This window comes from Rhinolophus hipposideros (genome assembly GCF_964194185.1).
Source record: "Rhinolophus hipposideros genome assembly, chromosome: 9".
Classification (NCBI taxonomy): domain Eukaryota; kingdom Metazoa; phylum Chordata; class Mammalia; order Chiroptera; family Rhinolophidae; genus Rhinolophus; species Rhinolophus hipposideros.
This window is the reverse complement of record NC_138055.1, coordinates 76,105,608-76,249,786: the sequence shown is the minus strand read 5'-3', so window position 1 is coordinate 76,249,786 and position 144,179 is coordinate 76,105,608. Positions and strand designations below refer to the sequence as shown.

The 144,179-nt window shown below is 36.5% G+C and overlaps 2 protein-coding genes across 6 annotated transcripts; one reads left to right on the top strand and one right to left on the bottom strand.

The window, feature by feature from the left end:
- Positions 1 to 32,058: 32,058 nt before the first annotated feature.
- Positions 32,059 to 130,816, bottom strand: METTL25 (methyltransferase like 25). Of its 4 annotated transcripts, XM_081060633.1 has the most exons (13): positions 130,538 to 130,816; positions 110,941 to 111,105; positions 110,343 to 110,449; positions 102,565 to 103,164; positions 99,869 to 100,016; positions 72,262 to 72,356; positions 68,792 to 68,821; positions 64,326 to 64,399; positions 51,114 to 51,207; positions 40,689 to 40,763; positions 40,054 to 40,125; positions 38,145 to 38,253; positions 32,059 to 34,475 (listed from the first exon to the last, which is right to left on the bottom strand). In XM_081060633.1, the coding sequence occupies exons 1-12, from the start codon at positions 130,794 to 130,796 to the stop codon at positions 38,161 to 38,163; spliced, it is 1,812 nt and encodes a 603-aa protein (XP_080916759.1). In that variant the 5' UTR covers positions 130,797 to 130,816; the 3' UTR covers positions 32,059 to 34,475; positions 38,145 to 38,160. The 4 variants fall into 4 exon arrangements, with proteins under 4 accessions (XP_080916759.1, XP_080916761.1, XP_080916758.1 ...); XM_081060635.1 differs by lacking the exon at positions 32,059 to 34,475 and having other exon boundaries at positions 37,947 to 38,253; XM_081060632.1 differs by lacking the exon at positions 32,059 to 34,475 and having other exon boundaries at positions 37,959 to 38,253; positions 130,448 to 130,816.
- Positions 130,568 to 137,951, top strand: CCDC59 (coiled-coil domain containing 59). Of its 2 annotated transcripts, none has more exons than XM_081060636.1 (4): positions 130,568 to 131,145; positions 132,153 to 132,468; positions 134,938 to 135,037; positions 137,611 to 137,951. In XM_081060636.1, exons 1-4 carry the CDS (start codon positions 130,989 to 130,991, stop codon positions 137,770 to 137,772), a joined length of 735 nt encoding a protein of 244 aa, XP_080916762.1. In that variant the 5' UTR covers positions 130,568 to 130,988; the 3' UTR covers positions 137,773 to 137,951. The 2 variants fall into 2 exon arrangements, with proteins under 2 accessions (XP_080916762.1, XP_080916763.1); XM_081060637.1 differs by having other exon boundaries at positions 130,934 to 131,145; positions 132,153 to 132,506.
- The last annotated feature ends 6,228 nt before the right edge of the window (positions 137,952 to 144,179 follow it).

Below are 144,179 nucleotides of genomic sequence, written 5' to 3'. Positions count from 1 at the left end.
CAGCCTCCGCTGAGCATTAATGGCCTCGTAGACAGTGGTGGCTTAGTAGACCCCGGTGGACTTACCAGCATTGCCTGCTCTCTTCTGGTGCACATCTGATTTCCTTCTGGAGAGCCACTCCCCTCCACTCACAGCCAATAGTTGAAAAGGGGCTGACCCCAGGCTGCCTGCTCCAGAAGGAGATAAGTAACCCAGGCTTAGCCAATCCACAGTGATTGGATTAGTGATAGGTATCTGACCCAAGTAAGGCTCAATTGCAACCATTTTGTTAGAACTGTTGGGGAAGAGAAGCAGTCTTCCTTCTGGGATTTCATTAGGATCGCATACTAAAATCATCAGGATCAGCTGGTGACCTAGAAGCACTAGGTCAGCCTCGGGTGGGGAGTCAGGGTGGTGGCATTGTGGGGACAAAGTCCCAGAGAGCAGTTTCCAGGCTCTCGGCCTGGAGTGGGGAGGTGCTGACTCGGGTAGTGAATGACCATCAACTGTGATTGTTTGGCCATCAGCTGTAACCAGTTAGCCAATTGGCTACTGATGTAACTGCGGGGCTGTGTTGATTGGTTGGTTGGCAGGCAGAGAAGTGAATGGCGGACTGTGGATCATGTGGCTACTAATGTGTGTGTCTCGCCCAGCGTCCAGTGAGACTATAGTGGTATAACTCCCCTATCTATGGCTCCGTGGGTGTTGCTTTTTGGCCTCACCATGTCCTGCATTCTTATGTGGGGAGCGGGAGCTGAGACCCCGCAGGCCACCCCGCATGACAAATAGCGCAGCGAGCAGGGTCTCCCGCATGACAGGCATATAGAGGATGGTGAGCTGAGAATTAAGTCACTTTAGAGGAAAGCAGAAACATGATTGGGCTGAAGGGACAATGGGAAGGAAGAGGGAGAGAGAGAGAGAGAGAGAGAGAGAGAGAGAGAGAGAGAGAGAGAGAGAGAGAGACTACTGTTATTTGAGCTGCTGAATCCATCTGTGCCTGAATTAGATTAACCCTAGGATTTTTCAGAGCCATAATATGTCTTACTCTGTTCAGTCTGCCATAACAAAATACCATACGAGTACATTGTTAAACGACGGAAATTTATTTTCTGATAAGGAAAAAGAGGATGAACTTCCTTTGGAGCAAGAGTCTCTGGAACTGCTGACTTGAGTTAGGGAAAAGCAAAAAGATAATCATGTGATTTTGCAGTCCAATTTTCATTATAAATGAAAATTTTCCACTTTGCCCAAGTTGGTGAGTCTCAGAAGCTGACCTTTCTTTCTTATCAGGGAAATGGATTCTTGTCCACAATAGATAAAGGTTATTAGAATTTTTATGTCTATTAACATATTTTAATAAAATTATTCCTAGAAAATCAAACAATAAAGACATGTTTAAAGAACAATATAATCTTTCATCTTCTACGTTCCCCTCCAGTCTGGGTGCCTGAGGTAAACAATGTCATCAATGTATTTCTTTTGTCAATGAAAATGGAATCATATTGTACACATTACTCTGCATTTTGCCCTTTTTTTTTTCCTTTGGTTGTTATGTGATGGACATCCCTCCTCCAGGGCAATACATGTAGCTCAAACACATTCTTTACATAGCAGCATAATAGTTCAAGTAAGCCTGCACTTTTCACTAGACCTGCACTTTTTCACTGCAATGTATTCACTAGACCATTTAAGTTGTTCAGATTCCATTTTGTGTCACCCCAAAGAATGTGCAAATAAATATGCACCTGTTCCTACCTTGACAAAAACACGAAATGCTATTTCTCTAATGTGCAGTTATTTTAGGATAATTTCAAGATGCTACCACATCCCTCTAACACAGCGAAAGAAAATAATGACCTTTCTTGACAGGAGACTTTGATAATAAAAATAAAAGAATGTAAAGAATACATTTAAATAACTCAGGTCACAAGTGATCCCATTCACTTGTGCAATGTGGTACTTGTTATATTCAACCTGCATAAATCATTTCTAGATCTGTGAGAGGGCCATGAAGTTTCCATATTTGTTTGACGGTCGTGGGTAGTTTCTCAAAGTGTGGTTCCTAGAGCCACACTGGTGGGGCAACACACATGTTCACACTAAAGATTCCATCGCTCGCCATCCAGAGATTTTTATTCAGTGGGTTTGGATTTGGGCCCAAGAAGCTTCACTGGGCAACGGACAAATTCCCAGGTAGAATTCCCAGGTGAAAGCATTGGAGTTTGCAAGTTTGGGATAGATCAAGGGTCAGTCAAATTTGGCCCTACACCTGGTTTTTTATAGCTCATAAGCTAAGAATGGTTTTTACATTTTTAGATGGTTGGGGAAAACTATTTCATGATATGTGAAAATTATATGCAATTCAAATTGCAGTGTCCATAAATAAAGTGTTACTGGAACACAGCACACCCATTCATTCCCTATTGTCGAGGGCGGCTTTTGAGCTGCAAAAGTAGAGTCGGGCACTTGCCATACAGAAACCATATGGCCACAAAGCCAAATTATTTGCAATCTGGCCCTTTACAGAAGAAGTTTGCCAACTCCTCCTGGACAAGATGATCTTTAATGTCCCTGTCATTTCTGAATGTATTTTATTCAGTGTAATTATTTACTTCCTTCAATACGCACATACACTGCCAAAGCCTGGAGCTGGTGCAGACCCAGGGAGGTACAAAGTGTGGGTGGAGGACAGAAACCATGATGAATTTCTTTTCACCAGTCGATTATAACTGAGGAGGCAATGTGAGCAACATATAATGCATTATACTTCAGCACAATCAGAAACCAATAACAATAACTGCAATAACTAACACGTATTTGGCTCCTCATACCTATGAGGCCCTGTTTTCAGTGCTTTCCATGATTGACTCACAGAATCTTCACAACCCTATGATGTAGGTACTATCTTTATCCTCCTTTTACAGTTGAGGAAACTGAGGCATAGAGAGGTTAAGTAACTTGCCTAGGGACACATAACTATAAGTAGCAGAGTGGGAATTTGAACCAATGCAGTCTAGCTGCAGAGTCTGGGCTTAAAACCACGGAGCCATTACTGCAAGCAATATGTTCAAAGTAATTTACAGTAAAAACTACTGTTCTAACACGTATCTCAATTCCAATGTTCAAATCGGGAATGGGACACTACCCTCTGAACATTCTGTCACCTTTTTACCAAGGGTCATGAGCTTAAAAATCTTCCAGGCCAGGTAAGAACATCAATGAATGAAGAATACTTCCTTCTTAAACAGTTCCTTTTCCTACTTTGAATAGTATCACCCGGACAAAGCCTTTTCATGAGAGGAAAACAGCTGAGTGAGGAGAGATAGTAACTGGTAGTTGCGGGGCATGGGAGCGCTGTGTGGTGGGGACTGCATACAGCTAGAGAGGACGGGCCCCCTCGAAAAAGGGCCTGCTACTCATCTCTAGCTCATTATTGACACATAGAAATGAGGGCAATTCAGATTGTTGCAGTGTAATCTCCCAATATTTAAAAGTTGGGCAACTAATTCAGATATTAAAAACAAACAAACAAACAAACGAATGAACAAGAAAACACACTGTGCCAAACAAAACAAGACTTCAAGTCACCAGTGCATGACCCATGCTTAAGCAATTTTCTCTTTAGGCTAAATCATCTTAATTGCAAACCTTTCCAAATGGATCTCTCTAATCCCAGGCCTTTAATCAGAATCATAGCTGCCCCTGAACCGGTGCCAAGCTTTGCAGTCATCTGTAGTTGATGAGAGGTACAAAGTTATTTTCAGAAGTTGGAGTCCTACCTGGCAGAGAGTTAGGCTATGATCAAGCCTAATGCCCTCCTCATGTATGTTATAAAAAATGTCTGCTTTTTATTAGAGTAGACAATCTTTACCGGGACCAGAAACATTGATAAGTGCTTTTCCTTAATGGAAAAGCATATTTTCATAGCTTTTCCAGGAATATCTTGGTGCTTTTAATGGAACCATAAACCATTCCTGTATTTAATCTTCAATCACACAATGCTTATTTCATTGAATATAATGGCTCATGCACATTCACTAATGGCCCTCCTGAAAAAGACTTTTTTAAAAAATAAATTTGAAAGTTCTTCAGAGTACATAACAAGGAAAAGAACAACAAGCAATGCCAGTTGTTTAGTTGAAGTGAAAAAAATAATGTTTGGAGTGGTATAAACTTGAGTGATAAATCACTGTAATAAAATAATTAAAAAACATTCATCATTCTGACAATCTGAAATAGTATTTAAATTGTTCAGATATTTTACTAAAAATCTACCTAAAGAACTTTCAGGTCTCATAGAAAACAATTTTTTTTTATAAAATAATGTTTTAAAATATTTTCCATGAGAATTTATTTAGAAATATAGTACCTTATATGGAATTTCAAAATCAATCAAAATTTATTGCTCAAATTTGACATTTATATATTCTGGTTGGAATTCATGGACTCTGCACAAAGTAAGCATTATTTTGAATATTTTCAGTTACTTTAATATATAGTGTCATAAATAAGGGACAAATTGTCTTCAGAGGTCTGACTAGGTGTTTGGAGTGTGAGAAACATGACACTTTGGCACTCGAAAACAATTCTCAAATGAAAATTAAATGATTATATAGAAGCATAAACAGGACACTGAATTAAGAAATGTGGAACTTTACAAAACATCAATTAAAAAGTCATAAAACAGTGCTCGCTTCAGCAGCACATATACTAAAAAAATAATAAAACAATATATGTAATGTGGTATCCTGGATTAGATTATGAAAAAAAAAAGGACATTAGTGGAAAACGAGAGAAATATGAATAACGTCTGGAGTTAATGGTAATATACCAATGATGGCTTTATAGTTTCGACAAGTGCACCATGGGAATGTAATAGATTAACATTAGCGAAAACTGGGTGAGAGGTATATGGGAATTCAATTTTTGCAACTTTTCTGTAAATCAAAAATTATTCCAAAATACAAAGTTTATTTGAAAAATCACAAAATAATTTGTAACAGTATTAATCTGTGCTGTTAAAGCATCCAACAGAATAAGGTAGCCTGATAAAATTCACATGCCAGTAAGTGCCATTGCTGTGTGAACGAGCGGGTGGTGTGTGTACGTCAAGTGGATAGGTGGCGATGTGTGAACACAGTTAACACACTTCAGTCTCTTCTTCAGTTGACAGGCCTGCCGCTCAGCACTTAAAAGGACAGAAATGATGGTGGGAATTTCCGAAATATTTTAGTACTAATATATATTAACAAAAAAATATATTCACATCTTAATAATATATATTTAAACTTTAAGAATTCCTCTCCTTATCATTGTGTTAAAAAAGATAAGTTGTCATAACTGGACAACTTTCAACTTGTGCTTTTTTGTGTGCTTTTGATTTTTTAAAACAGTTTTTTTCCGCTTTGTAGTATCTTCAAATATATGCCAATGTAAATGATTATAGTTTGTTTCCAAACTCTACAAAGCACGACTGTATACTCATTTCTATCCCTTTAGCAAAGAGACTACATTGTAATTGGTTTCCCTTTTGTTGTACAGAACAGAGGCATTGATGAGGTGGAGTAGACATATGTCAGCATGTTAAAATAAATTTAATAAGTCTGCTTTTGTGCGGGAGGTAGCAGGTCACGGCAAGCCATTACTTCCACTGCAACAACCAAAAAAGCAATGTTCTTCACAATTTGAAAAAAAAAACATATTTTTAAAGATCTCAGACAATAAGGAAATAGCATAAACAAAAGTTCCAGAGAAAGGAGAACCACTTTCTGAAATAAGTTGGCAATAATTGTTGGCCACCGTTTTTCCTTAGAGTCTGAGGATTGAGAGGCAGAAAGCTTATGCTGGGAAAAAGAGATCCTAGCAGATCTTTTAGTTTTTTTGAGAAGCCAGAGGAATCAAAAGGAAACCTTAAAGGTCTCAATGACGGATGATAATGATGGAATATTTGAGATACCAGTAGAGAATCTGGATGTGTGCCCATGACGTTAGGATATGGGTGAATATCAAGAATCAGGATTAGGACATACCGATCTAACTCACACAGGTTCTATACAGAAACAAAGGGGAGAGTAGATCAGAGACAACTAGTTAGTCCTGCTTCATCACCTCCTGCAGCCCTAGCAGCCCCTTTCACCTCTGCACCAGTTCGCATTCCTGTGTCAAAGGTTCCAGCAAATGGAAACCATCAGCAGAGCACGTCTGGGCTCAGCGGTGATGGCTTCGTGTGAGTGAACCAGAGCGCAGCTCCTTCCTGGAGACAAGGGGAGCCTCAATAGAAGAACCACAGGATGTGCTCATCTTCAGATTTTACATCGGGAGCTGAGAAGAAGTCCCATGTTCCACAAAGAAAATGTATGCCAGTTGTCAATATGTCTTCATTCCCCGATGATATAAGCAACTGATTACTGTACTAGGCCTTCAACCCTCTGAGTCAAATAGGTATGACTTTTTTTTCTCTCTCAATAAAGATGCATTGAGCATATTTGTCTTGACAAGGGAGCCAGAATCTTTATACATAAAGCTGGATTCAGGAAGAACAGTAACAACTCTGTGCTGTCAACTGTACAAATAGAAATATAAAAGTGTGGCAGCTAGGGTTTCAAAAGTGGAATCTTTTCTCAATGGATTTAGTCACTAGTTTTTTAAAATTTGTTTTTTAAACTCCAATACTCCAACATACATTGTTTCAGGAAGCCATGAAGAGAATGTCCAAATTCTAGTTTGTTGGTGAACTTCATTTGTCACAACGCAAACCTGCGTCAGCAGAAGGATTTGTTCCTGGGCCTGTTCATTTTAGTGAAACTGAAGAACTAAAACTCAGTGTCATGACCTAAAGAGATTTCATTCCCTTGAGTTCACCCTCATCTTGATGTATAATCAGCCATGTTTAACAGGTAGAGTTGTTTTTTTTTTTAATTAAAGCAAACCAGGTAGGTATATGGCACATGATTTGTCTCTAAAGAATTTCATTTTGGCCTATTTGTCATTCAACGTGTGTGCTCAATTTAGAAAAGCTTCTGTGCATTCAAGTCTCTCTCCCTCTCTCACGTGCTCAGTGATTAAATATTTAGCTTTATATAATGTTATTGACACCACACCAGCACACACACACACACACACACACACACCCGCACATACACACACACACACACACACACACACACACACACACACAAAGGCCACATGTAAATGAACTGCAAAGAGCAATAATTGTCTCAGAAAATCAAATATAACCTTAAAGAACCATGTATCATTGTATCATTGCCGATACATGGGAAGGCAGTATAGCATATATTTTTATTTCGTTTTGTTTTGCTGACTATGTACACTGAGTTCTCATAAATAAAAATAGGTCATTTGTCTTTGAAAAAATCTGTCAGAGCAGCCTAGTTTTATATGCATTACATTGTTTTGTTTAATGAAGGCCTCAAGTTGAATTTTAACATAAGCAATTAATAGGAAATTAGGGCCATTTGAGGAGTTAATCTGTGGCAAGTTTTTCTAGTTACAAGGAAACATTAAATTTATACACTTTTATTCCTATAAAAGATGGTAGTAGAGGAAAATAAAACACCCAACATAAATAAATGTGATTTTAGCAAACATAATTTTTACCATTAGATGTACTACATTATTTCACATCTATAAAACAGATGGTATACAAGAATGTAATATATGTGAATGTGAATCCATTTAGAAATATTACCTAGATTTATTAATTTTTATAGTGCCTTTTTCAGTGGGTCAGCTGAAAAGTCTACAATACATCGTACTTGTCATATATTAAAAAATAATACTAGCTGCAGGTAATTTTGAGAATCAAGTCAATCTTTTATACCAGATTAGGTTTTTCTGTCTTATTTCCTTTCATAACATCCTGTTTCTCTTCTTCGTTTTATTTGTTAGATTATAATAATTGATTACTTAATTGTGTAATTTGATGTAATGCCTTTCCTGTTATGTTCTGAACTCCACGAGGGCTGGAGCTGTTGTCTTGTTCACTACGCTATACTTAATATTTATCCCGGTGCTTAAAACATAGACATGCTCAATAAAACATGCTCATAGACATGCTCAATAAAGACGTGCTTTGTGAATAAAGGACTGAACTATCTGCACCAATCGTGGGCAAACTATGGCTCAAATCCACACTGCTGCCTGCTTTTTACAGCACTTATGTTAAGAGCGGCTCTTCCACCTTTAAATGAATCTTATTCTTCCAATGGTTATACAAGTACCGAAGTAATAACCTCCGTTTTGCCTGCTAGCCTATAAATTCTATACTACTTATTATCCAGCCCAGAAAAAAAGTTCGCTGACCCTTATCTAGACTAGCATTGTGCAACAGAGCTCTTGTGATGATGGAAATATCCCTTACCTGTGCTGTCCAATAGGACAGCCACGAAACACTGCACCCACTGAACACACGAATTTGTCCTGTGTGACTGAGGAACTGAACTTTTTAAAAAACTGTACTGCATTTTAACTAATTTAAATAACCCCATGTGGCTAGCAGCTAGTGTAGTATTAGATGGCAGCAGAGCTAGATATACAAAAGAACAGACTGCATGGAAATACAGTAAGTGATTACGTGGAGATCACATTTGGAAATAATGAAAAATACATGCTAGTTTTACAGTTAGTTGGTCTTTCTGGCAAAAAATAGAATTAAAAAAAACCCACACTGAATTGTCTACGTCTAGTTCATTAAGCCAACTGATGTTATGACAATACTTTGAAGAGGCCTAGAAGTAAAAACGAATTCATTTAATTTGATAGTTAAACAGAAATTCATTTCAAATAAATGGTGGCACTTCATTTTATGAACTGTGGATGAGAAAATAATTATTTTTGATAAGGTAGATGTTAATGTTCTATTAACGAAACACGAAGAATATTGCTTTTATGAACATTTTAAAGCTTTTCTTGGCTTTATTGAAGGAAACAACTTATTTGCAAATAATTGTTGAAATTCACAGAATCCTATCAAAGCAAAGTGATCTATAGTGCAGTAAGAAAACGTTACAGCACATAAACAAGTCACAACCGTGATACCATCCGACAGCATCATCAAATAGCATTATGGGAGGTATTAAAGTGGACTGAGAAGTAAAAATTCAAATTGCAACACGAAGTGGACAGCACCCATGTCCACAAATTATTTCAAGTCTTTCAGTTGAGAAGCACTTACAAGAAATTCTGAATGGTGTGCCATTTAGGATTGAAATTGTTTGCTGCTGCTATTTATAACACTTAAAGTTAAAAAATTTAAAAATTGGAGAATAATTCCTTTGCTTGCTTATACTGTTTCTGATGTGTCTGTGTATGAAATAACATCTCCCTGAGTAAAACCACTTTGGCTGCCCTCTTATTTCCAATGATTTTACCATTAGGGAGAAATTTGAAATCACGGTGGACAAATAATCCCTTAATGCTTTTCCTGGCTAGCAGTAATGTGTCAAAGCAATTCAATTTCCAAATAGCACACAAACTCCGTAAGACACTGAACCAATGCAGCTGCTCCTCTCTATATTTAAAGTATGCACCGATGTCTTTCATTTGGGGGGAAAACCGTGAGATTAAATTCCCTAAAAGGACAATTTAGCTCTAGTAATTAAAAAATAATGTATAATTTATCTCTGATAAAATTTTAATTTTTTTAAAAGATCAGGTTTTTATTGAGATACAATTTACATGCAATAATATTCGTCCTTTTTAAGTGCACAGTTCAATGAATTTTGATAAACATGCAATTGTGTATGTTATGGGACATTTTCATCACCCCAAAAAGTTTCCTCATGCCTTTTTTTAGACAACCCCTCCCTTCACCCATGGCCCACTGGCAACCAGGGATCAATGTGTTTTCTGTTTCTAGTTTTGACTTTTCATATAAATGAAACCATACAGCATATAGTCTATTGTGTCTGGCTTATTTCACTTAGCCACTTAGTGTAATGCTTTTGAAATTCCATGTTGTTGCATGTATCAGTTCATTGCTTTTTGTTGCTGAGAAGTATTCCATTGTATGAATATACCACAATGTTTTTATTGATTTGGCTGTTGATGGATTTTGGCTACTATCAATAAGGAAACTATTAACACTTGCTGTGTGGACAATATGTTTTCATTTCTCTTGGTTAACTATGAGCAAACTGTTGGGTCATATGATAAGCATATGTTTCACTTTATAAAAATTTGCTAAATTATTCTCCAAAATAGCTGTATAATTTGCATTCCTATCAGCAATATGTTAGAGCTGCAGCTATTCTGCATTGTCTCCAACAGTTAGTATTATCAATACTTTTAATTTTAGCCATTCTAAGGGACGTGTAGTGGTATCTCCTTGTGCCTTTAATTCATATTTCCCTGATGATTAGTTATCTTGAATAATTATCTTGAATAATAATTATCTTGAACAATTTTGAATATCTTGAATAATATCTTGAATAACTATCTTGATTAATTAACTTGTTTTTATTGCTGTTCATATATCTTCTTTAGTAAAATATTTGTTCAAATCTTTTGCCTCACTTTTTACTGAGCTGCTGTTTGTCTTATTATTTACGTATTCTGCATATAAGCTCTTCCTTCATCAGTTATATGTTTTGCAAATATTTTTACCAGTCTGTGGCATGTCTTTTCATTTTGTTAATTGTGTCTTAAAAAACAGACATTTTAAATTGGATAAAGTCCAATTTGTCACATTTTCCACTTACGGTTCATGTTCTTGTCTCCTAAGAAATCTTTAATAAATCCTCACAAATATTTTCTCCTACAACTTCTTCTAGAAGTTTCTTAATTTCTGCTCTTAAATTTAAGTCTAAAATACACTTTAAGTAACTTTTATAGGTGACATGTGGTAAGGGTTATTTTTTTTTTTTAATTTTGATATCCAATTGTTAGTACTACTTGTTAAAAAGATTATTTTTCCCCATTGAATTGCTTTGGAACCTTTGTCAAAAAATAAACTAACAAAATATGAGTGGGTCTATTTCTGAACTCACTAGTTTGTTTCATTCATCTATATGGCTATCCTTAAACAAATACCACATTGTCTTGATTACTGTACTTTTATAGTACGTCTTGCAAACTTTTACATTTTTAATAAATAAGGTGAATCCTGATATCCTTCAAAAACCTAAGTGTAGGCAGAGGCTTGCACTGATTTGGGAAGATGCCATTCTTCCAAACACGGAAGAATTGCTATTCTTAGTTGTGATTTGAGGTGGTCTGTTTCCCTGTTTTCCACAGACAAGGGATTTACTCAACCTAGGGGATCCACAGATAGAATTCAGGGACTCCATGGTCTTAGGTCTTGGAGAAAACATACTTTTTTATTTTCGCTAACCATTAATTGAAATTCAGTGTTTCCTTCAGTGATAAAAGTGGACTACAAGCCTCAGTAGTACTGGCAGTACCTGAGACTTGCCAGTAGGAGGTACAGATATTTTCATGTCACATTGAAGTTGAGACTGATATCTTTAAATATTGTTCACATTTATTGTTACTTCAAAATTATAGATTTTAGAACTGCTACTTGGTTTTGTTATTAATGAGTTAATAAAAAAACACATTACTAAATTATAATGTTAAAAACTTTTGATATCTATATCAATATGATTGGTTTCCTTTGTCATATTATGTGTTTTACTATGTACCATGTATAATGCACATTTTTTTGCTCAAATTTGTGAGGGAAAAATAAGGATACATAACATCCATGGGTAGTACTAATTCCGTATCTATCTAAATGTTTTTAATTCTTTTATTTATGGTTATGAGTTAAAAGTGTAACTCTAGAAATCAATAACTCTAAAATCAATGCAAAATAATACCCTGGAATACGATAATTGGTTTTGTTGAACTTATGACGAACTTGCAACGACAGAGTTCTGGGTCCTCTATGATGCATAAATATTGTAAATTTGTTACCAGTACATACAATTTCTTGTACCTTGTGTCTATTCTTCTGTTTTGTAATTATTTGTTACATAAAATTTCTTGTACTGTAATATGTTAAAAATAATATTAACTTTCCTTTATAATACAAAAAACAAGTACCTACAAGTAAACAAATCAAAATTTGAATTAAAGAATTAAAACGAAAGAATTTTCCCCTGAAAGTTTGGGTCAAAAATGTGAGTGTGCATTATACACAAGAGCACATTATACACGGCAAAATATAGTATTTAAAAAAAAATTGTTTGAGGAGGGGGTCCCAAAGCACTTCCAGACAGCTGCTCCTTAGGTTGGCCACCACCCGGCGAAGTTCATTAAAAGTGTCTTTAATACTTTAGTTTGGAATACTACCATCTTTGCCTTATTTCATCTTATACTATATATAATATAACACATTATATCTTATATTATTTCATCTTCTTAGTAAAGGTTCAATACATTTTTAAACATGAGAGATAGGACAATGTTCCGTGACAGAATCGGGAGAGTCAAAGGTGTATCACGTGGTCCTGCCTTTGAGGGACTTAGGTCCAGTGCTGTAGTGGGCATGACAATGCAGTGTGTATGTGCTCTAATGAGCACACATGGGAGTGACCTCCATGATGTTCTTACCCGTTGCTTGGGAGGTGGCAGAAGTGAGGGCAGAATATCAGCAAATGCTTCCCCAAAGAATTGACACGTGAGGAAAGCTGGAGAATAAGAAAGCATTAACTAGAATGGGAAGAGTTAAAGCATTAACTAAAATGTTTCCTCTCACACAGAGGAAACAGGTGCAAGCATTGAACTCAACTCTGCCTGAAGTCCTGGGGCAGAAGAACGACCAAGAGAGGAATTATCCATTGCCTGCCCCCCACTCTCCCAGCATGTGTCAAGGAAGATAGTCATTCTCACAAAACAGAAGCCAAAGCAGCTTCCCTCTCTCTATTAGAACATTCAACTTGCATTTAGTATTCTTCTTGTGGGCAAACATTCTTTTTCTCAGGTCCTTTGATCCCCAGAAGCTATTAGGAGGTGAAGAGCCCTTAGCCATTGGAGTCTTCTGGCAACGGCCCCTCCCTCTCTGACGCCTTCCTCAGCTTGTTCTATGCCCACGGGCTCTCAGTGTGTGTGCCTCCTTTTCTTTAGCCAGTGTCCTTCACTCCTGAACTGGTTGGTGGCATGTGCTCATGCACTTAGATACAATAGTACACACGGTGGGGACCCCTGGATAGAGACTCACCGCCCTCATCTCTCCTTCCGCACTTCTGCCCATGAGACCCAGTCTAGAGCAGGGGAGGTCCTCTCCCACCCTGGATTAAACGAGTCCTTTATTCCATCCAAAGAGACATTCCTGTTTAAACTGTCCTCAAGATGGGCAGCAACAGGCGCTGCTCAGCTCATTAGGGACCAATTCCTTGGTCACTGTCGTCAGCTGTGACAGCCTTACTGTCTGTGTGTGCCAGCGCCCCGGGACTATTCCTCTATAAGGGCTCCATTTTCGCTTTGTTCGTGAGGATCTACATGGAGCAAGTTCCAGCTGCACATTCCCTGATAGTCTTTTTAACATAGGGGTATCTACGGAAAATCTTTATATTTTTGAGGGTTTCTGTTTAGTTCAGGGAATTGTTTCACCTTGCTCAGTTTATCCTTATGGAAAGCAAGCTGCCCATCTTGGAACGGTTTCTACTCCAGTTGCTAAGGAGACATTACATTTTCTGTGGAAGAGGATGGTGCCCTTTCTTGCCCTCTGTAGTAGTCTTTTTCTCTCTCTCTTTTTTTTTTCCTTTTTTGGAGGGCATTTTTAATTATGACAATAAGATTTCATGACTTCACTTACCCACCATTATTCTTTGCTCCCCATGAAGGATCAGTGTGTTGGTTTCCTTCCCTTCCTCCACAGCATGTTCGCTTTCACAACTAGGCATAGGACAAACATTAACAACGATGTATTTTCTGCCTCTCCAGGTTAAATAGAGGAATTAAACATTTTAAAATTGAGAGCAATAAGTGATATGGATGTTGTCATAGTCATGTCTACAGAGTATGGTTGGGACGTAATAAAAAGATAGCAATTTAAATATGGAGGGCAGGATCATAAATATTGAAGAACAATGTAGGAAAGTGTTGACAGGAAAAGGAGAGTATTAGCCTCCCTGGAAGAGGGATCAATGAGAACAAAGTCCAGATGGAGGCAACACTGGAGAAATTATGGGAGTCAGAGAAAGTCCACATAATTTGAAACTGGGGTGAGATGGATTGAGCAAAAGATTATGCCGATGAAGTAACCAGCAGAAGCATCATGGAGGATGTGGGTGTCGTGCTAAAGAGTTTGGATTCCCTATTAAAAAAAAAAAGGCAAGGCCACAGAGTTACAAACAGGGGTAGGAGTTCGATTTCAAAGAAACCAAGGGAGCAGTGAGACTGGAGAGGAGAGGTAGCAAACAGAAATGTAAGAGGTTATATGAATAGGACTTAAAGTTCATATAGATTGGAAGGAGAGAAACATCTAGGGCAGATTTGGCATCTAGCCCAAAGTTACCTTCACTGAAAAGGGTTATTAGAGGAAGAGTAAGTTTTAATTTTAGACATGTTGATTTTGCAGTGCTAGTAGAATGCCCATAGGGAGAGGGAATGTCCATCAGACAGGTGGATAGACAGGTCTAGCGTTCAGGAAAGAGCACTAGCCTAGAAATTAAGATATGAGCATCATCAGGTATAGGCAGTTTTGGAAGCCATGACCCTGTCCCTTTGAAAGTGTTGATTGAAAAAGGCCCAAGGACAGGGCCCTCAATGGAAATGACTAATATTTAAAGGAAAAAGAGACAAGAGTCTGTAAAGAAGGCAGGGAGGCAACTGATAGTAGAAGGATAAAACGCTAAGAGCAGTGGCTCTTTTGGCTTCCAGGAACTCTTGGGGGGTCAGATGCTCCCTCCATCTCCCTGAGTTTTATGGCCTTTCTGTTTATCTGTATTGGCTTTATCTCTTCTTGCTCATCATCTCTTCCTCTGCTCATTCAGTTTTTGACCCTCATAACTTTGGTTTCCCATGGTCAAACGTTGCCTCCAACATTTCCTTATATGCCATGACCTTTCAGCTCCCATACCATATTGTTTTCTATTTCACATTCCTGAGAAAAAGAGAATCTGATGGGTCTAACTCTTCTTTTCCAGCTAGGCTGCCATGATCAGGTGCGCACGCCCACTTCCATCACCTGTGATCCTAAGAGCCGTATATATAAAACTTGGCTGCTTGGGTTCATCCCTGTAGCAAGAGATAGGGACAAGGAGAAAAAAATATATTTAGCTACTTTGAATAACATCTGTAGTTAAAGAAAGCTTATGGAAAGGAGTCCTCAATAATGGCAGATAGCATGGCCAAGAAAGAGTCCTTTGGCTCTGGTGATCTGGATATCAGCTGAGGCATTGGCCAGGCGCTGGGATGGTGGGGAGATATCCGGTTACTGTGAGTTGGCCGTGAATGAGGGAAGGAAGTGGAGATGCAGAGTTGTGGTTCCCCCTCAACCAGGACATTTACCTCACACTTTGTAATATAAAAGAGAGTCATGGACCTTGTAGTAAAACCAGGAATAGAGCACAGGCTTCCCAATTCAAGGCATAATGTTATTGTATCTTTTTGAGTGTAACCATTTCTCCACTAATTTCTTAATATCCTGGCTATATCCACTACATGTTCATAACCAGAGCGCTGTGTTTGAATTGGACTGACAAACCAGTGACCTAACCGAAGTGAGGTTTCAGTCTGCATTTGGCTATCCTGGTGTAAGACCTCTCATTGCTGGGTAATCAAAATATAGGATCTAATGCAGGCTTTTATCCACCTTCTTAATTAAAATAAAAACAACCCTTGAAGTAGTGGCAAAATTTTTTAGTCATGAGGTTCCTCATTATTCCCGGGGAAGAAGGGGAACAGTGATATCATCAAATAGTACTGATCTCGGAGTCAGAAAATCTGGATCACCTTGCACAAGTCACAGACATCGCTTTGAATTCCACTGTGGAGTGGGAATAGCTTACTTACAATGACATATATATATATATATATATATATATATATATATATATATATATATATATATATATACACAAACACACACACACATACATACTGTGGAGGCTAAAGGAAGGAAAATAAAGACTGCCAAGGTCAGTCGGGGAAGATTTCCAGAGAAAGTGGTGTTTGATGTGGCTTATGAAATGTGAGTGGAGATCACCAGGTAAGAAGGTAAGGAAAAGGCTTTGACTTGGGCTAAGTTTATAACATCTATCACCTGGAATGAGGTAATTATTATACGCAGAGAAAGAAAGTAACTGAGGCCTCTTGTGGCCTCTGTTTGAATCACCAAAAACTTGGAACTACATGCCTTCACCTTGTCATCCTCCCTAGTGGACAAAACACAAGCACCTCCAATCATTTAATCCCCTTAAGCTCTTAGGTCTATACTGCTGTGTTTTTCCTCTTTCTCATTTATTCTCCTACTGCTGCCATCGTTTTCCATTAAGGCCTTCTAGAAGTCCATCTTTAGAGAAAACCAACTATGTTACATGGTCACTCCTAACTGCTTTCCCAGTCTTCAGCTCAGCTCTAGTCTAAACTCTGACTGCTTTTTCTTATTTAGGAATATAATCACATCATTCACTTCTTAAATGATCTCAGTGAATCCCTATGCCTTGAGAGGAAATGTACCTCTTTAGCACGGCATTCAAGGTTTTCCATGTCCAGAACGCTGTCAACTTCTCTAGTTTTATCTCCATTCTCATCATTCACATTGATTTACTTTTAAGCACCTATTGAAGTCATGCTGTCTCATATTTTTGCAATAATTGATGCTAATCCTTATAGACAGTTTACTATATACCAGTTTCTCACTAATTGATCTGTTCCCTCTTAAAACTCTATGTAATCAGTTACTGTTATTCCCCCAATTGACAGATGGAGAAGGTGAGGCACAAATAAATAACCTAACCAAGGTCATACAGCTAGTGAGGGATATAACTGGGATTTGAACTCTATCAGTCTCTCTCTAGAATCAATTCTTTTAACCTATTTATAGCTCTATCACACTGTTCCTTCTTTTGGAAGACGCTTCTTTCTTCACTTAGCTTACCTCATACTTAACTCCTCATCCACTTTATTGGCCTCTGCTTCCATCAAAACTGGAAAATCTCTAACAAAAATATCAGTGAATTCCAAACGGAATTTTACAATTCTTTTCTTATGTCGTCTCTTAAATGTTTTCAATCATTGGTCCCTCCATAGACCTTCAAATATCCTCTTCCTGTGTTCATGTGACGGTATGCTCTTGGTCTTCTGCTTTATCTCTGGATGTGCTCTCTCAGCCTCCTTCTCTATAGAACCTTCACATTGGAGCTATTAAAGATTCAGTCCTAATTTACCCATTCTTCTCTCCTTCCCTATGTTTTTTTTTTTTTTTTTTTTTTTTTTGCTCTGCATGATCTCATTCATGTCCTAGCTTCAATTTCCATCTATATGTTGATAACTTCTAAATTTTTATCCAGGCTTCCCCTTGGTTTTACAGACCAGTGCTCCTTTATATTACTTGAATTTATCAAAAGCATCTTTTACTCAACACATCCAAAATGCAATTTTCAGTTTTCTCCCAGATATTTCTCTTCAGTGTACCTTAGGACCACCTTTCATCTAGTCAATCTAGAAACTATTATTACAGTCCATCGACCAAAGAGCACTGGGAACAAAACTGTCATCCAAGTTAGATTTATTTCACTTATTTCAGCTAGGGGAAATAAACTCCAGAGGAATTGTGGGTTGTCTCAATAAAAGAGTTTTTAGGAGCTGCTTATAGGATTTGGACTTGTATTGAATGGTTGTAGGAAGGATTTTTTTAAAAATGGGGTCCAGTTTTGAATTGGAATTTGTCAAGAAGCTACGGAAATTCCATGGCTGGTCTTTTTTTTTATAAAAAAAAATGTTTTAATTTTTAATAGGAAGCAGCAGGATTAAATTGGGCTGAGAGTAGTCACTGCTAAAGAAGTAGTAATTCCATCTCAGTGAGAGGAGAGGATGCTGAGAATGGCCTTTTATATCTCGTTCCAGACACGTCATTGAGTGTCCTTATCTGAATATTGTCTATGATTGTCATTTACTTTGAGTTTTAGCACTTCTAAGTTTTGCTAGGTAATTTTAGAAAAGAGAGATGAACTCTCAGCTTTAATTTTCCAATATAATAAAACAAATATCTATTACTATTTTGGACAAAAAAATTCAATATCACATTAAGTATGATTTTAGTTGTACATGTGTTTTTCTTTATTTTAATAATTATATATTTTTTAGGTATTAAGGAAAAACGCTAATGTCATTTTAGCCATTTACAAAAAACGTTCAATCTGATTAGTAGATTATCAGACCTACCCATTTAAAGGCAGTGCAAGCAAGAAATCATCAATTGCTTGAGGTCTGTAGGGTTATGTATCCACGAATACATTGCTGTTCTCAAGAGGAAACTGAAAAAATGGAAGAAGACCAATGCAGAACCTTCAAATAATCAAGAGGTAAGATGGTATCTGTACTGGTTACGTGATTAGACACTCAAGCCAGAATGCCTGGATTTGAATCTTGACTTTACCGTTTTGTATCTATTTGCCTTAGTTGCTTGCCCTCTCTGTATCTTAATTTCCCCTTCAGTAAAGCAGCAGGAATAATACAGTCTCTCTCTCTTAGGATTGTTGTGAGGATTAAATGTTAATAAAGTTCTCAGAAATGCATATAACACAGAATAGGCATTCAATGGATATTTAGTTGGCATTATTATTATAATCCATCATGTTATCTGTAGTTTAAAGCGCCTTTTAAACATTGACTAGTTGTGAGAGAAGGATCCAACATGGTGGATTACGTAAACACTATGCTTACTGCATCCCAGGACCACACCAAAAACACAACTAAATTATAGAACCTCAAGAATCATCTGGAGTCGAGCTGAATAGAACCCCTATAACTAAGGATCCAAAGAAGAGGCCACACTGAGACTAGTAGGAGGGGCAGAGATGCAAAACGGGCTGACCCCAAACCTACATATAGTGATTAAACATCGGGAGGGACACCATGGTGGCAGAGGACCCCTAGGGAACCCAGCCCCACACTGGTTCCCCATCCAAGGGGTCCTGTGCTGGGAAGACGAGTTCCCACAACATCTGGCAATGAAAATCAGCGAGGACTCTGTCTGTCTGTCCCAGTGAGATAGAAGTTGACTAGAAACCCAGATACCCTCTTAATGGGCCCACACACAGATTCACTCGCTTGCAAATACTCACCTGGTCTCCAGTGGAGGGGCGGCAACTCTAGAGGATCCAGAGACATACAGGGAAAGATGGAGTTGAGTGGCTTCAGACAAGGGCTGGAGAGAACAACCATTGTCCCTCTGTGAAGCCTGCCTTGCCTGTAGACTACAGGAGGGCTCCATCTTTTCTATGTTGAACCCCCTCCCCACCCCAAAGGGCCAAATCTGAGACCACAGTGGTCTGGTGAGGTCCATGCACACCACCTTGATGATACTCTGGGTGCCTGCCCCTCACAGCTAGTACTGCATTGCCAGGTCTCTCTTGGCTATCGAGCAGCCAGCCCCACCCCACCCAAACTGCGGAAGCCTTTTACAGCAGCACAAGGCTCGCTGTGGCCTGGGAAAAGTTTGATGATAGGCAGTGATGCAAAACCTGTGCTGCAGCCACTCTGGGGCAGTTGTCAGGAATTTACAAGCCCTGAGAAAGTGGTTGCTTGTTGCAGTGTTTTTTGGCGCATTTTTGCGAAGTGGTTGTAGGCCCGGTACCAGGGCAAGAACCAAACCTGCATTAACTTTGTGAAAACCATGCCCACACCCTGTAACTCCCGGGAACCCAGCCCTACCTGTCTATGGCTGCATTGCTGGGGCACTCTCTACACCAGGTCAACCAGGCTGGCCCGTGCACCTAAGGAGACTCTTTCAATGGCTGAGCCTTACAGGAAGCCAACAGTTGACAATAGGCACAGGGGGTCCTGGGCCTTTTGCTAAGTTGTCCCAGGCCCAATACTGGTGGCATCCATCCTTGGTTCACAGCCAGGACACCCCTATATGCCTCCAGGTCCAGCACAGGCAGCAACCAACCACATATAGCTGTGTAGCTCCTACCAGGTAGCTCCGGACCCATCACAAGCAAGGCTGAAATTGGCCTGCCTGGAAGCCCCTCCCAAGAAGTACCAGAGACAACACACCCAGAGGTCGGCTTCAGACCACACTAGAGCACTACCTGGTTGTCTCATAAGTGCCACACCCAAAGGGTGGACTTAACAGGTACAAGAGCCTGTGGGGGCAAACCCCACTGAGAGGGGTCAGTGCCCCCCACAGTATACACTGTGGGCAAAGCGAACCCTCATAGTCAGCCTGAGCGTCAATCCCACCTACTGAAGCAAAAAGAAATCTAGGCTTAACTATAACAGGAGAATACACTTAACACACACAAGGGAAACTCCTGGAACACACACATAGGAGATCAAGGAGATTGTGCTATTGGATCACACAGGACACATACTACATAAGACCACTCAGCCAAGATTGAGAAACATAAGAGATCAACCTAATACATAGAAGCAAACACAGAGAGTGAGCCAGACTGAAGAAACAAAGAAACGTGTCCCAAATAAAAGAACAGGAGAAACCTCCAGAAATAGAACTAAATGAAATGGAGGTAACAAACTTACCAGAGACAGAGTTCAAAACATTGGTTATAAGAATGCTTAAGGAATTCAGTGAGAATTTCAACAAAGAGATAGTAAGCATAAAGAACACAGAAACCATAAAAAAGAACCAGCCAGAAACAAAGAATACAATATATAAATGAAGAATACATTAGTAGGAATCAACAGAAGATTAGATGAAGCAGAGGATCAAATCAGTAATTTAGAAGACAAATTAGCAGAAAACACCCAATCAGAACAGCAAAAAGAAAAATTTATAAAAAACGAAGACAGTTTAAGGGACATTTGGGATAACATTAAGCATAACAATATTAGCATCATAGGAGTACCAGAAAGAGAAAAGAGGGAGCAAGGAATTGAGAACCTATTTTTAGAAATAATGACTGAAAACTTACTTAACCTGGTGAAGGAAATAGACATATAAGCCCAGGAAGCACAAAGAGATCCAAACAAGATGAACCCAAACAAGCCCACACTAAGACACATCATAATTAAAATGGCAGAGGTTAAAGACAAAGAGAGAATTCTAAAAACTGCAAGAGAAAGACAACTGGTTACTTACATGGGAGCTCCCATAAGACTATCAGCTGATTTTTCGACATATATTTTGCAGTCCAGAAGGGAGTAGCAGAAAATATTCAAAGTGATGAAAAATGAGGGCCTACACCAAGACTACATTACCCAGCAAGGTTACCATTTAAAATTGAAGGAGAGATAGCTTCCCAGACAAAAAAAAAAAAAAAAAAAAAAAAAAAAGCCAAAGGAATTCATTACCACCAAGCCAATTATTATAAGAAATGTTAAAAGGACTCTTAAGCAGAAGAAAGGCGAAAAGAAAGATAAAAAATATAAATAATAAAATGGCAGTAACTATGTATCTATCAATAATCACTTTAAATGTAAATGGATTAAATGCTCCAATCAAAAGAGACAGGGTAGCTGAATGGATAGGAGAACAAGAAGCATGCATCTGCTGTCTACAAGAGACCCACCTCAGGTTGAGAGACACACAAAGACTGAAAGTAAAAGGGAGGGAAAAAGATATTTCACATAAATGGAAATGAGAAAAAACTGGGGTAGCAATACTTATATCTGAAAAAATAGTATTTCAAATCATGACTATAATAAGAGACAAAAAAAGATTACATAATAATAAAGGGATCAATCCAACAAGAGGACATAAACATTTATGCACTCCTGTGTTATGCACCCAACACAGGAGCACCTAAATATAGAAAAAAAAATTGACCGACATAACAACAGAGATCAACAGTGACATAATCATAGTAGGGGACTTTAACATCCCATGAACACCAATGGACAGATATTCCAGACAGAAAATCAACATGGAAACAGCGGCCTTAAATGACACACTAGACCAGTTGGAGTTAAGTGATATTTTTAGAGCATTTCACCCCAAAGTAGCAGATTATACTTTCTTTTCATGTGCACATGGAACATTTTCCAAGATAGATCATGTTAGGCCACAAAACAAGTCTCAATAAATTTAAGAAGATTGAAGTCATATCAAGTGTCTTCTCAGACCACAATGGTATGAAACCAGAAATCAATTACAAGAAAAAAACCTGAAAAACACATTAACACATGGAGGGTAAATAACACGCTACCTAAAAATGAATCCGTCAACAATGAGATGAAGGAAGAAATCAAAATATACCTTGAGACAAATAAAAATGAAAACACAGTGGCTCAAAATCTATGGGACACAGTGAAAGCAGTCCTAAGGAGGAAATTCATAGCAATTCAGGCCTACCTAAAGAAACAGGAAAAAATCTCTAATAAACAGTCTGACTTTACACTTAATGGATCTGGAAAAAGAATAGCAAACAAAGCCCAAAATGAGTAAAAGGAAGGAACTGATAAAGATCAGAGCAGAAATAAATGAAGTAGAGGCTAAAACCAATGCAAAAGATCAATGAAACCAAGAGCTGGTTTTTTGAAAAGATAAACAAAATTGAAAAATCTTTAACCAAACTCATCAAGAAAATTAGTGAGAGGACACAAATAAATAAAATGAGAAAAGAAAGAGAAGTGACAACAGAACCCACAGAAAGAAAATACTTTAAGAAAATATTCAAACTACACGCCAACAAATTAGACAATGTGGAAGAAATGGATAAATTCCTAGAAGCATACAATCTTCCAAGGCTGAATCAAGAAGAAACAGAAAATCTGAACAGACCAATTACAAATAATGAAATTAAATCCCAACAAACAAAAGTCCTGGACCAGATGGCTTCACAGGTGAATTTTACCAAATACTCAAAAATGAATTAACACCTATTTTTCTCAAAGTATTCCAAAAAATTCAAGAGGATGAAAAGGAAGAAGTAAAACTGTCATTATTTGCAGGTGACATGATACTATATATATATAGTATCCCCATAGATTCCACCAAAAAGTATTAGAACTGCTAAATGAATTTAGTAAAGTGGCAGGATACACAATTAATATTCAGAAATCGGTTGCATTTTTATACACCAATAACAGTAATATATATCAGTAAGAGAAATTAAGAAAATAGTCCCATTTACAAGCGCATTAAAAAAATAAAATACTTAGGAATAAATTTAAGTAAGAAAGTTGAAAGACCTGCACTCAGAAAATAAGACATTGAAGAGAGAAATTAAAGAAAATACAAATAAATGGAAACATATGCCACACTCATAGATAGGAAGAATTAATATAATTGAAATGTCCATATTATCCAAAGCAATGTATAGATGCCATGCAATCCCTATCAAAATACCAATGGCATTTTTTCACAGAAGTAGAACATATAACCCTAAAACTGATATGGAACTATAAAAGACCCTGAATAGCTACAGCAATCCTGAGAAAGAAGAACAAAACTGGAAGAATCACGCTACCTGATATCAAATTATATTACAAGGTCATAGTAATCAAAACAGCATAGTATTGACATAAAAACAGACACACAGATCAATGGAAAAGAACAGACAGCTCAGAAATAAATCCATGCCTACATGTTCATTTCATCTATGACAACGGAAGCAAGAATGTACTATGGGGTAAAGACAGTCTATTCATACTAGGAAAGCTGGACACACACATGAAAAAAAAATGAAACCAGACCACCTTCTTATCCCATATACTCAAAATGGATTAAGGACTTAAATGTTAGACCAAGAACTATAAAACTCCTACAAGAAAATATAGGAAGTAAATTCTCAGACATTACCCTTAGTAATATTTGTACTGATATATCTCGTCAGGCAAGGGAAAAAGAATAAAGAAACAGGACATCAAACTAAAAAGTTTTTTCACAGCAAAGGAAACCATCAAAAAAATAAAAAGACATCCTATTGAATGGGAGAATGTATTTGCCAATGATACATCTGATAAGGGGTTAACATCCAAAATTTATGAAAAACCCATACAACTCAACTCTTAAAAAAACCAAAGAATCCAATTAAAAAATGTGCAGAGGACCTGAATATACATTTCTCCAAAGAGAACATACAGATGGCTAATGGATATGAAAAAATGCACAGTCATTAATCATTAGAGAAATGCAAATAAAAGCCACAATGAGATATCGCCTCACTCCTGTCAAAATGGCTATCATCAATAAATCAACAAACAAGTGTCGGTGAGGATGTGGAGAAAAGGGAACCCTTATGCACTGTTGGTGGGATTGCAGATTGGTGCAGTCACTGTGCAAAACAGTATGGAGGTTCTTCAAAACAATAAAAATGCAATTACCTTATGACGCAGATTCTACTCCTGGGTATTTATCCAAAGAAATCCTAAACATAATGCAAAAAAACAAATATGCACCCATTTACTGCAGCGCTATTCACAATAGCCAAGACAAGGAAACAACTGAAATGCCCGTTGGTAGGTATCTGGATAAAGAAATTGTGGTACATTTGTACAATGGAGTATTACTCGACCACAAAGAATGAAATCTTACCATTTTCAACAACATGGCTGGACCTAGAGGATGTTATCCTAAGTGAAATAAATCAGACTGAGAAAGACAAATACCATATGAGCTCACTTATATGTGGAATCTAAAGCACAGAATAAACGAACAAATAAACCAGACTAGTAGGTACAGAGAACAAACTGATGGTTGCTAGATGAGAAGGGTTTGGGGGGATGGGTGAGAAAAGTGAAGGAATTAGGAAGTACAAATTGGTAGTCACGAAATAGTCATGGGGATGGATGTCAAATGTTGACAGTTTGGGGAATACAGTCAATAATGTTGTAAAAACTATGTATGGTGTCAGATGGGTAGTAGACTTATCGGGGATCACTTCATAAATTCTATAAATGCCTAACAACTGTGCTGTACACCTGAACTCATATAAAATAATGTTGAATGTCAACGATAATTAAAAATATATAGTCATGGGATGTAAAGTACAGCATAGGGATTATAGTCAGTGGTATTGTAAGAAGCTATATACGATGTCAGAGGGGCAGTAGACTTGTTGGGATTATCACTTTGTGAGGTGTATAAATGTCTAATCGTTATGTTGTTTTACACACCTGAAACTAATAAAAAAATTGAACAGTTGCCAAAGACCTATATATGAATGGTATGTATGTGTATAAGAGAAATATAAAGTTGAAGTTATCTTCAAAATTTTTAAAACAGATCTGGCCATTCAAGAAGAACCCTTCTGAGAGAGCTTCTCAGATGCCAGCACACTTGAAAATAGTGAACTTGGAATTATGTTAAAATATTGGAATCTTTCATGGAGACAAGAATGGTGGAAGAGCAATTTGAATAGACTTTCAAAACTGTCAAAGAAATTGATGATGTATCCTGCTTGCCAGGAAGGGGCTTATGCAACACCTTTGGAGTGAATATAAGAGGAACTTCTGGGGGAATTCCACGAAATTTGTAATTGAAATGGCCCCATTCTTCTCTTCCTGTCAAGCTGGCCATTTTGACAACTAACTAATACATGTAAGTGGGGTAAAAACGTTTCTATTATGGCATCTGTTTAAATTGGTCTTCTGTGTCTGTTCATAATTTCAGTTAAACTATATGCTTTTAGCATTTACTAGATTGGAGGAGGTTTCTTTGGGGCAGAATAACCAATTTGCAACATATGGGACACAGAAAAGCTCTGTATATTCTTATATTTGGGAACTGGTCATTTGTTTACTTTTGGAGGGTATATTTGAATTAATTTTATTGGCATGTTTATGTACATTTCAGTTATTTGATTTCTGTCATTATGAGATTGCTTTCCTGCGTTTCTTTGTGTTTTATGTACAAATATGCAGGCAAGAGACTATTCAAGATTTGCAATTCCTTGTCATGAAGCTGTCTTTCGATCCTGTGTTTAATCGCCAACGATTTCCCAAGCTGGAAGCTTTTGTGAGCCGAACTAAATTCAAGTTTCCATATATTTGTTTAAAAACGAGAAATTTGGCCCTAGCAGTTTCCAAGGGACAAAAAGAAAAAAGAAAAAGCAGAGTTTATAAACAGAAATGTATACAATGTATTTAATAATATTATCAGTCTTTCCCAATCCTACTTCTGGGACTACATCCTTAGAGAGTAAATAATTACAGAAAAGAATAATGCCATGTGCTCAAAGGCAGTCTTAGGTACAACAGCAAGGGGTTAGAAATAACCTAAAGGTCAAACAATAAAATAATGGGTAAAACTGTATCTCATTAAAATGGACTCTTATGAAGTCATTAAAAATGATCATCATTAATCATGATGAATCATGGGAAAATGTTTCTCATAAAATGTTAAGTAAAAGAGGCAGAATATACAACGGTATGTTGACTGTTAAGGCAAATATAAACAATGCATGCATTTGGATCAACTGAAAATAACTATTTGGCGGTGGGAATGTGAGCCATTTAAATATATTTTCTTTTAAAGAGAAAAAGTAAAGTAAAAAAAGTAAAGAGTTTTAAATGGCAATGGTATTCAAAAGCCAAACTCCTAGTTCATTTTCCATGGTTTTGTATATTATATACAAATATCCATATATTTGTATATTGTATATTTTGTATATTAAGACAATTTGAGATTTAGCCCAGGAACCTGATTTGTTTGCCTCAATAGATTCACTGTATCTTGATTTCCTTAATAAATTCTGTGCAAATCCCAATGCCAAATGGTTTGCTATCTTTATTAACATGAAAAGATCCCATGGGTGAAAAGAAATATACCATAATCAGAGATAGACAGGACAAGCATAGCATATGTCGTGGAGAATCCACTAATAGCTATTCAGGCCTTTTGAAGAGTTGATCCTGATTGCTATAGTTTTTTTTTGTTGTTGTTTTTAAGAAATACAGAATTTTAAAAGTGAGATATATAGATAATACAGAACATTGTCACATTTTAAAATTTTACTTTCAAATGAAATATTTTACATTGTAAGACATAGCACAGTCAGTTGTGAGAAATTGTTGAAAAAATAAAAACCGTAATTCAAACCCCAAATTTATTAACACGTCCTCTTGGAGTTACGTCTGATAAAGAATATTAACTAAAGGAAGAAGGGATTTGTGAAATTCTGGTCTCCATTGAATTCCTGTGGCAGTGACTGAAGAGAGAGGGATCCACTCTTCTTAGATACAGGCCTCTAGAGCATGAGCCAAGATGTGGGCATTTAGGGCAAGGCTGCGAGTGCCCTTGGGATTTGCGTGCTGCCGAACCTTGGAATGCAGCAGACATTACGGAGCATGGCAGGGTCTTCTGTGTTCTTCAGCATAAAACTATCTCAAAGGAGACACTTTAAGCCTGTGTTTTCAAATGGTAAGCACTTGGGAATCTCCTTAAAATTCCTGTTCTGATCGAGTAGGTTTGAGGTAGGGAACTGAGATTCCGAATTTTACAAACTCCCAAGTGACGCTTATGCTGTTGGACTGAGGACTGCATTTTTGAGTAAGAAGAGTCTAAGCTCACCTGACTAGAGGGAAAAAAGTGATACAGGAGTTTCCTGATTAATCTTTGCTTCCCATATTATTTCTATGACTGGAAACTAATCTTTGAATGAGGAAGTATGTTATTGGAGTGGACTCTAATTCAAAAGGATGTTACTGAATATTGAAATCATTTCTTATAATTTTTATTTATCACTCTTGTGTTCAGAAAGAACAATATTAGTAACTTACACATTGCTGTATGCCCACCAGTTTTTTGGAATGTTATTGGCTTAACATTATGATGTGTGGATATCTGTTTGACTGGCTGTTTTTGAAATTTTGCTTTGAAATTCAAATTTAATTTATAAATAAATCTCTTTATAAAATCCCAAGGATCCCTGGGGTGGTCCTTGAATGTATATGTAAAATGCCAAAGTATTTGGTACTTAATAATTAGCAACTGTCCTGAGGTTTGTTTTTAATGATTAGCTTAAAATTTCTTTTAAAATTAAAGTTACCTTGTGCAGGAAGATTCTTGATTTTTATTGATCTTCCCTAAGTTATAACTAACCACTATCACCAGTGCTCAATTCTTTCAAAAGTGGCCTCAGGCTGAAACTTTTAATTTTAAATTGAAAAGTTCTGATTATAACTTATCCTATACTTATGAGATAATAAAAGCTAAGTATAGAATATATTATCTCAAGTAGTAAAAACGAAATACATTATTTGGAACGTGAATGGGATTCTTATCATTGAATCATCTTTTAAAAACCTGTGAACAGCAAGCTGAAAGATCTCTTACGTTTCTTATGAAAACACATTTCTGGGGAAAATACATTTACTTTTTTTTTGCTTTGTTTTTAATATAGTACTATATCTTAATTCTTTGGCTTACCAAAATTTGGAGACAACAGAGCTAGATAAAAGAAAACAACAAAAGGGAAGTCTGTAAGCTGACATTGGGTATTCAAATCTTTATGCTTTCAAGATAACAGCTAAATTTCTAGAGTGAATGGGGAATGCGTAAACTAAAATATTACTGCTTGCTCCTTGGATTTATACTACTGTTTTGATATTAGAAATCTATCTCTAATGCATATTAGTTTGTTGTTCTGAGGATTGAAGAAGTGTGAAAGCAGCCAGCCCAGTACCCATTTCATAAATGTTTAATCAAATTTTGTTGGACTCTATACATCTTACTTGATCATAAACACAAATAGCCTGTTCTTTAACAAATTACAGAGATTTGGACTTCTGTTTCCTGTCTTTCTAAGACAGCATTTCTGTTTTGGCCCCAACAAACAGCTATCCTATCCTTCTTCTGCATTTACATCTTGTAGAGAGGTTAGAAATTAGGACATACTAGTAAATGATATAACTCTGCTAGGCTACTATGCCCTTCAGAAGCTCTGTAAGATTGCTTTAATTACTCAACTAAACAAAGGTCCATGGGATTTACTTTTAATTTTCATAATAAAAGAAAGGTAAGGAAATCTTGATTGAATTTACCCTTGTTCCTTAATCTTAAAGGTAAGAGCTATGCTATTAATTGCCGCAATTTTAATGAAATCCTTTTTTCTCTAAGCATCTGCAACCCATTTATTAGAATAACAACACATTAGCAATAATCTCATTAACAAAAGTGGATATTAAAACTGTGTTAGAGATCTACACAATGAAGTATATTTTAAAAGAATTCCAAATCTGTTTATTTTCAAGATAATCAATAGTATTTGCTATTAATAAGGGGAAAGTTTTCCAAGAAAATCACTTACACGTACTTTCAGTTCTGACATTCTAAGTGTTGACCCACATAACTTTTAAATGTCATTCTTCAGTACAATAAAACCTGCTGGTAAGGGATGGCTTCCTAAACTTCCTCAATTTAGTACAAACTGTAATGTAAATGTAAGTGTGGACCCGTTAAGGCACTGCTGGCGTGCATAGGTTCAACCTTGTGTACATTAGAAGTGAACCCTCCTCTGCTTTCAATTTTCAGTTTTGTCCTTTTGATGTAAAGTGGAAACAGAGAATTATTATTTTCCCTTTAAATCTGTCCCTTAAGCCTTTATTCGAACAGGTTTATCTGCATAGATATATTCTCTACTAAAATTAGAAATATTCTAAAGCCACCAGAACACCAGAGGTGTCTGTTGTTATAATCAAATGGTATCTGGAATTGTTTTCTTTCCCTTGAAACACACTATTTGAGTATACTTTGCTCGATGGAAAACCACCATCATGTCTTTTTCTTAAAAGAGATGTAGCAGTATTAGAAGACTGGGTTCTTTCCTGAGAGAGCAGCTAACTCAGAATACATTGCATTTAAAAACGTTCAATATGATAAGCTGATACACACCAAATCTCATGTTGACCAAATGGAGAGCAACGTGGTGAATTTTAGGTTGGAATTTCTCTATTTTTCTAAAATTTGACAAGTTCAATCATAACCGTCTGAGTACACATTAAACGACTTTTCCTCTCATGAGATTTAAATACATGCTACTTTGTTCTGTGCTGAAAATGTGTTAACTATCTTATTCTGGATTGTGTATTGGAAAATTCTAATAAAAGCAGTGTAATTTAAAAAAAACAAAAGATCTTCCACTGACAGAACATCTGCAAACTTAATGAGGCAATCCATTGAGATAAATACATCGACTTATAAATTCCAATACATGCAGCCAGTAGCATCACTGGCCAAGTACAAACCATCTGGGGAGGTTTGGAGACTTTCAGTTCCTTTGGTCGCAGGTTAAATAGAGCACATATTTCACATAGCACAGTATTTCCTACACAGTCCTCCTCCAGGAAAAAAGACATTCTACACACCATATTTAAAAACAATCTCAAAGAAACTATAATTAAGGGGAGAATGGGATAGAAGTGTGCAGTTTAGTCGAGTTCATGGTAAAGGATCATGTGTTTATGTAGACTTTCTTTTTCTCCTCTTTAATGTCATTAATCTAAATCTTAACTAACTCTTCCATATGCTTCTTATATGTATTTCAATAACTAGATTATAAACTCCTGGGGATTAGGAACTAACATAGCTTTTAAGTCTTTCTCCCCAAACTTTACTGTTTGGCATTGTTTTAGTCACATAGTTGTGAGCTAACAGATAGTGGTGGATGCAATTATATGTAACATACACAAAGCACTTTTACTGAATAAGCATTAATAGCAGACCCAATTTAATAGTTGTATGAGTATTTGTTTTTTTTTTTCTCCAGACAGTTTTGGTATATTGTATATACTTGAAAAATTTTTACATTTCAAAAAATGTTCAAGTATATCGGCATAAAGTTGTTCAGTTATTTTTATGAACTTTCTGACTTCTGTGGAATCTATAGTGATCTTGCTTTTTTACATTCTTAATATTGGCTATTTAAATTAAAAAAAAAAGATTGGTCTTGCCAGAGTTGCGTCTCTTTTATTAAGAACCAACTTTTGGAAGTGTGAGTCATCTCTGTGTATTTCTTTCACAAACTACTAATTTTTAATATTTAGTCCTTTTCTTTTCTAAAATATGTGTTAAACACTAATGCTCTCTTGTATCTTATGGTTTAGCTCATCCCACAAGGTTTGAGATGTAATTTTTATTATAATTCAATTATTTTGAATTACTATTCAAAAATTTTCTGATTTCCACCATTTCTTCTTTCACTCAAAAGTTTAGAGGTATAATTCTTAAATTTAAAGGATATGAGAATTTTCTACTTATATTTAAAAAAAATTTTTTTTCGTTTAAATGTACTTTTGTCAAAGACTGTAATTTCAATGTTTTGAAATTTACTTTAAAGCTCAGCACATTACCAATTTATTAAGTTCCTTGTGTGCCTGAGAAAACTATGTCCTTTGTAGTGGCTGGGGACAGTCAATTTTACTTATTTCATTGTTTAAATCTTCCATCTTTACAACTTTGTTTCCTTTTTTCATCAGATAGATGGAAGCATGAAAATACTCCTAGTATGACTGTAGATTCATCAACTTTTCTTTGTAGTTGTGTTAGTTTTTGCTTCATATATTTTGAGATTGCTATTCACTGAGTACATATATAGAATTATTGTAACTTCCTGAAAAGTTGAAACTATCTTTAGGAATACTTTTTGCCTGACATTAATTAAAATTGACTTTGATATTAATAAAGCTTTCTTCTGATGAGTATTTGCATGTATGTCTTTTTCCTTGTGATTAATTTTGAACTTCTGTACCCTTATGTTTTAGATGTGTGTCTTCTAGCATATATTGTTGGGCTTTATTTTTCCAATAAATCAATCCTTGTTTTATAATTGAGGCATTTAATTTACATTTAACGGAATTATGATATATCTGGATTTAAATCTACTATCCTATTATTTGCTTTCTATGTCTCCTGCCTACTCAATGTTTCTTTTTCATATATATATGTATATATATATATATGTGTGTATATATATATATGTGTGTGTGTGTGTGTGTGTGTGTGTGTATATATATATATATATATATATATATTTTTTTTTTTTTTTTAAGAGATTGAGAATTAGTATCACTCTTCGACCCAGGCAAGCAAGGCCCTGTTCTGGACTCCATATTCATGGGTCCCTGTGCCAAATTTGGAGTCCTCTCTGGTGCGTAGGAACAGCTGGGTTGACAATGCCATCTGGGTAGGGCAGCCCAAGTCAAAAGTGGAAATTGAGTCCTAGACCCCATTGCTGTCCTTTGGATCACTCTCTTCCTACCCTCTAACCCATGCGTGCGCTCAATCTGATGTCCCCCAGAATTCTGAGATTTGTTCCTATAATGTGGGCCACAGTTCCAGGTGAGCAGCCAGATAAGCAGATTGCTCCTGCTGGATGACACTGTATTTCTCCCATGGGATTCTGCAAGATTGGGCTGCCAGAATGGTACTGACAGGCTAATGTCGAGTGACTCACATTGTTCATGTAAGGATAGGCATCCTGAAAAAAAAAATTGCTCATGGTTCTTCTCACTTTCAGGTGGCCTCATTTAGAATATTATTTCATTATTTTCCTTCTATTATCTTGAAAGTTGTATTCTTTATAATTCTTCTAGTGGTTACCTTTGTATATTACAACACTCAACTTATCAAAGTCTGACAATAATTTTTACTATTACTTTCTGCCTGGTCAATGAAAGTATCTTGTTAGAACATTTTAACTTCATTTACTACTTTCTTCTGTATGCTACTGGTTTTATATCAACTATATATATCTTTTAACTCTCATCAGACATTATCATTGTTTTATATAGTCACTATTTACCTGAATTTACTTATATTACCTTTTTGTTGGCCTTTCTTTCTTTCTTCTTTGTCGGCCTTTCTCTCTTCTTTCTTCATCTGAGATCGTTTCCTTCCTGCATGAAGAACACTCTTTAATATTCCCTTGAGTGACATCTGCTGTTGAAAATTGTTTTTGTCTGAAGCTGTCTTTATTTCACCTTAATTGTTGAAGGATATTTTTACCGGGTGTAAAATTGTATGTTTGCAGTTGCTTATTTTCAGCACTTTGGAGGTATTGTTGAATTATCTTCCAGGATCTATTGTTTCTGTTGATAAGTCTGTTGTCATTTCAATAGTATTTGCTTTGTAGGTAATGAGGTTTTTGTTTCTGGACATTTTTAGACTCTCTTGTTGTCTCTGGTTTTCCACAGTATTAACATATGCCTAAATATGTTTTTCTTTTTTAAAATTTGCTTCTTGGATCTGTGGCTTGATTTTTCTTTTCAGTTTAAGAATATTTTTATTCAATTTTCTCTCTGAATATTAGTTCCCCATTCTCTCTATCCTTGTCTTCTGAAACTCCAATTATATGTACGTCAGACTTTCTCAGTGTATTCTCTATGTCTCTTATCCTGTCTTGTGATATATATATTTTCTATTCCATTGTCTTCGTGCTTCATTCTGGATATTTATTTCAGAATTTTATCATAGTTCACTAATTCAAACTTCAGCTGTGTATAATTCTATTAAACCAATCCCCTGAGTTATTAATTTGGGCTAATTATTTCTTTTCACTTCTAGAAGTTCCATTTTATATTTCTTTATAGTTTCTAATTCTCTGCTAAAAGTCTCTGTCTTCTTTTCTCTTTCGACTTAGTACGAACAATTATTTTAAAGATTCTCATAACTGAAATATAGGGAAGCCTTGTGGGTCTGTTTCTATTCTGTAGTTTCTCTTGTTTTTCAACCTCATTATTTATCAGGTCATTTTTTTCTAGTGTGACAGACACTGTATTTGCAAAATTGCTTGTAGAAATAAGTGAGGCCTAGAATGATGTTAATGTTCAGAGAAGATTAATTTTCGCTTCTGCCAGTTTCCTCTATAAAATGGAGATAACAGTATACCTATTTCATAAGTTTCTGTAAAGATTAAATGAGTTAATACAAGTGCTTAGGATAGTGCCTAAACAAAAATCAATGTTTTATACTATATGAAGACAGAAACTTATCACATCCCATTTTCTACAAGAAATTTTGGTATGTGATTTTAAGGCAGAATTGATATATCTACTTAAGAAATACCCATAAAGAACATTCTGTGTTGCAGGCACTGTGTTGGGTACTGAGTAAAGAAAAATGCAAGATAATTGTTGGGCGATGTAATCCACCATGGTTACAGAATTCCTCTGTGGAAGTCATACACAGATGTATTCCAGTGTGTTTCTTGGCCATTCGTCTCAATTTTAGGTCTCCTTAATATTACTTATTAAGTCAGAATCACCAATAGTGAAGTTAACATTAGAAACCTGTCCACTTGCATCAATTTTAACAGCATGTCTCTAATATACATTCGCAAAGAATTGATGGCAAGAGTATTCTTACATGGCTTTAGAATAATGAACTAAAGGTGAGGAGATTTAAACAAAATATTTCTGTGTATTCCAAAAGGAAACTTTAAAGAATGCAGAAGAGCAGCAGAAAGCTATGGGGAAAAACAAGACAAAACAAAAACAAAAAACAGTCAATTTAGCTCACAGCCATCTAAGAAAGGATGGAACTTCATGTCTCATGACAAAGACTCTGGAATAACTATGCATGTTAAAAGGGGTAGTAATAATAATACAAACTAAAACTAATAAATAATTGTTACACACAGTGGCTAACACCACAAATCAAAGAACAATTTCTAGATGCATATAATATGAAAAGGCCTTTTGTATAAGTCTCTGCATTTATACCTACAGATATAATGTCAGAAATTATCCTAGAAATAAACATTAATCTTCAGATTACCTTAGCAAAAATACTGATATCTATCTATCTATCTATCTATCTATCTATCTATCTATCTATCTATCTGGCAATATTTTTCATCCAATAATCAAATCCACTTTTAAATGAGGTCAACTCCACAGATTTTGAATAAAGATCCTAAAATTCATTTGTAAGTTGTTTGATTAGAACTCAGAACATTTTTTTTCCCCTACAAAAATCAATGTTATAAATACAGTTAAGTTCCCCTTTCTATACTTCTAGGGCATTTAACAAACACAATTGTTGCTTTTATATTAGGTATTCTGTACCTGAAATTATGTCCTTTACACTGAAAACTGCACCCATCTGCATCAGTGTGAGAGAGCAATGGGGTCTGAGAACTGAGACCACGTGTGTCAACATGATTAATTTGTTGTTACTGGGAAACTTTGCTCGGGAAAGATAAGACTGTAAACCAATAAATAACTTCATTGTTTGTTTCAGTCAATTCCCATATAATCCTTTATCTCAGACAAACAATCCGTTCACCTTGGCAGAGGGTTCACTTATCAAGCAACAGTTTACTCATCAAGAGTGGCTTCAAGGACCGCTGGATAGCTCAGTTGGTTAGAGCGTGTTGCTCTTAACAACAAGGTTACTGGTTCAATCCCCACATGGGCCACTGTGAGCTGCGCCTTCCATAACTAGACTGAAACAACTACTTGGCTTGGAGATGATGGGTCCTGGAAAAACAAACTTAAATAAATAAGTTTTAAAAAAAAGTGGCTTCAGGACTCGCCTTGTTATAGATACTAAGTATAAAGCTATTGTCATGAACTTTTCCAAATTCTAGTGTGTTCTCCACCTAAACCACTCGCAAACTATGCCCTGTCAGAGATTGCCAAGACGGTTAAGACAGTCTTCTATTATTTCAGAGTTCTAATAAACTTAGTTTTGCTTTATCAACAGGTTGTCTGAAGATATTTTATGTGAGTTCATATTATTCATTCCTTTAATCCTTGTAACAATCCTATGAGTATTAAGTGTTTTAGAGATGAGAACACTGAAGCATACTGAATAAAGTGACCTATCCAAGGCCACAAAACAATATAATTCACATGAATCTAAACTATGGTACTAACATTACTGAGTCTCTCTCCCCTCTAAGTCAGTCGATTTGAAGAATCCCTGAAGAATGCTATGCTCTGACCCTCTCAGCCCTGAGCCCCTAAAGACTGTAATTACTAACTTCATTGTCTGTCTTCCTCCCTCCCCTCAAAGAGGACTAGGAGCTCTTTCAGGGCAGGGACATATTCTGTTTATTCCATACTGCCAGTGCCTACCTAGCATAATCTCTTATACACGGCAGGCATTCAATAAATGTTAATGAAATAAATATTAAATGTAACTACATTTTATAAATGAGGTTCTGAGATATTAACAGTCTTGCTTTAGCTCACCTGTAAAGGAAATGTTAGAAGCCATGCTCCCACCAATGCACCACAATCTTCAGCTCAACTGTAAATGAATTCTCAAGAGCAGACTTTCTGAGATGCGAGGCTACAAAGACTACAATGGGGGTTCATGTGTAGAAAACTGCAGACCTACCAAAATATTATATTTCTTTGCTTTTTGCTGAAATATTATCATCTCAGTGTGATCATACAGGATATCTCATATTGATTAGATGCTTAAGTCACACATTTGTCTCTGATTAATAAAAATGGAATACATTAATTGAAAAATGCAATTTCTGACAATGCTTTAAAACGGAATTCGTATGAAATTTCCTTAACACACTTCTCTATTCTAAACAGTGTTTTCCACATGTAGAGTACTACTTTTCTTTATTATTAGGAGAAATGAATGCTATATAAATATTTGGGCATCATGGAAAAGTTTAAAATTTGACATACAAAATAAATCTGTCAATGCAAAGAAAGTAGGCTAGAAAGGTTTTCTGTTAATTCTGATATAGCTACTCACATAGTAAAGAAATAAACAACCTAAAGAGACACATAACCGAATGCAAATGTGTGGACCCCATTTTGATTCTGAATTGGTGGAACAAGCTGATCTAAAACTCTTTTGAGCCAATCATGGAAACGTGAATGAGGACAAGTTAAGATACGTTATTATGGAAAAAAACCTCAACTTAGAAAAATATACTAAAATATTTATGTGAAATAGACTGCCTGAGATCTGCTTTGAAATTCTATGGGGGCGAGGTGGTGAGTGTGTTTGTGGGCATGCTCACATGTGTACAGATGAAACAGTATTGGTAAGATGTTGGTAACTGTTGAAGCTTGTGACAAGAACATGGGGATTCATTATACTCTACTCTCCATTTCTAGGCATGTTTGAAAATTTCCAAAATAAAAAGTTTAAAAACCAGCTCATTTCCCCAGTATTGTATTAACTATACAAAGTACCTGATCATTCACATACACATTGGTTGCAATCTCAATATTAGTATCATTACCCAAAGTAAAAAATTATCCTTCTCATCTGTGGATAGACTCCAAAATTTAAGAAAGCAGTTCCTTTTTCTGATTCGAGGAATTTTATAGTTTCTAGCTGGGCATTAAGGAAGCTTTTCCCAGCTGTCCATCTCTTCTGAATGTATTAGAAACCTTCAGTTATCTGCTAATTAAAGGAATCAGTGCCATACGGGATGGATGGCTGCCCTTCTCTCATTTACTCTTGCTTTACTCAGTGCTTTTAAAAAAAAAAAAGCACAAAGTAATTTCATCAAGTGCCAATCCATGCCTTACTGTAAGATAAGCAACCTCAAGAATCCTTAAAATGAATACCTCACTTATAAGATGCATATTCCTTCAAGGACACAGTGTATTTCCTTGTGTAACTTAGATTAAAACACAGTGTAAAATATGCTTTATATTAGGCACTTTTTATATCTGGCCTGGTTCCTGGTTATTTCTTTCCTGTAAATGTGGATTTTAACCTCTTGATGACATGGAAAATCCTTCCAAAATGTGGAGGAAAATGCAAATGATCTTCAGTACCAACTAATTTTACTATACTTACACCTATACCTTTCATCTGTTTTAAAGTCACTAAAAGGCAAAATGTATTATGTAGCAAATATCAAGGGTCTTAAATATTGAACAGGAAAATAAGGCTCAGAGTACAACGGGTTATTGACATACTAAATCGGGAATGTAGGACAATCCTTTTATAATATTTTCACGAGTTCTTATTTTATTAATGTATGCTTCGACAAGGAGAAAATGGATTATGGCATTCTGTTGTTAGTTATTATTTTATTGTTTATTTAAAATATAAGGCAATGTTTTAAAAATATGTATGTATGTAACATCCCATAGATGTTTTGAAAAGCAAAATTAGCAAAAGTTTCCACAGATACATCTAATACCTTGCTTCAACTGAAATCACTGCTGCTGCTTCAGAGCAATAACAGCATAACATCTGGGAGATTTCACAGGATCAAACAACTTCACAAGTGCAGACCATGCAATATCTTCCTGAAAATTGATAAGTGATTTAGAAATAAAACCATTTGTTGAAGATAAAAACGAGAGGTAAGTGAGACTATATATTGTAATTTAAACACTACATATAAAAACGACATAAAGCTATGTTGAATAAAATTAACATTTATAATTTCACCTTCAGGAATTTATGCTGAGAAAATCATTAGAGATGTACTCAGAAAGTGAACTACAAGGTTACTCTTTGCTGTGATTGTGAAAAACTGTAATTTGCCAATAAAAATTGGGTATTACTTACATAAATTACTATATGATGAAATATTATTCGGCTCTGTAGATTTAATGAAATGAAAAAAATTCTGAATAAAATAAATGAAATAAACTAGATGCAAACTGCATTCATAATTTGATTCCAGTTTTAAATATGTGTACCAACATATATTTGCAATATATTTGTATATGTATATACACATAGATATGAGAGAAGCTCTAGAAAACATACCACAAATTTAATAGTTCTGAAAGGTGGAATTATTGTTACTTTTAATTTTCATTTTTTATTCTTCATTTAAAAAATTTAAAATACGTATTAATTTTACAACGTTTTGTAAATATTAAGAATATGTAAATATTTCTCTGATTTCTATCACTTCATTACCAATCTATTAACCTATGTGCACACCATTTGGATTACCTATATTACTTAGGTCAATGAAAATTGTTTTGAAAAGAGAAATGATGAGTACTTAGTAAAATTGACTGTCACCTACCAACTTTGGAACCAAAGCTTTGCAGTGTTTTTTTGACTTCGTTATTAGCTTACGAAAATACAATAATTTTATTTTTTTAAATTTTTTTCCCATAATTTTCTAAATGCTTAAAAATTGCCTTTCTCCATAAAATTATAAATTAGAACAAAAGCAAACATTTACTAAAATCCATTTTTTCCAAGTAGCCTGTTGAAAAGAAGCAAGGAAAGCTAATAAAGGGTTTCTATAGTGGAAACATAAGCCTGAATCTACAAATGGGTTTAATTTAAACAGTTCATGAAACTTTATTTTGATCACAGCTGAGTAAAACCTGCCAAAAACATTTTCTCTAAAGATAACCAAAAGGACAGTATTTTCAGTCAATTAACAGATAAGATTGCAAAAACAAACAAACAAAAACAACCCCCAAAACCAGAAAGTCTTCATTGCTCAGAAAGAAGTTTCTAACTGCAGAGTGCATGTGTCTAAAAATTTACAAGTGAAATAAAAGGCAAATTTTACAAAATGTAACATATATACATATATATATGCATATATATATGCATATATATATAGTATGTGTGTGGATATATGTGTGTGTATGTGTATATATATATGTGTATATATATAGTATATATGTATATATATACATATATACATGTATATATATACATGTATACATGTATATATGTATATATATATAGTGTGTATATGTGTGTATATATATGTATATATATATATAGTGTGTATATACATAATGGTCTTCATTAATTTCAGACCATTTAGCTACATAATACATCATATACGATAGTTTGTGTTCACTGACTACTGTATAGTAATTACCATACAATTAAAATAATGTAAGCTTTATTATGGCAGTGTTGCTGCAGACATCTGTTACACATATGTTTATGTTTTAAAATACATAGAGTGAATATTTAAACTTTGAAAATACAATGCGAAAAATTATCTTATGGATTAATCCTAAGTTCTATGTGAACGAAACTTCTGTATATATAAATGGATCAATATTACTGGAATTAATAAAGGTATTTGTTATGAATTTAAAAATAACATAATTTACCTGCTCTTTTAGGTAGCAAAGTCGATCCAGAAGAATCAATGTCTCTATACAAGGAGCCAGAACAACTTTCAACTAAAATAAAGAATAAGATAGGATGGTGGTACTTAAAAGAAAAAAAGACTAGCTGAAAATTACGTTTAAAAAAATGCATCTACAGAAGTTTGTATAAGGCCAAGTCTTCAATACCCATTGTACATCTTCAGAAAATGAATACTGCAGAGATCAAAAGTTTCTCTTTAATAATAATAGGAAAAGAATGTCCTGTAAGTGACTTTGAGGTAGAATCCAAAAGCAATCATACATACATATGTGATAGAAAGCTTTTAAAGGGGAACTAAGAATGAAATTCATTAAAAGGAATGCTTGTGAAATAACAGAATTGAGACCAATATGTGTTCAAAGAACTCTGAAATTTCTTTCTGTGCATTTATAATACACTTTAGAGAAATCTACCATGTGTTCTCTTTATTACATTACAGACACCTAATATAGTTCTGAAATAGGAAATGATCCCAAATGGTTTTTTTACAGTATGAGAAACAACATAGATTGATTGGCCCCATAATAAAATTTAATAGGATTCTATTCAAGTCTAGCAACATACCCAATTTAATATGCTTAATTCTGAGATTTACCATATTAAAAGCTTCCAGCTCATTCATTCTAGGCTTATACTTCTCATAGTAGTCCATTATAAGTTTTTCTGGCAGCTTCAAGAGAAAACAACAACAGTAACAATAAATTTAACAATAGTTAATACTTTTTTCTTATCAAACATACCCTAAAGTAAAATAAACATAACAAAAATTTTAAATAAACTAGAGGTTTGAAGAGCTGTAAGGATATTCTTGCAGTCAATATAACTCTTTTTACTTAAATCTTCTCCATCAATATACGTCATTCAGCATATCACAAATAAAAACACCAAGAAAATCCTATTAATATAGTTTAATTTTAACGAGTAGAGATGAAATATTTACTTTCATTTGTTCCTCTGCTAGGGGCACACAGTAGGAGCTCAATAAACATTTTTAAATAAAATTAAGATTTAAAAGAATATATGTAAAACTATATATTATAGAGAGTAATTCCAAGACAATAGGAACACAATAAAGGCACATATTCATATTTAGGGTAATTTCCTCTAACATCAACTAAATAAATACATCAACAAGCATTACTTCTGTTTTTTTTCTCTAAAACATAGGATATCCATAGTACAATGAACCCTTGTGGATACCAGGCTACGTTCCGTATCACCTATATGTCTATCTATTTTACCACCAGTTGAGTTTATGTTCACTGAGTCAACTGTATGTTTCTAAGCTTGTTATGCCAGTTATCTTATTGTAATGATATAAGTACATAATCAATGAAATATGAATGTAAAAAGTTGTTTCTAAAAGTTGAATGCCTTTGTGAAAAGCTTGATAAAGGAAAGTCACCTGAAGAAATCGCTGTCGAATGACATGTGGTCAAGATAAAAGAAAGAATGGATAAAAATTAAAAAATCTGAAAGGGTTTGTATTCAGATGTCTTCACAAATGTCTAAATACATTTATTATGTTTTTCAAAGTCCCTATTCTTCCTCTTGTACTAAATTTCTTTTGAATTTAGAAAGTACAAAAGGGTAATAGTGAAAAGTAAGGTTTTGTCTCATTCAATTTCTAGTGTAGCCTTCCAGAAAAGATCTCCCCCTTGGTACAGAACCCAAACAGATTACACCCCACCCCAATCCTTTTTAAAACTTTTCCCATCTTTGAATCAAACGAGTACACCCTGGATCCAATTTCTGCAGTGGAGTATATGGGACTGGATCCAGGCCTGTACTTCAAGCCAAGAAAAATTCTCATCTTGCAAAACTGGGTGTGTGTAAATTACAGTCTTTAGTCTTTACTTCTCTCCTGCCATCTCAGATCAGCAGTTATGGGACAACTCAGAACACACAATCTTTTTTCAATCCTGCCTCACCAGCATACTGCTTCCTACAAACATGGTTTTTCAATGTGATTTTGTGGGTCCTCCAATATTCTGTTTCTCATTTATGCCAAACTGGAAGCAGCACCACCTAAAATAGGAATTGTTGATTTTGCTGCTCAGGATATGCCACTTCAGAGAATTGTATTCTGTTGGTTTTGTGGGTGATCGGTAACCCTAGGCATGTTCTCTTGGCATCTTTCTGCATCCCTCTTTACCTTCATTGTAATTTACAATACATATGGTTTCTGATTCTGTCAAAGGAGTTTGAGTTTCTGTTTTTCATTCTATTTGTCGCTTTTGTGTGATTCTGAAAAGGTAAACACATAACCTTAACTCTGTTTAAAAAAATGGAAGTCTGTTGCCCTTCACTTTAAATGAAATGAAGCTCGACGTTGTAGACTGCATTATAGGTATGTTTGATGCAAAAAAGTTAAGTTTCAAACGGTGAAACTAATATATGCAAACCTGTGTCCAAAAAAGCAAAACAAATGGCCTTGTTCTTATGCCAAAAGTTTGGTGAATAAAAGTACATTAATATGTTTTTAAGAAAAAAATTCAGAGTTTAAGATGTGATTTCATGTTTTAATCAACTTTTTCAATCAAATGCTCAACTACTGGTCTGATCAGATCACAGAGAGCATATGAAAAATTTAAAATAAAGACACCATCTCATTTAATCCTAATACCAGTCTGTAACATACACATATATATCCATGGTCTCATTTTATAGATGATATTATTAAGTGTTAACGCTAGTGAGAGCCGAGGGAGAGCCAACACCCTAGAGATAAAGGCAGGCATCAGAACTGCGGTATTGCCCCGTGTAGGTCATGCTTAGGAAAGCCATACATGGAGACTTACAAGTGAAGTGCACATTAAATGGAAGCTGGGCGTACTGGTCATGTGATCCATTGCTCCCTGCTGCCCATCATCCCGACTCCAGGAAAAGGGATTAATGACCTAAGCTGGGTAACAGGGCTCTAGCTCAGTGGGCTGTGGTTTGCTTCAGGGCAATATCCAGTCTTCAAGGGAAACTGGGGTGATACAGCAAATGAGCAGTCATGTTCAGGAGTTAGACAGACTGGATTGGAATCCTTCCTCCCCCGTTTCCTGGATTTTGGCCTTAAGCAGTCCACTTAACTTATGTTTCAATTTTCTCACCTGTAAAATGAGGGTACCAGTACACCTTTCATAAGGGCATCAGTGAGATATTTCAGAAGGGTATTCAGTGAGATACTTAGCACACTGTCTGGCACAAAGCAAAGGTTCAATAAACATCAGCTTTGCTCATACTATTTGTTGAAAATAAATATTTTCGAAGTTTTAGATTTACAGAAATTTTGCAGATAAGTTTCCATATAACCTATATCCACTGTACCCTATCATTAACACATTACAATATGGTTATTATAATAAATGAACCAATATTGATCCATTATTATTAGCTAACGTCCATATTTTATTCAGATTTCCTTAGGTTTTAACCTAATGTTCAGCATCCCACCCAGGATACCACATTGCATTTAGTCCTAGTGGCTGTGACAGTTCCTCAGACTTGCTTTGACAGTGCATTTTGCAGAATGTTCCTTCACTGTCATTTATCAGATGTTTGCCTCACATCCTATCGAAGGTACACACTATCAATATAAGTTATCACTGTTGCCATTGACCTTGATTACCTGGCTGAGATAATGTTTGTCAGGTTCCTTCACTGTAAAGTCCATCTTTTATACCCTTTCCCTACTGTGCACTTTGGAAGAAAGTCACTACACATAGTCTATACCTAACAGGTGGGAAGTTATGTTCCATCTCCTTGAGGCAAAGTATCTAAATAAATTATGTGGAATTCTTTTCCATGGGAAATTTGTCTCTTCTCCTCCCTGTATTAATTAAAATTGTATTGTTATAGATCTATATAAGAAGGTCCAGATAAGCAAAGGTGGACCATATTTTAACTTAATAGGGAATGGGTTAGATAAATAGATGACAGATACAGTTGTTCAGAGATCCTCCCCACATCGTATGTGATCAGAAGATGAGTTAGCAATTAACCTAGTACTCACCATTAGATGGAGGCTACTGAGAATGCTGATACACCCTTGGATAGGTCATGATAAGCTCACGAACTAAGGCAGGTGAATGTGGAGATAAGGTCCATTAGCCGATCCTGCCCGCGGAGCTAGGAAAGACATGGCCAGTGGCAATGAGGCTGAAGTGGGCCTGATAGTCTTAGATTGACAGAGAAAGTTATCCATGTAATTACTCCAAAGAATAGTTTCACTGAGCATCTTCTGGAGCACACAATGCAAAGGTGACTCAGTATGTTTCGTACCTTTAGAAATGATGCAGTCAGTATACATAACTAATCTTCCTATGCTTGGAATTTATGGGGAATAAGACAAAAGTATTCTTTTTTAAAATTTTATTATTTTTTCTTAAATTTATTGGGGTAACATTGGTTAGTAAAATGATATAGGTTTCAAGTGTCAATTCTATAATACATCATCTGTATATTGCATTGTGTGTTCACCACCCAGAGTCAAAACTGTCACCATTTATTTGACCCCCTTTACCCTCTTCTACCACCTCTCTCCCCCTTACCCACTGGCAACCACAAAACTGTTGTGTCTATGAAGTTTTGCTTGTTTGTTTGTCTTAGAAAGAAAGGAAAACGTAATACATAAAGTTCTTCCTGTATTTTCTAATGTATACCTGTTCAATGACTAGCTAATGAAAATAAAATTTGAACTTGCTACTATCTGAATAACATAATCTACACATAAAATATAAAGTTCAGTTCATATTAATTCTAAAATTGGTTAGTGATACATTCTAGAATTATTACATATTTTCTCATTTGAATTAAGTAAGTCATTTGCAGATTTTGTACAGCAATAATTCTAATAATCAAAAACAATGTGACTTTGAGTTAATGTTATTTCCTATATTAACAGTTAATAAAATAATTACGCAGCTCTTATTTTTCTTCCTTAAATGAAAAATAAATAAAAGGTGTAATGGGTTTTCCTATTCTTTCAATGATTACATCTTCTACCATTCCCTAGAGCTAATGGTTGCCAGGGAGACATTTCTATACCTAACGCTTCCCTGTGGTTAGCTAGGAGAATAAATATAATTTTTATAGGCAATGTGGCTATTCTTATATAGAATTAGACTGATATTACATAGTAATGTTCTTTACTTAATGGAAACATCCTTTTATTTTCTGTGAATTTGGCATTAAAATATGATTAGGCTTCGTCCTTGCATGTAACAATTGTGTTTTTGATCACAATTTCAAAGAAGTTTGTTATTTCTTGTTTTTTTCCCCCAAATTTAATTGCTCCAAATCTGTACAACCATAAGTTAAAGGAAACTTTGCTCTTAACAATACATATATTTTCAAAAAGAATTTGAGGTGATTTATAATATGAAACATAAAAATATATTAATAGTAGGGCCATTATAGAAAGGATAAATTCTCAAGGATATACAACTTAAGGGAGAAGGACACGATACCAAAATATCCTAGCTAAGCACAGGTGCTGAAATCAAGCACAGATTGCACTTAGAGCCTCCCAATCCCTAAGGCAAAGAAGTATGCTGAATGTTCTTTGGAGATCATCCTATGATGAAAAACTAAACAGAAATCATGTAGTCGTTATACGAGTATAACAGAACCCATATAATATAAAAAAGCTTCTTTTCCAGAAATATCCTCATACCAAATACAGTAAGACTCAGAATCCCTCAAACCCTACGCCCCACTTTAATGTGTTCCTGCCGAATCCCTGTCTGGGGAAAGGACCACGGGCCTGTGGTCTTTCCACAGGTACATGTGTCCTCTCTTCTGCGTCTCTCATGTTATGGGATTTAGGGTATTGGTGACAGGGCTGCTGCTGCAAGCTGATACGGTGTCTTTGTGCAAATTAGAAAAAGACACCCCCCATTCCTTTGAGTGGACGCAGTTCTGGGCCAAGGCAACTGCTGTGAGTGGAATAGGGGCTGCTGGAATTTTAGCTGCTGTGCCCTTCGCTAGATGACTTCGTGCAGAGCAAAAATAATGGCATAACCCTGTGTGCTCGTCCTGCTGATGAAATGGTGCGGAATGAAACATCTATCCAAATCGGTGTGAAAGAGGGCAAATCAATCAACTAGATCTTTTTCTGGGGGAACATAAAGGGACTGAAAGCGATGTACCAAGTTTGATAAAGGTGGAAGCATACTCATGAATAAACAACCTATCGTAAGCAAAAATCTGGAGAGAAAAACGATTTCGGACAAAAAGTGAAATAGTTGGTAGTTCAGGACATAACTACGGGTATAATACTGAAGGATTAGAAAACATCGATTATTCCTCAGAAAGTAACACTCACTCAATCACTATGCTGTGTTGAATCTTGCTCCCATTAACAAACCACATCGTAAAGAGACGAGGCTGTGCATGCTTTCCTGGGTTTTTGTGAAGCTGAGATTCCAGTCTTTCTTATAAGTCTGTGTATTCCTGAAATAACCTCCCAACAACGATTGAAAGAAAACGAGTAAATCTTTATTCCTTGCAAATAGCCACATTTCTTCCTTCTTAAAACTTTGATAAAAGCAAGCTACTTAATCACAGTTCTTATAATGTATTCCTACAGGGCTGGACTACTGTAGGTACAGGAGTCTATATAGGGGAATATACTTCTTTCATGATGTGAGTTGATACAGAGATGGGGCTTGGATAATTAGATGCAGTGGGAAAGGCACAACATCCCTATGTAATATTCCTGCCCAAAACACGTAACTTTAATGTTTCATTACTTATGAGGAAACACTCAGACAACAGGCCTTTTCAAAATACGTCAATGTCATGAAAGACAAAAAAAGAGGTAAGGAACTGTTCTAGATTAAATGTGACTGGGGACATGGCAACTGGACGCAATGCCACATCCTGGACTGAGAGCTTTTAAAGACACGCCATGGAAGACAGATGCCGAGAGAGGATGCCATTTTGTTCCAATAATGCTAACTTTGCATCACTTGGTTTGGGGTGGTGACCATTTTTATCCACTTCTGAAATTAATAAATAGTCTGTGGGGGGTATTTTGAGACTGTGTCAATATCTTGTTCTTCCAAATCTTTTATCTGATGGTTTTCATCCATTAATGATTCTCCTGTGAATCAGCTATCACCTTGGTGTTTGCAAAGAGCAGCAGGAATTTATTTATAGGAATAATGCATATGTTTTTCTCATATCATCAAAGATGACAGGTTTTCTGTATATTTCATCTGTATCAGGAATTCGCTGTTTCTTTAGGGTCAGAGGAACTCATTTAATCTAGACCATTATGGATACAGGTAAAGGTAATGAGCTCCTTACATTTGTTGTTGGCCATACTGTGGAACGACTCCTGCCCTGGCACCCAGAGATTATGACTAGTTCTGATTTCTGATTTAGCGTCCGAAGATCATTCACTTGCCCTCTCCACATGTGCCCTCTCCTTTACCCTCATCTCTCACCACCGCCTCCACTACCTGCTTTATGCTCCAGCAATGCCAAGTCCAGAATCATGTTTCTTATTACTTATCTCTGTGGTTTTTGCCGAATCTACTCCCCCCACACACCTGAAAGGAATGCCTTGCTCCCTACCTTTCCACCTCATTTGCTTAACAAGCTCCTAGGCATCCTTCAAGACCAAGCTAAGGCACTGATGTCGTCTGGGAAATCTTCACAGGTAGAGTGAGTCATCCTTTCCCCTATGCCTCCACCATACTTCATATAATGTCTGTATTGCAAGTTCATGCTATACTCACTCATTTTCTTTTTTTCATGGGTTATGTCTTACTTATCTTTGTAGCTCTAGAGTTGCCACTGTTCTTGGCACATGAGAGAACCTTCAAAGTAAATGTCTGTTGATAAACAACTAAATGATTTTGGTCTCAAAAGGTTTGCTTTTGCTGGCCTGATTTGGAAAAATATGTAAGGATATATTTTCTGAATTATCCTCTATCTACTTCCACTAAGGTTCTAGCTTAGTGGTTTTCAACTTGGTCCATTTAACAGTATAACCCCCATCAATTCACCAGGTTTATCGTCTTTATTTCATTATTGTCATTTATTTGAATATTTGTATAGCACACACACACAAGCTCTAGAACATAAGCTCCTTTTATTTCTCTCTTCTTATGGACAAATAGTCCAGCTCATTCTTTGTCAAAGATCTTTTAAATAGTTTAGTATGTTTAGTATTTTAAATTTAAATGGTTCACAAAACACTTACGGAAGTTACTATTATATTTCCCAATGTAATGCTCTAACAAGAGAGGCTCAGAAAATGGCAAGTCATTTCCCCAGGGTCAAACTTTTGAATAGTCAGAATCTCAGGTGAAAATTAATTTCCTTTTAAAAATAAACTATACACAAATCCTTTTATTGTCCTAGATGGCAAAACTTTCATTTTAGCACTGATACTTCATGGCATGGGAGAGGAATAATAGGTTTGTGTATTGGACTGGAAATGTAAGTTTGGTTTTAATAACTTATCCTATTTCCAACCACTCTGGCCTGATGGACATAATTCTTTTAATTCCTCTTGTTTAACAATAAAATAAACAAGCAAAAAAAATGAAAAAGCCAAACAAACAAACAACTCCCAAATTACATTTACTCATCTACTTGCTTTCTCTCATCAGCACATCCTTTAACACGCCTTATATTGTTCTGAACCTTCCTCCCCCAGTGGTTTGCAACCTGGACGTCTTGTTCCTTTTCTTTTTCTAACCGATTTTATTTGACCTATTTGTTTTTAATGAGCTCAAATAATATTATGAGAAAATCAGTGGGGCATTATTATTTCCTTTATTAACTAATAAAGGTAATCATTTAAGACTGATTTCACATGATGATACTTATCTACATTAGCCTTTTGTGTTTGTGTGTTTTTAATTTCACTTCTCAGGACAGTAGTGGTTAACAATTGAGGTTTTGATGTTAGTTGAATCTGTATTCAAGTTCCAGCTCTACTGCTTGCTAGCTCTTTGACCCTGAGGAAATGACTTGCCTTTTCCTGAGCCTCTCTTTATTAGATCATTACATTGGGAAATATAATAGTATTATCCATAAATGTTTTGTGAAGAATAATTGAGATAGTGTTGCGATGGCCTTAGCATAATAATTATAGTAAGTGCTTAGTAAACATTAGCTATTATTAATATTCTTAGCAGTAATAAAATAAACATATTAAGGAACTTTTACTATGATTATTATTAAAGACAAACCTGAGAAAAGAAAGCCATCAGAAATGATAAGTAAAATTCTTTCTGGATTTTTACAGCTTTGTTTTTGGCAAAGGATAATACATTGTTATTTTAGGTAAAACTTAGCTCCTGATTTGTGAAAATAATGCATGGGATTGTGTTCTTGATATTAAATACAAGACATGAAATTAAGACATGCAATAAAGATATGTACTAATTAAGATTAATTGGAAGGAAGACCAGTTTGATTAAAAATATTTTTTATAAAACCCGGAAATAAAACAAGTATGATAACGGTGTCTAGTCTTGTTAATTTATTCAAAATGAGAAGGATCTTCATTTTGGTGACTAAATAAAAAACATTTATAGAAGTCATATCAGTAGTGTTATGACTAGTACATATGCAAAGATCAGAGTAATAAAAACTAGTACTCTTTAGTTAGCATTTACTATTATCTCATTTAATCTTTCTTAAATCCTATGAGTTAGAAATGTTTTTTTCAAATACTGCATTTTGCTGTGCATAATGCGTTGCCATGTATAATGTACACGAAAATTTTGGACCCAAACTTTCAGGGGAAAAAAATCTTTTGTTTTAACTTTTCAATTCAAATTTTTATTTGTTTATATTTAGGTACTTGTTTTTTGTATTATAAAGGAATTTTAGCATTTATTTTTAAATATATTATGGTACAGGAAATTTTATGTGACAAATAATTACAAAACACAAGAACAGATACAAGGTACAAGACATTTCATGTACCAGTTAACAAATTTACTATATTTACGCATCATAGAAGACCCAGAACTCTTCATCATTGCAAGTTCGTAGTAAGTTCAACAAAACCGATTATTGTATTCAAGGGTATTATTTTCCATATGGATATCGTTAATGATTTCTAGAGTTACACTTTTAACTCATAAGCATAAATAAAAGAATTAAAAACATTTATATAGATATGGAATTAGTACTACCCATGTATAATGCACATCCTTATTTTTCCCTCACAAATTTGGGCAAAAAAGTGCACATTTATACATGGCAAAATACGGTACTCATTTTACAGGGATAGTTAGTACCCGTCTATTTGGTTTAAGTAATATAGCAACTGGGGAGTAAATGGATAATTGTTACAATAAATAATACTCTTTAGCTTTGAAATAAATTAATCTGTGTAACTTTTCTCTTTCAAGAAATACATTTCATTCCTTTAACTATATTTTATTCTTTATTTCAATTTATAATTAACTAATCAAAATACCAGAGTGATCCAAGTTCAACTTAATATTTCAGTTAATAACTTTAATATTTCAGAATATTTCAGTTAATAACTCATTTGAATCATGTTGAGAGCCTATTTTTTTCCTCAGTGTTAGAAAATATATTACTATAATTGGCTTACCTTTCTGTCTTCAACAATATATTCTTAATTATTAGTTTGGGCCTCCTATGATGTTAGTACTTTCCAGATTCTCACATTCAAAGGCTTTTTGAATTTAAGATTTTTAATTTTAATTAGTTATACGATCTTTAAATAAAAGCAGTTCAAAATTAAGACTACTGTCTCTTGCTTTACTTACAATTCCCTTTTGTTCTGTTATCTTGATTTTTAACAGTATTTTGATTTGAGAATTAGCATGTTTTTCCCTGAATAAACCTAAAGGGAGAATGTCTCTGGACAGCAAACTATCCACATTGACAGGAAAGGTCAACTGAAATAAAGGTAATGGAAGTCTGGTTTCAATATAATTTAGAGTGTTTTTCACAAATAAGAGAAAAGTGGAAGGCAAATAATTTTTGTATGGTTTCAAATGAAAACAATGAGTAATTATGTACTGACCTTGGACTCATCTAATCCAAGCTTCTTTAGTGACTTTCTGACATAATCCAAAAAAGAAGATGATTTGGAATAAATTTTACCAACATGCCGATCACTGCAAAACAAAATTGAATCATGAAATATTTTTAAATGCCTTCTGTGTATATGACGTAAGATCCAGAGGTGATAAAAATGTATTAATAGTAGTATTTTTGTGACCATTTTAAACTTACATATGATAAAGTATTTGAGATTTGCTTTTGAGAAGTCCTTCAACATACTGCAGTGGAGGACAATATTATGAATACAATACTATGAGAAAGAAGTTGTAAATTTACAGCATTAAAAAGCCTCATTTTTAACGTGTACTATAGGTCTTTCTAAAGCTTCCACTGTGCTCCAAAGCACATTTTAACTGTACTAGCTCAGCATGACAGCACACATGTCATTGCAACACCTGCTGATAGTGGTGATAATTCAACAGCTCTGCAAAGGAAACTTCTTCCATGGCAGCCACTGATTAAGCACCACAATGCTGAGCTGGGTCTGATTTGATTTCATTTATGCCCTGCAGATTTTCATTATAATTTAAACAAAATATCACGAGATGGCTTTAAATTTAAATAATGCAATGCTAGACTATCACATCTCACAATTTTGGATGCAATGCAATGAGTGTAAAAATCAAAGGAATGAAAACTTTACCACCTCCCAATATCAAAAAACAATGAATAAAAGCGCATTCACTCTTGGCAGTATAAATACTAATCCCTATGATTAATTAAACATGAAGATCTATCAATTCTTCAACTGAAATATACCTTAAATATCTAACTTCAGTTCTGTTTCTAGATGGTCACCTCAATTCCACTTCTTACCTTGTGTCTGGATTATTACAACTACTTCCTAATTAAGACTGAAGTCTGTCCCCTTCATTCCTGTCTATATTGTCATGCTATTTTCTTAAAGGGCAATTTTTATTTACCAACTCCATGCTGAAAAAAACTCCTTTGAAATAATAGTCATTTGAATAGGTATAGGATCCAGGAAGCAGAAATTGCATTTTTTATAAGTTTTTGTATACTTATCAGATCCTATACATACTTATGTATCTTATGTATAACAGACATCATGTAATAGATATGTATCTCTTACATATCACAGAACATTGAACTAATTAAGTGTGTGACAAAATATATCATTTAATGTTAGTTTCTTGCTCCTCATCTTAAAAAGGCTCTTAAGGTGTTTCGCAGAAACAAAAACGTCTAGTTAGACTGTAACAGGAAAATGCATTAATACCATAAGTAGATCTACTTATTAGTCAAGCAGACAGGGTACAGACAAGTTTAACTATACAAACAAACAAGTGTAATTTAAAACATACAGAGAACCACTGAACAAATATATAAGGAAAATGCAATGTAAACAAAACAAATAATGACAGCTAATATTTATTTCATGTTTACTATGTGCCAGAGACTCTTAAGTCCTTTGCTGCATTTACTCATTTAATCCATATAGCGCCACGTGGTAGGTCAAATTATTCTCATTTTAAAGATGGTGAATCTAAAGCACAGAGAGGTGAAGTAAACTGCCCAAAGTTTGAACCCAGGAAGTCTGGCTTCAGAATCTGGGATATTAACTGCTATTCAACGTTACGCAATACAGTACTTCAACAGGATTCATACTCAATATTATTAAATTGTACAGGAAGGATGCCCACCTGTGTGCTATAGGCAAACAGAAGTGGGCAGGCTCCATGACATCTTACAAGAGTGTGTCTGTGTATATTCTTACAGAAAAGCTCTGCGGGCCCTCCTGCTCTGCTCTATGAAAAGGAGCTTAGTGCATTAGTGTACTAGTGATGGTACATACTAAGAGTTACAAAATCACATGAGGGATGGACATCAGGTAGGATGTCTTTTATTTGCAAATCATGTACTGCTAGATTTACTGCTTAAACTTCTCAGCAGTTAGGGCCAGTCAGAAGTATTTGGCTTACTTCTAAGTGGCACTCAAGAAATGGTGGTTATTTGCTGTTATTGTGCTTGGGGTAAAATCATCCCCAGTTTATAAGAAATCTTTTACAGTGTATAAAGGAAGATAGGTGAACAAATGTTATAACCAATGGTACATGAATGGTGAGCAGAAGAGAGCACAGAGTTGGGTGTGATTTAAGTACTTCACAGAGGAGGATTTCAAAACGTCTGTTTCCAACAACAGTAGTAAGAAAATAAGTGAATACATAGTAACATACTAAAATTAGGCCAACACGTACAATTCAGAATTATGTTACAACAATTTGTTTTTATTTAACAATTTGTTTTTAAACTGTACTCCTTAAGGATTCCAAAGAGGTACTTTAAAAGTTTACAGTCTTCCATAAAAAATGGAAGTATAATTGTATAAGAAATAAGTCCTTTTCAAAAATCTGTTGAATTTATTTGATTCGTTTGTCGGACTGTATTTGAAAATAGAGTGCTATTGCTAAAGAAGTCTAAAAAACTTGGTTTATTACTTTCATAGTACTGGAGAAGTAGGAAGTACCAATGGTTCCATTTTGATTAAAAAAATATTATATATATATATGTATATATATTTTAAAAAAGACAGAATGCCAATTTAAATATTATCAAAGCAACATGTGATTAAGTACAGTGAGTCAGACTTTTAGAACTTTTGGAGGTAAAAAGTTACTTTTGTAGGACACGGCACCAATCTCTAAAGTCTGGGTATCTTCAAATTATCTTTCTTAAAAATAATACCTGCAAAGAGAATTTATGATGCAGAACACAATCTGTTCTTTTAGTTACAAGGAGACTATTTCATTCATCAGCCTTTAGTAGGGTCTATACCCTAAGGATAAATACTGCAAGTCTATTAATTAAGAAACAAAATAAAAAAGAGGCAGCCCAAGAAAAATGTCAAAACTTATAATATGGAAAACAAAAGGGCAGAATAGGATTAATAACACATGGCATATGGGGCAATTCCATTTTTAATTTTTGTAAGTGCCAATCCCATTTCTCTCATGATATAACACTACAGATTTAAAGTCTGCCTTTGATAATTATATATTACAACATTACAGATTCACTGTAGTCTTCCATTTTGCTGGTATGTGAAGATAAATAAAGCCCACTGTCCATTAATTAATATGACTAACATAGCTACTGTAATTGCTTTCTGTCATAAAATGCCTAAGGTAAGAGATATGGATACCATCTCTGCTTCTTTTTATGTATCTTGAACTTCCCTTACTTGCTGAATCTTTACTCGTATATGAAAATGCTGAAGTTTCTCTGTCTGAAAAAAGCAAGCAAGCAAAACAAAACCTCCCTCTGATCCCATATCCTAGAACTGTCTACTATATGATAGATGTCACGTGACCAAAGGATAGAGAGTTGAATCCTATACAAATTCAATACACACTTGGGTATGTCATTAAAAATATTGTAAAATATTTTATGTATTTTATACTATAGACAGGCAAACAATATGTACTTGACCATTTTACATATTTTAATTACTGTACTGGGTTATATACTGAAAATCATGTATACAGTACTTTTAGGAAATGTAAGGAATTTCCAAGGGTAAATTTTACTATGTATGATTCCTCTCTATGTTGCCATTGCATATTATTAATTTTCTATATTAGTTATCTTACTCGTTAGACAATGAGTCCCTTAGTTATTTGGCCCAGAAAGCATGGGCACCGTGCCAAACAGTGGGTGGCTATTGCTGTGATAGGACTGCTGGACTTACTTCCAAACATTGCTTACTATTCTGAGTAAGAGCAATAGTACTATTCTTCTGGTTTTCCAGTAATGTCCAATAGTTACCTTTTTTTAACATGTATAAGTCTGTCCTCTACTATGAATGAGCTCCCTGATGGCAGAGTCCATAGACTAACAGATTATCTGCCAGTCCTCACAGTATCCAAGAGCATAGAGGGTAGTGTGCTTCACACATAGCAGATTGTCCAATGAACATGAGACAATGGGTAAGAGAATGGCTCAGGCCACAATCCAAAGTTTTGCCTTTTTGGCAATAAGAACTCTTATAATCAACAGTACTTTCCGAAATGGTGTTGTACTAGAAAAAAAAACACAAAACACTTGGACTGGAAGTCAAAAGACCTAAATGCTACCTTCTATAAACAAATCACTTCTCAGAGTCCCAATTTCCTCACTGAGAAAATGGAGGTAACATCTATTTCACAGGGCAAAGATGTAAATGAGGTAATGCACGTGGAAGATAATAGTAAACTGTACAGTTCCACGGAAATTTTAGGTGAGGTAGTATTTATTTTGGTAATATCACTGTGTTGGTATTTTATTTTTTAATTAAATATCTTGAGTTGTTAAAAGTTTTGCTTTTACTTACAGCTTGTACAGGAGGTTTCACTTACTGCTTGTACAGATATGCAGTGGCCACTTATCATGGAATGTAGTAGGTTAACTATAGCTGGAAGTGATTTTAAAGACATCAGTTTCCAGATCCTCTGCTTTCTCATACTCACACTTTCCTAAAACTCATCTAGCTGAGAAGGTGCCTGGAAGTCCAGATTCTGTTTTACACATCCCATTTCACAAACAGCCTGTCTTCAGCTTTAGCTTGACAAAGAAAATGCATCCCTCTCACGCATGGTACTGTCTGGCATTGCTATGAGGTAGGGTGCGGGAGGTCCTCTGAAGCATCAGAGACAAAACGATTTCTTTACTAAAAGCACTATAAAGGCCACCCCCATCCATCTCAATAGGAGATACATTCCATTCCAGCTTTACTCTTCATGGTTAATAATTTAAGATAAAAACTTCTAATGGATGTTGTCTACATGTATAAGCATTTACGCCACAATAACTCAATTCAGAATAACTTTTTTTTTTTAACATTTAGAGCCTAACTGGTATAGGAAAGTATGTCATCAAATGGATGTGATATAAAAAAGTAAAAGGAGAGCAAAGACCAGTCACCAAAGGGAACGGATATTGCACTGCATTCTCATTATGGATTTAAAGCATGACTGGACTTACTACATCTAACAGAAAATATTAAATTTTAGCAAATATTCATATTTCAGAAGAATCTTTCATAGTATTTGGTAGTTGACTTTTAATATATGTGGCATTAAAGAAAATATTCACAAGAACTTAATTTTGTTGTCATTTCATTTGGAGTTGTTAGAAAAATAATCACATAAATCATAAACGGGGTTATAAGAGGAGTTAGAATAATTACTTTCAAGATTTTTCTGTATTTTTGAGAGTGTGCCCCATAAAACATTTAGTGCTACAAATATAAATTAAATCTGTGTACAGTTTTGGGAGAAGAAAGGTTGTATGAACAAATAAACATTGACTTCAACAAAGTTAAATAGATTTAATAATAATAGCAATCACTCACTATGTTCTAGGGATTGTTTTAAGCACTTTTAGATATTAATTTATTTTTCATAACATCCCTTTGAAGTAGACACTATTATTCACTCCAGTTTACACATGGAAAAACTGAGGCAAAAAAGATGTTAAGTAATGTGCCCAAGATCATAGTGTTATTACCCAGTGAGGACTGGAATTTAAAACCAGGCAGCAGAGATCCCGTGCTATGCTCTTAACAGTTAGTTTGCGGTCTCTCACCAAACTAATGGGAGTCTTTAAAATATGAACGGGCGCCGGGAATCTTAAAGAGGGTAATATTACATAAAGCATTTACTTGATTCTAAGAAATTCTAATCTCTCAAAGTGTTTTTACAGAATTATTTCTCTTCAGGACAACAATCTGGAGAACACTGTTATTATTGAATAATCAAAATCTGATCCATGTTCTTCAAAAGCATTTCTAAAATACTCTGGAGCCAAATTCCTGGTTCTATCATTTGTAGTGAACAAAACAAACAGAACATCATTTGAGTTGCGAGACAAACAATGAAACAAATAAGTAAAATATGTAGTGTAATAAGTAGTAAAAAGAGTTGATGAGAAGCTGATGATAGGAGAGAAAGCCGATATGAAATGTGAGAGAGGAGTGATGGTGGATGATGGAAATCATAGACATGATAATTCTAAGCAAAGAACCGAAGAAAGAGTGTGAGCTAGCCACGTGGATATCTGGCAAGGCACATTCCAGGCAGAGGCTATGTCACGTGCAAAGGCCCCGAGGTAGAAGTGTTTCTGGCATTTTTAAGAAAACCAGTAGAAAGGGAAACATAAAGGGAAAAATAGTAGAAACGAAATCAGAGAGATAATGAGGAGCCACGTCATGTAAGTTTTTGTAGGTCACAGTAAAAATATTAGCTTTACTTCCACATGAATGTGAAACCATGGGAAGATTGTGAGCAAAATCTCACAAATATTAACAGGATGATTATGGCTAATGTATAGAGAACAGACTATAGGGGGCAAATTAGAAGCAAGGAGGCAAATTGGGAGGTTATTAAAATAATTTACATGAGAGATAATGGTGACTTGAACTAGGTTGGTGGCCTTGAGGTTGGTGAGAAGTGGTAGAATTGTAGATATATTTTGATGGGAGAGACTATAAAATTACTGAAGGACTGGATCTAGGCAGTGTGAGAAAGAGAGGAGTCAAGAATACTTCCAGGATTTCTGGCCTGAGCAACTGGAAGGATAAGACTGTAATTTACTGGAACATAAATTTAGAATTCATCAACATATAGATGGTACTCAAAGCCATGAAACATGATGAGAACACGGAGGTAGTAGGTATTGATAGAAAAAAGCACTCCGACAATTAGAGGTTTGAAAGAGAAAAGGAATCAGCAAAATAAACTAAAAAAAAAAAAGAGAGAGAAAGAGAAAAAGGAGAGTATCTTGTTATCTTGTGAGAGGCTTTCCCTAGAATATGAGAAAAAAGGTTTGTAATAAAGAGTGGTAAATTGTGTGAAATAGTAATGGCAGGCTAAGTAAGATAAGGATTGAGAAATGACCATGGGATTCAGTAACATAGGTCATTAGTGCCCCTGAAAAGGGTGGTTTGATGGTGTGATGGAAGTAAAATTTGATTGGTAATTCAAGAGAAAATGGGAAAGAAATTGGCAGCACTTTCAAAGAGTTTTCTGGTAAAGGAAAGAACAGATATGGCATAGTAGTTGGAGGGGAAATGGGGTCCAAAGAGCACTTCAGATTCTGTGCTCTTAACCACTCTGATATATCATTGAATACTGACCATTAGGAGCTGACTAGGTAAGTGACAGACGAATAGACAACTAACTAAACTTAATAAGTTTAGTAAGAGCAGTGAATTACAGATTAAATACTATGGGAGAAGAGGAGAAGGTGAGAAAGAGAAAAGAAATTTATCAGAGATGTCTTCTAAACTGGTTTTAAAGAATGCCTAGGATTTCACCTGCCAGAGGTCATGGAAGGAAAGGGTGGCAGAAATGGGGAGGAGAGTATTCCAGGCAGATAAATGTGCTCCAAGGAAGCATACACGGTGCAAAATTAATTGCATGGGAAACGATGAATAATCCAGTGTACCTGGACAGTGCCCGGGCCGCTGCTTGGGGTGCAGAGGAAGAAGAACCGGATGATGAATTAGGCTGGAAAGGATATTAGTGACAGATTAGAAATGACCTCGAATGGCATCATAAGGATGCTGTAGGTTTTGAGTATAAAGAAGAGGAACTATCAAACATTTTGAAGTTAGAAAAGTGACATGACTGTTTCTGAAAGATAAATGATGGGACTCGAAGAACAGATTAAAAGGGGCCCTTTGTCAGAATAAAGCATGGTCAGAATGCTAAAAAGGAATTACTATTCTTTCTTTTAATAAAAGTGAATACACTAGATCTGATTAAAATTCTACTCACGTGAATCCTATACCACCCACATTCTTTTCTAAAAATACAATTGTAAGAACATGGTTTGCTTGTAGCATTTTCCAAGAAAGCAACACCAATGTAGGAAATTTTAGGAAATGGTGAAGCAGATGTATACTAAGTTAATTAAAACAATCACACACAGGAAAGAAAGCACCAAAATTCAGTTTTTCCATTATCAAAAAATATTTATGAAACTATTTTATTTTATGTCCTTTATATGATAGTAGATAGTGAAAGATTTAAAAGATCAAAACATAAAATTTTGCTGAAAATGGAGATAACTTAAGAGAGTTCCCAAAATTTTCAAACTAATGTATTTTTCAATCTAAAGGATAAACTTGCTAATTTCAATTTGGCCACATGTAATGGATTAAATAATTAGCTTTAATTTTGTGAGCCAGTTTTCATGGTCTGGTTTTCACTTTTCTATTTGATTATGGCAAAATAAAACTAAGTAATTCATAATTATTTATTTCCTCTATAGATGTTTACAGTAACTATTATGAAAGAGAATAATAAAGTGAGTAAAGTGTACACACCCATATTTTCCCTGCCCTCTTTCCAAGTGTTTTAAGAACGTTTCACCTGTGAAATTCCTTCTTTGGCATATTATTCCCCTTACAAAGTTCCCAGATAGGAGCTAATAAGGAAATAAAGAATTTTCTATAAATTACTGAGTTTTAACATAAATATAGGATGCTAACTCACAATTATAATTAATAAAGTTAAAATGCTATATATTTTTAAGTCGATGAAAAATGTTTACTTCTAACCTTAGGCTATATAAACAATTACACATAAAGAAACTTTCAGAATAATGTTTCAGGTATTCTAAAACAGTATATCCCTTGAAGACAAATTATTTAACAAGGAAAACTAAACAAAATGTGAAAGAATTAAGTGATCACATTTTCTGTCTTTAATACTCTTGCTGACTAGAGATTCCAATTCCGTTAACCTTGATTTATAATGTTAATATAAGGAGCCATGCAACTCAGCTCACATTAAACATATCCCCTCAAAATTTTAAATTAAAAAGAAGCATGAGATAGTGAAAACACTTACGGACTCTGAATCTAGTCTAGCCCTGGTTCTTTCAGGCTGTATGAGACTGTGAATAAGCTTTTGACTAGTTTTATCCTGTTTTCTTATTATGCTAATGAAGTGACCATAACAGATAGTAGCAGTAGTATAATATGTAACTCAATAGTGTACACCCGGATAAGAGATTAAAATTTTATTGCTGTTGAACACAAACAAATACATATTTATAAAATATGTATAAGGCATAAAGACTGTCTATAAAATGAACCAAACTTGAGAAATAGAACATTACCAGTATATTGAAATCCCTATAGACCCTTCGTCTTCCCTATCTCATCACTCTACTCATTTCCCCCACAGGGAACTACAACACTCACACTTGCTTGTATTTTCCATTCTTATGTTTTTCTTGGTTACTTACCATACATTTATATTCAACATAATGATACAATTGTGCTTGTTACTCAATTATATAAATGGAACCATCTGGTAGGACTTTTCCTGTGACTTTTATATTCAAACTATTCATCCTCATCGATGCATGTAGTTCTATTCACCCATTTTCACTGTGGCATGGTATCCCACTATAACTTATCCATTTTCCTATCCAAGAATTTTTTGTTTCTAGATTTTCGATTTTATAAACATTGCTGTCATTGATCATTCTTGTACGTCTCGAAGAGCACATGTATCTGAGTTTCTCTAAGATATAAATACTTTCTCTAGGATATAATACTTAGGTGTGGGCTGCTGAGACAAATTATATAGCCATTTTCAACTTTATTAGATTATGCTAATTTGTTTCCCAATGGGATGATATTTTTCCCTCCCACTGGCAATGTGGACAGTTCTAGTTGTTCTGTGTGTTTGCTACTATTTGATATCGTCAAACTTGTTTGCTCATCTAAAGGTTATAAAAATCATATCCCATTATGGTTTCATTTTATGTTCCCCTGATTACTTATCAAGGTTGAGCATCTTAGCCTTTGTTCATTGGCTATTTGAGAGTCTTCTTTGTAAAGGGGCCTTTCAAGTTTTTTCACTATTTTTCTTTTAGGTTAATTTTTCTCACAGATTTGTAGGCAGTCTTTACATATTCGGGAAAGTCATCTTTTGTCAGTTTTAGATCTTGCAATTAGTTTGTGCCTGTGGTCACTTCCCCCTCCTTTTTTGGCATCTTCAGAAAACAGAAGTTCTTAATGTTAATGTGGTTGAATTCTTAATCTTTTCTTTTAAGATTTGCAGGTTTGTATTTAGTTTAATAAACCCTTCCTCTATCTCAAGGTTATAAAGATATTCTTCAATACTGTCTTCTAAAAGTACTATAGTATTGCCTTCATAGTTAAGTTTTCAATCCATTAATACTATGAATTGATTTTTGTGTTTGTTGTAAAGTAGGAATCAGACATATTTTTTGCATGTGGTGGGCAGCATGATGTTCTATCAAAGATGTCCACACATTGTAAGCCTCAGAACCTTTGAATATATTATGTTACATGGAAAAGAGGAATTAAGGTTGGAAATGAAACTAAATTTTCTAGTTTGCTGATCTTAAAATAAAGAGAGCATCCTGGATTATCCAGATTGGCCCAATGTAATCTCGAGGATCCTTTAAAGTGGGAGAGGGAGGCAGAAGAGGAGGTCTAGATTCAGAGAAAGGTTTGAACATGCTACACTGCTGGCTTTGAAGATGGAGAAAGGAGCCAACAGCCAAAAGATGTAGGCTGCTTCTAGAAGTTGTCAAAGGCAAGAAAATGGATTATCCCTTAGAACCTCCAGAAAACATGCAGCCCTGCTGACACCCGATTTTAGCTCAGTGAAACCCATTTTGGACTTCTGACCTCCAGAATGTTAGATGATAGATTTGTGTTATTTTAAGCTACTATGTTTGTAGGAATTTGTTATAGCAGCAGAGGATACCAACATATTGCATGGTTATATAATTAACTACTGTCCTAGCACTATTTAACGACTATAGTGCTCTGCGGGCAGCTAGAGGAAGCAGTGCTCCAACGTACTTTAATCACAGCGTGAGATGACTCCATGTGGGGCTTTAGTCCATTTTAGGACTGTTTTATTTCTAGTTCACTCTCACTCGTACAGTGTGAACCTCCAGGGACCTTACTTCAAGTATGAGTGGTTTACCGGGCCTACAGACTCCTCATACGAAGCAGGCCATGAACTCATCTTTTGTCTCACTGAACTGTCATTCTCTTGAAAGCAGTGTTCATCCTCTCGGTCCACTCTGTGGACTTGCAGGGAGCTGTTTATTCACAATGCCTCTGGGGAAAATGCAGCTCTAAAAGTTGGGCTCCTTTCTCCTGGTTTCCACCTTCTCCTAGATATTTGCCCTGTAATTTTTAACTTCCCTGACAGGTCTCTGATGATCTCAAACCAATTAAAAACAAATTTAAATACACACACATGTGCACACAATACATCTCCAGTGTTCTTAGCTTTTCTCGGAATAAGGGTTGGTCCTAATTATCTAGTCTGCTGTTACTGGAGATGGGTTTCTATCATTTCAGTTGTTTTGCACATGCCATCCTAACTAGAATCTAATAGGCTGTCTGTCACACAAAAAACAACTGCTAGGTTAAAAAATATAATGTGGAAGTCTTGGCAACTAATTGGAAAGTGTGGTTTGATAACGGGAGAATAGAATCACATACGATTTCAAGATTTCTAAAGCTGAGAATGGCCATGCCATTCTCAGAAACGACAAAAAAAAGTCAAGAGGGGAAAAACGAGGAACGGAATTGGTTGGAAGCTGACTTTGGTTTTCAGATGTAGCTGAATCTGATGTATTTATGAGGCACTTAAGTGAAGCTATTCAGATGAAATGACAGATGTGGATTTGAACTTCTACAAAGATGCGGGAGCCAGATACATAATTCCAGTTTTTTGTGGTGAGGGTAATTGCTAAGTGAAAGAGAAATATAAAGAGACACGAGCTGAGTATAAAACAGAGAATGCCTCAATACACTTAGGGGATGAATAAGAAGAAAATAGGTAAGTGTTCAGAGTAGGAACACTTAGCATTAGAGGAATGCAGTGGAATGAAAGATACTGAAGAAGAGTTTGGAGAAAATAACAATTATCAACATGGCCAAACGTGGGTGAAAGGTCAATGAAAGCAGTCTTAAGACAAATACCATCATCCACCTTCTGAGAAGTAAACGAAGGCAGGAGTATGGAGGATTGGAAAGATTTGAATTTTTAAGTGAGAAAAAAAGTTTAGAAAAGAATGTAGATGATTTTAAGTAGTCATTAAGAGAACAATAAACAAAATTATGAACAGATTTGAGTCTTAAAAAGAAGGCAGGTAGTCAATATATGAGTGGACACGATTTGCATAATTTTGTGACTTTTTCCAACAAGGTTAGTAGCATCTTGAGGTGAGCTAAAGAGAAGGAGCTAGCTAGTTTTTAAGAAAACCGGAGACATTCACTTATAGACATTTTGAAGATTAGTAAATATGCGCAAAAGAGAATGGAGATCGAGATACAAAGTTAGAAGTTATCTACATAGAAATGACAATTGAAACCAACAGTTATTTGGATATTTGTATGCGTATGTCATAAATTCAGTAAAAAAACTGACTTTCTCTTATAAAGAAATACTAGCTAATCTAAAATAGCTTCTATCTCAGTTAATATGTGTAGATTAGTTTTTGAAAACCTGAAAGTTACTCTAATTTAAAAAATAATCCTATTACCACCAGATGGCTGTCAAAATCCTAAAATTGTAATTAGAAAGAAGACATTCATAAAACTTGCCAAGACTGCTGCAAATATTTGCCTGAGTACAGCAGTTACCGAACCAGTGTTATGGAGACATTCTCCTGCCCCTTGCCTCTTTGTATAAGCAAGACATTATCAAAACAAAACATATGTAGGGCTACTATTCAACCAGTAGAGACCCGAATGGCCAAAACGGTTGTTGATCATCAATATCTGTTCTAATTAGTTAAGTGGTTATGCTGTACTGGTTGTGAAACATTTTAAATATAACTCCTGCTCATATGATAATACTATAAGCACTGAATTACTTATATGTAACATTTCAATACTTCTAAAATTCTAAAGTGTATTTTACATATATTACTTTTTCCTTACAACAACCTGTCAGGACAAAAAGGAATCATTAGAGCCCCCACTTTAATAATGATTAACCTAAGATACAGTTGCTGCATACTTCTTTGTTATTAACCGATACGCTCAAATTCAAAGCTTCTTCTACCAATGAAGTGAGTGACCCTGAACAAATTCACCTGAAGTCTAAGTCACTTCCACTTACAATACTGCATAGTTGTTCTTATTTAAATAAAATCCTCATACCATTTGGTGATGCCATAACAATCTTTAATAATATCCTGAAGGACGGCACGATAGAAGAGTGATTCAGTAGGCAGCTGAAAAAAATGTAGACATATATAAGCACAAGAAAAAAAATAAATAACAGAAATCAAATCAGTACTGCAAAGTTGGGACCATAGGTGAATATTAGGAAACTGACTTTGTTGTGAAACATAAAAGACAATTTTATAATTTTTCCATTTTTAGTGTTAATTTTAACTTAGGCTAATTCTTAGTGAGGCTAATTCTCACTAAGAAAGTAATTCTGCAAGAGAAGAAACTAGAAAAGAAATAGTGAATTAGGAAGAAAAGGTATGATCAAAGAAAAATGAGGTAACATTCCAATGGAGTACTTATCAGTTAAAAATGTGGAAAGACTTTCATGACCAGCCAAGTCAGCTCTGTGTAAGTGAGCAAGCAGTCAAGTAGGATATGTGCGCAAGAAAAGAGAACGTAGGTTTGTCCCAATGGTGGTGGAATAGAGATAATATTATCTAGGATTCACACCAAGAAAGAGTAGGTAAGTAAGAACACACTAAAAATATGTCTGAGGCTTAAAAGAGCATAGCATTGGCTACTGAAGAATTGAAAAGAAGAGCGTTAGAATGAACATAGGATCAGAGACTGAAGTCTTGGCAACGCTTCATTTCCTGGGGAAAAAGAGGTGGAATGTGTCCACGAAGGTGCAAAGGTTTCCCAAAGGAAAGATTCAAGGAATGGCTGAAGACAAGGTCTCTAATGAAGCACGGTAGTTTCACAGAAGCAGAAGGTAAAAAATTACTATACAGTTGACCCTTCAGCAACACTGGGGTTAGGCGTACCGACCCTCACATAGTTGAAAATCCATGTATAACTTCCGAGTCCCCCAAAACTTAAGTTATCCCTTGGCATTCCAAGGGAGATTGGTTCCAGGGCCCCCCACAGATACCAAAATCTGCGGATGCTCAAGTATGGCATAGATCAATGCATACAGTTGGGCACCCACAACTGCAGACAGAAAACAGTACAGGTATTTATTGAAACAATATGCGTAAAAGTGGACCTGTGCAGTTCACACTTGTGTTGTTCAGGGTCTACTGCATATAGAGAGAGAGCACTTTACTGTAGTAATGGAAAAGGCACTCTTAAACCACAAAACTACACAAGTCACCAAATTTCATCCACATCCTGAAAGATCTCTTAATATTGAGAATACAGGAAAATCAAACACAAAATAATAGTAGCAACGGCATGCAAAGTTATTATTGGGGGGAAAGAGAGAGAAAGAAAAATGAGCATGGATGGAGAGCAGTGAACAACACTGAATGCTTTTGAGAAGTCAAATAAGGTGAAAGGTAAAAACTGCCCAACAATTGGTAAAGTTTTAAAGATAAAGATTTAAAGATTCCGTGGAATGTGTATATCCACTGAGTTATCTTTTTGGAACTCCTATTCTCCTTCAGAGCCCCAAATTGTTATTTATATCTGTTTTCAACTAGAATATGTTTGGATTCAGATGAAGTTCAGCCCAAAATAAATTTTGCCGGTATACTCAGACAAAAAACCTACTACACTGTCACTGGCTTCCAGCTAACATCAAGTTACTACATAGTGGGCTCCAGATGCTGAGACTACAAAACACATCAAGTTGGGAGTTGAGGGTCATTCTTTATTTCCTGGGTCTCTCCCTGATGGCTCTGCTTTCTTACATTATTGGAGAATGTCTGTCTTGTGGGATCTTGATAGGGCACTTTCAAAGAACATAAAGGTATATCCTTTCTGGATGGTGGAAATAGTGGGGAGGGTGATTCTAGTAGGAAATGGTGTTAGGAATACCACAGCCCCCAACTCAACTCCTAAAATAACTCACTGAAAGCAGACACACACAGTTGAGAGCCCATGCTCAAACTTACAAGCTTCAAAAGGCATGCTGTTTATATAAAAATCTCTTTCCAAACACAACAACTTGACTTGAGATAAAAACCTCTGATTTCTAAGCTTTCCTGAAACATGTCATATTCCAAATATTCATATTTCAAAACATTTCATTCAAAATTTCCCATCTCCGGATACATTTTCCATTTGATAGTTTTTCACTTTGAGTAATTTATTTCTGCAGTACCAAAAATCTCTATCATCTGTCCCTCACTTCCCCCCAAATTCCTCCAGTTCTCTTACAAAAATACTGAAATTCCTTTTCATATGTTAATACCTGCTCTTACTTTGTTCTATTGAAATTCAAGTCATTTTGGGAAATATATTATTGCATGTAGTGAAATATTAGCATTACTAGTTCTTACCTTTTTATTTGATTAGATATAATAGATGGAAACTTTAATTTTATGTGATTTTTATATAAAACTCCTAAAATAGTTAAAGGTCTCATTTCCCATGCTTTTGAAAAAAATATAAAATTGTATCAAGTAATTTAGAAATAAATGTATACTTATATTACAGATACACCACAAAAAATGCATTTTAACAAGAGAACATAAAGATAACAATATAACAATAGAACAGGTAGAGAAAAACAAACAGGACAGAATGAATCACCACTCCCAAGTTACACTGAGTAAGAGCTTTACAGCTATTACTTAAGAGAAAGGAAAGAGAGTAATGAGTGCCTTCAAATGTGCATTCCTGAGATAACTAGGAATACCTATCTATCCTGGTAAATACGGATGGGGGGGGGTGAGAGGGAAGGGACTCAACATTTCCTGAGCAGCCTGGGCCGGACATTTCCAGGAATAAACTGAATATAGCTCAGAGTTTACTTTCTTTCCTTCATAAGTGATAAATCAACACTTTCATGCATGTTAAAATGGGAGGGAGTGGAAAGAGTACATATACCCTTCAAGCATATGTATTAGACATGCATTTTACATGTCTCGTGGAAAGGGCACTAAACTGAAAGTCAGGACTCTGCAATTAATTAAAGGAGCTGGAAGGCACGATTCAACTCGTGCTGTGCATCATGTTCTCATGGAAGTGTGGTGTAGTACCCAATTCATCAGACTGACTGCAAACGTGAACAAGCACTGGGGAAATTGAGAAACACCACACACGTGCATTGGGGCATTATTATGATAAAGGCTCTTTCCTCCCGGCTCCTAAGGAACTACTAAGTTGACAGGCAGTATAGGAGTGAAGGCATCCAGAGTCAGAGATTCAAGTGTCGGTGTTCACCACTTAACAGTTCCCTTATGTGCATCATAGAATAATAATAGCACCTCGTGGTGCTATGCCTGTAGTTGCTTTATGTATGTAATACGCTTCAATTGGTGAAGAAAACTTTGGTAACCTCTGTGTTAGCTTTAGCTGTTATTTAGCTGTTATTTTTACAGTCATAATTATTAATAGCCTACAACAGCAACAACAGTTGACACTTACTGAAAACTTACTATGTGCTAGGCATTGTTTTAAGCATTTTACATTTTCCTTCATTTAATTCTCAAAACAACTCTATGAGGAAGGTATTATTGTTATTCCTATTGTAATTGTTATTATTGCTATTATAGAGGTAAAAAATTAAGCTACAGAGGAATTATGACATGTGTGCAAGGTCACTAAACCAGTCTGACGAAGACAAAATGTAAACCAGCAGTTTGAGACGAAAGCCCATGCACTTAAACAATAAGCTTTAATGCTTTTAAAAATCAGTTCTTTTGTTTTTTTTTCCCCCAATCAATTTTTAGGTAGTGACACTTAAAAACAAAGTTCTTAATATCATGCCATGCTCAGAGTAAACACTCAGGAAAAGGATACTTGTTGCTATTATTATTTCAAAATTATTTTTAAAATTTTAAATTGACATATTAATGATACTTCAAGAGAAGCAAAAGAAAAGTTTATAAAATTTAAGTCCAACAGAAAAACTTTGTGAAAAGCTTAAAAACAACTCTTAAAAAAAACTTAAAAAATTCCTAGTATGATTCATGAATCTTAAGGTGAAGGATAAGGCAATTAAATGGATTATTGTGAGGATGCATTTAATTTTTGTTTCTATGCGCAAACCCATTGGCTGTTGCAACTAATGACTAATCAGTCAATAAAGAAAAAAGTTAAAAATAACCAACTGAAATATGTGTTTTGGATTACAGTTAAAAAACAAATTGAACTATACCTTGGTTATCTTTGAACTAAGCCTATTAAAAGCCTTATTGTCAGCAACAGCACTCTTTAGAAATATTTATAGACTGTTCAATATAATGTGAAGAAATGAGACAGTACAAAAGTGTAATAAGGAAGTTTTCCTAAAAAGTTCAATTTACTTTTCCTGAAAGTTCACTTCTGTTTTAAAGTAAACTTACAGAGAAGAGTATAAATTTCAATATGAAGAGGTGACAAGAAGAGGTGACATTTCTTAAAATCCATCAGGTAATAAGTTCATCAACAGGTCAAGTACTAAAACTACTTGAGAGAAAACTATCCTGTTCATCAGCTGGAATAGAGTAAACAGTCTTACTTACCCCTCCGCCAACTGCAACCCGCTCCAATGCCTTTAAGGAGAAAAAAGTAAGATAAAGGCTGCTGGTATATTTAGTCTTATCATATAAGACTTATAAACACTCTGTATAAGGGCTTGTAAAAGTGACATTTAAAAAGATTAATTAAGTGATAACATGTAAGTTTACACACTTAAAAGTGTTAATATCATTAAGGAACGTTAACTGGCATAATTTAGGGCTGATTTATAATGTATGTGTATCATATACAAAAACGCACACCCTAACTGTATACACTCCCTGCATTTTAGAAGGTCTTAGAAAACAGGAAAGAAATGAAATGACATATTCTTGGCTCACTTTTGGTGCAGCTAAAACAATGAAATAAATCCAAAGCTGTTATTGTGCACACACAGACATATTTATATACCACTTTTAACCTAGTTTCTTCCAATTTTTATAGATATGTATTATCTCTTATTAAACAAAAACGAACAGATTATAGGACAAAACTTAGTTAGAAAAGAATGTACAATTTTGATCTGCATGGTCTGCAAATTCAATATGATCAGGTGTCAGGTAGAAGAAACAGTAATACACATCTTCACAATTTTATATGTAGCGGGTGTTACATTTGTATTTACTTCAGAGCCAAAACACTTCTATAAAAATATTTCCTAATATTTCTAATAAATACTCTTAATCCAATATATATAAAATATATTTGACAGATTTGCCATAATTTAAATATGGATTAGAGCCTTCTGAAACTTTCATTTTTTTAGAGACATTCTATGCTCACATAGTTTTATAATTAGAGTAAAATACGTTCACTGACATTTTATTTTAAAATTTTTAATTAGAAAATATTTCAAACAAAGAAAAGTAGCGAAAACAACAGATCTGCATGTTCTTCATACTTAAATTTTAAAATACGCACATTTGCTTCAGATCTTGGTTATCATAAATAATACTTCTTTAGATATAGTTGAATCGACTTTTAAAACTGAAAGATAGTTTACAAAATACCTTGTGTAAGTGCAATTTGTGCAGATGCACAAGGTCAGGGATGAGGTAACGTAACTTGCCCCAAGTTGCATAGCTAGTCACCAGTTGAGCAGAAACATAAAACTTGCTCTTTGAACTCTGATTTACTTCTCAGGCTTCACACCGTGGAGATTCAGAAGGAAGAATAGTTCATTGTAGGAAAATTTGCTTCACAAAAGTTACTTTAGAAAATATGTAATTTTCCCATTGACTCGATACCTTCACTGAACATTTAGAGCCAGAGTGTTATGAACGTGGAAGATAGTTATCATATAATTTTCATATTAAAGAGCAACAGGTCCAGAACAAGTTTACTATCGCAGAAAACAATGAGTTTCCATTTGTAGTACTTGTGCTAATTTCAGATTCGATTTATGTTATGGTTTTTGATAAAAGGCTGAACTGAATAAAGAAACAAAAAATTTTAATAAAGAATTATTTTGCATCAATAAAAATATCATATAACACACAGGGCTACTTTGGTATGTGTTGCTGATGAGTTTATTTTCGAAACACAAGTGACAAACTTTGATTACAGAACAAAAGATAATCAGGTAGGTGATAAGTTTCTTACAAACATTAATATTTTTCTTGCCCAATAAAAAAAGGTAATGAAGAAAATTTACCAAGTGAATATTTCATACTAACCTAAAATATTTTGCAGTTTTATCAGGCGTACAATATGCTGACAAGATTGTCTTAATCTAATTAAACTTTTATTTGTGGTCAGTACCCTTAACAATTTATCTGAAAGCATCACCAGAAAGGTTATCTTTTCTTTTTTAAACTCGTTAAGCTTTGCATACTTATGGAACAGATCAGTTAGGAAGCAAGAGGCAATAAAACAAGATGCACCAAAAGAAATGTTCCTTTTACTTTTTAAAACATTTCTGTTAAATTTATTGGGGTGACATTGGTCAGTAAAATTATATAGGTTTCAAGTGCACATTTCCATAGTACATCATCTATATATCTCATTGTGTGCTCACCACTGTTTAAGATTACTCCAGCATCAAGGTCAAGGTGGGCAGGGACTGGAATGCAGCTAAGGAGACGGGCGTTCCATGGGAAGCTGACAGTGATCGGGGAAAGTTCTTAGTGCAGCATGGTCTACAAATTCCATAGTTTGGAATTCCCTTTTTAAAAATGATCCTTTTTGGTCCTTTAATGTTTGTTTTATAGCAAACATTCTTGTATTGTGGACACAGTATATTCTTTTATCTCTCTTTAGGATATTGATAGTTATTTTATTTTGGATAGTCTCCATTTCCTCCAAGTTGCTATTTTGCTGTTTATCTGATCTCTATTCTTTCATGTTAGACTTTCTCAGACATCTAGTGATTCTTGGCTGTCTGCTGATAATTAAAATGCAGGTATTACAAACCTGAGCAGAAGCATTATGCTTCTGAATAAGGACAATTAACTATGGGATTCATGATAAAGTTGAAGATCTGTCCTGTTTCATTATGAAATCCCTGAGACCAGTATCTTTAGGTCTTACCTCATAGGCTAGTCAGACTCCCTATAAAGGACTAGTTCAATTTTTTGCCTCAGGGTATCAGTCTGGCTGCCAGTATTCTGGGAACCAAGTCGTTCCAAGAATGACTTGCCATTATAACAAGACCTTGAACAAGTATCATTTACAGATATACTGAAAGAAAGACAAATTCACAGAAAAGTATTTTAAAAGGACTTACAAAAAGAAATTATTATTTGAGCATAAATAGATTTTTAAGATAATTCTAAGATACATGACCTAGAAACCTGGTACACTATTTTTTATATAGCTATGCTACTGACATCGAAATAATGGCCCTATAATATTAATTTACGTTGCGGTGGACATTAAATACATTATTTATTCAATCATATTTTAAATTTCTGATCATAAAAAAATACCTACATTGTTTAACTTGCATCTGTTCCTTTGTAAACCAATATAGTACCAAGGACAGAGAAAGCCATAGGATAAAGTGTTCTAGGCCTAGAGAAATCAGTCACAATAAAGTTTTATTTAACTAGTCAGTTACTTCATATTCCAAGTAGCTTAATAATATTTTCCCCATTCTATAAAAAATTAGGAGACTAAATGACCCGCTACAAGTAAACACAAACACGCCACAGCTGTGGACAAATCAGTAGACTAATTCTGTGTTTAAGATTTGGTAGTTGGTACGTTTTATATGATAATTTAAGTAATTATACGTAAAAAAATCAGTACTACTATAATATAGAATTATAGTATAACTATAAATTATTACCATACTGCATGTAGAGTGGATAATGTTGGAAGGGCAAGTCATTTTTTTCTCATAATTTGTACTGCAGAAAAGCATTAATGACGATGCTCTGCAAAATTTGGCATTTACTGCATGGCACTAGCCAAAAATAATACATTCTGCAACATCTGGATAAAGCCCTTAGTCCAGAAAAAAATATAATCATACCAAACATGCTGACATTCTGGCATTGCGACCACAACACCATCTCTCTTCCTTTAAATAGTGGCACATTGGAAATCCCCACTTTTCTTGAGTACATTCTGCAGACAGGGAAAATATGGATTATTTAAATAAAATTCTTCCTGTTTCAGTTAAAGTAAATAATCTATTGAGAAAGCAAATCAGTCACTGAGAGAGTCAAACAGTAGTTCAACATGGAAGTGGTAATGTTTAACAGTTCATTCCAGTCTGTTAATTGAAAGCATATTAATGTTATGAGAAGCGTATTTTCTCAACAACAGCTGTTTTGTGTTTAAGCTCCAACAATTTGAAACCAACCAATATGCCAAAATTATTTCTCTAAGATTTAGCAAAAGCAATTTAAAATGGTAATACTTTTCATGTTCAGTGTAACTATAGCAGATAAGTAGAGATACTGGACGTTTAATGCTGACCTGACTTTCTACACAAATGATTTATCAAACATGACATTTGGCAGTTTATCATAGAATAATATTAATTCATTTCTAACAATGTTGAAGCATCATTTTTTTTCCTAGCTACTATGTTCACTTTTCAAAAAAAGAACAGCTGTATAGGCTCTTATTTTTTTCATCACATTAAGAAGCTGCAATATTTTCAACTGTGATTCAATTAGGCTCAATTGCACTTATAGTTCAAGTAACAATAACAAAAATCAACACTCACTGCTTAATCACACATATCTGTTACCCAACTGACATATGGAGCGAACATATGCAACTTGCTGATATTGAAACCCTTATATAAAACAATTAATTGTAGAGTTTTTTGAAAAGATTAACAAACCTATTTCTATTTTAAATTAAAGCCTGGAAAAGAGCTTAAATTTTATCAAAACAGTGACAATTAAAAGAAAATTGTGATAAATCAAAAATTTCTATTTAGTTAAAAGTAAAACAGAACTAAAAACTTGAAAACAAGAAAACTCTAAAAGAAAATACTGAGGTAAATTCTACTAAATAAACTTTTGTGCTATGCATGATCAGATGACTTTTCATTAAAATAGAGAAAGTTTAAGTTTCATGCAGATCTTAAGCATGTGAAAATGGTTTCTTTCAGGTATTACGATTTATAATAGTCCCTACTGATAATCAGATGGATAACATGGACCTTCTGAAAATAATAATAATAATGATAATGATAATAATAATAATAATACTGCACTTAATATTGTTAGCACTTTTGTAAGTGCTTTATATATATCAACTAGTCTCCACAGCAATTCTATGAAGTAGTCATACTATTATTCTGTTTCAGATAGATAAACTTAAGTAATTGCTTAAACTGCAAATCTAGCACATGGCACAGCTGGAATTTAAACCCAGGCAGTCTGACTTCAGAGATCATGCTCTTAACTCTCAAGCTAGATAAACAATTTCACTTACAGTTGCACAGGACTCATGGAGCCCTCAAAGCCTAGCCAGGGCCTAGAGACCTTGGACTACTTCCTCTATTTCCAAGATCACTTGAAACAGTGGCTTCAGTTTTTCTGAAGGTTTTGCGATTTAACTGAGACATGATTATTGTTAAATGAAAGGGCTACTGTAAGTAGTTTACTTTTTTTTTCTTACAACTAAAAAGAGGCATACCTAGATCTTATTGGTAAAGGGTAAGGGGCTATAGAGAGATGGGTTATGCTATTTCACTCAGAGTATTTAGGAAATGTGCTGACCAATAAAACAGCTAGTTCTTCTTTCTCGCCATCCAGTCTCTCCTTGTCCCTTGTAGTAAAATAGCACTCAATTTTTGGCTGGGTATTCACCTGTTCAGATTAAAGACCACAATTCTCAGACTCCTGTGCAGCCACTAGGATAGCTACAAGACGAAGTTTTGGTGAAATGGATGTGGGCAGAAACGATGTGTGCAAATTCTAGGTCATATGCTCAACGGGAGGGGGAGATGCTCTTCCCCCGACCCTTTCCATGCCCCTTCATCTCTCCTCTGTCTGGAATGTGGCCATGGTGACAAGCCAACTAGGACCACAGAAACAAGGGCAGCAGAGGGTGCAGCAACAAAATAGAAGGATGCGGGTTCTTGGAAGACTTACTGGTACAGAGCTCCCCCGTACCAGCTCTAATCGTTACTTCTGGATTGAAAGAGAAATATCCCTCTGCCACTGTTACTTTGAGTCTGGACCTACTTTGCATCTGAATCTTTATCTTAATTTACTGCTTCCCAAACTTTTTGTAGCTCAGCACTCTTAGAATATGGCAAAATGTGTACATCAAACTGGAATAAAAAGATGAAGATTGTGTTGAGGCACAATAAATATTCCTGAAATCCATACATATTCTCTACTTCCACCATCCTCAGGGGATGCAGGAAGCAGTATCTCAAGAACATCTATGACGTAGCCTTGGTTTACTAGCGAATAGTTCTGTCCTAATTAATACAGAAGTCTTCTTTGAGGGTGTGATATTTTCACAGAAACTTAAACTAAACGAAGAAGCCAGCCATAAGAATATTAGAAGATTTGATGAAAAACAAAACAAACTGAGCTTCCAACAGGATACTGTTGGAATACCAGGACATCTTACAATTTAAAATTATAAAAATGAACTAGCAATTTCCCAACTTCTAATATTCCCAACCAAATACCTACAAAACAAACTTGTAACACTAGAAAAGGAGATGAAAGGTAATTTACTGCAGAAATGTGAAAAGAATCCAGCTGAAAAAACAATGAATTTGTAATGAAAGGTATAATTAATGCACCCTCACTACTCTGCAATCTACCTTATGCTGCCAGAAAAACAACAATAAAATATGTCTCCTTGCCTGAAAAAAGGTAGAAAGATCCTCTCCCAGCAAAATCTAAACAAAACTTTGACTGAAAAAATGACTACTTAACATTAGATTGAAAGTGCAACAGGAGTTCTGCAAAATGCATTACATTGAAAAGGGTATATTAACTCCAGGAAAAATATCTAATATAAGAAACCCACACTCAAGTTACTCCCAAATTCTTGACCCACAGAAACTGTGAGAAATAGTAAAAAATTCTTGTGGCTCTAAGCCATTCAGTTTTGGGGTGACTTCTCAAACAGCATTAAATGATAGTCTAGAAGTAGCAATGAGGAAGCTGATGATACAAGGGACGTGACATAGAAAAGTCCGCTGTCTGAGGTGTATGGTAAATGTGCTCCTTTAGGAAAGAGCGAGGCTTTGATGAGACAAGAAAATAAAGGAACGTTCAGAGAAGAGGTTGCAGATATGGGTCATTTTGGTAATGTCCGACGGAATTCCAGGATTTTGGAATTGAGGAGAGTTGGAAGACTAGCGAGAACAAAGGACATACAGAAATACACTTGATTAGTCACAGAAATCAGGAATGAGCCATGAGGCCTGGGGTTCTGGTGGGGCTGACGTGAACAGGGATCAAAGGGATGCTGAGAGCAGTCCTTTCGGTCCCTAGAGAGATAGTAGTGAAACTGTGAGTGTTGTGGCAGGGGGACGAGAGGAGAGGAAAATTCCCATGGGAACACAGAATTCTGGGTTTCCCAACTGATTTCTGGTGACAAAGGGAAGATGCAGGCAGAGATGCATAGGACTTCTGGGATCCCTCTTGATATTCAGAAGCTTTTGATCCTCCCTCCTTTCAAACATTCTCCTTCATCTGGCTTCCATGATACCATTTTACCTTTTTTCTGTAGCCTAATGCTTTTCATATTCCCTTGATGGCTTGTTCTTTTCTGTCTAGTAAATGTTCCTAAGGCTCAATCCTCCCACTCTCCCTCGTCTTATATTTTCTTTGAACAAAGACCCAAACTCGAATGACTTCAGTTGGTAAACAAGTATATGAAGAGGCTAGGTAGAATAGAATAGAATATACCAAACAATTTTGTGGTAACCAAGTATCACTTTTCCCTGGTCTTAATGCTTTGTAAAGCAAAGTTTGGGCATAAGACTGTCTAAATTGCCCCAAATTAGTCTGTGGGAACTCACTGTGAGTGAGAGCCAGATTGCGACCCTTGTTCCAGCCACACTCTTTCCCTAGGCAGTCTTATTTATATCTCACCACATACTGAGGCTTCCTGTATTAGTTTCCTAGGACTGCTGTAACAAATTACCACACACAGGTGGCTTAAAACAATGCAAATGTATTCTCTCACAATTCTGGAGGCTAGAAGTTTGAAATAATCAAGTTATCAGTTGGGCCATTCTCCCTCTGAAGGCTCTAGAGAAGAATCCTGACTTGCCTCTTCCTAGCTTTTGGTGGTTGTTGGTACCCTTGGCTTGTAGCTGCATCACTGCAGTTTCTGCCTCTGTCTTCACACGGCTGTGTTCCCTCTATGTCTTGTTGTGTCCTCTCTTCATAAGGGTCCACCCAAATCCAGTATGACCTCAACTTAACTAATTGTATCTGCAAAGACTCTGTTTCCAAGTAAGTTCACATTCTGAGGTTCTGAGTGGACGTGACTTTTTGGGAGATAGTATTTAACCTACTGTAATTCCTAAATTATATCTACAACATGTTCTCTAAGATCTAGTTCTGTATCAACGATAGCTTAACTACCATCTCCAAATGGATATTTCATTGGCACCTTAAAATCAACATGTTCAATGCCTAAATTATTGAATGACAACACCAGATATCCTAAAGTTTCCTATTTCAGTGACTGGCACCAACATCTATTAATTTTACATGAGTCAAAAAATTCAGGAACATTCTTTGACACTTCTTCATCCATAGCTTGTTCTAGAAATTCCTGTTTTCCTCCTCAATATTCCTCAGATACATATATATTCTCTACTTCCACCATCCCAAACCACCTGGATGCTGTGGAGGCCTCTTGATTGGTCTACCGACATCTCCTCTTGCTCCCTTTTACTTCAGTCTCCATACTGCAGAGTGATCTTTTAACATTTAAACCTCATTAGGTTCACTTCCCTGCTTAATAGATCCTTCTCCTTTTAAGATGACTGACAAAATCCTACATAATCTGCTTGTACCTACCTCTCTAGTTTCATTTCATACCTTGTTCTATTTCAGCCTTTTCCACCACTCTCCATTCTCTAAACTGGCAAAATACTTGCCGATCTCAGAGCTTTGGAATTTTCTGCACCTGCCTACCACCCCCTCCATTAGCTTACTTACCTTCTTTTCACTCATCAATCACTTGACTAATCTTTTTCTTCCATGCTACATTCAATCTGCCAAGAAAACCTTAAAACAGATCTTAAATGCAACCATTCTTACTTCTTTCACTGCTACCATTGCAGTCGGAGCCACCATCACCAGGATTACTGCATTATCCTCCCTAATGGTCTCTCTGCCTCCTACCCTTGCCCTCCTGGATGCTGACTTCTGGCTGCCTCCCTGAGAGCTACCCTCCTACTGACCAAAGGTCACCTCTAAAGCCAGCCAACCCTTAAGTCATTCTCCTTTAAGGTTCCAACTTCTTCCTCCCCTTATCCCTTTGAACATAGGGGTGGTAAGCCCCTAATACTTACACTACCTCTCATGATTTCCCTTTACCCAAATCTTTGTAAATAAACTCACTTCAAATTATCCTAATTGATGTGTACCATCTGCTGACTGCTAACTCCGATTCCCCTTTCAGTTATAGTAAAAGTAATATCCTACACAGCTCTACATGATTGGTACCTTCCACCCAAAGATATTACTTCTCTGATCTCCTCTCCTATTTTCCCTCACCTCTACTCTGGCTTCTTGCTAGTCATCAAATATACCAGATTGTTTCTCTTGTGTGGAATGACTTTCCCCCAGCTATCCACTTGGTAACTCAATTACCTTTTTCAAGTCTCCCCATTTTGGTTTCCTCCCTGTGTTTGTTTCTAGGTGTTAGGTAGAGCTGCTATGTCTCCTGGCCTTAGTGGAGTGGCTTTATGTAGTATGTGTCCTGTGAAGCCCAGTGGTGCAGTCTCATTGGTCACCTGGGCAGCACCTATTGTGTGGGTTGTGTGTGCCCTCCTGTTGTAGCTGAGCCTTGGTTGCCATTTGCACATCAACAGGAGGGACTGACTCTCAGGCTGACTGGCTGTGAGGATTGGCTGTGACTTCAGTGGAGGCGCTGCTGTGCAAGGGCTGACCCCACGGAGCAGGATTTATTGTAGCAGGGCTCTGGTGCCTGCTCAGTCTGCCCTTTGGGTGTGTCGTCTGTGCAGCTGACCTCGTGGTGCTCTGGCGCGGTCTGAAGCTGGCCACAGGGCATGTGGAGCCTGGGGCCTCCTGGATAAGGCCCTGCAGCAAGCCAAGGTCAGCCTCCACCTGTGCCCTACTTGGGGCCACATGGTATGAACAACAAAGCAATCCCCAGATGTGTTCAAGCCACACTGGGCTTGGAGGTGCCTGGGACAGGCTAAGCTGCAAAGCGAGGCCAGCTGCTGCAAGTGCTGGGCTTGGGGCTTCTTACCAAGAGGTACAGGGTACACTGAGGCCAGATGCTACTTGTTTGGGGTTTGTGAACTTTTGAGATTTTAGGAAAGTCTGCAGCATGAACCAAGACAGGCCACTTATATAAAAAAGCCACTGGAATTGGCTTGCATGCGCCCACCAGTTGGGTGGAGCAAGGTATCAGGGAATCACCAAGGTAGAGCAAAAGGTGTTAGCCAGGTGGGTAGAAAGTCAGATATGGCGGCTGTCCAATGCATGCACATTGGGAGTGGGAAGGGCTCAACAAAGGAACACTGACTTGTCAGCACTTCTGTCTGGGAGAAAACCACTTCAGACAGCTCAGTTCCTCCCTGTATGTCCCTGGAGCCTTCTGAGCTGCTGCCCCAGCCCTGGAGCTCAGAGCCAGTGAGTCTGTCAGCAAGAAAGTCCATGCGCAGTCCCTTTAAGAGGAAGGCCTGGGACTCCAGCTGCCCTCTGTCTCACTCAGCCACAGTCTCTGATGGTTTTCACAGCCAGAAGTTGTAGGGACTTCTCTTCCTGACACTGGAATTCTGGGCTGGGAAGTCTGGTGTGGGCTAGGACCCCTTGCTATTCCGTGGGGAGCTGTGCAGCCGAGATAACCGTCCTGATTTTTAACTGGCACACGGGTTGTGGGGACCAGCAAGTTCCACATCTCTGCCTCTCCTACCAGTCTTGATGTGGCTTTTTCTGTAATCTTTAGTTATAGGACTTCTGTTCAGCTAGGTTTCAGGCAATTCTCAGTGATGGTTGTTCTGTAGTTTAGCTGTCATGTTGATGTGGTCGTGAGAGCAGGCAAGCGTAGCGTTCACCTACTCCACCACCTTGACCAGAATTCTTGGGTATAAATGTTTATAAAACAAGTAGCTTAACCTCAAGAATTACTTGTCACTGCCAACTAGCAAAACTTTTATCCACTATTCTCATGGCAATTTCACATTTAATTTTAACTCTCTTCCCCCCCGACCTTTTTTCTTCATTAGCATTGCTATGTTGTTAGTCTATTCATTAGCTTTGCTTATAGGAAGTTTGAGTAATGTATGCTTTTATTATTTTACTTTGCTACCCTATTTACCAGCTTTGTGTCATCTTAGAAAAGTTACTTTCTCTATACCCCAGTTTCCTTATCTACAGAGAGGAAAACTACCACAAGTTTTGAGTATTAAAGAAAATAATCCAGGTAAGGGCTTTAAAATAATGCTTAGTACATAATAAACTCTTGGAAAACGTTATAATGACTATGATTCTAAAACACCAATTAACACTTCTACTTCTGCACTACCCAGTTATTTCTCTACATGTTTTACATTACCTGCTACTTGGGAGGACATATGCAAATGTTTACTCAGTGAATAAAGAATGATTGATCGAATACAATCTGATTCTGGCCTCTCACTCTTTACCATTCTAACTCTGAAGGCAACAAAAATAACCAATCATCATCTTATATGACCAGTCCACAAATTTCATACGACTGAAATTCTGTTAAAACTTCCTTTTCTTTTGGTTTGATAACAGGTTCTTCTTTTCAAAGGCCTTTTCTACCACCCACTTTTCAAACGTTAGTGTATTCAGTGTTACATTATGGCAAGTTTTCTGGTTCCACTCTACAAGTTCTTTTTTGGGCAATTACATCTACTCCTTTAAATTTAATTCTCATATATCTCCAGTCTCAACTTCTTTCTGGATTTCTAGGGAAGAATTTTAAACTGTTTACTGAACATTTCTAAAATTAAAAATATGCAAACTAAACTCATTTCCTAAGCCCACAAATCTGATGTCTCACTAATGATGATATTGTTGTGTAATCAACCAAGCTAAAACCTTGCCATTATCTTTAGCCCTCATTGCCCCCCCCCACCCATTTCCCCAATATTAGTCACCACACAAGTTGTGGTTTTTGTTTGTTTGTTTTTTTAAATATCAGTTCCCTTTATTTTCAACAAAATACACTTTTGTAAAAATTAAAATTTATTGGGGTGATAATGGTTAGTAAAATCACATAGCTTTCAAGTGTGCAATTCTGTAATACACCACCTATATATCACATTTTGTGTTTACCACTGAGTCAGTTCTCCTTCCATCACCACATATTTGACCCTGTTTACCCTCATCTACCACCCCCTCCCCCCTTACCCTCTGGTAACCACTAAACTATTGTCTGTGTCTATGAGTTTTGTTTCTTTATTTGTTTGTCTTATTTCTTTGTTACTTTCAGTTTTCTGTCCCACATATCAGTGTTTTATCTCTGAAAAGTCCTGGTAAATTGTTGTCTCCTCCTGCATTTCATATCAAATATATCCTTGCTTTGGACTTTGATAGCTGCCTCCTAAGGAGCCTGTCTGTCTCTGATCTAGCTCCATGCTCAATTTATCCACTATAATGACAATAAAAATACTACTTTTCAGAAATGTAGATGAATGTGTGCAACTCTTTTGCATTAAAAACACACAAAATATTTTTATTGTAAAAAGTATATTTTGTCTCCCACTGAATAACATTCTGAGACCTCAGCATACCATCCATGGCTCTCAATCAAGCCTTAATTTATTGTTGTGTTTTTCCAGTTGTATTTTATTTTTAAAACAACTTATTATTTATTCTTAGTTTTCATATTTTCCTATCTTCACCCTCACTCCCACCTTACTCTCTGTCATATACATCCAAGTGGACTTGACTTACACCATACCACGCAGTTTCTGCCTCTTGTGCCTCTTCTCCGCAAAGATCTCAAAATGTCCTTCCCTATCTCATTCAGCTTTCTAAATGAAAGCCAAATGTCCCCTTTTTAAGAAAGCTTATCTTCATCCCTTTGTTATAAAAAATTACTCCCTCTCCTAGTCTTAATATCTTTAGGTTTATCTATCAATCATTACTTCTTTCATTCATTTTTTTCAATAATTCATGTTCTTAGTTGATTAAGATCTATGGGCTATGAATATATCATGCTCAGATACGCATGCAAGTTCTATGTAATTCCTTCTGAATTCCTCACTGGATCACAAGCTACCTAAGGCGTAGAGTGTTTCACTTACCTTGTATCCTTTAGTGCCTACTACAGAACTTTCTTGAATCAACAGAATTACAAGGATAAACCAAGATTATCTAAATGTCCTCATTCTATTTTGGAAAGCATGTGCTTCTTAAATTTCTTTAGACCTAAATGAAACCTGACATATAATTTTTGTCTAGGACAAATGAACACATTATGTCTTTAGACACGCAAATTTTGGTCTTCTATAGCAATAATCTCATCTTACATCATACCTTCATATCTAGATGGTTTTATAATACCTGATTTAAAACCACAATAACCTTTATTGAAAGACAGAAAAAAAGAGAAAAAATATATATAAAGTAAGTGATTTTGGAAAGAGTTTGCTTTGATCTTAACATACCCTATCCTGCTCTCTTGTTTAGTTTTTCTCCTGTTTATAAGCAGAAATTATGTATCTACTTGTTTTCCTATTGCCTGATGACTTATTAGAATATACGCTTACTGAGGACAGGGGCTTTAGTTTTTTCAATCTTGTATCCCTAGTACCTAGAATAGTGACTAATAAGTGGCAGTTATTAAATAAGAATTTCTTACATGAATGAAAAAAGAATACTCAGGAATAAACCAAACTAAAATTGGGCAAGATTAAAATAAATATCTGAAGCAACAACTAAGTAAATGAAGAGATAACGTATGTTACTGGGAGGAAAAGTTTACATCATAAAGACATCATTTCTCTCTTTAGTGATCTTTAAGTTCAATGCATGCTAATTAAAATCCCAACAGCGTTTTTTGTTGTTGATTTTTCATGGATCTTTACAATCTGATTCTAAAACCCATTTGACACCACATCATTTAAATCATCTTTTACTTTGAATCTGCTCAGCAATGTTTATAATGATCTAAACATTATAAACATTATAAAGAAAAGGAGCTAATTTAAAAATTGTCATTTTTAAGCACATTTTGCAACTTTTCATATAACCCTGTAGTATAAAACCACATATATTTTAATCACAAAAGAAAGACTCAAGCAAACTTTTCTACCTCCGCTTTATTAAATAGTTACTGTGATTAGCATTTCAATTCTTAGCAAGTTCTCTGGATAAATAAAATATTTCATCTCCAAATTTGAAAATGGTTCCAAATTGCTAATATTAAATATAGTATTTCTAATGTGGATGTAAAAAGCATAGACCATCTTTTAGGAGACAAGATAGTTCATATTAGAAATGCTTATTTAAATATAAAATTAGAGCCATTTCTCAAATTATAAAGAAAAATAAATCCAAATACATTGTAGAACTGCATAAAACAAAAACTATAAAAGTTAGAGGAGAAAATTATAAAAGAAATGTTAATCAATACAGGAAATGCTAAATAGAATATTTTTAAATAAGGTTAAGTGTATATGGTATTCAAAATATTCAAAAGAATAAAAGGCATATTAAAATTATATTGAACTGTCCAGATTTCTGAAGCTTTTATAGTTTACTGGTTTCTAGAATATATTAATACTAAAAGGATAAGTAGAATTAATTAAAAAACGATATAAATCAGATCTATACTCCTCAGTATTAATAATACATATAATAAATTGAAAAATAAAAACAGTACAAACAGAAGAGGAATGACTAGATAATTTAAAAGTAGATAAATTCAAAATATTGCTCTCTCTTAAAATGATTAAAATAAATATAGGTATAAAATTTTGGTAGCTTAAAAAAATTTATGTGTATCAACATTTATGTGAATCAATAATGATTCAAGCTGTAAAGGAAGTACTAGAGAAAGATCCTTGAATTCAATACATTTAAAGGAAGTCACAGAACAATGATCATATGTTCATGTTAATTAATTCCATAAATATGGATTGAGCCCCTACTGATCCTCTCCTGTTTTCACCAGAACGTACCTTCTATTTAAGTCACTGATATCTATTCTATGTATGGACTTTTGCTTCGCAGAATATTCTAAAGGAGCTTAGCTGACTAGTCAAAGCTAAAAGAATAATTTATTATTTCTCAATTGTTTCTCTCTAGACCAGGGGTGTCCAAACTTTTTTCAACATTTTTTACCAAGGGCCATATGTGGTAAAATACAAACAGCCGGGCCACTCACTCGAGGTGAAGTACGTATTGCTTCACCTGGTTTATTTAAGTAAACTAAATGTATTTTTGGAATTTGCTGCGGGGCAATTAACAATGGATTGCGGACCACAGTTGGCCCGTGGGCCACAGTTTTGACACCCCTGCTCTAGACCATGCCAGGTCTAGCCCGATGTACAACATCCTTTTTTCTGCTTCTCATCTCCACTTCTAGTTCCATTATATAATCAATGTATGAGTATTTCACTTATACTTTGGTTAAAACTTCAGCTGGATATGCAATCTCAAGGGAATTATGTAAAGTATCTTACATATACAAGAGAAACTAAACACCCAGTTAAAAAATGTATGTATATTACTTTAATAGTCATGCCTATATTAAAACACTGTTTCTCAGTATACTCAGTCTAGATACTACTGTCTTGGTATGTTTAAGCACGGCTATAAGAATGGTCAAGTCCAGGAGTTGAGAGAAAACACTGTGATAGCAGCTCCCTAATGATGCTTCTTACTCTGCATGACAAGTTCCCTCTGCTTGCTCTTACATACTCTTTATAGTTGTTTATCGAGACTACATTGCAACACGTGAAACATCTGAAACATTAAGTCAATGAGACAGTTTTTACACTAATATTAGGAATTATGTTGCTTCCTATGAAATTTTACTCACTGTGCCAGAGCGATGATGAAAAAAATTTAGACAACTTGCTTACAATTTATTTACCCTGGGAGGAAAAATGTGAGAATGCTATATAGCAAAAGTATTTTTCAAGATCATTTGCTCCAAAGTATACAAATCCAAATTTGTATATGAAACTAGTAAAATGTAAATCAAATTTTTAAGCCTGTTTTCAAGAAACAGGCAGAAGACATGAAGAGACATTTCTCCAAAGAACACATACAGATGGCCCAAGACATACGCAAAGACGCTCAACATCACTAAGCACCAAGGAAATGCAAATCAAAACCACATGAGATACTCCTCACACCAGTCAGAATAGCTGTTATTGAAAAATCAACAAATAACATGCGTTGGCGAAGATGTAGAGAAAAAGGGAACCCTGTACCCTGTTGGTGGGACTGCAAACTGGTACAGCCGCTATGGAAAACACTATGAAGATTTCTCAAAAAACTAAAAATAAATCTACCATATGACCCAGGAACTGTACTTCTGGGTATTTATCCAAAGAAAATGAAAACGCTAATTCAAAAAAATTTATGCACCCTATGTTCACTGCGGCACTATTACAATAGCCAAGAGACGGAAGCAACCTAGGTGTCCACTGATAGATGAATGGATAAAGAAGATGTGGTACACACATACATGAATATTCCTCAGCAATAAAAAAGAATAAAATATTGCCATTTGCAACCACATGAACGGACCTAGAGGGTATGACAAGTCAGACAAAGACAAATACTGTATGGTTTCACTTACACTTGGAATCTAAAAACAAAACAAAACAATTGAACAAACAAAACAAAACCAGACGTATAGAAACGGAAATCAAACTGATGGTTGCCAGAAGGGAGAGATGTTGGGGGATGGGTGAAAAAGATGAAGGGTAATATAGTCAATAATATTGTGGTAAGTTTGCACGGTGATAGATGATTATTAGACTTAATGTGCTGATCACACTGTACGGTGTATAAATGTCAAATCACTATATTGTACACATGAAACTAATATAATATTGTATACCAACTATGCTTAAATTAAAAAAAAAAAATTTAAAAGTCTGTTTTTTTATTAGTTTGATAGTCAACTTCCTGGGCAGAATTTCTATCAATTTTGATTTTATTTACTTTATATTTGAAGCATAAACTATTTCTGTTTACTAACTCTTTTAAGTAGACATATTAATTTTCTATTTTAGATTTAATTACATTCTTGACTTCTTTTATTTACTGTAAGCACAGGGAGAACTTTTTAAACGCTAAATAAATGCAATCTGCATGAGCTTCAAACACCATTTTATATTAGTCGTGAAAAATAATGAGCTGCAAATTAAAGAAAGGAAGGGAAAAAATGTATTAAAACTTTATTTCTAACTACTTCTAGGCACTAAGAAGATATCCGATGGTGTAAGTAAAATCAGCCAATACTCTAGGAAACATAAAACTGACTGAAGATCAGATACAGTTGTCTGTGTGAGGTAACTGCGTGATGACTGACAGGTACATCTACAAATCTCTGTATTCATCCCAAATTAACTGGTAAGAATTTTTCTGAGACATAAGCCCAGCTGAATGGTGAGAAGTAGTGATATTGTAACAAAAGCTCATAAACAGTTGAATCCACAAGGCTGATAGTAGGGTCTACCTACCTGCTCTGAGATTATAAGAGCAATACCTTAGTCAAGCTGAGACAGCTCCTGATAGTTTCTGAGTGAATTACTGAAAGAGCGAATAAACTGTTAATAGTGGACAGTTAAGTAAATGAAAACTTAAATATGCATTTACTAAAAATTATTATTATGGAATTTGACATCTCAAAAACCAAACATATAAAACTTTGGGGAAAACAACATTTATGGCCATTATTATACTGGCAAAGATTTAAAAGTATGATTTCCAAAAACTCCACATTATCATTCAAATGCAGAATCAATTGCAGGAAAGCAAAGTATTTGTTTCTGTAAACCCAATACAATTAATAAAAAGAGATACCAAAACTAAACCTAAATGTCATGATAAATACAGGTGAGTTGAAAAAAAAAAGGCATGTTTCAAAAAGCTACACTCAAGTCACAGAATCATATTACTAGTCGTAAGAGACCTCTAAAATCATCTATTAATAATTGAACTGCTTTTCACGCATTTACAGATGACCCACAAAAGCTAACTGATTTATCCAAGGCTACAGTGCTGCAGGGGCAGAAGTAAAACCCAGCCCCCTCTCTTCTATGTGGCGCTGGAACCCTTGGGCATTTAGGTATCACTATCTCTAGGCCTACACTGTAACTTGTACATAACTCTAATACTCGTATCGCACCTATCACACGGTATGACAACTGTCTCTTGTTATCTGTCTTCCCCTTGGGTTGTACATTTCTTTAAATCGTTTTATGTAGAAATCCCCTGGTATCTAGCAAAGCGGACAGTAGGTAGGTACACAGCTTCTTGAGGGTCTCCCAAATTTCAGCACCATTTTTATGTTGAACAAATGTCTGCTGACATTCTGGATGAGCAAAGTTGTTAGCAAATTAGCTCGTAAGTTCTCATAATTCAGAGTCTTCATTTTAATTTCAGGTTGGTTTTAAATTAGTAGGAGCTGCTAAAAAGTTTCTAGGTCCCAATATCCAGATTCTGGATTAAAAATGAATGATTTATAGACGGGCTAAAAGAAAGTTCAGTGAAAATAATTTCAAATATAATCAATCATTTATAATTTGTTTTTAAAGCTTTCTTCAAAGAATTATTTTGAAATGTAATTACTTATAATTTGTTGTTAATTTCTTTTTATTTTCTCAAATTTTATGCTAAAATTCTTAGAAAAACATTCATGTAATGAACTGGGAGGCATATAAATGAAGTAAAATATTTCCTCTTCCAACTCTGAAGTTTATGAATCTGGTAATAACAAATACAAATTTATATTTATTTTAAACTGTGGCTTACAGCCAGGGGTGTAAAGCTGGCTTGTACAGGCTCCAGAGAAAGCTGATTGTGTCATCTCTTCCCAATTCAGCATTCAGTGACATGAGGTCACTAGCTTAAAATTGACCAAACTGGGTGTATTTATACCACGGAAATCAGGAAACATTGATTTTAGGGCTTTTATTCAGGGACAGAGACAACCATTGAACGTTTATAATCATACCACTGGCTACAGCTCATTAATGGGTAATGAAATCAATTTAGTGAAAGTATTTTAGAAAATTTAATACAAAGGAATAGAATAAAAACATCAGCATGTATTTCGTGTTGGAAGAAAGAGCCAGTACCTTTTAAAGAACAAATATTAACCAAAAAAAGGGTACATTTTTGTAAAATTTCAGTACTAGTTTTATTTATCTATCTATATACACACTAGGTAGTGATGTAAAATGCATGTCTTAACGTGGATCTGAGGTTAAAAAAAAAAAGTGAAACCACTGCTGTAATCAAGAGAACAAAATAAATTCCTTTCACAAACATGTTTTACCAACTTTTTGGTCATTATATGCTTTGCAGTTAAAGACAACATGCTTGGAAGAGAAATAAAAAATTCCTAGTTTTATTTGGTAAATATTTGGTAAATATTTGGTAACTTCTGTTTCTTCTTAAGTAATACCAAAGAGGAATTACAATTAATAATCACAAAGGAATCTGAGTTTATGTAGATTTAAAATTGAATAAGACCTGGGGCCGGCCCGGTGGCTCAGGCAGTTAGAGCTCCGTGCTCCTAACTCCAAAGGCTGCTGGTTCGATTCCCACATGGGCCAGTGGGCTCTCAACCACAAGGTTGCCAGGTCAATTCCTCAAGTCCCACAAGGGATGGTGGGCTCCGCCCCCTGCAACTAAGATTGAACACGGCACCTTGAGCTGAGCTGCCTTGAGCTGAGCTGCCTCCCGAATGGCTCAGTTGGTTGGAGCGCGTCCTCTCATCCACAAGATTGCAGGTTTCGACTCCCACGAGGGATAGTGGGCTGCGCCCCCTGCAACTAGCAACGGCAACTGGACCTGGAGCTGAGCTGTGCCCTCCACAACTAAGACTGAAAGGACAACAACTTGACTTGGAGAAAAGTCCTGGAAATACACACTGTTCCCCAATAAAGTCCTGTTCCCTTTCCCCAATAAAATCTTTAAAAAAAAAATTAAATAAGACCTCTATTTCACCAGGATAGTGTGCTTTCATCATTTTGCTCCAGTGAGTGGTCTCTGGAATGCATACCCTCTCTAACCTTCCGTTTCTTATCTTTGCTAAGGACAAAGTCAGCCCAGTACCTTGAGAATTCCCAAACCCTATGTCAATATAATTATTTCTTCTTAAGATGTCTCATCAAAGATCTATGTTTCTTCTTTAGTTTTAACCAGTGCTGAAGATTTTTCTTAATTTATATTTTTATCTTGTGTTATTCCGTTATTGATCACTTGCTATGTATCACATATTATGGTGAATACTGGACATTCAAAGGAAAATTGGGCAAAGAAAAAAATTAAAGACAAGCTTTTTGTCTTAAAGTTGCTCAGTCTATTGTGTGAGATACATACTAAACCAGGCATGATTAAATAATGTGGTGGGTGCCAAAGCAACAGAACATCTGAAGAAATCATTGCCCCTCTCGTTTTTGGGAGTGCTCTCATGCTACTCGTCTCAATCCCCAAAGTCAGGACATAAAAAAGAGAAGACACAGAGAACAAAGGAGGAATGAAGGAGGACGAGGAACAGGTGAGAAGAAGAAAAAGGTTGCTTCGCAGATGCTGTTACTAAGCTATTCAACAGTCATTTTTAATGCCTGTCTACTTTGACCACCTCCCCAAAGAGGCTGAACAAGTCAAATATTCACTTTCCCAGACTCCCTTGCAGCTAAAGTTACATCATGAACCATGTCTAGACAATGAGATGAAGCAATTCTGCTAAGAAATTTCCAGACAGATTCCCGTGGCTCTCCCCCCCCCCCCCGCCTCCTTGACTAAAGAAGAGAATGGCTGAGGAGAAAATCTCTAACTCATGCCCACTTCTCAGAAAGACGTGATGCTTACAACTGCAAGTCACCTTGCAGCCCCGTGAGAAGGATGTGAACCCAGTGTGCTGATGCCACCAAGTCAGTGAACCAATCCTAGAACTGCTACCTCCTCCTGACTTTTGGTGAGGAAATTAATGGCTTTATCGCTTATGCCACTATTAGATGAACTTGCTATTATTTATAGCCAAAAATATTTAAAAAGCAGGTTCTGGTTTAGATTATAGGTATGGTTAACTACTTTCTTTCCAAGATGTGGCTTTTCAGAAGTCACGTGCTTCCTACATTATAGTCAGAATTTTCCTGAAGCTTTCTCAATCTCCTTTCCCTTGAGTCCCGTGTGGCCCACACAAATAGAAAATGGACAGAAAAAAATAAGAAGTTAATGATGCGGTACACGATGTGAAGAAAAAAAAAAAGTGAAATTAAAGCAGGATATAGCTATTAAAAATCATGCCACTTTAATAAAATCTTAATCCTAGTAAACAAAAGCACTGATATCTATCTAAAAAGACAGTTTATAGAATGTGAGAGATGCCATATTTATCTTATAACGAGCATCTATATTTCTTGAACCTTAACACAAAGTAGAGGCCCTTAAGGAGAGTGTTGCTCCAAAAGACAGGAGATGAGTACTTCCAAATGCACTGGGACACTCAGAGACACCTCACCCGTACCATATTCTAGAGAAGGAAAATAGCACCAGGTCACTTTATTCGACTGTAAATAAGTTACATACGGTACAAACCTGAAGAGAGGGAGACAGAGATTAGGAAACTGTCTTAATCCAGTATTAGTGAGGATCGATTTGCCAGTCCTAAAAGTGTCTCAGTTTCTGCTAAAGTAATATTCCTATCCAGTTCCTAAACTCAAATTAACCAAGCTTTTCTGTATTGAAGGAGCACTATTCTTAAAAACAGATGAGGGCTAGAATTAGTCTTTAATTCCATGCTTGGCCTCTACTCTTGATCTAGGAAGAACTGGCATTTGTGTGTCCCCTGAGGTGTAGCTTCCCCTAAACACCCCATCTTATTCACACAGAGTCTGCCTAAGCTTTTATTTCAGGTTCTGGTTTAGATTCTAGTCCTCTGATAAGACTGGAACCCATCCCAGAATGCTAACACATTGGGTTGTAGCCCTGATATTTAAAAATTCAACAGAATCTCCACAGGAGGCTGAATCCTAACTCTTTATCCCAGTTTCTGACTGATGTTTAAGAGTGACTCTAGGGCCAGGCTGACTGGGCAAAAATACTAACTCCTTCACTTATTAACTGTGATCTTAGGCAGGTTACTTAACCTCTCTGTGATTCTTTTTTCTTACCTGAAAATGGACATGATAATGACAGTATTACTTTATAGGGGTATTATGAGGACTATAGGAGTTAATAATAAGTATTGGGGATAGTACTTCACTCATGGTAAATGCTCATTAAAAGGTTAGTATTTAGGAACCGACATGGGTAGTTTTGCACCTGATCAGAAATTCTTTTCTGCATGTGTACAAAACTCCTAATAAGACCCTTTGACAATAGATGCCGTCACATATATGACTGGAGTTTTCCTTTTGAATACCAATGTAAGCAGCTGGGTACCTTTTTAGGGGTAAATAGTGCTGTGGGGTTCGTTCCCCTAGCCTTGGTCCCGTGATTTCTGGTGTACTTTCCTTACCCCACTGTTCCGCTGGTAGGGTCCCAGTGAATATCATGGTTGAGAATCGCAGGTCCTGACAACTGTTTTTTGGTCATCTTACTGTCTTGCTCAGAAGTTTGCATTTCCATGGACTTTTTACATGAGGCCCTTTTAGACTGAATCCTGCCTTTCTTTTCCACCTTGTGTCACATTTCCCTCCATCATATGAATTAGGTTACCATCTAACTAGAGTATTCATCTATTTCAAATGAGTGACCGCCTACTCTTTAACTAAACCCACCTTGTTCCTTATAGTTGGAATGCTCTTCTCCACATTTTTGCCTACCTAAATCCTACTCTACAAAGATCAATTTGCGAGTTACTACCTTCATAAAGCCTTTCTTGATCTCCTAACAGAAAATAATCTTCACATTCTAGCCGGAATGGCTCTTTTAACCCTTATCATGTTCTCTTTTTTTCCTTATCTCTAAGAAATCATTTATAAATCATATGTATTCATATATAATTTATAAATCATACATAGTTTGTTATTGTTTGTTGTGGTTATTGTCAGCTTGTTGCACATTCACTGTACATGAAGACAGTCACAGTCTCTAGGTCAGTTTCCCACAAAGGAGATACATTCAGAACAAGACCTGCGATTCATCTGTACTAGACAGGATTACCCACTGGATCTCAGAACACAGGTCCATAAACGAGACAGAAGCCTATTTATCTCTTGTGCAGAGGAAGGCAGGCAGTACAGAGTGTGTTATCCAAACGCAGAGGGGTAGGGCGGCTCTGCCAACCTCACCAACTGCCAGCTTTGGTATCAAGGTCATTGGTATTCCTCAGCCAGAAGGGAAGATGAAAAAACTGAGGGACAAGTAGTGTATCTTTAAATAAGTCGCATACATTGTTCTGAATCATATGGGAGACAGGTACTCTAGCTGTGCGACTAAGTGATGTTTGCGTTATTAAAACTAAGAGGGATTGTATTATTAAAAGGAAGAAGACGATATGGATATGATTGTATTGTTATATATACATATCGTTATATTCCTCACTCTCCTTTTCACTCTTCTTCCAGTGCCTTATTCATGCATTACTGTTGCCCGCACACACACACACACACACACACACACAGAATGCTAATTGCCTACCAATATTGAGTTTCTCCTCCTTTGTCACTCACAGAATCTTGATTTCATTTGGAGAAGCAATGTGCTCTTTAAAGGATACTGTCTCAGATGGGTGATGCTCTTCCATCTTCACATTTCTTTCCATTTGGACTATAATGGCTGGAGAAGTGGCAGCTATTATGTAATCGTAAGTGAAAGGCCAAAAAAACCGCAGAGACCTTGGCTCTCACCCCCTTGAGCCATATGAGCCAGTGAGCTACCTTACAGATTTTCTGGAAAATAAGAGAAGATAAATCCTATGTGATTATGCTATAATACTTCCACTTCCACGTATTTAGATGTCTGTATTTATAAAACTTATCCAAAATTTGATTGCTTATATATAAAGCAATCTAAAAATATTGAACACGTTCACATTTTTGCCCCAAAACTTGGTGCTTCCCCAATGTTTCCTATCATGCAAGTTGCACCATTTCCTACCCAGTAGCTGAAAACAGATAATTCTTGACAATTCCTTCTCCTTTATCTCACATTCCTCTAAACAATCTTAGCTATGTCTTGAATTCTTCTAATTTATTTCTACTACTGCTGCCCTAACTTCAGTCCTTACCTTTATTCTCAATTATTCTCAATTATTATCAAATTATTATCAAAAATTCTCAATTTAAGAGAATATGCCTTATGAAACCTTCTGTGTGTGCCTAAGTATAGATTTCATCGTTGTACCCTACCCTTTGGAGGGCTATGAAAACAAAGCTCAAGGGTACATAAATACTCTTGGTAGCTTCAGTATCTCCACCATGTGTGGGCTTCTGCATGCTTCTGTATATTATCCTGATAAATACTATGTGTCTTTCCAGTATTTCAATACTTTTCAGAATGAAAATTTAACAATATTCAGTATTTTTAGTTGGGGTGGGGGGAGACAGGATACCTAGCCAGACCTTTTGTGCTTATATTTTCAGCTTTCAGCTTATATTTAGTAGACTTTAATCTGAAGAAATTCCAGTTTTCAGCTTATATTTAGTAGACTTTAATCTGAAGAAATTCCAAGGGCCTAAATTTGGGAGCACAAGGATTTGAATGTGCTTCTTACATGGAACTGACTGAAGACTGCTTTGTCTCATTCAAGGTCATGGCTTAGTATGGACTTGTCACGTTCACCTGTGCCACCATGCAGGAGGCCCAATATTAGTCTCTGGATTCCAGGGTGACAAGCATTTGTCTCAGGACACTGTCTGCTACTTTATGGCTCACTGTTCTCTGCTCTGTTTTCAACTCTTTTTCCTCCCTCTTCCCCTTATCTCCTTTTAACTTTTTGGTTTTGATTTTTCTTGATCCACAGAGAATTCCCTTATTTTTTTGTAGACTCAGCAATCCTTAAAAATTACATGTCCTAATTTCGCTGGGATCTAGCTGAACTGTAGAAGGAGGGTTCCTCAGAAAAATCACATCTCCCACAGGGCTGGAAATAGAAGTCAAATACATGCTGTTTTGAAAAGCAATCTTACTTTATTCCACTTCTCCTCCAAACTTCAAGCATTTTATTAAAAGCCCATAGTAGATACAAAGATTTGTTTAATAAAGTACATATTATATGATATAAAAAATACTGTCAAACCTTTACTGAAAAGACAGACAGCAATCATATGCATTATTGCAATGATAGGATAATACACTCCCATTAACATGACTAAGAAATTAGTCGTATCTTCCTGTATGACACAATACATGATTTAATGCTATATTAACTAGCTAATACTGTCTTAGGAGTTTTTAATACTATGTGCTGGATATCTGACAGATATCAAAATGCAAGATTAGCTTATTTTTAAACAGCGTGTTACATTTCAAAATAATATGCTCAACATATTTTCCTTCAGCCTCCAGACAGGTTTCCAGGTGAAGTGCCTCTAAGTGTGAAGCAATGAAACCAACTGTTAATCTCAAAGACAGGGAAGCTGACTATACGAGTACCCAGCATCCTTCCTTAAAATTCCTACTGGTGACATAAATTAAGATGCAATCTATAGTAGATACCATTTCCCCGTGGCACATTTCTGTTTGATACATAAATGGCAGGACCAGATCAAAATGGCCACTAAGAGATGATTTAAAGCCCCTCCCTGGTTTAAAAAAAATAAAAAAAGTAAATGGAGGAATCTATGACAGAATCACCTTAATGCCCCATAACACATGAAGGCTGGAGATAAAAATGAAGGTAGGCTAAATGCTATCAAGAGTTACACCATTTACACTTGACTCTGAAAATGTGCAGTCTTTGGAAGGCACTAATAATACCAGAAGATTCCCGAGCATTGGGCTGGGAAGAGGTGGGGACAGACGGAGCACAAATCTACGCCCTGACAAGGGCTGCTCCTAGAAGGGGCTCCTGTTACGTAGGCCAGGGGAAAAACTCCATGAAATCCCCTCATGGGACTCACTAGGGTCCCAGCTCTTCCTCTACTCCTCACTCCGACGCCTCTGAAATGATCAGATAAGCTGACAGGAAAAGTAAAATTACCTTTCATCCTTCAGACTGGGCCTGTAGCATTCAGAGCACTAACACCAATTTCTAACAGAATACACAGTGGGCAGATATAGAGATACCTCTATTAGGTTGAACAAGCACATACAGATGACCAAGTCCAGGGGCAGAAAAAAAGTCATGTTCCTCTTACGTTCAGTTTTAAGAACAACAAAAAACCCCAAAATAAAACAAAACAATAATTCTAGGAAACCCCGAGAGACATGCTCCTCATGCCTCATCATTAAGAATTGTGTCTCATATCCATTATTAAATAAGTGGAATTATCATAACTAATTTTGATTGAGATTCACCAATTTCTGACGCTACAGAAAGGCTCAATCTTCCCAATAACTAAGGGCTGAACAAAATCATAGTTTAGTTAGTAAGGAAGAAGAGATGTATAGTTCTGGATAGGTAGGTAACCAGTAGCTGCCTACAGCATGTTGTACCTTTATGGGAAAAAGAACCAAAAGAAATTCTGTCTCTAACTTCCAGAGGAGGCGATTATATAAGTATTATAAATTAATTATGATAATAAATATTAAGATGGAACACTGAAACAAGTCAAGCTTGGGGAAAAAACACACACATATTTACTATAAAGTACTGCAATAAAATCGTTCCTGGTATTTCTTGTTCTCCTAGGAACTACCGGCTCATAATGTATAAATATTTAAAAGCAGTTTTTAAAACATGATGTAACTTCAGTATTCATAATAGCTCAGAGAGCTTTGAGGTACTTTTGAAAATTGACATTCACGACAGACCACCGCTATGGTCTGCTACAGTGAATTGGGTAAACACAGTCATGGAAAGCACATATTGTTTACACAGTACACATCATCATAAAAAGTTGCAGTGTATACACCAGACTTTTCTAGTACACTATGTCGGACTATTAATAACTCAAATTAACATCCCAAAGGGTCACATGCCCCAATTCAAACTTAAAAACAGTTGTGCAAACAAAGTGAGGGTGAGGGGCAGGTGAGTAAGATGTGGAGGGAGAGACACAAGACATACTTGACCATTCAGAGATCCAACTCCACGCAACCTAGTGTTAGATACAGAACAAGAAACATGCGAACTGTGTGCATGCAAACCTCTGGCCCTGTAAGTTAGTTAAACATAAAGATCAAACACACTGTATACTGGAGGATTTCTATTTTAGTCAGGGATACTAGGACTATATAGCATATGTTGTATATACAAAGTAAGACTACAGCCGTACATCCAAGACTATATCCAAAAAGTCACTGCTAACTAGTCCGTAACAAACTCTGCCACTGTCTGCCTACACACACACACACACACACACACACACACACACACACACACACTGCTCATCAATAAAGTTAAGCTATCAAAATTCCACAGCTACTCATAATAATTATCTTGGATGTTGCTTGCTCGTGCTAGATTTTCCCCCTTGATTTTGTGTAGTTTCTAACCCTTAACTTCACTGTGTATTTATGATCTGGTTTCCAGCCCTCTCATGTTTGGTTTCCTCAGTTTTTCACTCTGAGCTCTACACTTCAAGGACTTTTTGGGGTCTTTTTACTCTAACTCTCTCTGCACTCCAGACTTTGATATACCCTCATGGGCCCTTTTGGGTTTAGCCTTTGGCTTGGATTTGCAAATTAGCACATGAGTAGAGTCCACCTAAGTCTCTGCATGGGAGAAGTTGAAATAACTATAAATAATCTTGAATATATTTCTACAAGTCATCTTCTAGAATGATGTATGTTTTCCAATGGAACCATAATACGTGCTGTTCATCAGAATTACTTACAGAGCTCCTTAAAAATACTTGTAGTCAAGTCTCATTATATATATTCAGAAGGTCAGAAGCAGATCTTATATACTGCAAGTGTCACATAGTTAATTCAGCTGGGCAGCCAGAGTTGCGAAACACTGTTATAAAAAGTGCAGGAGATCATTTGTATATTCTCCTTTTTACTATAGCCAGAAAAACAAAGCAAGAAAAATGAAGATGGGTTATGGGAAAGAGAGAAGGGAGTAAGTTACCTTTGTTATCTGGTTTTTGAGATGAGAAAATGTAGCTGTCCAAAGCAAGGCAAAACTTCAGCATAAAACCAAGGTTGATTTCATTATTCCTATGACTTATTTTCCTACATTTTTCTTCTATCTTTTGGCTTTCCAACTCTTTTCTTGACCTTCAAAATATTTGAAGGTACTCATGTTGCATATATCTCCACCTATTTCATCATATCACTTAGTCCTGTGTCTTCCTGCTTATTCTTTGCTTTCCTGACAAGCAAAACTCCCAACTCTGTTTATTTCAGGTATGTAGGAGGAAAGCAAGTAACACTAAGGTGTTACTATTAGCTTTTGCCCCTTAAGCCTGACAATCTCAATGATTGTCACTGGTTAAGATATTTTTGACAGGAAGGACTTTCCACGAATTGAGTCTGCCTGCAAGGAGGAAAAATGAGAATTTGTAGCTGCCAGTCATTGTAACAAACCTTTCCAACACTTTATTATCTGAAACCTGGGGCCAAAAATGTCCTATCAATTCAGTGAACAAAGGCAACGTTCATTCTAGAGACGAGATAGTGAAATTGCCTTCACCGAGGCAGGATCCAAGACCAACACTTGAGAATCTGTTAACTGAGAAGCTTTCATTTCGAGAGTGCGAAAATTTTGTTCAACTCTTTTCCCCTGAAGACTCAATGAGAATCAGTGACTATGGCAGGCAAAGCGAAGGAAACGTGATTTTGAACACTTATCACCCCACGTCTTTTATTCTGCCTGCAATACTTTCCCTTCTAGTTTGTCTGATTAACTTCTACTGATCTTTTAAGACACGGTATTAAGAATGAATATGTGTATGTATGTGCATACATTTTCTTTTCTGGAAAGGTTTGCAAGAAACCAAAAATGTGGGTCTGGGAACTTTTCATTTTTTTCCAAAAAATATTTCTATATTATTTGAACTTTCAATTCTAAATGATTTTTTTACAAATAAAAATGTTAAGTTACTAATAAGGACTATCTGGTTTCTGGAATTAAGGACTATTTTTATATCCCTTGAAAGAATGAAGATGAGGTATCAGACATTTTTATATCACCCTGCTTAGCACAGTGGGGGCCATAGCTGACATTCAATGAATATTGAACTGAACTGAACTCTGCTTTGCATCTACTTGAGTTTCTTACTTCTTTCCTAAAGTATTGACTTTTTATGAGCTCCTCCTATCTCTTTATTATACATAAAGTGCCAAACACAGTGCCTTGAAAATAGTAGGTAAATAAAGGTTTGTTCAATTCAATCATATTATCTTCTACCAGTGTGAAGTGCAGCTGTCAATGCAGCAACGATGATTTTAAATTTTTTCTATTCCTACTCACTTGTTCAAAAGAGAGAATCCCACCCACGATAGGAAATACTGAAATTAGGTCTGAGACCTGATGATACAGAGCAATGGCTGCAAGGGACCAGCAGGACCAGCTATGGGAATCTTAAGAAGGACTGCCTAAAGAGACGAGGCCTTTTGGAAGGAGAGGGAATCTTTGCGAGCATGATGATCAAGTGAAAGAACGAAGCAGGCTGCTGAAATGAAAGATCTTACATGATAGGACAGTACCTCTGAATTGAAACAAACACTAAGAGTCTAAACCTACCCCCAATTGAGCCGCTTATTTAAAAAACCCATTTCATTAGCCCTACAGCAAAAGAAGCTCTTGAACTAAGAACCAATCCTCCCTTACGTAGAATCTCACGCTATTGTTGGTCCAGGAAAACTCTATACATTTAATATTTTCAAAGTTGTAAAACTGTGACTGTATTTAAGGGTTTTTTCCCCATTTCTTTTAGAAAAGATACACAAAAAGATTAAAATATAGTGTAAATATTTGGGTATATACCTTAATATATATTTAAAAATATATATTTTTATGTTCACTATTTCCCCAAATTTTTATGTTAAAAATTTGTGTACTCAGAGAAAAGGTTGAAGTAATGGCAAGAAAAACATATATTCTCCATCTAAACTAAGCTATTGTTAACTTTTTGCCAATTTGCTTTCTTTCTCTCACTCTGTATATCTCTATACATTCACAATTTTACTTTTGTGCATCTTTCCTAAAATATACTTTTAAAAGTCTGACATGAAAGAAATCAAATGCAATTAATTGTTTTTCATAAAATTTTTTTTCCAGTTCTAATGATGACCTCTGTTTCACCCAGCCAAATTTCAGTAGAATTATACAATCATAAGTTTTACTGGTTATGCATGACTAAATAAAAGATAATAAAAATTTCATATTCATCTAGATTTTAAAACTGAGGAAAAGAACAAACAATACCATCCATATGCACACAATATTCTTAAAAATTCTTAGCAAGGGACACTGGATCTTGATCAAGACGTTATTAAACTAATAGAAAAGAGAATTGCTAATATTAGTAGACTAAATAACCACCTGAACCGGTGGTTTTGAAAGCATATCTTATGGAGAGACACAACATATAAAATGGATCAAACAGGAATTCCAAAAGTTGCTCTGGATTTAGGGCTGTGGGGTGTCTGCAGTCCTGTCAGGGTACGCTGTACTTGGCTCCACAGGCACTGTCTGTCTCAGCTCAGGGAGCACAGGCTGAGAACCATTACTGAAATGCAATCGCACAATTTTGCAGCTTTTTAAAATCATAGTATGTTGACTCTTCAAAATACAATAAGGAATTTCTTTTTGAGAAGTATCAATATTCCTTACAAAATGGAAAAGGCCTCCTTGAAAATGAAAGGAAACCTCACAACTCTATATTCATGACAAAACAACTTAGCTTTCCAACTTAGTAAATGTATATCTCACCAGTATTTTTAGAGATGTTCTCTAAAACATACCACCTAAAAATTTCAAATATTTGCAGTTTTCATCATTCATAAAGACCATTTATGACCAAAAGAAACTATAATAAAATACCTAAGTTGACAGTGCCTCAAAATTTCATTTGTTATAACATTAAAATTGCAAGAATATCAGACATTATTTCAAATGTTAACTCAAAATAACAATCATGTCAGCAATTAAACCATAGGAAGCAGCCATTATGCTGAAATAAATAAAATTATGAGATATGGAGAGCTTTGTACCTTTATGTGGGTCTTCAAACTCTTCAGATAAGAGGTGGTAGCAACAACCCACACTGCAAACTCCCTTGATTTCAGACTTGGAAGTAAATATTCGGAGAGTATTTGGAGCAAGATCACCGCAAGTATGCAGACCTACCATCAAACAATCCTTTAAAAATAAGAAAAATAAATTTTGGTAATTAAAAAAAATGCTAAAAACACATTTCAGGTGAAGATTTTAAATGTTGGTTAGAATATGTTGAGCTTTTTAAAATGATCAAACTCTACCTAGAAGGTATTGCTTTTTATTTTCATGACAAATAATTTTTTCCTTTTTAGGCAAAATGACTGTGACCATTTATCACAACCGACATACTTTTGAGTTGATCTTTTTTCTGTTTTTAGTTACTTATCCATTTGAATTTCCTCTTTTCTCTTTTACAACTAACAATTTGCTTAACAACTAGCCAAAGTAAAGGTTGAACAAATCAAATGTTGCATGCATTACTAGGACAAAGTTGTGATTTGAGAGACATTTATACCTTACTAGTCATTTCTGTTTATTCACTTCTTCACAAATTGCCAATTAAAACTTATAAAACATTGCCATAAAAAACAAGTATGTGGTGCTAAATTAACATTTCTACTCCAAGACCAAAAAAGTTTACTTAGTTCATTCACCATATCAAATATTGCAATATGAAATTCAATATAAATATTTTTATTCTAAACTTTATAATATGAATTTTATTTAAAAATTCCCCTATGAAATGTTTCCTCTAATTACCCAAAGCCTAATTTTAATGTATACACACACAGAAGGGGTACAGCTGCATATACTCATGGAATCTTGATTAATATACCAAGTTCGTTTTAACTCTTCAGTGCCTTAATTTCCTCGTCTGTAAAATGAGGGTAATAATAGAACCTCACCTCAATGAGTTAATTGCAAGACTTAAAGAAGTTAATACTGATAAATACTGATAAACGACTTAATACACTCTCTGGCACACAATAAAATTCAGTATATGTTTTCTATTCTTATCATGTTATAAATTCGAAACACAGATATTAAGTTGTGAGTCCAGCATATTTTTATTAACTATCAGAAAAAATACAGTCGTTGCATTTCATTTAATTTTCCTAAAAATGTTATTTTAGTTCATGTAATCTACACAAAAAGCAGGACTGAAGTCTAAAGAAAAAAACTGTACCTGTAAGTAACTTTGACCTGATCGGACATTCAGTTGCTTCATTCACCATTCTCTGCCATGCATAGTTTTTGGAGTGTTGTGTGCAACTATTTTGATTTTCTCAATGATTAGATAGTTTAGGTAGGTTTTATTTAGATGTTATAAAGTTATAAAAAAAATGAATTCAGAGAGGAAGGGTTTATTACTAATTAAGGATAAAACAAAACAGGCATAAATCTCTCTCTTTAAGCTTAGCTTAGCTCTCCCTAAGGATAACATAAGAACATTTAATCGCATTCTTTACTGCAGTCATCATATAAGATTAGTTAATATTAGTACATGGCAGACAAATATTTGCAATCACCATATTATCCCAACAGTAAAACATTTAATTATTGTATGCGCGTGCTCTGGGTTGGGGAGGGAATGGGACACATTGGCTAATTCTGTTTATTAAATTGCTAATTCACTACAGAACCCAAGAAATACTCTTCTAACATATCTTATATTAGACAAATTCTTATGAGTTTGCATATACTTTTGATCATACTTTCAACAAGATTTTGAAAAACATGAATATATGATAATAAGCACTAAAATTTCTATTTTTTGAAGTTAGGTTAAAGTAATTGGGGTTATTTAACCCTAAAAAAAGGTTAAAATATAATCTAATTACTGATTTTATACGTAGGAAAAAAAATTAATGAGGATTAACCAGTTTCCCTTAACTCGTGAAATCCAATATAGAGAGGGAAACAATTCCCCATTATAAAATGACAAGATGATCAAACAGTGGTCAGCTACCAAACAAGAATTTAAAATTATAAAGAACTCTGGTAACTTTTGTTTATTTATTATCTTTAGGGAAGAATTTCTGAAAAATTTAACAAGAGTAGAATATTACAATGTCAAAGGCTACCTTGTTTTTTTAAGGCAATGAGGTACTCCAGTGATTTCTAGAAGCTCCCCTACATTATTGTTTTAACATACAATGTTGCCTTTGTTTTGAGATGTACTGTCTTTCAATTTACACAATTTGACACACTTGTAATTTAGAAAAAGTTAAAATTATGTAAGAATACTCAGAAGCTACTCTTGCTCAAAAACACTGCATATTACCAATGCTAACATTAAACATAATACTGCCCTAGATACCTCTTTATTTCAAACATAAATTAAAATGTAAGGGTTTCCTTGGATTGGAATTTTAACAATCTCTAAATTGCATAATAAGAATTTAGCTTACTAGTTTTGCGCTGCTGCTTCTGTCTGATTTAGGAGGCTTGAAACGAGTGGAAGGCACTCTATTCTGGAAAATTGTCAGACTGTCAGATTTTTGTACTCTTGTCAAATTTTGATAACTGTAAGAATTATGAAAGCCAAAATATAGTTTGATTTTCTTGGTCTTTTAGGTTAATGTAATCAAATAAGATATGTAGGTTAAGTAAGCTAACTGCTAAAATTTAATTCTATGTCTTAGCGCATTTTTATAAATCAAATTAAGAAATTCAAAAGTGAAATCACCTCCAGATCTTTAATAATATCATGTAATTCTGAATCAGCAGTGATGAAAGATGTTAAAGGTGAATATATATTCGATTCAGTTGACTTTGATGTTGTTTTTCTTCTCTCTCTATTTGCTTCTGACATTTTTCTCTTGGGCATTCGAGATGAAGAAGTAGGTTCTATGGCATTAATAGGCAAAAGGTCTATAAGAGAAAAGGCATTTGCAAAACACAAATTTTCTTCTCGATGTGAACAGACATGTAGGTTTTCCATTTGTTTTCTGATGTTAGAAATTACAGAGACTGAAAAATCAGGCAAAAACTCTGAGGTAGACATCATTTCTTGACTTGTAGGACTGTTGTTACATACTTCCTCAGTATTTGCTTTATACTGAATTTCACCTTGCATTTTCTTTCCTTTGGCCATTTTTAATGCCAGTCCATTGACATCTGATTTTGACTGAGTATGACATATTTTCCAATGTTTCTTCAATTTCCTGTTTCTCTCCTGAGCTCCATGAGTATTGGTATTAGAGGAATCGATTCCATAAACTTTTAAGCCATACTTCAAGGACAAAAAGGAGCTTAGGTAGCCTTTTCCAGAACCCAGGTCAATTACCTGAAGTAAGAAAAACAGAGTGAATTAAATAATTTTAGTCAGATGGTAATTAAAAGCATTGTTGATATTTTTTTAAAGCAAGTAAACAAATGGTTGTATAATGTTTGTTTTTTATTTTAATTTTTTGATTCCTATTAAAAACCAACCATTCTCGTCTTTTTTATTGAGCTTTTTAAAAGAGGTTCTAGACAGTGTAATAAGTCAAGAAAAAGATGTGAAAGACATAAATATTGGAAATAAAACTCTCTTCACATATGACATGATTGTGTCTGCAAAAAGTTCTGAGGAATATACAAGAAAAGCTAACAGAACAAGTAAGTGAATTTAGCAATGTGTTAGGATACAGTATCATTAGAAATTAATAATGAACAGTCAGACCATATACAATATAGTAGCAAAGAACAATTAGAAAATAAAATTTAAAACCAACTGAGTTAAGATAGTATAAGACTAGACTATCTAGGAATAAATGTAACAAAGGTTGTGTAAGAACCCTATACACTGAAAAGTATAAAACATTGCATAAAAAAAGTTTAAAAGATCTCAATAAAGATATACCATGTTCATGAATTAGCAGACTCTATTACAATTCATACAGAAAGGCAAAGTACCTAGAATAAACAAAACGATTTTGTAAAAGAATAAGGTTGGAAGATTTACATGGATTTGGAATCAATATAAAACTACAGTAATCAATACTGCATAGTGTTGGTATAAAAACAGACATATAAATCAATGATGAAAATAGAGTTCAGAAATAGACTGACACTTGTATAGTTAACTGAGTTTTGACAGAATGGCTAACGTAATTCAATGGAGAAGATAGTCTTTTCAAAAAACAGAGCTGATATAATTGGATGTCTGTAGGAGGGAAAAAAAGAAAAGAAAACTTTGTCCATCACATGCCAAATACAAAATTAATTAACAGTGGATCACAGATCAATGCAATAGTAAAAACCACTACCTTCTGGAGGAAAATATGGGAAAATCTTTGAGACACTGGAAGAAGCAAAGATTTCTTACGTAGGACAGAAAAAAGCATAAACTATAAAATAAATAATTTAAAAAGCGGACTTCATTAAAACTTTTGCTATTCAAAATACATAGTTAAAAAAGAAATAATATATTTGCAGATCATTCATCTGACAAATAATTTGTATCCAGAATATATAAAGAACTGTTACAACTCAATAATAAGACAAGCGACCAATTAAAAATGGGGCAAAATATTTGAACACACACTTCACAAAATAAGATACAAGTGGCCAATAAAAAATGATGCCCAGCATCACTAGTCATCAGGGAAATGCAAACTGAAATCATAATGAGATACATATAAATGTAAAATGGCACAGGTACTTTGGAACACATAGCAGTTTACCGTAAAGCAGGGGTGTCCAAACTTTTTTCAACGTTTTTTACCAAGGGCCATATGCGGTAAGATACACAAACAGCCAGGGCACTCACTCGAGGTGAAGTACGTATTGCATCACCTGGTTTATTTAAGTAAACTAAATATATTTTCAGAATTTGCTGAGGGCCAATTAAAAATGGATTGCGGCTGCAATTGGCCGGTGGGCCGCAGTTTGGACACCTGTGCCATAAAGATAAAACATACACTTACTATATGATCTACAAATCCCACTCTGAGCTAGTGACCCATGAGAAATGAAAATATGTCCAAAATTCTGTATGCGAATATTCACAGCAACCTAAAAACAACTCAAATGTCCATCAATTGGTAAATGGAAAAACAAATTGCGGTATTACCATACTATGGATACTACCCAGAAAGAAAGAGGAACAAAGAGTAAATACACACAACAGCCTTGATGACTCTCAAAAGCTATGTGCTAAAGGAAGGAAGACAACTACAAAAGTGTATACTATTTTATTCCATTTATATGATATTCTAGAACAGTCAAAACTATAAGCAAATCAGTAGTTCCTTGAGAATGGAAGAGAAAATATCTTACAAAATTGCATGAGGAAACTTTTTTATGGTGACAGAAATATTTTCTACATGGTGGTGGTTACATAGCTACACACAATTACCAAATTCATCAAACTGTATACCTAGAATTGATGAACAGGTAAATTATACCTTAATAAAGACAAAAATGATAAGAGAAAAAAATTACCAGGATTATTATTGCACTGCCAGGTCTTTTCGAAGAAATAAATGGACAATTACAGAAATACCCTCATAAGAAATCATTATCTAATCTTATTATATCTATCTTTAATTCCTAAAATCAATTAAACCCTGAAATAAGTATGAGCCACATGAGGAAATTTTCTTATATTCGAAGTAATGAATGAATATCATTAAATCCTCGGAAATTTCAGTGTCTTGCAATTGGAGTAGTTCATAGGTAAGACTTGATTAAATAATGTCCACTAAATAAGTGACTAGCTTTGCAAATAATTCCCTATACCCCATTTTTTATGTTACTCTCTGGGCTAGCTATTGTGACAAACACAGAAGCATTATATACTTGATTTTAAGGAACTACAATCTAATTGAAAACACCATATATGCTCACGAACACAAGGGCCACACAGTAGAAGCTTTATTAATCAATCCCCCTCCCCATCTGAATTTCCAGAGAAAGCTAAGCTTTTCTTTCCTGCTACACATAAAACAGAGTCACTGAAGCTGAGACTAGCTTAATGCTAGCGACCACTGGGCTGCTTGTAAACATCAGCATATTTGTTCCCACCAATTCAGAAGTTTTCTTACCAAGAGGTAATTGAGTTTATTCCCAGATTTGTTAATGAGAATTACACTCGTGAGTCAGGAAAATTCTGGTGGCAAGTTACAGAGCATCAAGTTTTGATCAATGAAGAAAATTCACCTCACTTTAGGAATTTGCCAGTAGAGTGGCTGGACCGTTCAGAGGCTTGACAACGTAACAACCTTTTGGCCATCTCATTTGTAACTTCTCTGGTTGTAAGATGGCTGCAGAAACTCTAAGAATCCTGTCTTCACAATATAATATCTAAACACCTTTTCAGTAATGAGTAACTTTTCATAGAAAATCTGTCAGCTGACTTACACTTACATCTTAATGACCCAACTTGACTTTTCTCCCCCTTCAAACTGTCCTTACAGAAATATATGTAGTGTTAGCAATAGAATGAAAAACTGCAATTAATACTTATATAAACTGTACAACTTTTTGCCTTCAAACTATCTGGTCTGAATTGCAAAATTTTCACCATCCTGATCTCCTACCCTTTACTCACAATAGTGTTTTCCTGGATCCTGGATCATCTTATAGGTTTGAAAATAGAGGAGTCTCTAGGCCAGGGGTGTCCAAACTGTGGCCTGCGACCCATTGTTAATTGGCCTGCAGCAAATTCCAAAAATATATTTAGTTTACTTAAATAAACTAGGTGAGGCAATACGTACTTCACCTTGAGTGAGTGGCCCAGCTGTTTGTGTATTTTACCGGCTGTTTGTGTATTTTACCGCATATGGTCCTTGGTGAAAACCGTTGAAAAAAGTTTGAATACCCCTGCTTTAGGCCAATGCCTGTTGGGAGGTATCTTCCTAGTTTCCTAAGTCTGTTCAGGAGACTTTCTCACAGAAACGTCGTTACACATAGTGGTTACATTTCTTAATAGTATTAGTATGGTACTATATTTTAGATAGAAGAGTTATATTTTGTGGACTGACTGGAGCTCTAATTACCATTCTAGGCTGAGTTTCAAATTTATAACCCAGTATAGAGTTCTCCCAAGAACTTCATATCATATATCCAACAATCTACCTACACTTATTAGACATTTCCACTTAAACATCTAATAAGCATCTCAAATTTAACATCTTCAAAATTGTTTTTCATATGCTCTGTAAAACCTGTCCCTCCCCTAATCTTCTCCATCACAGTTAATGATATCTCCATACTTTCAGGTGGAGACCAGGACTCCTTTCTTCCTCTCATACCCTCCATGTAACTGCGCAAATCCATAATCTTACCAAGGGTACTTCATACCAACTGCACCCTAACCGTGGCTTACTCCAATAGCTTCCTCAATGGTCTCCCTGTTCCCACCTTTCCTCGCTTGAGTCTATTCTCAAGAGGGCAAAACAAAATCTGATCATACTACTCCTCTTAGCAAAATGTCTCATGACCTCTCTAATATTATCTCCTGCTACTAAGTTTCTTTGTAACTTCCTAGTGGGTTATTGCCTCAATTCTAGAAGCGAATGCTCAGGTAGGAGCTAATTTCTGAAAAGAACCAGGCTGAATATCTACAAAGACTACGGAGAGGAGTGGAAATGTTTGTTTCACGACATTCCTCAGCAAAGCAGCCAGAATGACCCAGGGGCTCTAATGGCTTCCCGTCCCATTCAGGATAAAAGCCCAAACCATCCCAATGGCCTCGAAGATATTGCAGCGTCATCTCCTGCCTTCTACCACCCCAACCTCAGCTGTTACTACTCTGCCCTCGCTCTCTCCACTGGAGTTGGTTATCTGGCTTCCCGGCTCTTTCAAGAACACACCAGGCATATTCCCACTTTAGAACCATTGAATGTGTTCTTCTCTTTATCTAAAAAGGTTTTTCTTTTTTTTGTCCACATATTGTAATGGGTAACTCTCTTACCTCCTGAAGGAGGTCTGAACTCAAATGCTACCTTTACAGTGAAGTCTTACTTGTTCCCCCCTTCCCAGTCAAAAACTTTTTTCTCCCATCCCTGAATTAGGACTCTCCCATTCCTTTCCTTTTATTTTTTTCTCTTTAAAGTGTATCAGCATATACAATAAAATATACTTATAACCATGTTATCATCTATCTCTCCTCAGTAGAATATAAATGCCACAAGGGCAAAGATATTTTTTGTTGATCACTACTCTATCTGCAGTATTTTTAACAGTGCCTGACACACGGTAGGAGCTAAAGAAATATTTGTTAAATGAATGCATGCCAGTATGAATGAATGAAAATATTTTTGGATGGTAATATGAATGAGAGAGGCTAAGGTTTTTGATGTGCAGGGAACAATATGGTCGAGGCAAAAAAAAATATGTATATATATTTTTTTTCCTTCTCTCTCTTGCTCCTTATGGTCCCTAATAAAGTTAATTATTTCAGGGTTTCCATCTATCCCCATGAAATCTGTATTTATTAAGTCTGCATTTTAAAAGTAAAAGTAGTACATATATGATATATTTTAAAATTAACTACTTAAGTGATTTAAGAGAAAGACCCTGTTAAATCTTGATTTTAGCTTATTTCATTCACTAGGAACAATCTCTATTGTTTTAAAAAAGTTCCCTTAAAGTAGGTCTAACATGATACGTTAAACTATTTCAAAAAATTTTTTTCTGCACTTTGGAAATAACATGAATCTCCTTTTTAAATTTAAAGTTATTTATTAACATGTAATATTTCATATAAATAAAAGAATAAATATTTTAAATAAATAAATTTAGAAGAAGTCAAAATGTTTTGAAGCGCAGCAATAAGTACCCCATATCTTAGTCTGGGTCACCAGAGAGCAGATTCTACAACAAAAATTTAAGTGTAAGTGCTTCATTTGGCAGGTGAAAGGATAGGGGTGTAGAGAAAAATACAAAGAAGGGCAGCCCAATAAATGGTGTGTTACTAATCAAACTACCACTTTAGGGCAACTTGGGTTTAACTGCACTGGGAAGCTGAGAGCTAGTACAAGACACATACAGCAGAATCACCCACCCGAAATGTCAGAGCTGATATAACTGTGTATCAACTTTATCAATCATCATCGATTCAAGGCTACTTCCAGGGAGGAATTGATTCCCAGAACACGTATGTAAGCAATGCCTTGTTTCAGCAGCCAGAGAAAATCCACAGGGAAAGAAATGAAGATAGGGCCAGGTGGAGAGCAGGCTGGCACGCCATGAAATGGTCAGGCCCCAGAGTATTCGGTGAGGTGTCCAGCAACATCTGCTATACCTACGAATCCACCAGCCACCCTAGGAACTGGAATATTAGCATTTCCACTGCATATAACTAGGTTTTCCTTCCATAACGCATCTCTCTGCTTCCCCTTTCAGAGGTATATTCTCAAATTATTGTTTATGATTCCCTTGTTTCTTTAATAGTTTTTTTCATATATTTTTTGCATTAAGAATATACCATTATTTTGCTTAAGAGCTTTAAAAAAAATGGTACCACAAAGTATGTAGTCTTCTGTAAGTTGTTTATTTTTCTTATTCAATTTTATGTTTCTAATACTCATCCACGTGATAGGCATTGCAATAGGAGTTTCACTGGACACTTGCCTCTCCTGGTCCAGCTGAGTATCACTGCCATGGTGAGCCCGTTATTGGTCCTGAGAGGTACTGCTTAGGTATGCCACACGGGGGAAAAAAAGTTGAAAACTGTTGCCTTAGCTCTTGCCTCTGGCCCCTATCCTAGAGATCTATGTTGTCACAAGTGGCCCTGCACTCCTAGCCCAAGCTGTGATAGCTTTCTAATCATCCTAAAACTCTCCGCAAGTCTGGAAGAATGCATGGAAAAGATTCTAACACCTAATAAAAATTGAAAGAGGGAAAATCCTCCATTACCCCCATAGATGTTCTCATAGGGATAAGAAAAATAACTTATTATTTTTATAAGCCAGAGAAAAGAAAAATAACTTACTATTTTTATAGGCCCAGGCAATCTTTGATTTTATTTTAACATCTGTTTTCAGACATCACTACCTTACACAAAAGCTATTTTTCGCAACAGGAATGCATTGCTATTCTGACTGTATGAAAGAATCCAAGTGCTAAAACCTAGTTTCTTTGTTACTATAATGAGGCAGGTGCCCCAGACCATAGCTTGGTAACCCAGGTCCTGAGAACACCTCGTGCCCAACAGTTGTGCAGAATGGCACCCCCACAAGGCAGCCTCACGTTGGAGTTATAGCACATCAAAGAAAATCACCCTTAACTTCTATCCACTTTGAAGAGTGCAATTTGTGGTAAAGCATTAACAGTCGTGTCTTATTTTTAGTATCAATTTGTTATAATTACAGTGTATTGGGGAATGAGCATTTTTAAAGGATCGGCTATTAAAACATCGGCTATTATTTAATGACATTTGAAAGGCGAAACAGTGACAGCCGAAAAGAAAATTTGAATGATACAAAAAAAGTGGCAATAATATCAACGCCTGAAAATAAAGGGAAATACTCTTACCTGTTTTATTCCATAGTAATCAGCAATACTACTGACCAGCTCTGACATTGCCTGAACTTCATGAGATTTTTTCAAATTCATAAATTCATCTGGCTTCACATTTTCACCTGAACAAAAAACCAAAACAAAACAACAAAAAACAAAATTAAAATACTGCTGTTAAAAAAATAAAAGTTAGTAAGAACCTCCAGTTGATGTTCATATTTTCTGTAATTAAATATAAAAATAATATAAAGATTCTATTGTGGTGTCTAGTATGATAGATCTCTATTAGTTTAGCTGCTATGAATCAATTTGAATTAATAACATAAATACGAAGACCCACAGAACATTATTAAAAATGTTCCCTGACACATAAAACATAACTATAGAGGAATATATTGATAACTGTACTACAGTGTAGGAAAAAAATGTGGAAATCTATATGAAGTTGTTCTATTTAACATGGTGCATAAGAAAACCCATTTAGCGCAAGCCAATCTCGGCTCACCATATAAGGTCTGACACTAAGTTAAAAATATGCTGGAAAGATATACATACATGAACAATATATTGCTTCCAAGTGCCTAAAAACAAACATACACACAGACACACCTACCAGTTTTCTGGGTTTGATTTCCTCTCAGGGCTACAAGCAACTGTCCAAAAGGAGTACATACTCCCAAGTTCTGTAGTGAATAATATTTCGCAGCTAGAGCAAAGGCTTCCACACTCAAAAGCTTCTGGGAAGTTTCACAAAATATTTTGGGAAAATCAATGATACCTAAAATAAAAAAATTTAAAAATTTAAAAAATCAGGAAATGTTAACAATAATTAAGTAATAGTTATTGTGTGAGATTAAACAATAAATGAAAAAGACTTGCTCTTTACAACAAATTACAATATTTTCATTTTGGTGTGTATTTTGGCAATATCTCTACTGGTTTCACTGTATTTTTTATTTAAACTATTAGCTATTTGTAGTACTCAGTTTTCTCTTAATACAGTACACAGTTATATATTTAAACTCCAAATTAAAATTTGGCCTTTTTTTGTGTCACAAGACAAAAAAAGAAAAAAATTTAAAATCCTGCTAAACTGTAACGTGGTCATTAAATTTATGAATGATCCTAGCTGACCTACAAATGTGTATTTAAAGAAGGTCAGCCCCCTTAACACTGTTGTTCCTTGTCCACACAGCATGTGGAACAATGCCAATATCCCCAGGGGTGTCAATGTTACGGAAAAATAGTTCCTGCATCATTTGAAACATGTAGAATTGTATGTGGGGTGTGTGTATGCATTCCATGCACTAATCTCAATATGAGTTCTAAAACTAATCAAGTTACGATCCAGTGAAAATATTTCATTTTCTTCCCATGGTCAATTTTAAACCAGACATTCTGTAAGGTTAGTATGGCAACTATCCGTAATTTCCCAACGCTCATTCATTTAGAAGATTCTGGTAAATTGTCGTACTATTTGCCACATCCAGTGCTCTCTCTGTGTGAGGATCATACACCTTATTGAACTTAGGAGTGGCCAGCTATGTCATTCTCAGACAAAAGCTTTTAAGAGTATCAAAAAACCCACTACTTTTCTTTGCTCAGAACTGTAACAGTTGAAGAATGTATCAAGATGGAAGATGGAATCTGCCTCAGCCTGAGTCCCCAAGTGACTGCAGCAAAGACATCAGTGCTGCCAAGCTACCATGGACAGGTAGCACATATGAAAAGTAAACGTTGTTTCTAGTCACTGTGCTTATTGCTGCAGCATAACCTTGCCTCTTCTAATGGATGGATACACATAAATTCTCTGATAGATTTGCTTTTTATTTATTCAATCTTATTTTTCTATGGCCTATTGTAATGCATGTTAATTTAGTAACAAACGTTAAAAAAGGGTATTCCAATTTGCCTGTAGTGGGACAACTTTGGTTCTACTAGAAAAACTATACTATAGCTATGAAGTCTATCCTACGACAGTGGGGCCTCCATACAAAATTATAAAAATTCACTTAAACACACAGAATAATGATGCTCCTTAGCAAAAATTAAAAGCAAGGAAAGTGAAGGCTTGCAGAATTCCAAATACAAATTGCTTGTTTCAGATAGTAGTATCTTTTTAAAGCTAGTATCTATTAAGTTGTTGGTGATACTGTTTACCAAATTAATTAATAAGAATGAAATTGGCAGAGAAGTGTAACTTCCACTTCTAAATCAACTAAATGCAAATTTAAACCACAAAATTACTCTAGTGATTTAAGATATATATTGTATATGATATAAAGTTCTTTGGACATTTTACAAACTGAATTTACTGATGCGGCCAAAAGTAATAAAATGCACATCAAAATATTTAGGCACGATACAGAGGGGAAAACTCAGTCAACTATTAAGTGAGACTCTCATGTTTAAGGGCAGTCTCAACATCCCCAAGTTCCAGGGCAGCAATTTCTCCGCGTGTGATAGAATAAGAGTATTAAATCTCAAAGTGCAGAGGGACTGTTAGAGTAGTCAGTTATTGGACAATGTTGCCAACAGAAAGAAATGTGATGTTTCTGTTGGAAAAGTAAAGGTTCAAATCAACTTAACTATCCTATTGAAAATACTTGAGAAAATTCCAATTCAAGCCGAATTAAATGTTGTTAATTTGCTTTTCATAATAGGCCTCCCAGTAATTTCAGAAATTTGGAGATCTAAATTACAGATATCTTTTTAATAATGTTTACTTTTATACAAAGGACAGTTCTATTATGTCCATTTGTTTATGTCATTTAGAGCTACACCAGTTTATTCAGATAGTCTAGAGTTCTGTGAAAACACCTTTTTGAACTATGGAAATATAACTTCTGTATTTTCTTTGTTTTCAAGTAATCGAGCCTGTAACTTATTATGAGACAGACAGACAGACAGGCAGACAGACACACACACACACACACACACACACACACACACACGGGTGTGTGACTGGTCCTATCTTTGTTTCCATCTCTGAAACAGCACTGAGAAAAGCTGTGCGGCAACGCTGTACACAGTCCTCACCGTACTTCCCTAGGTACTTGTATAATGAGTTTGGGTTTGGCAACTAGTAAAACAGAAACCACAGTGCTATTCAATGTCTATTTAGTTAATTCTTAATTAGTTAGATTTTTTTTTTTAACACAGGGATAGATGTTTTTAAAATTGGTGACATTGCACCTGCATATTATGTGGCTTGATTATTTTGCCAATATCTCCCTCTACTGGAAGTACCTGTTGTGCTTTATTACATGCTTTGTTGTATTTACTCTTAGTTTTTCTACACCCTGTATCACTATTCCACAGAGGTTTCTTATAACATCGGTTAATTGGGCATCAGAAAGCGAGGGCAGCAAAGGGCAGGGCAGAAGTTATTTTCTGTAAATATGAGATCCGGAAATTTCTAAGCATCCTTTTTAACAGCAGAGACCAATGTGCAAGGAAAGACAGAAAAGTTATATATACACATAATGGATCACGAAAATCTCAAGGTAAAGAAATGAATAGTTTCCAAACTAAAAATAAAATAGAAACAATGAATGCATATATAATATTTATGTTTAATAAAAATAAAATTTCAAAACTAAGTATCTTGTTTTCCTTGAATGTCACGTAGCACTTTACAGAAGCCTGAGTACTGTTTGGACTCACAATAAGTCACCACTATTATGGCTAACATGTATTGCACATATTCTATGTGCCTGGCACCGTGCTTAACTGCTTACACTTAATGGAAGAGTCCTATAAGCTAGTTATGTACTGCTCTTATCCCCACTTAAAGAGAAAGAAATTGAGACAGCCTGCAATTTAGCCAGGTTGACCCAGGCACTGAGAGGCAAGGTATGTGAACCAAGGCAGTGTTCAATCTTGCTCTTAATTCCCACGTTCGATTAGCATGCCACAGCAGGAATTTCAGTGGACCACAGATGAAATCTGGCAAGACAACAGTTAAGAAAAGTGCTAGGCAGATCTGACTGGCAGATCTCACAGGAGTTCTGCTCTAGTGAGAACTGCCTCGGGCCGAGATCAACACGTGTAATATCTTAAGCTAGTTCATCTTCACTTTGTTTATCTTCTTAATTCTTTCACTTTCTTCACTCCCCTCAACATCTTCCTCTCTACCAGAAGTGATCTTAAGGTTTCACAATATTACAAAAGTAATTTCTACATTTAAGACAACTGATAAATCTCTGAAAAGGAAATAAAAAGTTTTTGTGTTAAGACTTTGTCGTGGTATCTGTATCTAGAAACAAAACAACAGTACTCTTTCACGTCCGGTTGTACAGCAACAAATACCTTGCATACAGCAGGCACTCAGTAGGGAATGGAAGGAGGGAGGGATGGATGGATGGAGCGATGAATGAAAGCAATCCCTCAGTACACTTGCTATTACAACACCACCAGCTATACTGGGAGAAAGAAACAAGTTCTACGATTCTGTGGAGGCAGAGATCACACAGGGCTTCACTAGCAATGCTGAGCCCGTTAGAATGGCACAAAACCTCATCTCAACCCTGATGTTTATAATCACAAGGTGAGAAGAGAGTGATGTAAAACATTTAGAATCCAACATAAGATAAAATGCAATTACGTGCTCAATTCTGAGGTTTAACTGTGTTACAGGGGTTAGGGCAAGGTCACTAGAGCTATTACCACATGGCCTAGAACAGTCCCACACCCAGAATTTCAAGAAGAAATCAACAGTGCCCTCTTCATAACAATCTTTGCAAGAACACAGAAATGTTCTGTAGTCATACATCCTACAGATGTCTCCAATTCAGAAGGTTCAAAACTGAACCGAACACTCTCGTGATCACCAAACCTTTCCTTTCTCCTGTTTCCGATCTTGTCTAACAGTGTCATCCCACACCCAGTGCTGAAGTTACAAGGTTTTATTTTACATGTTCCCCATGCCCTCCACCTACATATCCAGCCACTCATCACTCCTAATGTAACAATGACTTCCATGTGGGACCACCCCAACCATTGCCATGGTTCAAACTCTATTAACTCTCACTGGTACCACTGCAATAGCATCCCAGGTGATTTCTTACCGGTAAAACCCCTACAGCACAATACTCAACAAGTGTTGGCCGAGTTAAATTAAACATGTTTTCTAAAATGGAAATTTACTTATATTCAATGCAAATTTAATTACACATTTTAAGGCTTTGGCTTCTGAAACAGTTGACTTTGTTTCAATCCTTTGTACTTGCTTGGTAGACTTCAACAAAAAGTTCTATCTGTCTTGCTGAACTATGAAAATTATAGATGGGATATGTTCAATTTTATGGCTGTTTAAATATATCTACAGAGGGTGCCAAAAATGTATACACACTTTAAGAAAAGAAAAACTGTATTAAGATTGTAATACTCAATATATACCGATAGCAAAAGATGAATCCAAGTCATGTTTGACTTTTGCAATTACAAGAGGTGCTCAAAGTGGTTACCATCAGCATCCAGACACTTCTGATTACAGCAAACTACTACTTGAGCATAGATAACATCTCTTAAAATGCATATACGTAGTTTTTGGCACCCCTGGTATAATCCTATCATCTATGCAAAGAAGAAAATAGAATACATACTGTTGCTTTTTAAAATAAATCAATTTATATCACCCAATTATATGCTCAGAAACTTTTGCCTAAGCTACTTTAGGGTAATTTATAATTGCATATGAAATTAAAAAAACAAGTCATTTCAACATGTAAACCAGGCTCTTGTAAAGAATCAATATAATTAATATAGAATGGACACATATGTTCTTACTGTGCCAATATTAACATCACATTGAATACATAAAGTGCATGTAACCATTTCAAAAGCATTTTCATGTGTGACTATTTATAAAAATAAAATTAAATATAAAAATAGGAAAACCTAGCCATAGTATTTTAACTCTAACAGACCCATTTCACAGTTTAATTTGAAGGAAAATAAAAATACCATACAAAGAAATGGCAATTTAGAAATTGATTTGGTAAATGAGAAAGAAACTTGATTAAACAATTCAGAGGTGCCTACTATGTGCAAGGTAGTAACTGAACCTGAATAAAGCTAATTTGCTACAATCTGTGGTTCATTTGTGGGGCAGGATATCTTATCATTAACAAAGCACGTGGACAACAAACATTCGGTGTGGATTCCAAGGGGCTCAGCAATTGCCAGTTACAGTTCTACTGAGATGCCACACGGATTGCGCTTACTCGGGACTTTGCACTTGTTTTTAACTGCCTGCGACATCTTCTATCAGATATTTTCAGGGCTCACTCTCTCACTTCCTTCAGGTCTTTGCTGAAATGTCATCATTTCAGTGGAAACTTCCTTGACAATCCTATTTAAAACTGCAGTGCCACTCAAAGCTCATCCTCTCTGATCTTTTATTAATTTTTTATAGCATTATCACCATCTGGCATAGCAAGTAAAATCCAAGAAAACACAGATTTCTGTTCACTGCTGTATCCCCAGAACCTAGAATGATGTCTGATATTTAGTAAGGACTCGATGAATGAATAAGTAAATGAATGAGCAAGAATTAGGTTTGAATTCTGGTTCTCAGACTGTCTGTCCCTGTGTGGCCATAAGTAATTTATTTATCTGTTCTAAGACTTGCTTTACCTATAAAATGGGGGAAATACTTATTTTGTAACGTTGTTTTAAAGAATATACACATATACACACACATATATACGCACATATGTACACACATGTGTGTACATACATGTGTGTATATGTGCAAATATACACATATACATACATATGTATTCATATATATGTACATGTAAGTACTAATTACACACGGATCTGAGCGTGCACATACACACACACACACAAACACACACACCCCATCCCAAAACAGGCTAGAACATAGTGGGCAACCCCCAAACCATGAAGTCCAAATAAGTAACTGAGTATTGACTTTGTTGGAAAATGAGGTGGAAAATACTCAAATATTTAGGCCCAGAACACCATAGAGGCTTCTAGAGAAGTCTTTGAAACAAAGATCAGTATAGACACTCGGTTTCTAATCATAGGACCTGTCGAGAGAAATGTTTGGAAGACCTCAGTCATTAGCCCCAAGGCGCAACTAAGGGATAGGCGAGCTGCAAGTTGAGATCCAACAGAGAAGTCCAATAGTCAACACTGCGTACTACATTCTGGGAGATTGAAAGCAAGAACTGCTCAGTGTTTGGGAGCCTGGGGGTTAGTACTGGGCACTATCCTAGAATCAGCTTTCAAGTATAGGAGAGAATTTTAGTACTAATGATACTTGTTACTGAATTTGATGTGAAATTTGGTAGATAGGTTCTGTCTTCACTATGCCTGAAAGACCTGACGAAGAGTTTCAAGTTTGCTTAACTATAATGTTTTAATTTCCGATTATCAAAAAAGTCTCTATTTTCAGAAAATAACTAAAACCAAGAGATAGCAGAATGCTAAAAACACAAGAACTTCAAACTCCATTTAAAATTAGATGCATTTAATAAGTAAATATTTTTAGCTATATTCTAAAAAATAAATTTACATTTAATAAACCAATGTGATTGTTAGCAAAATACAAAATAAATTCTAGATCGTAAAACCTTAAAAATCAATGTTATCAGTGTAAAGCACATCTTAGAAATGAACCTATTTCAGCGCAGTAAGTGCTTAGAAATCAATTTCTTGTTCTCCTCCTGTTCCTATCACAAACATTTCATTTCCTCTTTTAGAGTCATTGCTGAACAGCAGGCTCCACTGGCCCACAGCACCTTGGCAATGCAGCAGCTTAGCAACTAACAGCCGCTGACCTCTTACTGAGAAAACCAGTGTTTCTTCTCTATACCTTGACTTGGGCCTAGACTTTCAGACTTTCAAGAAAAAGACTTTTATTATTATTACTGTTGTTGTTGCGGCAGGACACAAAAAGGACTTTTTATCCCAGGTAAACTGTCATTTTTAAGTACAATTAAATTACTAATAAGGGACACTGAGAGAATAAAATTAAGTCACACCTCTCCCTTAAAATTGTACTTTTTTTCCCACTGGGCATTTCATTAGCTTAAGTTTAATTTCTTCTCTTGTTCTTATTCTAAACTCTATTATTTACATTTCAAAATTAATACAAAACAGGTATGTGTCTATTTTACTATCGCACAACTAAATTCAGTTACAATCATTTGCTAAGAGTAAAGGAAACATGCAAAAAAGGAATTTGCATTCAATATAAAGTTTTCCCTCTTTAGTTCCTACTGCACCTCCAGCAGATCTTGTTCTTTACCTGCTTAATTTTTGTAGTGATGCGCATAATTCATAAAAATCAGATCAATTTTACTCTTTAGGGGCCATTATTCAACATGGCTCCTAGAGAATAAACATAAAATGCCAACCTAAACTTTGTTTAAATTTGCCACTTTGATTTAAACTATCAAGTATGAGGGAAGAATTAAGATTTAGTAATTGACATGGGTGCTGATTCCCCTCACATAAGAAAGAACGATTCCAGCACTTGATAAAGATTAATAAATGTTTGAAAATACGTAAACATACCATAATAAGGAACAAAAAGTTACAAGAAAAAAAATGAAGAATGAGCACAAGTGTTGGTCTAAAGTTGAATTCAGAGCTCTGTAATACTAATAATGCTTTCAACCTCTTATCCTGAGGTGTAAGAGCCAAAGAAGCGTATGAACCATTTAAAGCTATATGTAGTTTTGTGTCTGTTTGTGAGCACATATGCTCTACTTGGGTGACCTCAAACACAATATATCTAAAACAGAATGCATTACTTCCCCAAACAGCTCCCTCTGCTGATTTTCCTAATTTGTGGTTGGTATTATTGATTATTGTTCTTCAAGACAATCCCAGTCAAAATCTTGGAATTAGCTTTGATTCCTTTGAACCCTATATAAGTATCAATCACGAAGAACTACCAATTTTCTCTACACATTATTTTTAAAACTACTACTTCCTTTACATTTCCATTACCACCTTGCCCCAGGAACATCCTTCATCTCTAGACCACAAAGGGATCCAAAAACCAGTGTCATCATGGAAGGATGATTCTAAACAACTTAACACATGAGTCTCCAGAAATTGGCTACAGTAGTTTTGCTAATCTTATTTTTAGCTATTTATAAACGTAAGAATACTTTGCTCTGTGTTCCTCATGGTCCCCAAATACTTTCACTCTTTGGCTCACACGGCTCTACCTCCCTGGAATGCATGTACGCTCTCTGCTCGGCCACATTAAATCCAACAAGCACTTAATGAGAGCCTACTATGTGACACTCACTGTATATGCCAGATACCAGGACTTGGATTAGGAGAGTCAAAGGCAACACATCATTGTAACAAAACATGCTAATAAAGGCAGGCATAAAATAATATACAGATGACTAGTTTTGTTAAATTTAATATAATTTGAAAGAAGATGAGAAATAAATGGATGTTTACTAAATGGATGGGGTGGGAGAGTTGCAGACAAAGAGGACTGCATGCACAAAATCAGAGGGGAAAAAATGCATGGCTCACCAGGAAAAAGGGCAGCTGAAGTACGTAAGGTATAAGAGTATACAGAGAATGGCAAGAGAAGCACTGATAATGCCACTCAACTCCCTCATATTCCTTCCCTTCAACTTTGTTTGAAGACATACGTGTTATCTTAAAAATTGAGAACTGACACCAAATTATTTCGGCCATCTTCATGATTAAAGTTGATCTTGATTCACATCACGTAGAAGGTTCAATCATTTACTACCTTGGCTGACCCAATAATGACTGGTCATAGGCTTTTTCATCCCAAGATTCAGGTCGATCAATGCCCTCAATATGGCTGTGGCTTTAAAAGCAGGAACTGTTAAAACATGTGGAGCTAAAAACTTTAAATAATTATATTTCCATTGGATCTGAGCACTGGAAGCAACACTAGGTATATTTTAGCCAAATGATTCACAATTATTTTTGGTTCTCAGACTCCTTTGAGAATGTGGAGCAAACTCCTGAATTCATTTTCAACGGCTCCAGGGAAATTGACTGTGCCCACAAAGCAAAAGCCATAATCTGTGGTACTTTTGGGGGCCAGGTACTTTTGTGTATCAGTTTGTGAAGCTAGGTAGGGGGAGAGGATACACCCCCATAAAGGGAGCTATTTGCTACACAAAGACATATAACTCAATGGCCAGATTTTCTGATTTTTTTTTCAAGAGTAGCTTCAATTTCAGATTTGTGTGTGTGTGTGTGTGTGTGTGTGTGTGTGTGTGTGTGTCAATTCTGAAATGTTCAACAAAAAATGTGAACACTTATTGGTCATAGACGACATGTTTATAAGCCCCATGAGACGGAGGTGGGGGGTGGCTATCTTTCCACCTTGGTTATTGATCAACACCCTAGGCAGTTCCTTCTCAGATGACAAAACTGAGGCCTACAGCTAAAGGTCCTGTGCTAGATACATGCAAATCGGAGTTAGAGATGGAAGGAAGAAAGTCTTCCGACTTTGGGCTTCATCTGTCTCTACCTGAGGAGAGCACAATATAGAAAAGATAACTGATATTTATTACGCCTACTCACTTACATGAATAGGTTTTAACATCTACCTCATTTACTTTGACACAGCCCTTTCAGGACAGAATTATGGTTCCCATTTTTCAAATGAAAAAAACTGAGGCTCAAAAGATTAACTAACTTACACAAAAGAGTACATAGCACTACAGCATCAGAGCCAGGAGGATTTAAAACCCTGTATGACGACCACAAAACCCATATTCTTTCTATGTTGCCTCCTACTTGTGCACATTAACAGTGGAGGCTCCAGCTGGAGAGGAGATAGTAGGTAAGCTCAGAAGGTGAAGAACTTTATTTTGTAGAACCTATGATGGCTTTTGAGCAGAGGAATGGTAACAACAGAACTGAGCTTTTGAAAGATAACTGGAGATCAGCTTGAATAAAGAAGCACCTGAAATATAGAGCCTGAAGGCAAGAATAACAGCTCAAAGTTATTGCTAAAATTCTGTTGCAAGATTCAAAATGGAGGGGGCCAAATTATTTGCTATGGAAGTGGGAAGCAGCCAACCCAAGAGAAACGGAGAAAGAATAGTTGGCAGAGTATGGGCCTGAGTAACAGGAAGAATGTTAATGCCATTTATAGAGGCCGTGGTTACATTGTGGTGATAAGATGAAAAAAAAAAAAAAAGGAAAAGAAACATAAACCCCAATAGTCATAAAGCCACATAGGTAAGTTTTGTTTTGTTGTTTGTAAATCAAGAAAAGATTCTAAATCATGATAAACCATGAAGATAGGTTACTAAAACAGCAACCTTCCAGTGAAAGGTTGATGACTTGACATATTTAAACAAACAACAACATAAAATGGGTATCTAAACAAATAGAAAGAACTAAACTTTATTCCGATTGGCTACACAAAAGTATAATTTAATGAGGAAAAAAATGCCACAGATGAGAGGAATCTCCATGAACTTTGTTTTACTGAACTTCTTAATAATTAAAAGGTATGAGGTGGGGTTGGAGAACAGAAATAAGGGGTATACCATTAAAAACTACAATATAAATTCAAATTCTGTGTGGTCTCATCTAAAAAGAATCTGAAAACACTTGACAGATTATTCTGGGTGCCCACAGATTTGTTTGCATTTTTGCTCATCCCAACTTATAATTACAGCAGCAACCAAGGAAATGGGCTGACACTTCCCACTATCTTACTGTGGTTTGATATTATTTCCACACTGGAAGTCTCCTAAAAAGACCCGGGAACACAGAGTCCAGGATAAAATACATAAGGAAAGTAAATAAATAAAATTTAAATACAACAGAGCAAAACAGACGACACTAATTCTTTCTCCGTTGTTCTAATTTTTTATTTCCAACATGCTTTCTGGCTCCATATGTTTCAAATTAAATGTGAGGACAATTTCAATGCACCATAGTCACCACCACCAGCCAAAACTACTTAGGATGGCCAATAAGAAATTGAATCTGTTAAAATGCAACAAAAATAATTTAAGCAAAAGCTCAATAAAATAATAATCTATCACAGGCATACACCTTCTGTGTTGTTCGGCTAAAATGATAGTAAATTAATTATGCAGATGCTCACCAAAAGGAACCAATCGGAAACATTTATTCAGCACCCAATCCTGGTAAGGATCATTGGAGGGACAATAACAAGCAACAGGAGAAGCGGCATAGGACCTCAAGAAGCTGAAAGAGGAGAGTCAACAGCGGCCTGCAGGCTCAGGCAGGCTGTCACCGAGGACGGCTTTGCAGGCACAGAGACTGGAGTTACCGAGTGCTGAATAGGTTTTCCACAGTGGATTCTACACAAAGTTACAAAAAAATCGACTTGAATGTACAAATGTATTAATTTGTATGAATTTACACTGAGAAATATCTTTATAATGATAACCCATATTGTTTATTTCCTAGGTCAAAGTCTCTTCATTGCAGAATTATAATTAGAACAAAGCCCGGCATTCTTAAAGAAAATTTTAATCGAGTGGTGTGTCGTTGGTTGCATTGCCTCTGTAGTCTTGCTCTATTTCTGCTTCATAAAATATTGTAGCTATCCTAACTCAGAATGTGACTTCCCTCTTGCTTCTTGGAAGAATTTTCTCGAATTTATGAAGACCAATTAATTTCTGAAGAGCAAGAGATGCGTCACTGGAGAATGTTACATATTTATATATGTAGTCATTACTTTCCCAGGACACAGCCCGCTCACCTTGAAGGGGGTACGGATAGCAAAACTTAATCTCTGAGATGAGATATAGGAGATATGTTTGTTCTACCAGCTGAGCATTTAGAAGCTGTTTCTCATGGCTTTTTTCTGCAAATGGTTCATCTCACTTACATATGTTACGACTTTTAGAAATTTGAACCTGAAGTGGTGCCTGTCTGGATTTTACCTTCAAATTCTCAGGGTATCTTTTTGTAACCTGTAATATGTTGAATGAAGTGCTACATCTTCATACAGGGAAAAAATAGTTATTGATTTCTATCTTCTCAAATTAAATGACAAAACCTATTAGTGGGATGAGATCATACATAAACAAAGGTAATAAATATAACATAGAGACCACGCCAGGAATAACAGCTGTCTAGTTCAGTACCACATTTCAAGGGGTACCTTGGATAACAGTTTATAAATCTATGCTTCACTTCACTCATTCTTTAAGAATCATTTACTTTACTCATCTATATGCAAGAAACTGACCAAGGTGCTAACAATACAACAACAAAAAAGGAAAACATGGTACCTTTGTTTTTAGAGAGTGTATAATCCAGTTGCAGATAAAAACAAGCCAATGGACAGTGGCAACAGTTTGAAATTTGTTAATATGGCAGAGAATACATATACTAGGTTGTTACAGGGGCATGTATATTTTCAGAAGTTCCTCACGATTTATTTCTTCCAAGGAAAGACCTAATTAAACCATCACCACCACAACCATCATTATTTATTAGCCACAATTTATTCAACCCAAGCTATATTACCTGTTCTATATTAGGTGTTATATTATAACATCTTTAATCTTTACTACAACTCTGTACGATAATGTAAAATTACACTTTTGGAAAAAAACGACAACAATTGGTTGCGATCTGCAATTGCCAGCTCATAGCTGGCCTGGCAGTAACATACAGGCCACAGTTTTCCCTACTGAATATGTAAAATTTCACTGGACACCAATATCACTCAAGGTCTGTGACCACGACAACTTTACAATTATGTCTGAGCACAGACAAAAACAAGAACACTGTGCAAACACAAAAGCTTCCACGCCAGCAGTCCCATGGAGAAGTTCACAGAGTGAGAAACTGAGGCCTGATGCCAAGAGGCAGCACTAATGTGCCACCTCTGTAAGAGAGACATCGTGGAGAGGACCCTCCAGCCTCCGTCAGGCCTTTAGCAACTGCAGTCCCAGCCAGCGTCTTGACTGTGACTTCACGGGCCCCTCAAATCCACCCAGTCTGCTCCTGAATTCCTGACCCACAGAAACTGTGTGAGATCACGTAGGTTGAAAGCACTTGCTGTGCAGCAATAGACAATATATAACAACATAATTATGTCAACAAGTACGTATTTTGCCAGTTAAAAGAATTATAAGTTGTACAATTAAATATTCATTACTACTGTATTTTCCTTTCATTCTCATAGTATATGTTTTTAGTTCTTTGAATATATTTATAATAGCCACTTAACCCCCTCATCTGAGCCCAACCAGAATTAGCTCCGATTAACCCATTCCCCCCTTCCTCCCCCCCCACCCCAGTCACACTTTCCTTTCATTCTTTGAACATACCTACTTCCATCACCATCAGGGCTCACTGGGAATCATATTCCTGAGTATGAGTCACACTTTCCTGTTTCCTTGCAATCTAGTGATTTTTGGTTAAAAAGCAGAATTGCAGATAATTCATTGGAGAGTCTATTTTTTCTAAGGATTTTGTTGTTATTCTACTAAGAAGCTAACCTGCCTGAACACAAAAACTGTGAAATCTCTCTCTCCTTCAGTGTGCAGCAGCTCATGTTTCTGCTGGGTCACTAATTTACCAGCCTGCTCCCTGAGTGTACCCCTGAATCTGTGTAGGTTAGCAGGCAGGGAAAAGAAAGGTTTGGGTAGATTCTATTAGGTTGGTGCAAAAGTAATTGTGGTTTAAAAGGTTAAAAATAATTGCAAAAACTGCAATTACTTTTGCGCCAACCTAATATCATCAGATTGTGCGGCTCACCTCTATTTCCAAGGTTCCCCAGCCTCAATTTCCAGTTGCTCTAATCAGCCCTAAATTCTGCCCTTTGATACACAAATTCATGAAGACTTCTGATTTTTGCCACCCAAGTTGTGTACACTTTGGGGAATACACTCTGTTGATGGTGAAGTAAATTTGTAAATCTCGCCAGGAGCTCTGACTTTCAGAGGCTCCCATCTCCTTAGCTTTGCCAGGGTTTTTCCTGGACTCTCTGGGTCTCACTTGCATGTGCAGTTTAGAGGTTATCCGGCGATTTAGGCAGAGTTTATATTAATACTTACTTCTTAGATCACAGCCCTTTTGTGGCTCTCTTGCTTCCAGAATGTACCCCTTAAATTCTCATCATCTCTGATCTCTGAACTTTGTCATTACCACCTTGAGCTGGTAAGGGTATACCGTGTTTCTCTGAAAATAAGACCGGGTCTTATAATAAGGTTTGCTCCGAACAATACATTACAGCTTATGTTCAGGGGATGTAATCCTGAAAAATCATGCGAGGTCTTATTTTCTGGTTAGGTCTTATTTTCAGGGAAACACGGTAGTTTTCCACTGTCAGATCTAGAGGGGCTTGGAGCACCCCCAGCAAGAAAGCCATTAAATTTCCAGTTCTTATTCAATCAGCAGCAATCTTTCAATAGTAAACTTCTCATGTTTCTGCCTATGCTTGGTCATCTTCTAGAATCTTCCAGTAGTTGGTTTTAGTAATATGGCCACTGATCATCATTGTTATCTGCTAGAGAAATTGCCTGACCTCTTTGAGCTGCCATTACCTGAAATCTCCCTGCTCTATTGTAATAGCCTCCTACTTTGTCTTCCTGCTTCCTCCCTTGCCTTCCAATAACCTCTACTCCACACAGAAGCCAGTTATCCCTTTGAAACGTAAATCAGGTATCATACCCCCACACAAATCCTAAAGGGCTTTCCGTTTTACCCAGAGTAAAAGCCAAGCCCTGAGTATGGCCTGCCAGTCCTACCTGAAGTTACCCTCTCAAACCTCATCTCTTACAGCCTCACCTGGACCGCTCAGTTGTGCTTTCAATACACCCAGCATGCTCAAGCATGGGTGCCTGCTCTTCACGCGGCCTGAAACACGCTTCCCTTAGATGGAGGCAAGACTGGCTCTCTTACTTCCTTTAAGTCTCCGTTCAAATTTTGTCTTGTTAGAGAAGACTTCCTGATCACCCTATCTGAAATAGCATTTCCCTCCACCACACTGTCATTTAACACTGTCCCTTCCGACCTTGCTTTCCTTCACTGTATTTACTGCCACCTGATAGTATATATAGGGAGAGTGTACTATGTAGGCACCCTCACTAAAACACAAGCTCCACGTGGGCAGGCACTTTGTTCTGTTCCATGCCATTAACTGTAGGGCGGAGAACAGGGCCTGGTAGGTATAAGGTGCTCAATAAACATTAGTCAAATGAATGGATTAAGTGCTATTTGTTAGGCATTAGTCTTAACCCTTTCTACGTATTACCTCTATTTTACCCATGAGGAACTGAGGCACAGAGTTGAAGCCTGAGTTAACAAAGCTAATACGTAAGTAGTGGAGCCAGGACTTGAATCCAGGTAGTCTGTCTGCAAGACCCACGCATTAGCCTGCTTAGGCTGCCATAACACAATGCTACACACTGGATGGCTTAAACAACCAATATATTGTCTCACAGTCCTGGCAGCTGGAAGTCCAAGGTCAAGGTGAGTTGATTTCTGGTGAAGCCTCTCTCCTTGGCTGCCTTCTCACTGTATTCTCCCAGTTTTCCTCAGTGTGTGGCCTCCTATTTTCTTCCTCTTCCTACTGGATTAGGGCTTGACCCTTATGACCTCATGAAGCACTACTCATCTCCTTAAAGGCTTCATCTCCAGATACAGTCACAATGGGCACTAGAGATTCAACATAAATTTTGGAGAGAGAGAATTCAATCCGTAACACCCATAATTTATGCCCTTGAAAGTTATTTTTAACATCTTTCCTTTTTATTTTGGATAATTAAGATTTTTTTCTGTAGGTCTTTTTACTTGAACATAAGAGAAGAAACTTTTCAGGACTCGACCAGGCCAGAAGATCACCTGGCAAGAGCAATCTATTAAAATAGCTACACTGAAGATTTTCAGAAACAACTTGGTCTCATAAAACACCACATGATTGTGCCAAACATCTGTTAGTGTACTCCATACACTGTGCATTAACTCAGTGCAGCTCTGGGAACTGTGTTTATTTGTAACTCCTCATACAGAACCAGCAGGTCACCATATGCCTTGTGAGTCCCCGCTGGAAACCTGTTCCAGTCTTCTTGCTGCTCCTTAAACACACGGTACAAGCAAACACCTCAGGGCCTCTGAACTCCCTGCTCTCACTACCTGGAATGCTCTCCCTCCAGATCGCTTCAGGATCCGTTTTTCTCCTTATTTAGGTTTTGTTTTTTTTTCCCCAGTGTCATCTCCATGAGGTCTTGCTGGAACAACCTATTTAAAATTGCAAATATACTTTCCTCCTGCACTTCCCCTTATCTACTCCTTCCTTTTCTACTTAAGTTTTTCTCTGTGGCACTTTTTTGGTTTTGCGAATTCTCCCTCTAGAATGTAAGCAAGAGGAAGGTAGGAATTTTTGTTTGTTTTCTTTACTGCTATTTCCCTTGATCCTAAAACAGTGCTGGCACATAGTAGACACTTGGTAACTGCTGAATGAATGAACTTCCCCAAGGTCACACAGCTGGTAAGTGGTAGAACTGGAATTTGAACCCTACCTGACTCAAAAATCTAAAAATTTAACTACTAAATTATACTATACATAGTAGCTAACAATTCTTTAATAAAATACATATCCAGTGAAAGGATTCTAATGCTCTTCTCTGGCACAAACAATGGACTGTACATAGTGATGGAGAAAATGGCCATTTTCAAATAATTCTTACATAATCAAAAATTAATATTCCTTACAAGCATAAATTATAAAAATCCATTCTTCTTAACACTATAGGCAGCTTATCATTTATAAAATTAAATATTTTATATAAAAAGACTTGCAGGGCCAAAGACATTTCAAAGGTAAACAATCGAGCCTGGATTCCATTGTTGTTAAACACAAAATAAGCTGTAAGGTTTTCCCAAATGCCATTAGTATTTTCTTCCCAGACTAAATAAGTGGAGTCACTCATTCATTCACTTTTGTCAACTATTTATTAATCACCTATTCTGATCAGACATTGTTCTAGGCACTAGGGATACAGCAGTGAACAAAACAATTCTTACATTCTTGAAGGGCAAACAACAAAAACAAAAACAAAACAATAATAAGAAGAAATGTATTAGTGTCATAAAAATGTTGGTTGTGATCATGACGGCCTTTGGAATTCATTCCTAAATAATTCAGAGCAGACGTTTATCATGGTGGTGAAGACCTCAGACTCGGGGGTCAGATGACCCAGGTTTGAGACTCCATTCAAAGCTGTGCCCCTAGCAAAAATAACTCCTCAAGTTGCAATTTCATACTTTGAGAAAAGTAGAAGCCAACTTGCAAGGCTGATGGAATGATTAAAAGAGATAACATGCCAAAAAAAAACACAAAAACAGCAGGCTACAGAGTAAATAACAAATGTTAATTAATCCTATTATTAGGATATGTAAGACAATCTAATTCTTCCATTGCGCGAAGACAAAGCTCAACCCATATGAAAGTCTTGGGCTTTATATTTAAAGGAAGTTTCTTTTCTTTTTGGGGGAAGCTACCATGAGTCATTCATTCGTTCAACAAACGCTCAGTGAGCATTTAATGCATTACAGATATTTCACTAGGTGCTGGGAATATATCTGTTTACGGAAAAGACATGGTCTCTGCCCTTTTGCAGTTTTAAGTTGCATAGTATGGTAAGTGCTGGGTATTAGGAGAACAAACTGAAAAGGTGCCTAACTTTTCCACAATAAACAGACGTTGTGGAAACCAGTATTGACAAAGTCCTCTCACGGGAGGCCCCTCCAGGGGTGTTTTGCACGCAGAGTATGCTCCACGGATAAGGTTCACTAACCAAGGCCAGGCCAGGCTGGGGACACCTGGAAGCCAAGCAGGAGAAAACCCAGGAGGCCGGTGTCCTCACGTTACTTAGGAAACACACTAGCCTTGGTTGAATCTAAGTTTCTTGAGGGTAAGAAACCCCAGAGCCCACAAAATTAGTGGTACGTGGCAGATGCTGTACAAACCGTGTTCAAATGAACTAGTAAACATTCCAGAGCCTCCCTGCTACTACTCTAGTCCGCGGTATCCAAGTTCTTCCCCGTACGAATGAAGCGGTCTTTGAACTGGCCTCCCGAGACGCCTTCGCCCCACTAGTCAGCGCTTCAGAGAACTCTCAGGTATATTTTCAAAGGTCATGACTACACAGCTGCAAAGTTGACCGTGACACTTAAACTCCAGTATTCTTTCCGAGGTACACACAGCCCCGCGCGGCCCGGCGCCGCCTCCGTCCCCGACCTCAGCCGCGCCGCCCCGCACGTGGCCGCAGCCGCTCGGGCTTCCTCCCCGCACCTCGGGCAGCGCCGCCCTTCCCGCCGCGGGGCTCCGGGGTGCGCGGGGCCGAAGCCCCCCCCCCCCCGAGGCTCCCGCGGGCCGGCGCCGTCCCCTGCTCCTGGCCACCTGCTCACGCAGTCGCTATCACGCTGGCCCCGTTTTATTTTCTTCTTGGCCATTATCATCACCTGGATTTAACTTGACCTGTTTCGCAAAGTGATGGTTTACCTTCTCTATAAGCACTCTATACGCACTGTGAGAACAGTGTGCCCCTTATTTCCCCCGTCAGAAGTTGTTGCGGAAGTGCTAAATGAATGAACGCCCAGCCTTGTTTCTAGCTCTGATTAAATCGTGGAAATACAAAAGCACCCAGGGACGACGCGGAGATCCGGAGACAGCGTCCGCGCCCCGCTCCTCAGACCCCAGCCTCCGCGTCCCTCCGAAACTCGCCCCGGAGCCCCGCCCCGGCCGCCCCTTGAGCCCCGCCCCTTGAGCCCCGCCCCTTGAGCTCCGCCCCTTGAGCTCCGCCCCTTGAGCTCCGCCCCTTGAGCTCCGCCCCGGCCACCCCTTGAGCCCCGCCCCTTGAGCCCCGCCCCTTGAGCTCCGCCCCGGCCGCCCCTTGAGCCCCGCCCGCCTGCCCCGCCAGCCCCGCCCCGCCGCCCGCCAGCACCGCCCGGCCAGCCCCGCCCCGGAGCCCCGCCCCGGCCGCCCCGCCAGCCCCGCCCCGGCCGCCCCGCCATCCCCGCCCCGGCCGCCCCGCCAGCCCCGCCCCGCCGCCCCGCCAGCCCCGCCCCGCCGCCCCACGAGCCCCGCCTAGCCCCGCCCCGCCCCGGCCCGCCCCGCCGCTCACCAGCTTCCGCTCCGGGTCCGCCAGAAAGCACGCTTCGCTGGGTGGGACCTTCTCTCTGCCTTCCTGTCCGTCCCTCCCGCCACCATTCACCTGATGCTCTCTCGGCTTCCACCAGGGGGCGCGCCTCCGAGGGCCGGGCCTCTGCGTCCTCCGTCGACTTCTTTAGCACTGCCAGTACTGTTTCCGGAGGCAAGTCGATAAGTTGCTCCCACACGGACTCCGTGTAGAAGTCCACCGTATGTGCATTGGAAATGGACAAGGCTTCGCGCAGGAATCGCAGCAGCCCCTGCAACTTGGCACGTAACGTGGACAGGTCCTGGGTCACTGGGAGCGGGCAAGAAGCCGCCATGACGCTCACCCTCCCGCGCTGTAGGTGGCGCAAACGTGGCCGTGAAGCGAGAGGGTTCCTTTAAAAGTTGCACAGGCCTGATAAGTAGAGCCCTGATCGACGACCTGCTCTGGCGATCGATTGCGTCTGCCTGATGACGTATTTGACGGCATTAGGTCCGAGGTGGTTTTCTGGCGACGCGGTTGGTGTGCCATGGCGCCGGTGAGACCAGCCGCAGCAAGGTGGCGGACAGGCAGTTACGGAACGCCCGGTGAAGGAAGTTTTCCGGTCGGATTGAAAAATCAGAATGCGAAACCCAGGAGGTGGCGACGTAACCATCCGCGGGCCTTCCTGGGGAGCGTTCGCGAGGGTAGGACGGCAGCGTTTTACGCGTCCTGGGGGCTGTGAAGTCTCCGAACACGCGACCCCCCAAAGCAGGGACGTAGGGCTTAGGCACCAGGTCGGGCCTGGTTGGGGCGGCGGAAGTCATCCCCGAGCCCGCCGAGGTCGCGGGTGTCTCTGAGCTCCGGATGGGAAGTGTTGCTAACTAACGCTGTCTGTAAACGTCTCCCCCGCTTATCCCCATTCTTAGCAGGACTGTCCCTCTGCGTTTCCCGGGGAGACCGTGAGCAGAGAACAGCCGAGGGTCCGCTTCTGCGTGGGTTGGGTGCGTGCGTTTGTGCCCGTGTTAAGGACGAGGATGGAGAGGGCAGGGCCGAAGTCTGCTGCCCCACGCACGCCCCGGCTGCTTGCAGACACCCCGCTACTCGCCCGTCTCCTCGTTCTCCTTTTCTTCACTTGGCCTGAGTTGGTGTTTGTCGTCTTGTCTCGCTGTCTGTAGATTCCCTCCGATCTCATTCGGAACGTAGCAGTCTTAGATAAGGTCCGTCTTCTGATAATCGCTTGCTTTGCGGAAAGTCACGCACCATCTTCTCTCGTGCGTGTTGAGTTACTTTCAACAATTAATCGTATAGCAGCTTCTCTGAGATAAAGTAGTCGTTGTGAGCACAGGTGTGTCTTCTTCCTTACGTATTTATTGAAGACCTAGATGAAGTGTTTTAGATGACTTAAGGAATTTGTCTTGATTTGTGAATACTATAAACTGGAATTGTGTAACGCCCTAGTCCCTTTTCCTGATTTGAAATTCTGCTTGAACATCTGCAGGACTGGTGTTTGGCCTTTTTTTTGCAGAGAACCAACGTGCTGTTCATTCCATTAGTTTAAACTTGTTTCACGAAACAACCTTTTAAAGCAAAACAAAGTACTTTTAGCATCTGAATGTGACGATAGAAAGTGTTCATTTACAATGAACAGCTGCATTTTTCATGCAACTTATTTTCCGAGGAAGTAATTAACGGTTGATGTTCTTCAATGTAGGGCAAGGATTTGCATTTCGAAGAAAATTGAAGATACAGCAAAATTACAAGAAATCGCTGTGGAGGGAAAAGAAGGCCCACACGACCCAAGAATCCCAGTTCAGGGATCGATACCCTGATCATCTGAAACACCTCTATTTAGCTGAAGAGGCAAGACTCAGGAAGCAACGTAGAAACGCTGAGCAGCCTTTGTCAGCAGAAGGAGTTAATCAGGATTTGCCGGCAGGAGAACGGAACGCTGACCCGGCCTTGGCTGAGGAGCACTGTAGCATCGACCAGCCTCCGCCAGGGGAACGGTGTGAAGACGAAGGGGTGAAGTACGTATTGTCTTCTTGTGAGATCCTTTGTTTTAAATGTAAGTAGTTTTATGAGAGACACGGTAGGATAATTGATGTAGAAATTGGAATTTTCTTATGTAAGGCATTTTAGAAGTCACAGTGAATTCAGTGAAAATGTTTTCACGGAAGCTTTATTTTTTTCTTAATGACTTAATTATGCCAGTTTAGCTTAATTGAAGAGGGAATTAAAAGATCTGGGTTTTAGGTTTCAGCCTCTCAAGTACATTTAACTTGGACCGTAGTTAATGTCTGTTATTAATACTTTATTTTTTTTTTTAAATAATTTTTGAGAGGTGTGGTGTAGTGGTTAACAGCACGGATGGACTCTGGAGCTGGACTTAACATGTTGGTGCCCAATGTCCTTTTCTCTAAAATGGAAATGATAATAAGTATGTAATTCAGAGTTGCCATTTTATACATTTCAAGAAGGGATTATTCACAGACGCTGGTGTCCCTGACCTATCGTGACATTGTGAAGACTAAATGAGTTCTTTTATTATATTAAGTACATGGTACATGAGAAGTGCTGTATGAGTGTTAGTACTGCTGCTACTGCTACTAATCTAGATTCTTTTTTTCCAGAGGGCATGAACTTAATATAAATAAATAAAAAATGGCATAGCTCCATAACACTGGTTTTATGAATGCTAAGTTATAAAGCTTTCTCTGCACATTTCCCAAATTAAAAAACCACACCAAAATCTAAACTTTCAGAGAAGCCATGTGTTATGTGGGATCATAATGTTTAACTTTACTAAAACTCCATCTTTTAAAATTGTGAGTTATTTGGGCTAAACATAATAGCAAATAGGACCCCAGGAAAAAGTACAGATGGGGATAAAGACAGAGACACTAAAAATTTCATTTTTTCAGTAGGTTTGTCTATTATATTACTGAATAGTGGGTATAAAGCTCAGACAGAAGATTAGCACTAGAAATGTAGGGATGAATCATTTCCAGTGATGAATGAAGTGAAGAGGATTTAGTCATGACACAAGATTCTTACCTTCTTAGATAAAAATCACATTTTTAAAGATTACTTATTTTTGAGGTGAAAGCAGGGAAATGTTGAAGAAGTTAAACAGAACTGCCTTAGTTAGAGAAAGAGGGGAATACAATGACAGCTATGTCAGTAGAGGACAATTGTGCAAAGTAGGGATTGATCAACTCTCAAATACTATAAAATCCAAGAAATTCAGTGCTGAGAACAGGTCTTTGGATTTGTGGTCTAGGCTATCCTTAGCGAGCTTGGAGAGGATATTTTCGATAGAGAAGCCTAATTAAGTTGTTAGCCTTACATGTAGCATCCAAAGCCACGGTTATGGGTGTGACTGCCCAAGAAGAATATGGAGACCAAAGAGAGAGACACTTTAAGAAAATCCTGGAGTAAGAAAGGGAAAGGCTCTAGCATGGCACACTGAGAAAGAGCAGTTAGAAACAATCAGTAGAGAAGAAGGTCACCAAAACTAAAGGGATGGAATTCTCAAAAGTAGTGAATGGTCCATTAAATAAGACTGAACACTGCCTGTTGACTTGCTCATCATATTTGGCTAGAAGGTCCAATGTCTGAAGAAGGTCGTTACTGTCTTGACATGAGTTGTTTACTGGAATGTTGAGAGCAGAAGTCAGATTGCAGAGTTACGGAGTGAATGTGAAGTGACTGTCTTTCTAGATACTTGACTATGAAAAGATGGTGAATGGGAGATTGGTGGTTAGAAGAGGATACAGAGTTTGGTGATGGGTAATTTATGCATTTGTTTACTTTAAGAAGGCAGCTACTGAAATGTTATAGTGTGGTTATGAATTGATGCAGTGAAAAGTTGAGAGACAGGAAAAAGGAAGATTATCAATTAATCAGATATCTTGAGGAAATAGATGGAATCTGGGCCTAAGTGGTTGAATTTGCCACAATAGGCTGGGACACCTTCATAGAGGGGAGAAATACTTCACGGTAGAACCGTTCTAAGTGGAGGTGTGGGCATTTATAACTAAGTTGATGAAATAGAATAAAGACGAAGTCAATAAGAACTTTGGGATTAAAGTTCATATATACCTATAACTTCCACACTGTCCTTCAGTTGAATGCCTTTTTCAGTCTGTCATTTCTGCCATTCATACTGGTTTCCTGTTTTTGTTTTTAAAAATTTATTTTAACATTATAGGATCTTTCAAATCTTTCTGTTTTTCCCCCTGGTTGAAATATTTCTCCAAGAGTCTCCATTTACCACCTTTTAATCTATATCTTGAAAACTGTAATATATTTTTAATATGTTATTTGTATATTTTATTAATATATTAATGTCCTGTTCCTCCCCCTGCTCTCTTTCCCCCTTTATTAATTTGCATTAGTGAGATTTTACTTATACAAGTACTATATTTTACATACTGTCAATTTTGGTTATAGTTTTTAATCCTTGTGACTTACTTGTTTTCATTTATCTTACAAAGTTCCGTTACTATTCCAAAGAAAAATAAAAAGAAAACATCAAATCAAAAAGCACAAGAAGAATATGAACAGGTGCAAGCTAAGCGTGCTGCTAAGAAACAAGTAAGATCTTTAAGAATATTTAGATTAGTTTTTCCTGTTTATCACAAATGTGTATGTAAACTGCTTCTTAGTGTGGGGGACACAGTCTGCCCTCTGTTGAGGGCATATTTGTTGAATAAATGAGTGGTATGAGCAGAGTTGGAGAATTTCAACATACTCAAATTCCTTGATTGTTTATATTACATTGAGTAGGTCAAGAATAGGACTTTAAAGTACTTTACAGTACTTTAAATAGGACTTTAAATAGTACTTTAAATAGTACTTTTAAATAGGACTTTAAAATAGTACTTTTAAATAGTACTTGTAAATAGGACTTTAAATAGTACTTTAAATAGTACTTTTAATAGGACTTTAAAGGACTTTACAGTAGTAGGTCAAGAATAGGACTTTAAAGATAGTGCTCATAGGTTAATATTACAAGCTTCTGGGATAATGTTTACCAAAAGTCTGGTACAGGAACTTGTTCTTTTAACTAGTACCTCAAGAGATTCTTAACGTAATAAAAATAGAGAACCAGTGACCTAAGAAAAAAATATATGACTTTCATATTTTACATTGAAGCAAGTAAAAACCAGGGGCAGGGGTGTGAATAAAATATTTCTTTACTGTAAAGAGTTGGTCTTGCCAATTCAATAGCCTACTAGATTAACTTAGCAAAACGTTACCGCTCTCAGTTATTCAGAAACCCAAAATTAAAACAGACTTTTCTTTTCTTTTTTTTTTTTAATTAAATTTATTGGGGTGACAATTGTTAGTAAATTTACATAGATTTCAGGTGTACAATTAAAGCAGACTTTTCAAGTGAATAAAAAAATTATCCACTGCTTCAAAAAAAATTATTTTGTTTAATCTGTGGTTAACTCTTAGTTTTCGTATTGAAGCTTTTTTAATCTATCACTTTAAAAAGGATAGTGCATCAATCAAACATATCCCAAAGATGGCACTGACATAATTTTTTTGTTTTAGCTTTAGAATTTGAGGTTTCTTAAACAAGATGCAAAAATATGAAACTTAAAATCATTACGATGTACACTTTAAATATCTTACAATTTTATTTGTCAGTTATACTTCAAGAAAGCTAAAATTTAAAAAAAAGTCTGGAAATTTCTAGAAGTTTCACATCAAAGAATTTTATGATTATTCTTAAACTTGTGTCAAACTTGGTAGGATGAAGCAGAACCATTTCTTTATGGAAATAGTGGACCTTTGGTTCATAGCTTGTTACTTTCTGCTTTTTTTCTAACCAACTCTGATATCTGCCACCATTGGAAATAGTAAACCAAGTGAAGTATAGTAAGGACCATTATGCTGTAAAGCGTTTAATGTCTAAAATTTCCTTTATGTACATAAATGCTATGATTTTGTAATCATGAAAATAGGCAGTTTTTTAGATTTTAAATGTTAATAACCCATGAGAATCATTACCCATGAGAAATCAAAATTATGAACATTAATTAAATAAAGACACATAATTGATGGTAAGACTATTTACTTTTTTTTCACTTTGTTCAGTGAAGCTCCACAGGGATACATTAGACTCCATATACCTAAATTTACTAATAATTTCCAGATCTTTATGTGCTTGTTAAAATAAATGAAGTACTCTTACCATATGCGAACATAAGTTTAAGTGATAGGATGTATCATTATGGAGAATTGTGCAGACTTGAATTTACAGTATCTAGATATGAGACTCGGCTATAACAATTATTTGGGATCTTGAGCAAGTCACTTTTGATATCACTGAGCATCAACTCCTCATCTGTAATGAAGATAAAAACAGCATAAAAGTTTGAAAGAATGGAATGTATGCACTGTGTTGTATGTGAAAGTACTTGGTTAATTACACGTTACCATACAAATTTAAGGTTGTGTCATTTCGGAGGTTATATGTGTTACAGGGGAATTGAAAAACAGTACACATATTACATTACTTAAGAACTTTTTTGTTTAACTTTTATGTTTGATTTAGTAAAAATATTGTAGTACATTTCAAGTATTGCTTCTCGGTTCTATACACTATGTAACTTTGAATTGTGAACTTGTCTTTCTCTTAGCAAATCAGATGAACATGATAATTCTTAAATGGTTAAAAATCATAATGCCTAGCGTAATGTTTTGCACATATATAATACGTAGTCAAAAATTCGTCTTGAATTAAATCTGTCAGGTGGCAAGTTAAAAAGAATACCAGATATTACGGAAGTGAAGATTTTAGTGTTACATGTACTAGATAAACTTTTAAGTCCCTTCTAATTCTTCAATGGGTCTAGTTAAATGATGACGTCATTTCGTAAATATGCCTTCTTTCTTCTTTGCTCTAATTTTATTTGCATACAAATAATTAGAATTGTTTAATAACTTTATGTTTTAGCATGTATTTAGTGCAAAGGCAATGAGAGTAGACTACTTTAGTAATGGGTAACACTGAACATTTTGAAAATATAAGAAATCAACCTAAGGTGTTTGCATGGTGATAATCTATTTCAACACAATTTCTGAACTGTATCTACTGTTTGTTACTATGTAGTCAAAGTTTCTATGTAGTCAAAGTGACATGTTAATAATTTCAGGAATTTGAGAGGAGAAAACAAGAGAGAGAAGAAGCTCAAAGACTCTACAAAAAGAAGAAGATGGAAGTGTTTAAAATATTGAGCAAAAAGACTAAAAAAGGCCAACCAAACTTGAATTTACAAATGGAGTATCTTCTTAAAAAAATACAAGAAAAAAATTAGACATTTTGTCCTTAGTCAAGGGTTAAAATATCTGTTGTCTATTGAGATCTTTTGTATATGTAATGTACTACCTACCAATTAACTAAATTTGTCAATGTAAACTGAATTGCTAAGCTATACTAAATATAAAGTGTCCAGATATTTTTATTCTCATAAAAGAAAATTTTCTATATATGTTCTGCATATTGTTTATTATTTATTTGCTTCTGAAAGGAAGGGTGGCCTGAGGAACTGAAAGAATCTTCTGCCTGGATGACAGGTTCAAGCATTTAATAGTTTTATATCATATAAAATTCAAGCTTTCAATGCAGTGTTTCAATGCAGTTTTTCAATTTAGTAATCAACTATTATGGTTTTAAAATTCATCTTGATGAAAGAGGCAAAGACTCTCCTTGGACTTTTATATTTATTTTGAATTAAGCACATGTTACAGTGGGGTTGGCTTTCATGAAACCTGAGAGGAGGATACCTGGGTGCTGAAACTACCTTCTGTGCCCACTGTGACTACGTGGTCTTCACAAAGCAGAGTTTGGTATAAAAACTCAGCAAGCCTGGTAATTATAAACATTCCAAAAGTGGAAGTACATGGCCTGTTACTGTAAGACTGGATGATGATGGGAACCCAGCAGTGGCACAGCAAGGATTAAGCTTTCCAGATCCTGTTGTTGTGTAAGAACATCGTCACTGGAATATTACTGGTGGTGTTTCTATTGGTACCCTTGTGAGCCAAGTGCATTAGGAGATGCTGAGGAAGCAACTTACTAAAGAAAGAATTTTTTTTTTTCAGGTGTACTATTCTGTATTACATCGTCTATAAATCCCATTGTGTGTTCACCACCCAGAGTCAGTTCTCCTTCCATCACCATATATTTGATCCCCTTTACCCTCATCACCCACCCCCCACCCCCTTACCCTCTGGTAACCACTAAATTATTGTCTGTGTCTATGAATTTTTGTTTCTCATTTGTTTGTCTTGTTCTTTTTGGTTTATATACCACATATCAGTGAAATCATAGGGTTCTCTGCTTTTTCTGTCTGACTTATTTCTCTTAGCATTATACTTTCAAGATCCGTCCATGTTGTCACAAATGCTCCTATATCATCTAAGAAAGAATTTTTATTGCAATGAACAATGCTTAGAAATTTGTAATACGTTATATTGTATTTAAAGTAAGCACTTCAGAAAAGCTACATTTTGCTATGTTGGTGAAGACAGTACATGATGAAACAGTAAAATATTTCAATTGGTTTATAATGATTTTGCCTATGCTTTCTTTTGCTTCTAGACACTCAGTAGGACAAAACGTGGGAAGCGATCTAATCCTTTTGAGAGTAAATATTAGTTAAGTTCATTTTAGGAACTTTTTCTTGAGTAGTTTCTCTATATGCAAGGTCTAGGTTAAGGATTTATTTTTTTAAAGATTTTGATTAAAATATAGCTAACATACAATATTATGTTAGATTGAACAGTACCCACCTGGCACTATACACAGTTATTACCACATTACGATTGTATTCCATATGCTATGAAGTGATCACCTAAGTCCAGCAACCATCTGACACCACACCAGCTATCACAATAGTGACTGTTTCCTATATTGTGCACTACATCCCCAAAACTCACCTGTTTTATATCTGGAACTTTGAACTTCCTATTCTTTATCTTCCCTGCCTTTTTAAATCTAATTAGAGTTGACATCCAATATTATTTTATATTAGCCTCAGGTGTACAGCACAATAGCTAGACATTCATAGAATTTAGGAAGTTATCCGCAGGACTAGTCCCACCTGCTACTGTACGTACTCATCACCACATCACTGATCATATTCCTCATACTTTACATCCCCATGACCATCCTGCAACTACCAATTTGCATTTCCCAATCCCCTCACCTTTTCCACCCTGCCCCCAACCCTCCCATCTATCACTCCAGCAAATCTAGTATCCATCTGACACCACATATTTATTACAATATCATTGACCATATTCCCCATGCTAACCACACATCCCCATGACAACCGTGCAACAACCAATTTGTACCTCTTAATCCTTTCCTCTTTTCACCCAGATCCAACCCCCCCTGCCATCTGGAAACCATCAAAATGTTCTCTGTATCTGAGTTTGTTTATTTTGTTCTTTAGCTTCAACTTAGTGAAATCGGATGACATTTGTCTTTTGCTGTCTTTAGTACAGTCAACACAGTACAACACAGTACCCTCTAGCTCCATCCATGTTGTTGCAGGTGGCAAGATTTTGTTGTTTTTTACGGCGGAGTAATGTTCCATTGTATATGTGTGCCACCTCTATCCATTCATCCAATCGGAAACCCAGGCTGCCTTCATATTTTGGTTATTGTAAATAATGCTGCAATGAATGTATGGATGAACATGTCTCCTCAAATTAGCATTTTGGGTTTGTTCGGATGAATACCCAGAAGTGGGATTACTAGGTCCTTTTTTGTGTCTTGTTATATTTGTTTTCAAGTCTGTTTTGTGTGGTATAAGGATTGCTATCCCAGCTTTTGTTTGTTTCCATTTTCATGCAATATCTTTTTCTATCCCTTTACTTTCAGTCTGTGTGTGTCTTTCAATCTGAAGTGAGTCTCTTTTAGGCAGCATATGCACCCATTCAGCCCCCCATCTTTTGATTGGAGCATTTAATCCATTTACATTGAAGGCAGTTGTTGATAGGTATGTAGGTATTGCCATTTTATTCATATTTATTTTTTTCATCTTGAGTTCCTCTAAGATTCCTTGTAATACTGGTGGTGATGAACTCCATTAGCTTTTTTTGGTCTGGGTAACTATTTGTCGTTTGATTCTAAATGATAGCTTTGCTGGGTAGAGTCATGTTGGTCGTAGGTCCTGCTTTTCATCATTTCAAATATTTCCAGCCAATGCCTTCTGGCCAGCAAAATTTCTGTTGAGAAATCAGTTGACAGCCTTTTTGTTTTTTCAATTGGGGAATGTTGGGAAACTGTTTTTCCAGGACTCATCAGCTCCAGGTCAAGTTGTTTTCAATCTAGTTGTGGAGGGTGCAGCTCATGGCCCGTGTGGGAATTGAACCGGCGACCTTGGTGTTATAAGCACTGTGCTCTAACCACTGAGCCAAATGGCTGCCCTCAGTTGGCATTGTTAATGGGAACACCCTTATAGGTAACAAACTGCTTTTCTCTGCTGCTTTTAAGATTCCCTCTTTGTTTTTAACCTTTGGCGTTTTAATTGTGATGTGTCTTGATGTTGGCCTCTTTGGATTCATCTTGTTTGGGACTCTGTGCTTCCTGGGCTTGTATATGTATTTCCTTCACTAGGTTACGGAAGTTTTCTGTTATTATTTCTTCAAATCAGTTTTCAATTCTTTGCTCTCTCTTCTCCATCTGGTACTTCTATAATGCGAATGTTGGTACACTTGACGTTGTCCCTCAAACTCCTCAATTTTTTGGATGTTTTTTCCTTCTTTCTGCTGTTCTGATTGGGTGTTCTCTATGACCTTGTCTTCTAAATTTCTGACTTGATCCTCTGCTTCATCTCATCTCCTGTTGATTCCCTGTAGTGTAGTCTTCATTTCAGTCATTGTATTTTTTGTTTCTGACTCGTTTTTTTTTATGTTTTCTATCTCCATTTTTATGTTTCCTATGTCTTTAAGTTCTTCCTGAAATCATTCAGTGTCCTTATAACCAGTATTTGGAACTCTGCATCTGGTAGGTTACTTGTCTCTATTTTGTTTAGTTCTTTTTCTGGAGTTTTGTTCTATTCTTTTATTTAGGACACGTTTCTTTGTCTCTCCATTTTGGCCGCCTCCCTGTGTTCGTTTCTATGTATTAGGGCTGCTGTGTCTTCTGGTCATAGTCGAGTGGCCTTATGTAGTACATGTGCTGTGGGGTTCAGTGGCGCAGTCTTTCTGGTCACTTTATCTGCACACTCCAAGTGTGTCCCTTGTGTGAGTTGTGTGCCCTCCTGTTGTGGTTGAGCCATGGTTGCTATTTGCACATCATTGGAAGGGACTGACACTTGGGCTCACTGGTTGTGAGGACTGGCCTTGACTACAGTGGAAGAGTTGTTGTGCAGGGGCTGACCCTATGGAGAAGGAGCTGCCTCAGCAGGACTCTAGTTCCTGCCAAATCTGCCCCTTGGGTGTGCCATACTTGGAGGCAGCTGAGTGATGCTCCAGTGCATTTCGTAGTTGGCCACTGGGTGTGCCAGCCCCAGGGCCACCTGGGAGGGTACGTGCTACAAGTCAAGTTCAGCCACAGTCAATGCCCCACCCTGGGCCACCCAACAGGAGCCACAAAGAAATCTGAAGATGGTCACCACCCACACTGTGCTTGGAGATGCGTGGAGAGACCAAGCCGCGAACCAAGGCTGGGTGCCGCTAGTGCCGGTCTTAGGGCTGTTCAGCCAGTGGTACGGGACCTATGCAAGCCAGATGCTGCTTGTCTAGGTTCCCGAACCTTTGAGAGACTCGAGGAAAGTCTGCAGCTTGAGCCAAAGCAGGAGGTTTGTATGGAAAAAGCCACTGGAAGCAGCCTGGGTGTGCCTGAAAGTTGGGTGGAACAGGGTCTCAAATTGCTAGGATGTGACGAATGAAAGGCATTATTCAGCTTGATGGAGACTCATATGGCGGCCGCCTGCTTCTGTATGCTGAGTAGAAGGAGGGCTCAACAAAGAAATAATGGCTTCTGCCAGCTCCCCTGTCCAGGAGAAAGCTGCCCCTCCAGCTTCTGTCCCAAGCCAGACCACTCAGTTCCCCACCATTTGTCCTGTTGTCTCTCCAGTTGCTGGCCCAGTACTGGAGCTCAGAGCCAGTGATTCTGTCGGGTCCTTGCATGGTCCCTTAAGAGGAGCACTTGCGAGTCCAGCTGCCCTCCGTCTCAGTCACAGTCTCCGCTGGTTTTTACAACCAGAAGTTATGGAGACTTCTCTCCTTGGCACTGGAACCTTGGGCTGGGGAGGGGCTGGACCCCTCACTCCTTGGGGTAAGGGCAACCTCTGCAGCCAAGATATCCCTCCCAATTTTTCATGGCCACACGTGTGTGGGACCAGCCCATTCCACATCTCTGCCCCTCTTATCAGTCTTGAGGTGGCAGCTTCTATATGTCCTTAGTCATAATGGCTTCAGTTCAGCAAGATTGTAGGCAATTCTCAATGGTGTCGTATTTGTACTTTAGTTGGAATTTTGATGTGGTCTTGAGAGATGGCAAGCACAGTGTTTACCTACTGCACCATCTTGACCAGAAAAATCTCAAGTTATTCTTTTTAAAAACAGTTTCCCTAAGGATTTTATAGGGTAGTGAATGCAAATAATGTCATAGGACAAAAAGTAATCGGTGATGATCAGGTACAAAACAAAAGGTTCAGACATTAGTGCACCAGAGAATCACCTACAGAGTTCACAGTGCACAGTCGAGGGCCTACCCCAGGATTTGGAAAGCATTGATGGGCTCAGGAATATGTGGTTTAATAACAACACATTCTGTTGTGGTTGGTTCTCAGACCACACTTTGCAAAGCATTGGACCAGGGCCTCAGAAGGAAGAGGTTTCATTTGGTTGAAGACATCAGGGAAAGTTTCGTGGATGAGATGGCATGTGCGAAAAGCCATCAAGGATGAGAAGAGAATTAGCAGTGAAGGTAGCATGAAGAAAATTACAAAGGGAAGAAAACTTGGGGTATATTTAAAAGTCTAAAAAGTAGTTACAAGTTACAGGTATATTATTACTGATGGGGATAACATTTCCTTTCAATTCCTGATGTTTCCTTCCATATGGAGGGGGTGCCCTCAGCCTCAAACAGTCTTCTTACTTGTTCTGCCCAAGGACGTAGCGACGTAGATGGTGAGTTTCGGGGGAGGACCTGGCCTGCCTTCACGGTGCTGCTATTCTTGATTACTATTCTTATACTGACCATTGTAAAGAACAGGCTGTATTGATGGGTAGGAAGGGGTGTGGATGGACACAGAGCAGGTCAGAGGCCTTGTATTTTGACAAATACAACAACTGAAACTCCCAGTGTGTGTTGTGTAGTCAGTACCCTAGGAAAGAAAATAGGAATGAAATTGGAGGGAATCTTTGGGTGGCCAGAGCTCGTGGTTTCAGATTTAAGACTTTAATGTGTACATGGGGAGTTTTGATCTTGGCAGTTTATAGAGGCTTCTACTGGGCCACAGATTTGATTTTTATAACTGTGCAGTAGGCTTTTCACTGCTGCAGTTTGGGCAAGAGGCTTTAAGCCTTAAGGCACACGGAATTTTGACATGAAGTTTAGGATAGCTTTGTCCACAGAAAATTGGTTATTTCTAGAGGCAGGGTGCAATATTGGGCCTTAAGCAGAAGAGGGCAGGCCTCAGCAAAGAAGCAGGGTGGGGGTTTGGGAGTGGTGGAGACACAAAGACTTCAGCAAAGTCTCACA

Coding starts and splice junctions, on each gene's coding strand:
- CCDC59 (XM_081060636.1), top strand. CDS start 130,989: ATGGCGCCGGTGAGACCAGCCGCAGCAAGGTGGCGGACAGGCAGTTAC. Junction 131,146..132,152: donor CCTGGGGAGCGTTCGCGAGG/GTAGGACGGCAG, acceptor TCTTCAATGTAG/GGCAAGGATTTGCATTTCGA. Junction 132,469..134,937: donor TGTGAAGACGAAGGGGTGAA/GTACGTATTGTC, acceptor TATCTTACAAAG/TTCCGTTACTATTCCAAAGA.
- METTL25 (XM_081060632.1), bottom strand. CDS start 130,796: ATGGCGGCTTCTTGCCCGCTCCCAGTGACCCAGGACCTGTCCACGTTA. Junction 64,400..68,791: donor GGGTTGCAGTTGGCGGAGGG/GTAAGTAAGACT, acceptor CATTTTTTTCAG/CTGCCTACTGAATCACTCTT. Junction 40,764..51,113: donor TTGGATTAGATGAGTCCAAG/GTCAGTACATAA, acceptor TTTCTCTTGAAG/CTGCCAGAAAAACTTATAAT.